Source organism: Peromyscus eremicus, chromosome 4 (genome assembly GCF_949786415.1).
Source record: "Peromyscus eremicus chromosome 4, PerEre_H2_v1, whole genome shotgun sequence".
NCBI lineage: Eukaryota > Metazoa > Chordata > Mammalia > Rodentia > Cricetidae > Peromyscus > Peromyscus eremicus.
The window spans coordinates 148,142,856-148,284,240 of NC_081419.1; the positions used below are offsets into that span (position 1 = coordinate 148,142,856).

The 141,385-nt window shown below is 45.3% G+C and overlaps 2 protein-coding genes and 1 long non-coding RNA gene across 12 annotated transcripts; 2 read left to right on the top strand and 1 right to left on the bottom strand.

Moving 5' to 3' along the window:
- Positions 1–5,748: 5,748 nt before the first annotated feature.
- On the bottom strand, positions 5,749–26,010 carry LOC131910032 (uncharacterized). Its single transcript, XR_009378968.1, has 6 exons — positions 25,654–26,010; positions 24,025–24,166; positions 15,550–15,755; positions 14,312–14,482; positions 12,310–12,379; positions 5,749–5,925 (listed from the first exon to the last, which is right to left on the bottom strand). It is a non-coding gene; the product is annotated as an uncharacterized LOC131910032 (long non-coding RNA).
- On the top strand, positions 15,764–16,570 carry LOC131910031 (neuroendocrine secretory protein 55-like). Its single transcript, XM_059262031.1, has one exon. The coding sequence runs from the start codon at positions 15,764–15,766 to the stop codon at positions 16,568–16,570; it is 807 nt and encodes a 268-aa protein (XP_059118014.1).
- A 2,434-nt stretch (positions 26,011–28,444) lies between the features above and the next one.
- LOC131910033 (guanine nucleotide-binding protein G(s) subunit alpha) lies at positions 28,445–79,609 on the top strand. 10 transcript variants are annotated; one of them, XM_059262033.1, is made up of 13 exons: positions 28,445–29,839; positions 29,894–30,833; positions 65,327–65,399; positions 68,145–68,189; positions 74,565–74,619; positions 74,707–74,826; positions 76,006–76,103; positions 77,955–78,009; positions 78,108–78,181; positions 78,261–78,440; positions 78,521–78,651; positions 78,857–78,924; positions 79,105–79,609. In XM_059262033.1, exons 1-13 carry the CDS (start codon positions 28,445–28,447, stop codon positions 79,249–79,251), a joined length of 3,381 nt encoding a protein of 1,126 aa, XP_059118016.1. In that variant the 3' UTR covers positions 79,252–79,609. The 10 variants fall into 10 exon arrangements, with proteins under 10 accessions (XP_059118016.1, XP_059118017.1, XP_059118015.1 ...); XM_059262034.1 differs by lacking the exon at positions 68,145–68,189 and adding an exon at positions 74,314–74,316; XM_059262032.1 differs by having other exon boundaries at positions 28,445–30,833.
- The last annotated feature ends 61,776 nt before the right edge of the window (positions 79,610–141,385 follow it).

Here is a 141,385-nt window from a genome sequence, read left to right on the forward strand (position 1 = left end):
ACATAAAAGAAAAATAAATCATCCATATCATGGAAGGACTAGTGTTAGGAAACAAGAGGAGCGAGTGGTGGGAGGTTTCCCTGAAAAGGATGCAGGAGCAGGAGTAAGACTCTACTCTACACATGGTGGTGCAAGCCTAGAGCAAGGACACTGTTAGCCAGGAGCAGACAGGGAAGGGCCAGGTCTCTGGTGCCTTGGCCTGGGCCATAGCAGGGGCACTGACTGGGGCAGGAATAGCCTAGCAGAGGCTGCCAGAAGCCAAGCACAGCAGCCAATGCTCAAACAATGACAAGGGTCTACTTACGGCGTGATGCTCTGCAGACACCTTCAGGAGAGCCTCCACCCAACCCTCTGAAGCGAGCACAACAGGATTGAGGGGGGGCCCTCCAGAAAGCTCCTTCCTTGTTGTCTTCCACAGGAGACTGTGCTGTTTGTACAGGATGGAGATCCCCTCTGGGACCCTCCCAGTTCTGCCTCTGACTCTCTAACCACAAGACCCTAGGGAGTCTCTTTCTGGACAAGGTTTCAAAATGATCACTAACCCAGGACCTTGGCTATAATACAGCAGAACCTTTGGATAACCTGCTCAGCTAGCCGAGCCCCCTCCCTGCTGTCTGGATTCAGAAGCCATGACTTTGACATGGGAGGATGGTGGCCTGAGCAGCAGGTTCCAAGCACTGTGACAAGACCCTCCCAGTTCTCCGTGGCCTCCAGATACAGTTGTCTCTGGTACTTTCTCCCAGCTACCTTGACAGGGAAGGGGAACTTTGAGGATGAGTTCTGTGCATCAACCAGGAACATTTTGCCAGAGTCCAGGCTGACTGTGGACAAAGGAAGCTGTTGGCCCACTCCTAAGCAGAGAGAAGGCTAGTTCCTCCCAGTCATAGAACCCAAGGGAAGAACAGCCCTCCTCTGCCAAAGGCCTGGGCCTTTTCTGCTGTGTCCCAATGCTGTTGGTATCTCTTTCAAGTATAGCAGGAACTTCCAGCTGGCTGTGGTGCACAGGAAGCAACCTGGAGACAGTGAACTGGGAATGAGCTAGCTGGTGCTTTGAAGGCCACTCTCTAAGTGCTGCTGGGAAAGGGGCAGGAGAGACCACTTGTCCTGTGGCCAGATGAGCCTATGGCCACTGTATCCAAAGGGCTCACTTACATGCAGTAGCACAAAGTGGGCCACGGTGTGGCAAGTATCTGGTACAATAAACCCTCTTGTTCTAGGTGTATTTGAGTGGTGATATTGCTACTATGAATTAATCAAACCATTTCCAAGAAGCCCTGTAGATTCCACGGCTCTGAGAAGGAGCCACCTGGCTGGGCCTATGTTCCAGCAAGACTCATCTCTCTACTCAATGTATTGGGTCTGTGTAAGGTGAAAATCAGTTCCTACCTTAGGAGACAGAGCTCCCCCAGCTCTCCTGCTTAGCAAACCTTCCCCTTCAGGACTGGAAGTTGTGCTCCACGTAGGGGGCTGAAGCAGAGCAGGTTTCCAGTCTGGACGGGACATGTGTGAGGTTCCACATCACACACAGCAATGGCAAGGATCCAAAGGCAGCGCAGTGCTGAAGGCTCCAGCGATGCTTAGGAGGAAAGCTTGGCATGGAGAGAAAGATGGGGTGGGGAATGTCCACAACATAAACAAACAGATACACACAACCTCCTAAGGAACTTAATGTCTCTGACCTAATGGCCAAACAGCCATCAGAAGACATATTTATGGGCAATCTTTGGGCTACTGTCTGACCATGTGAGACATAAGAGCCATGATTTTGAAAATACGGGTCCTTTTCTAATGAGGGAATGCAGGTCATTAATGAAATAGGCTTGGAAGTCATCTTCCAAGACCTTTGTTCATGACCCTAGACAAGTCACCTCTCCAGAGCCCACTTCTTCTGGGCCCTCCTCACCCAGGCAAGCACAGAGGACAGGAACTCAAGTCTAGAGATTGGATTTCTCAAGTCAGAAAAGATCAAGTCTTCCATTTCTGCAACTCTTGGACAGAAAGAGGACAGAGCCATGGTGCTCCAGCTGATCCAGCAGAGCAAGGACAAGGGACTGAAACAGAGGAACCAATGAGGTCCATCCTTGATCTCAACTACCATTATGGGCAACAAACCCACTCTAAATATCACCTTAGTCCAAGTATCATCTTGGACCTTCCTCAAAGGCCCCTCAGTTTCCAACTAGTACCAGATGGTAGTGTTTGGAAAATTGGCTCTGCAAGTCAACTGACTTCCTAAGTTAGAAGCTAGGCTATACCACTTTCCAGCTGTGTGGCCCTGGGCAAGTCAGGACCTCTCTTGTAGTTAAGCTTTCTCTTTAAGGTGCCATGAAGATTAAGTGAATTAAATGAATATATAGTCCCCTGAGGCCTAGGATTCCACACTGCAGACACTATAAACAGGTCAATAAGAATGAGGGGCCTCTGAATCACCAAGACTGAGCATGGAGCAGTAAGCAGGTGACACCATGCCACACGCTTCAAGAGATAGAGACCATCCAAGCTATATTCTTTTTTACACTATCATTTCTTCCAAGAAGCAAGAGTGAGCTGGGGAGAAATCTGTACAGCCATGGAAATGGAGGAAGCCCAGGAGGGATGAGAATAGATGAACTTAGGGGCTGCCTGATCCCTACCCAAGAGTCTTCCCCAGTCTCAATCCCTTCTTCTTGTCTGCTTATGTGCTGAGAGGCAAGCCCCAGAGTCCAGGACCTTCCTGAGGACTTCTGTGCTTTCTGTGCCTGGCCAGACCCTACCCAGCTGGGGTGGAGGGAGGCCCAGGGGCAGACAGCACAGATGTTATGTTGCCATGGTGACTACCTAACTCTGGTACAGGCCAGGTTACTAAGGAGCCACAAAGAGGGAACTGGGCAGCCCTGTTGGCTTATTAAGCCTATCCTAGGCCGCCATGGACGCTCACTCTCCATTTCCCTGGCCTTCCCTCTTGCAGACCCAGCCTGTATTAATGAACAAGCCTATGCCTCCTAGACCAATGTCATAGCAAAGTCAAGGAGGGCCCGGCCAAGAAGTCAGCTGCTGGGTCCCTGCCAAGAAGTCAGCTGCTGGGTCCCCGCCTAGCCCTGAGGGCCCCCTATTCCTGGGACAAGAACAGCTGCACTGCACTTCAGAAAAGGCAAAAGCTCCCTCTTCAAGATGAGTGACAGGGTTGGGTGACAGCAGGCATCTGAGATGACCAACAGGGGGCAGTCGCCCCTCGCCCATGCCCCCCCCCCGCCCCCCCCCCCCCCCCCGACAGGCGGATGGCAGATCCAGAAGACTAGCTGTTCCTCTACGTCTTAAGTTACATCTCTGAGGATTTTGGTAAAACCTAGTATCTAAACACTAGAGAATGAGCTATTATTATTCAGACAAAGAAAGGAAGAAAATGTGTGGCTAAAGTATCATGTATCTAGATGAGACCAGTATTGGGAGGCAGTCTCTAACTCTGCCTTACAATGGTGGGTGTTCATATTTACTACTTATCACCAGGGATACTGTTTCATAGTCCTTTCTGAGGCCCAGGACTTGGTATCTCTCCCTCTGGACCCACTCAAATTCTCCTTGACACCAGAACAGGGCCTGATCCATAGGCTTTTTACCCCGCACTGTCCCTGTGAGCTCTACACGTTCCACTTCGGCCTGCTCTGTTTGCCTCCGGCCCCAGCACTGCCTCCATAGTCCTCACCTGTCCCTGGCACCTCCAGCTTATTCATTACTCACATAGCCCCTCTTCATGGGCTAGGCATTGCCCAGTCCCTAATCCTGCCTGCTCTTCTGACCATATCTAGGCACAGCAAGTGTCCTCCAAATCCCACCTCTCCATCCTGCTGCCAACCAAGCTACCATTTGCCTATGACATTTAAAACCACCTGCCTACCCTTGCCACGTAGGACCAAATACTCCCAGTTGTCGGGATACTGCTGCCTTACTTGGCTCCACATGCCTGGCTCCCAGCACACTTGCTTGCTGACCTACAGCTCAGGCCATTCAACCCTCTTCCAGTCAGGCTGCCTTAATTTGGCTCCTTCATCCCATGGATGGTCCACACAAGCCCATTCCTGCCCCTATAAGGAGAAGTCAGGCAGGGGACCGGGGTTGTTTTGAGCGGCAGGACAAGGTGCAGGCCATCTGTGTGCCTGTGACATAGGAGCACATGCCTAGAGCATGGTGTGATGTCCGCCACAGCTGTCCCCTTCTCCTTGGCTTCCAACCCCAGTGGGCCCCATGGCCCTGCTATTAATATAATACAAAGAGGCCTAGCAGCTGGCTGGGACAAAAACCTTTCCACACGCAGTGACAACTGTCATAATATGGACTCCAAATGTCCCCACCATACATTCTTCCAAAAAAGGCCCAGCTCAATCTGTCTGGGTGCCTGCTACTGAAGATGTGTTGACCTGGTCCTGACAAAAACAGACATTGCCGAAGACCAATTTGGAGGTCTTTCAAGGGGCTCCAAACGCAAGAGGCAGCTGTAGGGAACTCCTGGGGCTTACAACTGCCTGAGGATCCAAGGTCGTGTCCGTCCAAGTTGAATGGCACATGCCACCAAGAGCAGGGGAGGCTGCTTGAATGCTCTCAATCAGCTCCCTGCAAGGCAGAGAAGGTGGCTTCAACTTACACAGAGAATCAAGGAGCAACAACTACAAGCTGAGAACAGGGAAAGTCACTGTTGTCCAAGACTGCCAAGAGAGCTGTGTGCTCTCTGGACCCGCCCTAAAGGAAGGGCTGGCTCCAGGAGAGAAAAAGGTGCCAGGCAGCAGGGGGCAGAAAGGCAGACCGCAGGTGGTTACCACAGCCATCCTCTGGGCTTGTTGGCCTCACCTCTACTTGGGTGTACTTCAAAACTTCCTTAACAAGCTGAAGAATGTGCACACGAAAGCAGGATTCTAGAAATACTAAGAGAGACCTGTGGACAGAGTCCTTTCCTGGGAACCTCCTCACTTATGGAAAGAAGAAAAGAGTGAAGCCCCTACCTACCCACCTGGAGCATGAGAACCCAAGATGGCTCTAACTATTCCAGACCTGTGGAGACAGGCTGAAGGCATGTTTTTAAATTTTAGTATTGGGGCCTCAGAGTGCTGGCTCAATAGTAGAGCATTTGCCTTGTATGCTGAGTCCCTGGATTCTATCTCTGGCACCAGAGGCAAACAAGAAAAAGAAATACAATCTAATATTTAAAAATACTATCATGAGCCCCTGTGACCTGGGGACTAGGTCCAGTCAGGTGTATGTCATGCTTGCTGTGACTAGTTCTGGTTCATCAGGCATGCATGATCCTCTCTCTCTCTATGAAAGGAGTCCTAGACCACAAGACAAATCATTAGTTCTAGGCAAAGATCTTCTTGGCACCTCAGATAGACGACATAAAGTGAAAGACTATCTTCTTCCACCTAAATCCCTGAGAACCCAAAGGTCCTTGAGGACAGATGTCATCCTATGTGGCTGACTAGACTGACCAGCAGCAGAGCTGGCCCTGGCACACGGCACACGGCACTCTGGGAAGCAGCTCACTAGAGGCCGAGGGCAAGGGCAAGCTCTTTATGATAAGGCTGCTTTGTCTGCAATGTAAACATGCACAGTGACAGCAAATGTCACATCCAAGTCCCGCAAGACGATGACTTCTGTCTGTGTATTATTGGGAGGCAAGTGTCAAGGAAGGAAAATAGGTCCAAGTCATTTATCCTGGTTGCAATTCAACTTATTGGAACGGGACCCCCCCCACCCCCCCACCCCACACTCCCCAGAGCAGACTACCTGATCACACACTCGAGTCCGGTCTGAAAGCTGTAAGAAGGCTGGTGAGATGGTTCAGCCAGTATGGGTGATTACTGCTAAGCTTCACAACCTGAGCTCCATTCCAAGAATCCACAGACTGTCTGTCCTTCGACCTCTGTACATGTGCGCACCAGCATACACAAAGGAATGCTAAAAAAGGAAAAGTCAAAGGCTAAAAGTAAAGGAGTTGTGGGTGAGGGAAGTTACTCTCTGTTCAGTGCATCAAAAGCAACAAGACAGCATTATTTGCTATAATTACCACCACACACTCTACACTCATGTGTGTCTTAGAGTGTCACATGGCATTTATAAGGTAACCCTACTTACACTGTGACTAACTAAAAAATGGCTGGGGACAGGCACCTTGTTGTCTAAACTGGAAAGCATTCTTTCAATTGTGGCTATTCCCAGCTTCAAATGTCTAGATCCAGGATTAGCATGGGAGGTCTCCTCTGGGCTTCAATGGTGTCACAGGATGAGGGGTGCGTGCCTGTTCTGAGTGCTGTTAAGGGTACTCCAGGGGTCACCACCAAGGTTTGCAAACAGCCACCAAGACTAGAGGAAAGAAAATGACCACTCCCCCCTCCTTCCCCAGAACACAGCCACCCCCCTCCCGCCCCCTCCCCCGCCCTATGTCCTCTCTCCCTTTTCCTTCACAGCAAAGCTCTGAAACACAGGTTGGTACTTTCAACAGTTCTCTATGGCTAAAGAGTGATTAAACCAAGGTCACACCCCAGCCCCACAGGCAAAGAAAACAATCCCAGCACTCTCCCACGCACAGAGACTCTGGGCACAAAGTGACTTAAGCCTTAGCTCTGCATGGTATTGTGGAGTTATTAGATAGTACATATCATTTAGACAACTGCATGTGTCTGGTGGACCTTCTGGCCTGCCATGAGTTCACAGGGCAGACATTTTGAGAAAAAGCAGGTGCTCACCTTTCTTGTACCTCAACTCCACAGTTTGGGGCCCAGTTTAAGTAATAACTGGTGCTTTTAGAGCTAGATATAGATTTTGAATAGCCAGCAGAAAAAAATGTCACTAAACTACATTGGCTTTCACCTTAGCCATGTCCTTCTGGCTATCGTGTGGACTTGGCTAGGCCTGACTATCCGGGGCACAGTATGGTTCTATTTCTAGCCTCCAAGGCACTTCTAGCTCCTGCTTTCTTCAGTAAGGAGCCAGTGGAATGTCAGTTCTAAAGTGATCAAGAAAGGAATGTGAAACTCTGAACTGTCCATTTGGTTGTGGACAAAAAATAGATCTGCTATCAAGAGGGTTGGCATCTGAGCCCTGGGCTCACCTTCCGTCTCCACTCCAAGACTCTTCATTTGATGCACGAAAACTTCAGACAGAGCTCAGACTAGGAAGAGAGCCTACAAGCTAGTTTTACCACAGACTTGTAAAGTGAGGGGGACTAAGACTTGATCTCTCTGGTCCCGTCCAGCCCTAGGACTTCTGTGCAAGTCCAACAAGCTGGATGTAATGTGAAGTATCCCTTGAGGTGGCCTCCTTGACATTACATTTCTTCTACTTCCATCCAAGTGTCTCCATTGTGGGCCAGGTTAAGACATTTTTGCATCATCTGATACCTTTTCCTGTGGGCCCCAAGAGTACTTCTAAACCCACAGGCTAATGCAGAAGGATGCTCAGCATGGGGGACTTGGGGTACTGCTATCACATACCCAGCTGTATTCCCCATTTCTCTTGCTTAATAAAGGGTTCACACAGTCAAGAGACTGTCTTTATTACTGTACCAATATCACTACTTGCTATAGATTTGTTTAAATTATTTATCTCATCTGAGTTTAATATTAGTCAGCCACATGAACTAGAAATCAAAATTTCTTTTTGAATTCAAAAAGAAAATTCAAAATCCATTTCTTTAGATTGTCCAGTTTAGTGGAATATATGTACTGAAGGTAGTATGTACATGTGACCTGCCTAGTTCCTCACTTCTGTGTAATGTCTCCAATTGCAGGGTTAATTTTATTAATTGGGTCTTCTATCCCTTTCTTTTGGTTAGTTTGGTTAAAGGCTTGCCAATCTTACTCATCTTTTCAAAAATCCAGCTCTTTGTTTCATTGATTCTTTGTATTTTCAACACTTCTGTTTTGCTGGCTTCTGCTCCAATCTAACTGTCTCTTGGCTACTCATTCTGGTTTTTACTGTTCATGTTTGTCTAAGGCCCTGACATGCATCACAGAGCTGCTCATTTAGAATTTCGAGGGTTCTTTTTAAACATTTATTCATGCATTTATTTATTTATTTATTTATTTGGGGGGGCGCGCGTGCGTGCCTGCATGCATACATGCACACATATCTATATACAGAGGTCAGAGGACAACTTGACCACGTGGGTCCAGGGATTGAAAAGCCCCCTTCTGGCCCTGCTCTTTCTTAAGGAAATACCGAGCTGCAAATTCTCTCTTAAAACTGCTTCATTACATGCCAGTGATTGGGTTTGCTGTGTTTGCATTTCCACTTGCTTCTAGGAGTTTCTGGATTTCCTCTTTAGTCTTTCATTCGCCTCTCTCATCACCCAGAAGTGTGCTGTTTCATCTCCTGAGTTTGTGAATGTTCTATAGTTTCTCCTGCTAATCAGTAGTTTGACAACATCAGCAGATACAATGCAAGGAATTCGACTAAGTTCCTAGATTTGCTGAGGCTCTCTTTGTGTCCTAATACCAGCTCTATTTTAAATTATTGGGGGAGTGGTAAAATTCAGTTTGATTTTTTTAAAAAAACATTTCTTACTTATTTTTAAAATACCTCAAAACTTAAAGCAAAACAAACAAGCCCATTCAAGCTTCTAACAATCATCTTCTATTCTTCTAAAAAGGAAAAAAACAAAACAAAACAAAAACAAAAACAAAATCTCAAAAGGTGGGAGGCTTGCGGAGCCCCAGTCAGGGTGAGTGCCTTCCCCAACTCAATTTCGGTGGTGAAAGCTCAGAGTACCATCCCCACTCCCCTTAGACCTGCCCTGGGCGATCTGTGGTAGAGCTGAGCCCTCCACTGCTGCCTCCAAAAGTCGGCTGAGCACGCACTTGGGAGCGACCAGGGACCTCATCAACCAGACAACTGAAGGAGCAGAATATGAGGAAAATGTACAGAAATCAATATCATCCCATAAACACATTATAAACAGCCGGAAAACCTAATGAAAAACAGACAGCCCATTCACAAAGCAACATAAGTATCAAATGCCTGAGAAACCTACGTATGCCGTCTCTTCAAGCATCAAATGCCACATTTTATATTCAAATTGTATACGGAAATAAAAGTCTTAATGTGGGAAAGACTTGAATAGATGAAGAGACCAGACTCCAGGCTTAAGACTAAACGCAGAAGAGAGCACAGAGCTTCCTCGTCTAATTTATAGACTGAATGCAGTTCCAGGCAAAACATCACCAAGGTCATTACAGAACTTAATAAAAATGGTTTTTAAATCTGTATAGGAAAATAAATGGGCAAAACTATCAAAGAGCTAGGAAACAGTATCCGGGAAGACGGCACGGGCTCTGGCAGGTCTTAAAACTCAGCATAAAACAATGATGGTTGGGCTGTAAACCAAGTGAGGGAAGCATTGGGAAGACATACAATTTAACAAACTCAATAGGAATAAACCAGATCACAATAAAAAAAAAAAAAAACTTCAGATCACATGATGTATCAACACTCAGAGGGCAGAAATGTCTTTCCAAATCTTCTGAGCCCTGACAAGGAAGGCTCTTTCTCCTTTTCCATGCTTTCTTTTTAATAACAGATCAGACAATTTCAAAGGGACAAGATGGAGACTTCCTGGCTCTGGAGAAAAACAGTCTTTCTTAATTTTCAATTTCCCAAGGTCCATCTCAAGCTCTCCAGTCCTAGAGCACTTGCAGTCAAAATCACGCCGCGGCAGCTAATTAACCCCACAATGTTCTCTAGTTATGCATATAGTGTGAGGGAGGGAGGCTGTGCAGGAGCGTCTACCACCTGCTATCTGTCAGGTGGGCACCCAGTAGGTACTATGGGGTCTTCCCATGGGACAGTGGCTCTCAGGGAACCCATGGGAGATGTTTTCATCTGGCTCCTACCCATCCAGGCCCCCTGGCTCTTTCTCCTTTCATCACAGATGATGGAGGGGCCAGGTGGGAAGCCATGGGCAACGTGAGGAAAGGCCTACAACTAATGAACGCTTTTTTATCACGACAGTGAGGGCTGGGAGCACTGTCTTCATTTCTGGACCTACAATCTACACTTTAATCCCCTTGGCTTCATTGTGTGCTATGCCAAGTCTTCATGGGTCCCATTAGGAATGATGTCACCTTAACATCGAGGATCAGTAACCTGGCTCAAGATCTCAGTGTGCTGTACAGTGAAAGGTGTCCACTGGAAGGACAAAGGCAGATTAAAGGGAACCTAGAACGTCTGAGTAGTATACTGAGCCCTGAGGCAGAGGGTATAGCCCGACCACTGCACAGGGCAGGATAGGATGTCTACTAGACTACCTTTGAAAAACAAAGCCAAGTGAAAAATAATAAACAAATACCTCAGACTCCTCTTTAACTCAAAGCAAAGCTCTGTGCACGAGGCCGATTTTGCCCAGTTATCAGGACAGGCTGATTACGAGCACAGACTCATTTGCCTGAGATAATTGCCTCAATTCTCCACTTCACTCTGCACATATAGAAAGAGTCCCAATCGACTGCAGCCTCAGTGACTAGACATGTAAAATTGGTCTAATCATAGTTTGAAGAGCTCAAGCTGAAAGGATTCTATGAGCGTGAGCCTGAACCATGACACCACTAAGGGTTTCTTTCTCCCCTCTGAGATGGAGGATCCCTCGCTCCCTGGCTCCCTCCCCCAGGTCTGAAGGGTGAGTCACTACCTCAGGCAAGAAGAAAACAACTCCCAGGCTCTGTCCGTGCTGGTGGCTGAAGCTGGGGTGGGGGCGGGGCACCGAGAGACTCAGGAAAGTCAGACGAAGGCACAGCTGGGGGCCAAGGACCTTCTGGCCAGCCAGGTCCCCAGCAACCAGCAGTACTTCCACCGGAGACACTAGCTCCAGGGTAGTGACTTCTTACACACCGGAGAGGAGTGGGCTAGCTAACTACCTCCAGGCTGGGAAGCCTGAGGTTTTGCAGTATTAAAACAGGGCTCACGAGCTCCAGGGCCAAAATCCAAACACGTAGGCTCCTTTTCAGAAGGGCTTGTACATGAGAGAAGGAGCTACTGGGCACTTTTCTGGCTTCTGAGTTTAGAAATCAACTCATTCCACGGAAGATGGAAAGACAGAAGGAACTCTGTGTGTGTGTGTGTGTGTGTGTGTGTGTGTGTGTGTGTGTGTGTGTGTCTGTATAGAGTAGAGGGCAAGAAGGGGCAACTTTAAGCCTCCTCAGGGCTGATCCCACCTTCTTCCCCACAAGAGTAGTACAGATAAGCCCAAGGATGGTCAGGACAGAACCCTAAAGATGGCTATTTTTCCCCTGTTGTTTGCTTTTAGCTCTAGCTGGCCTTTCCCCCTAAACCACAAAACCAGGATCTTGGAGTTTTCACCATTTCTATTGGTGAGAGCCAGTGAAGATCAGTGCAGCCAGAGTAATAGCAAAATAGCACCCTGGAGAGATGAACCAAATGTTCCCGAATTGTACCTAGTCCCCTCAGAGAACAGGAGGGAGGGGCCATGCCAAATTCCCAGTAGGGGTGAGCCTTCCTGGCTGATTGCCACAGTGAGGGGTGGGGAGTACTTCAAAGTCCCTCAATTCATTTCTCTCCAAATGAAAGTTTGAAAAGCTCTCCATCTCCAAAAATAGTCCTTTCCAATGATTGTCCAAAAAACATGTTCAAGAGCGATTGTACCCGCTTGCTAGGCAGAACAGAACCCAGCCTCTATCTTAAGTCTCATGTTGGAAAATGTGCTGGTGTCTGTAGGACCTCTGACAATAGCCTTCGAGCCTTTGCAGACTCATGCGACTCATCTGTTGCCCAGAGCAACAAGCACATTGCTTTGGACACGGGAGCAGGTAGAATGGAAACAATCTTCTTATGAATTTGGAAAAAAAAAACCCAAATCTCAAGGTTGGATTAGGTTTTAAAAGACAAATGGTCAACAACAACCAGCACTGACCCAGAAACTGGAAGAACTCTACCTGTGACTTCAAGTCTGGCTCTCAGCCTCCCTCCCCTGCTCATTTGCCAGGGCAGAAGTTATTGCTCTGTGCCCACTGGTAGTCTGTTGTTACTAATGGGGGGCATCTCAAATTGATCTGCGTGTTACTGGGTAGCAGGGATTGTTCATCTGCATTTACTTCGATCTCCCCACAATGCCAGGAATAGCATCTTGGTCATAGAAGTGACTCAATTCGTGATTGCTAAATAGCCAATTTCATTTGTAATTTCCGAGACAGCTCCAGGAGGGGAGGCAAAGAAGGCCAATGCAATTAATAGATGGGCCTGACTAATGTGAATGTTGTAGAGCAAAGAACCTCAGAGCCCTGCCAACGTACACGAGCTCCAAGACAGGCCACTGGGTCCATTTGTGGTTACCTGGGTAGTCTCAAAGCTGTCACTCAAACACTCCTTTCTGTCACTGAGCTGCAGGCACCTTCAAAGTCTTCTGAAACAGAAGTAGAGTGAAAGGCTTGAGCACCCAACCCCTCTCCTACAGCGGCCCCCCTCCCCCAGGGGACAACATCTAAAGAAGGTTGCTGTCGATCTTCAGTTTTAGCTCTAGCTAGCTTTAGCGGGTTCATGAGCACCATGGAAACATCTCCAGTATGTGGTCATTTGTCCTTTGACCTAGCACAGTTTCTGAGGAAGAACACATTCCACTTCAGAGCCCTGATTGCTAGAATATTCCTCCATGGGCTGAAGCCTATCTGTAAACACCACCCACAGGTTCTCATTCTGCCCTCTGGAGCTATGTGAAGTGATTCTAAATGTCTTCCACAGTACAGCCCTCCTCACAATACATCCAAATAAAGCCCCCTGTATTATACTGTAATGAACTGGAAACTGCTTTCCTGTCCAGCTGGTCTAGGAGCCCCCCTCTGACAGAGCCCGAAGGTGATGTACGACCACACTTTATGTACCAGCAGACAGACAGAGCCCCTTGTTCCTTAGCCTGGTAACAACCGAGGTCGTTCATCACCCACTTGGTTCCTTTTGAAATTCACTCTGCAGCAAGCACTTTTTAAAGTCATGCACATAATGCATTTTAAAGAGCATTTTCTGTGCAGATCCATTTGCTCGACCTCGGCACTAAGTGCAAGATGGAACTGTCTTTCAGTGCAGCCCCGCTCCTCCTGGAGCCTATGCTGAACACACGCTGAAAGGAATTTGTAACTATACATATGACTGGGGCTTGAAAATGCAGTATTTTGTTAAATGTCCATTGACTGATTAAAATGCATCTTGCAAAGAAAGAGCATTGCTAATGCAGAATCTTGGTCCAAAAAATATGTATTATGTAATGCATATTTTTTAATAATGCAGTCAATCTCAGTGTATTCGTATTAGTGAATCGGCTCTGGGCTGCCATCTCCGTTACAGGCATAAAGCATCCACCTGAAAAATGAAGCACTTTCCTCCATCTACTGAAGAACTATAACCTACCTTACTGGTGACAGCTGGCATCAGTTTCCATCAAATGGGCATTTACCAGCACCCACACAACCCTGATTTCTCCCTCAATGTGCCCTAAAATCAGCTTGACCAATGTCTCTGTGCACCATATGCTGCTGGCAGAGCTGTGCTAATTGAAAAAAATGAGGTAGTTACGTGGAAGTGGTCAGATCCCTCAGACACCCCCCATCAAGCAGGGTAGAAAGGGGATCTGAGATCTCAAAACTAAGCAGCTCTGAGCAGGGTCTCCCAAGCAGTATCACAAGAGTCAGCAGGGCACAGCTGGAATACAGCTCCTTTTTTTTTTTTTTTTTTAATGAGCTTTGCTAAACCAAACCTGCTCTAGCAGAGCAGTTAGCCTTTTAGGCTAACACATGAACTGCTGGACCACAAGATGCAGTGCAGACACAGCTAAGAGACAGAAACAAAATCCTCAACCCATCCAGAGCAGTAGCTAGGCTCTTGCTAAGCCCTTAACTCTGCATCTGGAAGCTTTAATGCAGCCTGGTGCTGAGGGTCTGAGGCTAAGTGATCTATGGACAGCACCCGTTTAGGACATGACTGAGAATCCCATCTCTAGGAAGGAACCCCAGGGGAGTAGGAGAGTTTGAAGAAGTGGCAGCACCTCTTCTTCCAGTTTCTTCACATGGACTCAAGAAAATAAAATAAAAAAAAAAAAAGCCCAACCTGTGACATGTGTGTTCCGTGTAAAATAACCCTGCTGGGACTTCCCGCATCCCAGGAACACAGCTCTGCTTGTCTTTGTGGGGGGGGGGGGGGAGGCATTCCACATTTAACAAACAAGGCAAGATAAATGCCCCCCAACCACCTTGCATCCCCCCCCCCAAAAGCAGCGGTCACACACAGGTGGGATCTGAGAACTTCCCACTACAGGGATACATGATCCATCCCCTCCCAGACCTACCGTGTTCATCAGGTTTTCCAGGGCTCAGAAGCAGGACTAGTTACCCCCGATTCCTCAGCTTTCTGAGTCCAATACCACGATCTAGTGGTCTCTGGCCGCCCCCTACCATGATGTTCTGGTTGATGCATCTGTTTTCCTTATGTAGAATTTGAGCTGCATGAAGTAACGATGCTGGAAGAATTGAGTTGAAGCACTGGTTAAGGTACATTGACCCCTCAATACTCTTTCTCTAATCCAAGACCTACTCGGGCTCACTGCTGTCTTCAGCACCTAGAACAGAGCTCCTCCTGTGTCCGGACTCAAGTGTGTTGGTTGAACCCTCCCTCTCAGCTGAAATCTATCTATCTGTGCTCAGTGACTACCCCAAAAACCCACCCGGAGAGTATCAGCTCTAGGGCCTTCTCCTGGACGCCCTCAGCTTCCTATGGTCTTCCAACACACCTCACTGGAATAGAGTCCACCATTTGTCAACCATCGCCTCGCAAACTCCTATCTCAACAGCTGCGGGGGGCCTTTCCTGAGGGAAGGCTTGTTTGTCGACACCGTGCACTTTTTCCGGAAGCTGTTCTAATTAGTTACTGTAACAAACCCTGACAAAATGAACCACCTTTGCCGCGGTTAACCGCTTCTTGAGGTTCCGATCCCGCAAACCATCAAGCCCTCAGAGAATGCCTAGTGCTGGGTCATTAATACTCATGTACGGACCCTCATTCCACTAAATATTTGCAATTTTGTGTTCTAGTTTTCAATTGTTCAAGGCCTATGCTCATGGATAAGTTAAGGAGTGGGACAAACCCCGGGAGAAATCCACTTACCTTCCTTCTCGAGTCCGCTAACCTGTAGATATCTTGCTCCGCTTCGCTCGCTGGAACTCGCTAGCATCCTCCCACCCCCACCACCCCCACCCCCACCTCAACGCTTTGGCCAAATTGTCTCAAACAAGGTTCCCGCCTGCCACCTGCCGGCCCACTAGGGTCTGCACCATGGGCTCTGCGCCACCGCGCAGCTAGCGGGGAGGCACCCCCACCTCCCTACTGCACATGCCCGGCAGAAGTCCGCGCAACTTTATAGAGCCTCACTGCCCCATCTCTCCTCAGTCTCCTCTGTCCTCTCCCAGACGAGAGGACCAGTGGAGGCACCTCTCGGAGTCTTAGACTTTAGAGTCTGAGACTTAGCGAGAGGAGCCCCAGAGGAGACAACCCTTCTCTCTCCTTTACCTATCCCTCTTTTTTACTTACAGACGCAAGCTGAGGCGCGGAGCTTTAGAAAGTTCTCAGTGGTCCTGAAGGTAGGTGAATTTCTTCTTTTCACCCCGAGGTGAGACTGGGGTCTCCGGACCCAGCTTCTCACCTCATAAGGTTCATCCTTTTCGGCTTCAGCAGTTCTTGCGCAGTGGGGCCACTCTCTGCAGAGCCAGAGGGTGAGTCGGCTTCCCGGTGAGCGCCTAGGAGAATGGATCGCAGGTCCCGGGCTCAGCAGTGGCGCCGAGCTCGCCATAATTACAACGACCTGTGCCCGCCCATAGGCCGCCGGGCTGCCACCGCGCTCCTCTGGCTCTCCTGCTCCATTGCTCTGCTCCGCGCCCTAGCCACTTCCAACGCCCGTGCCCAGCAGCGTGCTGCCCAGCGTCGGAGCTTCCTTAACGCCCACCACCGCTCCGCCGCTGCCGCCGCCGCCGCTGCGCAGGTACTCCCCGAGTCCCCTGAATCTGAGTCTGATCACGAGCACGAGGAGCCAGAGCCTCAGCTGGCCCGCCAGCCTGAGTGTCCCGGGTTGGAAGACATTGACTACGAGACCGAGTCGGAGACCGAGTCTGAGACGACCGAGTCTGAGACGACCGAGTCCGAGACGACCGAGTCCGAGACAACCGAGTCCGAGTCTGATATCGAGTACGAGACCGAATTCGAGAGCGAGTCTGATACCGCCCCCGCAACTGAGCCTGAGACCGAACCCGAGGACGAGCGCGGCCCCCGAGGTGCCACCTTCAACCAGTCTCTCACCCAGCGTCTGCACGCTCTGAAGTTACAGAGCGCCCACGCCTCCCCGAGTCGTGCGCAGCCCACCACTCAGGAGCTCGAGAGCGCAAGCGAGGGGGAGGAGCCCCAGCGCGAGCCCTTAGACCCCGAGGAGTCAGAGGAGGAGGAGGACAGACAGCCCCGCCGCTGCAAGACCAGGAGGCCCGCCCGCCTCCGCCGCCGCCGCGACCAGTCCCCGGAATCCCCTCCCAGAAAGGGGCCCATCCCCATCCGGCGTCACTAATGGGTGACTCCGTCCAGATTCTCCTGGTTTTCATGGATAAAGGTTAGTTGCCCTGACAAAACTGGGGACCCGAGACAGTGAGGTGGGAGGAATTAGACAGGTGGGGGGAGAGGTGGGAAGGGAGCGCTGTCCACTAATCAGCCTAAAACGCACCCCAGGAAAGGAGAGAGGGCTCCTCAAATTTCTGCAGGGCACCCAGGGGCGCTCGGGAGGCCAAAGGTTTGTTGGACGGCGAGGCTTTCCTGGCGCCTCGCTGGAGACAACCTGAGGTCCCCGGGCTGGCATCCGGTGCACGACACTGAATTCCGAGCGCGCCCCAGGTTTGGAGCCGCATACCTAAACGGCAACGGTAAGTCACTTGTTTTCTACGTTTTTTTACCCCCCTCCCGCCTAGAAAGATTAGTCTTCAACGCTGGAGTTGGCTTTAGCTAGAGCCCATGGGGCTCGGTGCAGAGGTGCGCGCGCCAACTTGGGCGATCTGAGAGCTGGGGCACGGTAGCTACACTGTTGCAATGCGCGGAAAGTAACTAACTGCGCTGGGATTGGATGAGAACTGTGGAGCCTACAGCTCCAGAGCAAAGTCGCACGTGCGCTCAGCCGGCGCAGGGCCTGGAAATCGGGTCCCGGCATGGCCAATTTGGGGGCTGCGGGACCCTGGAGCCAGTGCCTCCCACGCCGCGCAAGCAGTCTTGGCCAACACCGCTCACCTCTGGAGGTTTGTGGAGGCCAGAGATCGTGAAAAGGAGCGCGCGCACCTCTCCCGTGCGCCCTAGCCAACCTTCCCGCACTGATAGGCGCTTTTTGCTAGTGAGTGGTGCTTGGAGGACACACAGTGAAGGTACAGGGACCTTTCCGGGTGCTCTTCTGGGCTAGCCGGGTTGGCAGCACAGGCAGGATCACATCAGGCAGCTAACCTTTTGGCGCCGCTGGTTGGGCGGATCCGACTTGTCTGGAGAGGTCCAGGGCTGTGCGCCTAGGCCCTAGAGGCAGGGAAGAAGGCATGAGAGCCATACCAAGTGGTCTTGGGCAGAAAGATAAAGTGGATCAAGGTATAGGCTGAGTAAGGGGGGCGTGGATAGCACCTGGACACCTTCCAAGGCGTCCCCAAAGATCGTGGCACTTCCCAAGCTGGGAAGAAGTCGGATCCTGCGCTTAGGACCGAGAGGGGGCAGGGAGGACACGCTACAGCCATTTTGGCCATCTTCAGTTCGGGTGGGGCTGTATTTGGAATCCGTAACCTGAGGGGAGATCGCCGGTGATAGTCCCCAAACGGCCGCAAGCATGTAACACACCTTGGAATCCTTTCCTTTCCAACCTTAGGCGGAAATGCCGATAAAAAGTAAAACGCACCTACTACATTTCACCCATTTGGAAACATTTTTTTTTTTTTTTTTTTTTTTTAAGCGCGCGCGTCTGGTCATGCGGCGGCTTGAGTTACTTTGATGGGATGATTAGGAAAATCTGGTTAAGGAATGCGTTTTCAAGGCTTGAAATCAAAGGCGGCTGGGCTCCTGCGCTCTTAAGAGGAGAATGGTACTAGAAGGAACGCATTACATAGTCTCCTTCCAGGACCTCCCCTCTTCCCTGGGATGGCGTCGCAGTTCCCATAACTTAAGTGAGGGTGGGCTGTGCGCATTGCGGTTAATTGCGTCTTTGGTCCACAAAGGGGAGCAGTTTGTTAGCAGTGGGTAGAGGATGCGCGGGTAGCCTGTGGAAAGGAAGTGGGGGCTTCTGGTTTGAAAGCGTTAAGTGGCCTAAGTAAAATACATCTTTCCGAAGTTAAAATTCTCGACAACATGAAACGATGATGGTGACGTTTTCTTGACGTTAGGTGCCATTTTATCTATGATGTATTGAGTTTACCAAGCAACAGGTTTCTAGTTAACAGGTGGAGATGACGCGCTTTTCAGCGTGTTTTCTCCATCGGGAAGAAGTGTTTTCATCAGTCAGGTTCTTCATTAGCTAAATTAGAATACTGCCTTTATTGCTGGATGAATACAATTTTAAAAGGGTCTTCAGTCCCCAGTGCCCCCACCTCACCTACGTCGCTCCTTTAAAAAGAAGCCCAGAGCCAGGCTTGGTGGCGCATGCCTTTAATCACAGCACTGGGTGGGGGAGGGGTGTGTAGAGGCGGCCGGAACTCTGCCTTCAAGACCAGCCAGGTCTCTAGTTCTAGGACTGACAGGGCTGTTAAAACAGAGAAACCCTGTCTTCACACACACACACACACACACATACACAAACAGAGAAACCCTGTCTTCACACACACACACACACACACACACACACACACAAAGCAAAACAAAAAACAAAACAACAACAAAGCCTAACTGATTAGTATGCCAGGCTCTCACACGGGGCACCCAAATAGGAACGTGCATTTTGCCGTCTCTCAGTAATCTTCCGCAGCAGACACGTTTGCAGCACAGCCTGCTGCCGACCAGCACAGCCAACCCCCTCCCTAGTGTATCTCTGACTTCATGAGAAAAAGCCCAGGAGGTACACAGGAGTGTAGCACACATTCCAAGCCTACTTTCTGTGAGACAGACTCCAAACACTCACTGGGGTTCAGCTACTTTCTTTCCTTTTCCAGGGATTTTTTTAGTAGGTTCCTAAACATTCCCAACTCCCTAGCCTCCCAAATGGCCCTTTGTCTCACACTGTTAAGCTGGGGTTAGCATTTGAATGGGCTGGCTTTCCCTTTAACAGAGGTAGAGTGGCTGAGGGAGACATGCCCTGGGAAAACCAGTAGACCCCTGCCATGGGTGTGTTTGTGTGTGGGGGGGCGCATCGGCAGCAAAGCTAGTTAAAACTATGTGCCATAACATTTAAGATTCTTCATTAATCATTTGCTTAACGGAAAAACTTTGCTTCTGTGAGGGGGAGGGTGCGCTGATCACTGAATTTAAGTTAATTTCTTTTATGTGGCAGAGTTCAAAGACCATGTGATGGCAAAACCCAGATGTAAGTATTTTTTCAGTTTACCAATAAAACTTATAGCTCTATTTATGAGAATTGGAAACTGAGATGCGGGATGTAAACTCTGGAACAAACCTCTAAGGTTTTCTGTTGTTCCATTTTAATGCACCTGAAGCCGAGGCTTCTTCTATATTGGAACTGTTTGCAACCTCTGACTCTTGAGCCTTCATTTTAGCAGCCGTACTCAATTAACAAGAAACCTGAAACATCAGTACTGGTTAAGAATAAAGTTCTAAAAAAAAAAAAAAAAGGTATGGATTTTACTTAATTTCTCCCTGTTGTCACTAAGCAGTGACCACAGTACGGGGCATGCAGAGTGGCAACCTATCACAAACACAAATCATGAAAATCAAACCCAGCAGGGCCAGAGACCAGTGATGTAATACGTCAACTCAAATATTTCTCCCCTCTAAAATAATGCCCAGAAACAAGATGGGAAACTCAAGTTACACCTTTAATCCTACCCCAGTGAGGGATAGAATGTCCTGCTGTGGCATTCATCAGCCTTGTATCCCAAACCCAGACAGCACAGCACAAAGGCAGAAGACACTGGGCTAGCCCAGACTGCCGCTACCCTACCCTGTTAATGGCTTCAGTCTTCCCTAATGTCCCTCTGCTTCAGTTTCTTCTAAAACGCACTAGCTGAACAAAATGACCCTATGGCTTGAGGAATGTAAACCAGTGACTTTAGCCCTAATGAAGTCCCAAGTCTCAAATGGTGATTAACTAAAAGACACCAGCTGTGAAGAAATCTGTTTTGTGTTGGTCTAATAAATCAGTTTTATCAAATATGCTTTTCAGCTCATGGCAAAAATATTTAAGAGGGCAGGTAGAGAATGTAGGATTCATTGTGTTGGGGGGGGTGCATTCTTAAGAGCACCCATCAATGTTGGGAGTGGTGGTGGCTTTCTTTTTCCTGCATTCTCTCCTTGTTTTTAGTGTCTAGAAGGAACCTTCCAGAACCTGGTATGGCACAAACCCATGGGGAACGCTAGCTATAAAGTATGGGAGACAGCGACAGACAAGTGTAGTTAAAGTGACAACTGCCCAGAGGCTCTGATTAGGGACAGGCCAAGTCTTTCACTTACTTTTCATTATCTCCCTCCCAAGGGCTTTTCTCCAGCCATTTCTTTAGTGGTTCCTGCCTCCACAAAATTTCAGTACGTCATCTTTTATATGTTGCAAGGTCTGGTAATAGCTAAGTTCACACACACACACCACACAGACAAATATACACATAGACACACACAAACACTCATGCACATACACATGCCAAATTTGGCTCTATTGCCTGGGGCAAACAAAGCAAACACTTCTCCCCAAAATGCAAATGAAGTGACTGGCTTACTATACTATCACAGTTTATTTTATGTTTTGGTCCCTTTTCAGACTTTTTAAAAAAATTGGTCAAATACTACTAGTGTTTTTCTCAAAATCTCCTTGATAAGGAGCCCCCTCCCCCACAACCAGGAGGCAAGACAGTTCACATGGCCGGGGAGCCAGAGTAAATGACCTAGTGACTTGGATCTCCCAAGCCCAAGAGTGCCTTGTAGAGCCACACAGTGCTCAGCCCAGCAGAAGCAGGGCACCCTAGGGCGCTGGCAGCTTGGCACCTCTACTGCAAACTATTCTGCGTGGAGCCAGGAGGCTGTCTGCCCTGCTCCAAGTGTGGGCACAGCCTGTATGTTTTTTCCTACGGACCTATTTTTGGGTGAGCACATGACACATTAGCCAGGGGATGTAGCTGCCCCAGGGTTAATTCAAGCTATAACACGGGATAGCTGGAGGCAGCAATTTGGGATGACAAATTTGAGGATGACAAAAAGTGTGGTGAGATTACAGGGAGTAAAGACCAGCTCTGAGGCACCCAGGCGGAGCTCCAGAAGAGGTGTAGAAAAGGAGGGAGATTACAAGCCAGGAAATTTATGGCTATGCAAAAGTATTTTGCAAAGATAAGGAAGAACAAGGTTGAAGACAGTCAGATATGGCTGGCTACAAGTCTCTGGCAACTGAAGGGGGTTAAAACCAGGTGCAACAAGGAGCAGGTGTCACCCCTAATAAATAGCCCCAAATGGCCACCAACGAGGGTTTCAGACAGTCAGTCACCCTGAAATCACTGTCCCCTGACAGTCTCACAGACTTAGCATAGGAATTTCAGCTTCATCTACAAAATGGAGTTTTCATACAAATGCCTCAAATTCATCAACCAGAAACACTTAAAAGCCAGTAATCTTGTTTAACAAATTAAAATCTAAGCATTGGGTTTGACTCTAGAAAGACCAGCTTCTGAGGCTCCCACTCAGACTTGTGAGTGCAGACCCAAAGACTGATGGTCTGCCAAAGCTGGCAGGTTTCCCTTCCCCCAGGCCAGAGCTGTCTGAGTGTCCTGGCTTATGTTGCTGCTCCAATTAGACTTTGTTAGGAAAATCTGCTTTGGGTAATTGAGGTTGTGTGAGAAGGTGAAATACACCATTCCCCTTAAATTCAAATAGCATTCAGGCCCCAGAAGCCCTCAGGGTGCCTGGAATTTCCACCAAGAGTTACAGAAATCTTAAATAGCCTTTCCACTAAACCCACCTTCCGGGATCCCACCCCCGACTCCTTCTACCCCACCCCCATCCCCTACTCCTTCCACCCCACCCCCACTCCCCCTGCTAGCAGCCTTCCCCTGGTGCCTTCTCTCATTCGGCATAGGTACTTCTCCCTTAATGGCCTCTGTAGCATCCTCAGCTGTTCTGCACAAAGAAACCATAGCGCCATGTGGACACCCTGTGCGGACACGCAAGTAGCAGGAGCATGACAGGCTAAGGCACAACTTGGTGACCCTTCCACAAAGAAGGCTGCTGTGACTGAACCATTGCTAACAATCCTAAGTGAGGGGCCTGAATTCTTATGAGGGCTTTTCATCCAGAGCTGATGGGCTGTATTAATAAACATCATCTCATCCCCCTAACAGCCACCCTACATCAGTCCCTAGTCCAATATCTTGCCCTATCTGTTAAAGGCATCTTTCCTTTAATTAGCATTTGCCTGAAACAGTCCAGCCACACAGCCCCTTCTGCAGACAGCAGTAAGCTGCTTGCTGCTGCCTCCATCGGCCAATGCTGGTGGAGGTGCTGGCAGGGGAAGGGGGCTGCAGCAGTCTTAATTGAACAGTAATTAATTGAACAGCTTCTAAGTCTTATTGCTACTCAGAGAAGCACACAGAAAACCTTTGTCACTGGGAAGCTTAGAAACGTAGTGGTCGCCTGAATTCTTTTTTTTATTTTCCCTTTTGTGTGTCAGTCTCCTTTACCTGAAAACCAATGGCACAAACATGAACTATGTGCAGAGAAGGCTCCCCTCCAGGCTGCGCCTTCCCCAAAGCCACAAACCAAAAGGAACCCTACTACCAATAGGCTTGCTTTTCCTGGCTTCTGCTCCCTTCCCTCTTGTTCACTCTACCCTCTCTTCCTCCCAAGGGGCATTTTGTACTTGGCTTTCTTTTGTGGCTACAGGGAAGCATCAAGAAAGTCGGTAGCAGCTACTTGATATCTGGATGGGCCTTGGGCTTTTGGCAGTTAAAAAAAAAAAAATCCTAAAACATAAGTATAAATATACTTGCTGATCACAAACACACACCAGGAGCCTAAGTTTTAAAAGCCTGGGGTGTCACAGAAAAGGGGGACCACATGTTTTCAGGTGTTAATGAAGCTGAGGGAGTTTCAGTTGGCATTACTTTCAAAAGGACATCAGATTCTCACTTGAGCATCTGGGCCAGCTGCACGAGCAGGCTGACCTTCCTTGGAGCCTAATGGAAGCATGAACAATACTTACCATTCTTTTTTTGTACAGCCAATGCTGTTCCCCAGCTGACGCACTATCTCCCTATAGCCTTTCACTCTGGCACATTCCTCATGTGAATGAAGTCAAGACCCTGAGCTTGGCTTTTGTCCTTCACACCTATTTACCCTTCTTCGGGCACTCACGCGCTTGACTTCCTCTTCCATTGCTTCATGACTGGAGTCAGCTTGCACTCTTTGTTTTTACTCACACCTCTAAACATTTACCTCCCCCCCCCCCCCATTACAAAGTCAACTGGAACAGGGAAGGTATCTGAACATCCTTTGCTAGGGATCTGGTGATATGGTTAAGCAGACAAAGGTGCTTGATTCACGGAACCCACGTGGTGGACAAAACCAGGCCCTGCCGGGCACATGCGCACGCACAAGCATGTACATACACAAAAGGGAAGAAAAAAGATCCCTTGCTAGCGTACAGTTATAATGGGAGACCATTAAAAAAACTCATTCCTGGTAGGGGTGAGGCCCTGGTCAGGTGGTCACCAACAACCGAAGTCGATTCTTCCCACCCGCGTCAGGCGCACATTTCTGTACCAAGCCAGCAAAATCACCAGCCCTCACGAGCTCACTACACAGCCCAGCACAGCGAGGTGACCCCAGTCAACCTGCATGCTGATCACCTCCAGCTCTTACCACTCTGGGTTCCCCAAGTCCTTTGGCCAGGCCATCCAGTTATCTTTTGTGCTGCTCAGCGTCTCAAACGCCCGGCTCCCTGCAGGGCCTTCTTGAGCCACGGATACAACGGACCCATAGCCCTTAGTTCCTTGCTCAGTCACTACAGGAAAATGAGAGCAGGGTGGGGGGCGATTAGAATTAAGTAGAATTAAGCACTGAGCTGTTTTTCCTAGTATAAATTTAAATTAAAGTGGTTTTTAGTCAAGTGTAAGGATTCTTTCTCAGTTTTTTTTTTTCAACTAGGGGTGATTTTGAACCCCAGAAGATATTTGGACAAAATATGAGGACATTTTTATTATGGCTACTAAGGAGATGCTAGTGCTATCTAGCAGGTACAGACTAAGGACGTCATTTAATATCCTGCCACGCATAGGGCATTCACCACAGCAGAGAATTACCCCAACCCAAGTCACTAGTGCAGAAGCTGAGAAGCCAGGGTGCTGGCAGGAGCTGCTCCCCAATTTGCCCCCTGGAGCATTTGCTCCCTGCTCTCTCTCCAACTGTTCTTCTCACATCAAATATATCCCTTCCCTGGAGAATTTTTATCTGATTTGACGATGATCTCAAATCCTAGTAAAGGTTGATTGCCAATTTGAATTTATGCTTTCTACCCTTCTAAACTTCAGACCTTTCCTTCCCAGAAATAGGTTGTAAAAATCTCCCTCAAACCGTCCATCTTCCGTTCACATCTGCCATGTTGAAATCAAACAGACAGCCTCCACACCAGCCCCTCCCTGACTCCCTATGCAGTTCCCAGTGTCCACAACCAGGTCCTAGTCTTTGACTCTTCCGCCTTTTGTGACCCATCTGACATAGGAGCTTCCAGGAGGCCCGGGAACTCCTCCTGATTCTCTTTGTCATTGTGTCTGAGTCTCTCCTTAAGGGACTTCCGCAGTTGCAACCCTTTGTGTACACCCCCCCTTCCTTTGTTCCTTTCATCGGAACCAACCTCCATGTTGATTCTGCCTTTTCCAATACTTGACTCAAATCCTCATCTGCAAAGGGGCGGAAAACACACCTTTTACCATCTAATCCATTTCCTCCTCTTCACTTCCTGCCAAAATAGCCCGGATGCTCCATGGACTCCAAAGAAAACCCATCCATTCCCCCCCCCCCCTTTTCTCACTGCTTCTACAGGAGCAAAGGTATCCGATCGTTTACGCAACTAGGCCCCACATTTCCTTTTGTTGGACTCTTTGTTCCAGATAGGTGAAGGTGTACCCGCCCCGCCCCGCCCCTACTATTCATAGTCAAGACATCTTTCTATGGAGAACCTTCGAGGCGCCATTTTCTCCATTCGGTCTTTCCAAACCCTCCTATTGGAGGGCTTCTCTTTCCATTTTCACGCCGTTTTGCTCCTTCGCAAGTAGATTGGCATGATCTGGATCTTTCTCCCAGTCAGAGAAGCATGATATAAGAAAGAATGTGGAACAAAGGATTCCCACAGCTCCTAAGAATGTCTGAACAAAGAGAACCTGAACCCATTTTTCGATGAATGGTGCTCTGGGGTTGGGTGTGAGAGGCCTGGGGAGCACAAGAAATCCGCGTGGCGGTCTCCTTGGGTCTCCAACCTCAGCGTCTACTGACCTTCCACCTTGTGCAGGGTTCAGCATCCCTGGGAAATGAACTCTGTCCATCTTGTCCTGCTCGTCTCTCTCCCTCCAGGGGCCTGGATCACCACCTTCAGGCCCTGGAAATGCCTCTTCACGGTGCCTCAGCGGTAGCCCGCTCTGTGAAGTGTGTTAGCCCACCGCCATCATGAGCCCAAGGGATGGTCCATGGGGGACCCCGACCTTCCCACTTGGCCTTGGCGATTGATGGCATCAAAAAGATTAACCCTCAAGGCACTCACGGCGACCGTGGCCTTCTAGGCCTGGCCGCCATACGCCCGCCCGCCAACCGCTTCCCACCAACCCAGCAAGCACAACCTCTTTGGGCGTTCCAACGCGGCGCCCCCTTTTGGACCTCCCACCCATATCCGGTTTCCGGTCTGAAGCCCCCTGCTCATTCGCCAAGAATCCATGATTGGCGTGACCCCAGCCCAATAGCTGACCTGGCGCTGGGGTCGGAGGGGAGTGGGTTGGTGGTTGAGACCCAGTTGGACCATTCAGTGTGTGTTCAAATTGTTTCGCCATTTTGCGTGGGGGTAGTTGACCGAACTTTGGACCAAAGTTCAAAGTGTTCGGCATGAAGTGTGTCGAACCGTGTCGAACCGTGGAGCTGAGGTAACACGCCTTCGGGAGGTCCCAGGAATTTCTAGGGGTCCACTTTGTCTGCTTTCCTATACTCGGGGCGACCACGTGGGTGATGTAGGCAGGAGTCTGTAGTGTGCTGAGCCTGCAGTGAGAAGAGGAATATGTTAGACTTCGGATAATTAGAGCTTGCCGCGGTGCACCCGCATGTGTCTTGCAATACAGCCATCTACCTGGTGCATGATTGCAGCAATCCACCCCGTGTACCACTCCACACTCTGTCTCTTCCCCCAGGGTCCTGCAGGCCAGACAAACACCTGCCCACTGCCTAGCTGCACTGCAACAAAGGAGTATGCCTCGCGCCATAACCGCGGTGCGCGTGCCGTTTACAGGCTCTGATCTAAGAGCAGCAAAAAAAAAAAAAAAAAAAAAAAAAAAAAAAAAAAAAAAAAAAAAAATCCAAAACACAGCAAAAATGAATGCCCCTGCCTAGACCCCATCCCTACAGCATTTTATATTTAATTCACTGAGCCCACCGGGCAGTGCGCCTGTTTACCTCTTGCGGCTCTGAGCCCACCGCGGCACCGCAAGGGGCGTGCAGCCTGTGCTTAATGCCGCTTGGGTGGACTGTTGAAATTCAAAGTGCATCATCTGCTCTACGGTACTCACACCAGAAAGAGAGGGACTGACAGGGGGGCTGACAAGGATTTGGAGAGGGGCTAGATGAACTGAACACCGAATCGGCAGCAGGTTCCGGAGGCCGGAAGCCGCGAGTCTCAGTGGCTGTTACTGCCGCGGCACGGTTGTTTGGTGGGTTAGTGCGAATCGGATTGTCTAGTCTTTAAGACCACTCTAAATCGGCCACCAACCACATCCCAAATCGCCTTTTACCCTTCCCCAGAAGGCAGAAGTCCGAGGCATGCTCTAGGTAGGGGGTCTTCCGGTAAGCCCCACACCCCCTCCCCTATCTGCGCGGCCGCCGCAGCGGCATCCACAGTACCGCGTAGGGGTCTTTGCTTGATTTTTTCCGCAGTGCACCGCCGAGACCCTTATTTCTACTGCGTCACCATCCACATAAACAAAACGAGCTTTGACTGCGTCACGCTAAATCGCTACTGAGAACCCCCATCCCGAAGTGTAATAGGGAAGGGGGACGTTGAAGGGATTTACCAGAGCTATCCTCCACAAACAGCAAACAAAATAAATAAATAAATAAATAAAAATAAATAAATAAATAAATAAAACTGCCCCGGAGCATTTTAAAAAACAAATTGTGTGTTTGCATTTGGGAGCCTCTCATCCTTCGCCACTTCGCCGCCCTTCCGGTGGGCTCACGACCACCTGTCGCATTTGTATGCACGCGCCTCTACCCCTTCACATGTATCTTAAAGGCTCCTTTTCCCGACTTGGAGCTGAATATGGGTAATTGCTCGAGTCTGGGGTCTTCAGATAAGGAGTTTGCCGCATACTGGGGTAATCTGGGGTGATGGAGCCCTCCTGCAGTCCCTCCTCCCCTCGCGAAGAATCAGATGGGGCGGGAGGGTTTCTGCTCCTGTACTCAGACAGACCAATGCCCACGTCTTACGTCACGTGTCCCAGCAACGCGCACGGGAGCGCGCGCTCGCACTGGCCAAGAGAAAAGCGAGCAAGAGAGACTCAGAATCAGTCCGGGAGAGGAGAGGAAGGAGGAAGGAGCTGAGCGTCCCTACGAGGCCTGCGCTCATCAGCCCCCTTACCCAAAGTCGGGAATGGCCGGCACTGGGAGCCAGCTCCCGGAGCCGGCTCAGTACTGAGACCGGCGTCCTCTGGCGGCAGAGAAACAGTTTTGCTTACGATTTTCGAGACGAATCGGCACGCTCCTAATTGCCAAGAAGGCGGGGCTAAACTATAAAAAAGTACGAAGAAGAAAGAGAAAAGTCCTTCGCGTGACTGGCCGACTGCAGCCCGAATGGGTAAGGGTGACTAGGAAGGCTCCAGACTCTTATCAGCAAGAAATGAGCTGCTTCAGCCATGATTTTACACTTTAGCCCCTGAGCATCCGTCCTTACAACTGTTGGAAACTGAGGCTGCAAAACTTTTCAGCCTATACTTGAATATTTAAAAAAAAATTTTTTTTTCACCCTAGTTTGGCTGGGTGCTCCGTCTTACGGGGCCCCAAATTTATTTTGAAAAACCGCCACCCTGTTATGGGCATGCGCAACTGCCTCCACGGCAACAATATGCCAGGACAACCAAATATCCCCGCTGAAGTCGGGGAGCAGCCCGAGCAAGAACCTTTGGAGGCCCCAGGGGCAGCTGCCCCCGGTGCTGGGCCTGGCCCAGCCGAAGAAATGGAGACCGAACCGACTGACAATGAGCCCATCTCCGACGAGACTGGCGATGAGGTCTGTGGACCCCCTGAAGTCTCCAGATCTGATGTCCAGGGCGTCAGCCAGGCCGTCGAGGAAGTCCGAGTGGGTGGAGACTACAGCCCTCCTCCGGAGGAAGCCATGCCATTTGAGACCACACAGCCCAACCTCGGAGATTTCTGGCCCGTCCTGGAGCAGTCTGGAACATCTGGGACCCAAGCAGGCCTCAAAACCTTCAACCCAGCGCTTTTGGAGCCCGGGACCCCCAGTGGTGCGAACCCAGGCCTGGGAACCTACAGCCCCCCACCAGAAGAAGCTATGCCATTTGAGTTCAACGAACCTGCCCAGGAAGGTGGTAGCCAGTCGCCCTTGCAATTCCCGATCCTTGCTCCAGGAGGTCCGGAAGCAGAGGTCCTCAGAGCACTTCCCGCGGAGCCCGGGAACTTCAGATTTGCAAATGCTAGCTTCCGAGATGACTACGGCCCTCCACCTGAAGAGTCCGTGCCATTTGGGCTCGATGGAGAAGAATTTGGGGGCGATAGCCCACCCCCAGAGCTCCCCCGAGTCATGCGACAAATCAGCATTGGCGGCGAGTTCCCGTCAGTCGCGGTCCCGAGTGCGCTCAGCCTCGCTCCCGGCGAGAACGCGCCTCCCCTCTTGGTCCACAGCGCCATTGACAGACCGTTCAGCGAGGCTATCAGATCTCCTCCCAACTTCGCATGCGACACCCCCCCGATGGAGATCTCCAGACCCCTGCTTGAGATTGGCAGAGCCTCCGCTGGGGTCGACGACGACACCACTGTCAATATGGACGGCCCCCCAATCGCAAGTGATGGCCCGCCCATCGAAGTCTCCGGAGCCCCAGATAAGAGCGAGCACGCAGAGAGACCCCCAGTTGAGCGAGAAGCAGCCGAGATGGAAGGAAGCCCTACCACCGCAGCTGCGGTGGAAGGAGAAGTCCCTTCTCCGGAGAGAAGAGACGGATCCTTCACCCAGCCAGAAGCCATGGATCCCAGCCCAGTACCTGATGCCCGAGCCGTCGTCACCGAACCTGACGCAGCCACCAGCGGATCTCCTCCGGCCACAGCAACACCCGCGGATCTCCAAGCCGATCCTGAAGAACTCGGAGAAGCCCCTGCAGTCCGCGCAGATCCTGACGGAGGGGCAGCCCCGGTCGCCCCAACCACCCCTGCCGAGTCTGAAGGCAGCGGAGAGCCAGCCGCGGAGCCAGCCGTGGAGCCAGCCGTGGAGCCAGCCGTGGAGCCAGCCGTGGAGCCAGCAGGCGAGCCAGTCTCCTCCGAGGCAGTCCCTGCCGCCAAGGCCGAGTCTGCCTCCGGGGCAGCCCCCGACACCCAGGTGGAGCCCGCAGTCGCGGCAGCCTCTGCCACATCGGCGGAGCCTGCCGCCCGGGCAGCCCCCGTTACCCCTCCGGAGCCCGCTCCCCGGCCAATCCCCACTGCCAGAGCTCACCCAGCTGCGGGGGCAGTCCCTGGCGCCCCAGCGATGTCATCCTCCGCTAGGGCAGCTGCCGCTAGGGCAGCCTATGCAGGTCCTCTGGTCTGGGGAGCCAGGTCACTCTCGGCTACTCCCGCGGCCCGGGCATGCCTCCCTGCCCGCGCAGCTGCCGCCGCCCGGGCAGCCTCCGCTGCCCGGGCAGTTGCTGCCGGCCACTCGATCGCTGAAGCCCGGGCCATGTCTATCCGGGGATTCCCTCCTGCCCCAAGCAGAGCCCATCTTAGACCCCCCAGCCCCGAGATCCAGGTGGCTGACCCGCCTACTCCGCGGCCTGGTCCGAGGCCGGCTGCCTGGCCCGACAAGTATGAGCGTGGCCGAAGCGGCTTCAGGTACGAGGAGGCGTCGTCCGTCATCTGTGAGATCGACTCCTCTAGTGATGAGTCGGAAGAAGGGGCCAACGGCTGCTTCCAGTGGCTTCTGCGGCGAAACCGCCGCCCCGGCCAGCTCCGGCGCCACTCGGTCGGGTGCAACCCAGTCCGCAACTTCTTCATCCGAACCTTCGGAAGCTGCTTCGGTCTATCCGAGAGATCCCGTTCCCTCAGCCCCGGGAAGGTCAAGGATCCTTTCGAGGAGAGGCGCAAACAGATGCGCAAAGAAGCCATTGAGATGCGAGAGCGGATGCGCGCAGACAAGAAACGCAGCAAGGCCATCGACAAGCAACTGGAGGAGGAGAAGATGGACTACATGTGTACGCACCGCCTGCTGCTTCTAGGTAATGCGGCAGCTTCTGCCACTGGGCAGTAGGGCCGCCCCGGGCGCCCGGGGAGGGGGTGGCAGGGCCTTCCGGTGGGGCTTGGGCCTTGACCACGGGAGGAGGGGTCCGGAAACCCTGTTAGAAGTTCCAGGGAGGGACCCCAACTCTGCCCGGGGTGGGGGGGGAGAGGGGATTTTTGGAGGGTTCGGGTGGCCGAAGTATATGCCCTCCAGGGAGAAAAGTGGTGCCGAGCCACACTGAGGGTCGTTACCGGCCGGAGGCCAGCGCCAGCGCCAGCGGTCGTAGGCTGGACAGGCGGGGGCGTGAGGTGAGCCAGGAACTGCTGGGGAGGGCCCTTCGGGGCTCCCCCGGCTCGATTGTTCGTGACCGCGGTGGGCTAGGGCCATCGGGGTGCGCGCCCCCGCCTCGCCTGGCACGGCTGCTTCGACTCAGACAGCTTGTTGTTAGTGTGTGTTGGTGTCCATTTTCTGTGTTCGCCTGTGCATGACATGCTCAGTGTGTCCCAGTTTCCATCCCTGGCACCTTCAATGTACCCGCCGATTGTGTATTTGTACTCTGAAATGGGCTGTCTTGTGATTTGCGCCATGGCGCGAGCAAAACTTTCCGTATTGGCACACTCAGTGGTACCTGTGCGTGGACTCTCTGCATCTAGCAGAGGGAAAAACGCGCAGGGAAAGGTGGTGGGGCATCCTGGGTAATCTGCTGGGCCGCTGGCCCGGGGGAGTGGGGCCGCAGCCGCGAGCCTCCATAACCTTTTTCCCCTGTATGTTTTTCTCTCTTTTTTCCTTTGCGCTAAGCATTTCCTCACTTCTCAATACGTACGTCAAACCCTCCCGCCTTAACGGTTGAAAAACCAGACACTCAGGTATCTGGGGCTTTGGGGTTATTCATAACATCTGTATTTTGTATTCTGCACACACACACACACACACACACACACACACACACACACAGGGCCCACCTGGGGGGAGGGACAGGGGGGAGGAGGAGGGAGGGGGACACTTTAGCCCTGTTGGCAAGGCCACATTGTAAACACACGGGGTTGATTTCAAGGGGGTGGGCGTGGCTGGGTTTAAAAAATACATGAAATAATTTTCTTCTTAGCGAAGAGCCCGAGGTAAGCCAATCACTTACATTTTTACAGCCTATGGTAGGAGGGGCCTGGTTTTAAAAGGTTGGGAGTTGTGTTGGGAGTGCAATGTTGCCTTTGTATTTTAATTGCAATTAAAATAAACAAAAATAAATAATCTGAGTGCATACTGAATGTGTGGACAATGCATGGGAACCTGGAACTATTACTTGTGAGCTGTGTAAATGTTCGCATGTGAATCTTTTTCAAGCAGCTTTAGCTGAGGGACAGAGGATGGAAGGTAAGATCTTCTCTAAATTAGTTTGGGGTTAAAAAAATAAAGATTTTAGGATGAAGATTAAACAAGCGTTATGCCAGCCAGATGGGTGCCTTTGGAAGCCCTCATCTCCCCACCTCATCTGTTCAACTCGCTCCCTAGCTCTCCATGTCCCCTCCTCTCGCCAAGACCCCTCCCCTCATTCCACAGCCAGAGTCCCTCCTCCCTCCAGACTTCTCATCTCCAACCTGAGGCATTCATTCTTCTTGCCAGATTAATCAAAACAGCAATTAACAATGGTCTGGATCTGTGGCTTAAATAAAATCTTCATGAGTGAATCTCTACGATTATTTTATTTCATTCTCTAAGACCTGTCAAGGGATCTCAGGATCACAGTTTCTGAGGCTGTGCTACATTTGTCTATTAAATATTTGATAATCTGTGACCGTATTTATTAAAGACATTGATGATGTGACTGTGATGTTGTGATGTGCCTCCCAAAAATCATGATTTTAGATGGGATGGTCATTTTGTTTACGCCTACGTGGGGAAATACTGGTATCATTCAATCAAACACACGAAAAGGGGAAGTAGGTTTCAATTTCAAATGTCCCTGTTACATGAAAAGTATAGTACCTTACATGACAAAGTTCTGGTCTCATTGAAGGCTCATTTCCATACTTTAGGAAGCTGACCTATGAGGGGGTGGGGGGAGACAAATGTCTGCAGATAGAAGGCTGTGCACTTCTGAATACAGTATGCCTTAACATCCTGGGGCCTCCGTTGCCTCGTTTGAAAAACAAAGCTTTCCTAAGAAATTTTCATTAAAGTGCCCTCCAGCACCAGGATGTGGGTCTTCTGTCTAGCCCCCACCCCAATGCAGGGAGAAGGGATGGAAGCTTATACTATCCATTAATGCAGTTCTCTGCACCAACCCCATGTCTGGGGCCAGGTTTTTTCAGAATAATAGAAGCTTCCCTTGCTTTCCTAGATTTTTTTTTTTTTCTAGAGGGCATAATTAAACCAAAACAGAAGCACATTTGTTGGGGTACCTCAGTACTGACCTGCCTGCGCTTTGTGGGTATCAGCCATTATATATTTTTTGGATGCAGCGTCATCCAGAGCTGGCCAGGCTGCTCAGCCTTGGCCTAGGCCTCGTCTGAGTCTGAACTAAGACGGCCATCGCTCCCTGCTTCGGGAGACTGCAGCAGTTCTGTGTGTCAAAGCAGGCTGCAGTTCCCTCCAGGCTGGTGTCACTTTGCTAAAGTGACAAGACAGGGATTATATCCTGGTCCCTGTTACTGACTGGGGAAGGGGAGAAATAGAAGGGAAGGATTTATTCACATTTACAAGACTTTTTTCTAACTCTCTAGCTCCACCGTGTTAAATAAGGCATCCGTGCCTTACAGCCCCTGAAAATACAGATCAAATGACCATCCTAAAGCATGCCTCTTCACCTGTCACACGTAGGTTCATCTGTTGCTTAAAAAAAAGAAAAAAAGAAAAAAAAAGTGCTTTTCTGTGTGCATATTTTGTTTTTATTGCCCAAATATCATATTGCTAGAATTATTTTTTTAAAGGTAGATGATAGATAGAAAAATAAAAGTAATTTAATAAAAATTCTATAATGTCTGGAGAGCTGAGTTTTTTTAAAGTAACCTAATCACAGACTGTTTCCATGTTTCTGTTAGTTTAAAATAATTTTGTAGGTTAGACCTTTTTTCTTTCTTTTTAAAACCTCCTTTAGTTATTATTCCTTGAGTTGCAACGGGGCTACTGAATGAGAAATTTTTAGTATCTCCTGCCTTTATTACAATTGTGTAGGTAAACACTATACATAATATAATCACTCTGTAGTGATACCTTATTTATATAGTGAATCACAATTAATTGTATAATAATTTATTTGGCTGCCAAGTGGTAGAATACTGCACTGCATCTCAGCATGTGAAATGCTTTTTTTTAAAAAAAAAATGCAGCCATTTTTTTCTAAATTCAGTATGCTTCCACAGAACTGTTTGCCGTGGGAAGAGCATAGCTTATTGCCCCCCCCCCAATTTTTTACTTTTTTTTTTTTTTTTTTGCCTTTCCCTGCCTCCCAGTAACATACATATTTTGCAGAGGCCCTTTAAGAAATTTCTATTTCTCTCAAAAACATTTTTTTTCCTAAATGGGTAATTTTATTTTTAACTTGCTCATACGATTTATCATGAAAAGGTGGTATGAAGCATAGAGAATTGGGACTATCTCCTACCTATATGTCCCTTCCTGATCTGAAAAGGGTAGGGGAAAACTCAATGCTCTCAACATCATTAGTGGCCAGTGATGATGATGGAGACATGCTCTAATTACATTTTGCATTTTTAAAAGTATTCTGTCTAGTCTTTTAATGCTTTGCAACAGTTCTGGGCAATAAAAACACTACAGCAACCCATTTCATAAGCATATCCATCAACCCACAGGGATTAAATGTTAGGGACTTTTTTTTTTTTTTTTTTTTTTTCCTACCAAAGGTTGCAAGGTGAGTATGTGAAAAACTCAGGCCTCGAGTTCTGAGGTGCTACCTCTCACCAAGCCCATCAAAAGCTTCTACATGGTTTCCTCAAAACTGAGGGCATGACTATTGTGAGCACTCCATGTGATCTTCAGATCCCTTGTTTAATGACAGGTGTCTAACCGCCTGCTGCTTTCTGAATTCTAGCCAGGCCCTGGCAGATCACTGACTGTAACTGCCTACCGAGTGAGCATGAAATGGATGCTGTCCATTTAAGGGAGCCATTGCTGTGGAGGGTTAATACCCACATTTGCTTCATCTTACCCCCCCCCCCAAAAAAAACTAGAATGCTTTTTTTCCCCTTTCTTTTTTGTTAATAATGTAGGTTTTCCTTTATATATATCTTTTCTGAGAAAAATCTCCCAATACTTTTCTTTAGCAGGGTTCAAGCTTATAACAACATCAACATTAGTAACAACAACAGCAATTATCATTAATTAATAACGATATGCTTATTAATCACTATTTAATATTAATAATATTGTTATTAATTAATAATAACAATGTGATGCCCTTGCTTTTATAGATACATTTCTGAATGGGCAATGCTACAGTATACAGAATTCTGGCAAAAGGATTACAGGGTCCCAAATACCTTTCTCTTCCTGATTTTTTAAAAGTAATCCTTATTTTTAGTTCATAGCTGAGTCCCATTTTTCCATTTATCAAGAATCTATGCATGATTTTGAAAAGCATTTGTTTTGTTTTATGTTAATTCAGGAAAGTTGTATTAAACAAACTTTTTTTTTTTTTAAGAAGATAGCCTAATTGATTAAAATTGAAAGCCCCAGTGCTAGGCACACCCCCTTGTTTTTTAAAATCAATTCCTCCTTGAAATAAAATGTACTCACTCCCTTCCTAGCAAAACTATAGCTTTTCAAATGTCTCTTTGCCTTTCAGGAGACACACAAGTAGCAAATGAAAATTAGTTTCTGAACTTTTTTTTTAACCTATGACACAGGTTAAATGCATTTTCCCCCTCTCAGGGTTTTAATGAAATTAAAGTTAGTATGTTTTTTGTTTTGTTTTGGGTTTTTTTTTTTGTTGTTGTTGTTTGGTTTTGTTTTTGCTTTTTTGAAATAAAACTTCACAGAAGGGCCAAAGGGAGGAGACTTAAGAGCAGTGAGCAATGGACTCCATTGTCTATGGGCCTCCCAGCAACACATGGGATCTGGTCCTGACACCCACCTTGGCAAGTTCTTTAGTGCACTGGATGGAATGCAGCCTTTGTTAACCACCACATCCCTAGGCTGACCTCTGGACCCCTGACCTAGGATCAAGCTCTCTAGAGGGAATGAGAAGAAAATGGGTCGGGTCTTTCTTTTGTAATTTCAGATGAAGACTCTTTGAGGTCTTTATGCAGCTTAAGAATACTAGTGGGTAGTCTACAAAGCTGGCTGCGGAGGGGATGGGTGGGTGTTAGTTTCCAAAGAAGAGGACTTTTTCTTAATTCCCCAAAAGAAGAGCTAGATCCTCAAGGAAGCTTCTTATTGGCTGCAAGTCCAGTGTGTTTCCAGTGCCAGAGCCCCTAAATGTTGAGTTTACAACTTCTTTTCCCCCTTTCTCTATTTCAAGTGAGGTTTTATTTTTTGTATATTCTCAATGAGAGATTAACTCAAGCCTAGGCATGCTGTGCTTCCAGCTTCTACATTTCATAGTTCCCTCTTTGTACAGGATTTGCAAACACAAGTCAACTCACGCAATAGACACATGATACCTTGCCAAATTTAGCATTATATGGTAATGTGGCAGAAGAGGAAGAAAAAGACCCGAGAGGGTCACATTTTCCCCCTATCCTGAACAAGTATCATCTCTCATTCCTGCTCACCCTTCCTCCCCACCCTCCTGTCATTAGCGACCTGTGTATAAATTAATTCAGTACTGTTACTTAGCACAGGGGTCAGAATGTGGTTATTTTACATGCAAAAAAAGTGTCTTTAGTTTCCCTCCCAGTAACCAGATCACTGCTGAAGCAGACCGGCTGGTGGGGCAGGAAGAGGACAAGACTCCCCAAGAAAGAGGTAAGGACCCCCCCCCCCCATGTTAACTTTTCAATTATTGTCAACTATCGCAGGCTTGAATGCTTTGGTCTCTGACAAGTTAGAATTATTGGAAGTGTTTTGCATGTGCCACACTGGAAGCTGTAACCAAGGAGGAGCATCAGGCAAGTGATTTGTGACAGAGCAACGAACACTGAGGAAGTGTGCTTCTGTTGTACTTAGAGGTAAAATCCCAGAATTCATTGCAGAGTGATCCATTAAAGCTCAGGAGAACTCAGGAGTATTTTGACTTGAAGAGTCCTGCCCACCAACATTGCACCTTACTAAATTTTAATAATTCAATTTGGGACGAGGAGAGAGGTATCAAAATAATATAAATTGTTATATAATTTAAATTTTGATGTCAGTCAGCGTTTTTGACACTGTCACACACATTTTGTGTGGGGGACAGATTAAGTGCTTGAGAGTTCATCTAATGAGTCGATAACGCACGCAAAGGAAAAAGCTCACGTACCTACCTTCTCAGGGGGTCACAGTCGAGCTTGCTCACTGCCACTGCTGAGGGAGTGGGACTTCTGAAGATGGCATCAGAACAGTCAGCTGGAGCCTCTCTCCTGACTTGCTGGCTCTGGCCTGTCCCTTCTGTCTAAAGATCTGACTACCTCTCTCCTGTTCCCTAAGCGACTAGTTTGCCCTCTCGTCAAACTGGTCGCTAATGTGTAAACAACTATGAAGACATTCTTACAGGTAACCCACACACAGGTAAGTCCAAAACTGGATTTTCTTTAAACAAATGTCAACAGTAATGGTCACAATGACACACAAAACCCAGAGCTAGGCACAGATATGAGTCTGGGACCCCAGAGCGGCAAAGTAAATGGGAGCAAGTGTCCTGCAGCTTACCTGGTGGACATGTGGAGTCTCCTAGGCACCTGAGACTCATCTCTCAGGTCTGAACCCTAGCTCCTAAGGCAGTAAAAGTCGCTTACCAGTCTCATTGGTACCAAACAAAACAGAAATGACTTCCCCTTACCCTTCAAAGGATAAAGGGTCAAGAGAGTAGCTGGCATTACTGGGGTACATAGGTGCCGAGGATCATTCAAACACATCCTTTCAAAACAGCATTATCTTCAATCTATAATTATATCTATAATTATAATCTATAATTATATATGGTTATCCCATGTGTCCAAAGGGCTAGGACCAAAGCTCATAGGGCTACTTCTTAGGAAAGGCAGAGCTGATTTGCAATCAGTCCCTTAAGTTGTTGTTTGTTGTTGCTATTGTTGTTTTTAGCATGTGTGGGAAGTGTAGGTCTTAACTCCTTGCATTTGCACTGTGAATGGCTCTACTGGGCCCGGTGTAGTCTCACATAGCTTATCAATAAAATCACAGGTGTCATGCAGGGGCCTCCTGCCCACTATCCCCTCAAATAAGAATTTTTCAGTGGCTGGCTTTAGGAAAGTCCAGAGACAGTAAATGTGGGTTGATATTTCAGGCGGCCACTAGATGGTGAGACAGTCTAAGCAAAAGAAGGTGGTGGGTCTGTATTGTGGGTGAGAAAGGACAGGGGGAGCCAGTGAGGTGGGGGGAGTCCTGCTTTACTTTCATACTGCCCCCACCCCAAAGATGAGGCCCATAAGGGCCCCAAAAGTTTAGTCAGACCCACATTTTTTGTATTTTAAGCAGTGACTTACTCTTTTAAGCTATGCACTGAGATTTCAGGAACATTTAAAAGGGATTTGTTAACTGAGGAGTCCTCTGAGCAACTCAATTAACATTTTGCCATGACAGGGGCCCCATTCTATGCACTGTAGGATGTTTCTGAGCATCTCTGATATCTAATATCAGACACACGCACTATCACCATCACTGCCACCAGCCACTACACACATTCCACACACACACCTCACTGCTACCAGCATAATACCTTACTACCACCACCACACACAGAGATGCCCCACTACTACCAACACACACACACATACACACACACACACACACACACACCCTATCACCACCACCACCTACAGCCACTACTACACACATTCCACACACCATACTCCATTGCTATCAACAGAACACCTCATTACCACCTCCACACACAGATATTCCACTATTATCAATACATACACACACACACACACACACTCACACACACTACTACCACCACCTCCCCACACATAAGTATGAAAACCCAGAACTCTCCAGTCACTACCAAATGTCACTCAAGGTTGAGAGCTGCTGCTTAGACATCCATACCTAATCCTGGGAAAGCTAGACATATACATGGCATAACTTGTATACCTACAAACAAATCCTATGAAGAAAAGTTCTCCCTCTACTAACCAGTCAGCAATGTGCAAACTAATTCTGGTGGTCTGCGTTGTTGGATTAGAAGCAGTTTCCACAAATCTCCCAAGAATGACCCCTAGATGACCCTGAAGAGAAGAGAAGAGGGAATTATTCCAGGCAAACAAACAAGGAATTGGTCTAGGACTCTGATAACCCATGGGCAGCCAGTACCAGGGCATGCATAGACTTTTAACCCTTAACCATCACACATAGGGTTCTTTAGGTTGCGTTCACTGGCATCATGTCAGCCTTACTACCTCTGTCTGGTGTACACTAGTAAATTCTCTTAAAGATCTTCTAGAAAGAAAACAATGATGCCAATAGAAGAAACCGACCAAAGACATTTCCTGGTAAAACATATTGTACTTGGTCTTTGATAAAACTGTTGATACCTCTCCATCTACAAGTAGCATCTATACCCATATCTACCTAATAGAATGAGGGTCAGTTGTCACTTTATTTGACCCGACTCACCAACATGCACCTTGCCTCTCTCTCTTTGGCAGCTGGTGATTGAATCCAGGGTTTCATGCCATGTTGTCTCTGGATTGCACTCCCATAAAACTTTTTAAAAACAAAGACTTCTCCCACCTTTTTCCCCCACTTAAAGAACCTAAGATTTTCATACCTCAAAGTTAGCTAGCTGGGTAAGGGTCATCGGTGAAAACAGATTGGTGGTTGGAGCAGTTAGATGCTGGTCGTGTCAGGTGGGAAAGTATCATCTGAAATCAAAACTTTCTGCAGACGCCTGAGTGTTCCAGGTTCTGCTAACTGAAGTGCCCCTAACCAGGAAAAACTTCTCACTGCCTAATCCTAGAAGTGACTCAGGGAAAAACCTCAGAATGTTGATTTTGAGATTTTGCCTGGGACCAAGTACAACATCTTTCCAAGGAAATGCTTAGAAGACTCAGGGCAGAACCCAAAATCCAATGCCAGACGTTAGGGGGAAATTTTTTAAAGTTGGGTAGCCAAAAAACTCTGGGCTATATATACTTTAGCAGTCATGTGACTTCATTTTCTTTCCTTTTAGCCATTAGAAGGAAAACACAACCATTTTGTTTTGTCAAACAGATATGCAAGTGAGGATTTAAGACGAACACTTAAGAGGGATCCCTCTTTCTATGGGAATATTTGGAAATTTTCCAACGAGACTCCATGTTGTCACATTCCCCATGTTGTCTCAATGGAGAAGAGAGTGTGATAATTGGGGGGTGGGAATGGTGGGCAGAGAAGCTCCAACTTTTGAAGAGGGTCCTGGGATGATGGAGAGAGCACTGGCTTAGGCATGGGGGGTGGGGGGCGGTTATTGGGACCTTCGTTGATTCTCTGGCACTTGATTTTAGGATTCCATGTACTTGCCAAGTGTTAGAAAAGCTAACAATGGAGTCGAAGTACTGACAAGGCTTCGAGTTGACCTGAAGTTCTGCCGTGGTCAAAGAGGGACCAAATTTGATGAGTTGTTTAAGAGGAAGGCCAGAAACTTCCCATGTCCACCTTGATGTATATAAAGTATTACAAAGGTGGGAAGGCGGGGTACAGACCAGAAACTCATACTTATGCAGCAGACAAATCTAATACTTGTAGTCAAGGCTCACCCCAAAACTCAAGGTAATAGGAAGCAAACACCTTCACCCCAGACTCTGGTGAGATCACATGTTAAGGAGGCTCCCAGTGAGGAGTGGGATTTCCAGGGAAGAGAAGTAAAGGCCAGCATGACTGCCTTAGGAGAGAAGGGAGCCCATCTCATTAGCATCTCAAGTTCACAGAGCTCAGAATCCAGGGAAGGAAATAAAACCCTAAGGAACTTTGCCTGTCTGCCCTCTTCCCATTCTCTCTCCCTCTCTTTTTATTTCCCTACTTTATTTTTCTTTCTTTTTTCAGATTTTTTTTTTTAAAGTAGGATCTTTTGTGTAGGGGGACCATTCCTGAGCCAGAATTTATAAAATACACATTTATTTTAAAAGAAAGAAAGGCGAACACCCACTATTTAGGGCTGGGAAGTAGAAAAAAGTTAACAAAGCAAAGCTGTTCAGAACTGGCTGGCAGATGGCGCTCGGCTTTTACAATTGAGAGCCTGGCTTCATAAAACTCACGCCTGCGCCTGCGCCTGCCTCAGGCGGCACTGTGAGGGCCCCTCCCTTCACCTTCCCAGGAATGCAGTCCCGCCTCAGGCCTAGGAATATATATTTTTTAAGGTTTTCAGTTCAGCAATTGATATCTGGGGACAAGTATCTCCACTTTGGGAGCTTTGTAGACCTTAGGCAGATCAGAAAGATAAAAGACAATGGGGTGCAAACAGGCAGCCTCCACTTTCCAGGGCTTTGATCTCTTCATTGACAGTGCAGAGCCCTTGTTCTGCCAGGAGCCAGTTCTGAGACCCTGGGCCCATCTTTTTGTCCCTTTGGATCCCAGTTTTTTTCCTCTGGGAAAAAGGGGGCGGGGTCTTTCTCACTTTAGAATTTTTTAATTCTCTTAAGAAAAGTTTAAGGTAGAAGAGGTTTGTCATAACCCCTAGGCATCACACATACGCACTTTTGAATGTGTCCTTACCAAAATGGCAAATGGTGTAGGAAAAACATCTTAGACTACCTTTTGTCCTTTAACAAATGACTAATTATTTCTGGGTCCCCACACCTGGAAACCACTTGCGTAGCAGCAGAGTTCAGAAGTTCTTCCTTTACCATCCAGTTGAAGGCTAGGAAAGATACAGGCATAGGCTTCTAGGAGAAATCCAAGGAGCCTCCCTGGAGGAAAGGACACTTTAGTCACTGTGGTCCCTGGTTTCCAAGGACAGTACCTTTGCACTTACTTTGATGCTGCTGTCCTGTTTGCTCCACAGCAGCTGACGAAGGCCACATGGACTTCGCAGGCAGGGGCCACAGGCTTCTCTGCTAGGAACTTACCCCTTCCCCACTAAGGCCGGCCTTAGTGCTCCATCCTGACCGGCTTCCTCCTCTATTGCTTTCTAAAATGCAACAGTCAGAGGAACAAAATAAAAAGTATTAATTGAGGCAAACATTTCCCCTTCTCTGCTACTCAAAATTGTCTTTTCAAACTTTACTATTGCATTCTTCCCTCTTGCCTAGTGTTTCTTTTCTTTTCCTTTAGATTTTAAAGACTTTTCCTGATCCCTTACCCCTGTCCCCAGGGCTTCTGATATGTGACCCTCAAGGTCGGCAGTGGGCTGTTAGCCCCACCCCTCCCTGAGTATTAGAGTAGCTATGCTATATGGCTTTAGGTGAGCAGCCCCCTTCTAGCACTTTCTTTGGGCCAGCAGAGTTTCTACCCACCAGAGGTCAGCAAAGAGCTCTGAATAGCTGGGTCTGCTTGCAAATGCGGGACCTGGTAGAATTCTCTAGATCAAACGTAGAAAACAGCCCCACATTTCAAGGGTGTCCTTGGGTGGAGTGCCATCCTGTCTTGGATCCCTGGGGGCTTAGTTTGAACACCATTGAAGCCACTCTGTGCTTTAGAGGGGGACATCGTTTTTTTTTTTTCTGTTGTTATTTGATGAGTTTCTTTGGCAGCACCACTCCAAACACACAAATTCTCCCCTTATCAGGGACCGCAACCTCCTAGAGCCCTGAGGCTGTTTTCGGGACAGAATGCCCACTTGCACGTCCAGCAAGACTGAAAACCCACCTCCCCGCCCCCACGCTTGGCCTGGCCCCTTTTCTTTAGGTGTGTTCCCACCCCACCCCTTATCCTACTTCGATTTTATTTCTTATCTCTGGCTCCTCCCCCAGATGTGCAGCTAGTGTTTTCAGGGGTTTGATTTGGCTGCCCCTACCCAAGCACACAAAGACGCCAGTTCCCACATTCTGTCACTTCTCCACAGATCCTTGACTTAATTGAGCCTTTTCACTCTAGTAGGGAAGGGGGGAAAGAACAGGGATTTCTCTCACCTCCTCCCTTCTCTCTCTCTTTTCCGAGCATTTTAAGTCCCAGGGTCCTTGAGAACCACTTATAAGTTAAGATCAACTCCCTAGGCCAGTTCTTTATTGTTGGGGGTGAGACGAAAAGAAGGAGAGAGAGAGGTACAAAGGGAGAGAGAAAAATAAGTGCAGAAATGAAATAAGAAAACCAAAGTCAAGGCAAGGGATAGAAAAAAGAAAATAGAAGGGTTTTAAGTAATAATAGCTGCCCAAGCTGGGATAGACAGCTGACTGCTGAGGGCTGGCTGGGCTTAACAGAGGAGGAGGAGGAGGAGGAGGAGGAGGAGGAGGAGGAGGAGGAGGAGGAGGAGGAGTAAGAGGAGGAGGAGGAGGGAAGGGGGGCTGAGGAGTGTGGCCAGACTTTAGGATCCACTTGGGAAAGCAGGGGACCAGGAGGCTGCTAGAAGAGGCAGGATGGAACCACCATGGTCCTCTGAGATCTGGCCATGGCTTCTCCTTCCCAACAGGCCCCATTTGCTTTCTTCAAAGTTTCTTACCTGAACCGAAATGATTTTGTTTAATTTTGAAGTTAGGATTACCCCTCCTACACCCCTCCCACCACAACTTGATTTTCCAAGAGTTTCCACATGCTTTACCCACTCAGTGGTTTTGTTTTATTTTGTTTTAAGCAATCTGGCACACCGCAGACCTTTTTGTCAAAAGCAGAAAAACAAAACAAAACAAACAAACAAAAAAACCCACCCTACCTTTGTGAGTCCTTTGATTTAATAATTACCCAGAACAAAGCCAGGGCAAACCTAAGGTTAAACACGAACACTTTGTACATTAAGTATACATTTCAGAAATCAAGGAAATCCTGAGAGGTTTACAGGTTGATATCCTCAAGAACTTGGCTCCAGCTAGGTCCCATATAGGCATTGTTATCTACCTTTTTCCCCTTCCTTCCTCCCTTCCGTTCTTTCTTCCACCCCACCACCCCGCTTTGAAAAACAACTTTTATTCTCTTGGGGTACCTTCAGTTGAGAGGGAAAAGAATTCTCTCCAGTGAGGAAGAGTAAGGGGGGGGAGGGGTAGGTTACACCAGAGGAGACAGGACCAGATTGATGGCTGTGTGCTGGGGTCAGGGCACAGGCTGGGAGACACCATAGTCAGATACAAGTCAAGAGAACACAGCTTTAGCTTCCTGGCTGCAGGGAGGAAAAGATTCCGTCTGCTGCCTCTCTGTCCTGTGCTTTATTCACTAGGTCAAGTCTAAAAAAAAAAAAAAAAAAAACAAAAAATAAAAAATCCTACACAAATCCTGTCCCAGCTGGTCGTGCTAGGCCCCTGTTCTTCTACATTTGGGCCTTTAGATTGAAGCAGAGCCATGGAGAGGGAGGAACTCCCAGGCTAACTCTGCTGAGCTCCTTCTCACGGTTCAGATCCCCCCACCAGGAAAAGTTCTTGATCCTCCCCAACGAGTGCCAAGAGTTAGAAATGTGTTGCTAATTGATTTGAGCTGAATTTGTATTGCTTTGAGACTTAACAAAATGGCTTGGGGTGGGGTGGGGGGGTGCACAATTGCTGTTCTAATAGCCCAGAGAAGGAACTCACCACAAGTATGCTCATACAATGAGCCTTCTGTGACATTTTAGAATCACTGGAGTGGGGGGGTGTCACAGTGGTTCTTTAGGAAGGAAAGAAGGAAGATTGGTGGGAAGCGTTGAATGGAAATTTAGCATAAAATTGACACGCCTGGTTTAGGAAGGGAGTCGCTTCAGCGTGGTTCCAAATGAAAACAGCTGTCACAAGTTAATTTTTCACGTTTTTGACCATTGGCAGAGCCCAGGTTTACTCATATGAAGACTATGTTCACCTTGGCAAAGAACATGGGAAACTATCTAGTCTGCTATACACATGAACCCATTTTCTCTCATTGATAAATTGCTCCCAAATTTTCAGTCACCTTGTATGTCAAATGTTGTTCCCTTTCTGCTCATCTAGTAGCCTTACTATGCACGCAGTAGCTGCCCACGTGTCTACCACGCCTCTCAAGAGGATGAGTCCTTCCCGGGTCGGGTCGGTGAGTCTGCCTTGATTTGGGCATTTTTATTCATTCATTCATTCAATCATTCAATAGACATACAATGAAAGCTTGATATGTGCCCTTCCCTGTGGGGAAGTCAGTCATCTAAGACATGGTTGCTCCCCTTAATGGCCCTGTGATTAAAAACAGACACAGGAATTGGACAATGGAGGTAATTTCTGTGAAGGCATTCTGTGAGAATAGATGTAGCTGCTCACAGATGAGGAGAGATAACTAAACTGTAGAAAACCCAGAAGAAGTTGTCTTCTTGGGTCAAAATAAACATCTGCATCTAGACATTCACAGCACAACCAACCATTCCTATTTCCATGCCAACTTGAGGCTGAGGATTTATGTGTAGGCAGTTGTGACTGAAGCGCCTGTTGTCACAGGGTAAACCTTAGTGTTGATACCTTGTCCGTCACAGTACCAGAAGAGGTCTTTTGGTAGGAGGTGAAGTCTAGAGAGTCACAGCCATGCTGAGGGTGTAGGCTTAGGTCCAGAAGGTGCTAGGTCATGTATGGTACTAAATACTACCTTTAGCCAGCTCTCACTTTAAATTTCTGCTTGATGTGGACCAAAGTATACCTTTCAGGGTGGAAATTCTCTCAGGGAGTGGGCTCAAAATTCTTCCACTCAACCTTAAAATATTCTGTCTATGTTAAAGAGTGCTATTTAGCTGTTAGGATGGGGAAATAGTTATGATTTGTAGCCAGAGATTCTAGAGTATTTTCATACTGGTCACAACCCTCTGTCCTCTATTTTATTTAAAATCCTCCATCTTATTCCTGGCCTGTCCTCCATCTTAGTTCTGATCCACCATTTTAGATCCTGGCCTGCCCTCCATCTTAGCTCTGATCCACCTTCTTACATCCTGGCCTGCCCTCCATCTTAGCTGTGATCCACCATTTTAGATTCTGGCCTGCCCTCCATCTTAGCTGTGATCCACCATTTTAGATTCTGGCCTGCCCTCCATCTTAGCTGTGATCCACCATTTTAGTTCCTGCCTGCCCTCCATCTTAGCTGTGATCCACCATTTTAGATCCTGGCCTCCATTTTAGCTCCAGCTCTCCATCTTAGAGCCTGGACTTAAGGCCTATTTTCCCTGGTCCCTAAAACAATAGAAAGTCTATATTCAAATACTGTCATTAATTCTGTAGAATGAAGAATATCTAGAATTTGTTTTCAGCTTTCCTTTCACAAACACTTATAGGCTAGCTACATATCTCCCTTGGAACAGTATATCTTAATCTATAGGTCTCTAATGTTCAGCCTGGGTAGGCTACATATATACATATATGCATCTTTAATACATATATGTATGCATACAGTTTGTTTTTATTAGAAATAAGCAAGTTCTTATGGATAACTGAACTGAAGGAATTCTTTAAAGAATTTTCTATAATAAACAAAATTCAGGTTTATAAAATTCTAAACTTTGATTTCTCTTTTTAAATCTCCATACTTCAAAGAGAACTGAAACAGGGATGCCTGGATTTCTCATTCTGGGTGTTCAGGGATGAGCTCACAGTGAATTTGAGAGGTGGGGATTTGGCCCAGGCCTCCTTACAGACCTACAGGTGGCTGTGTTCTGTTCAGTTAATCCCATTAGCTGCCAAAGGCTTATAAGGTTACTGTTTAGGGACATTTGCATCTTAATAAAGAGTTCTGTGAGGCCACAATGAGGAAAGAGTCACATTTTTAAAGGACACTGAGGAGGACAGGGAGGCCAATTTCGGCCATCATTCCCTGTTTACCTGACTCTCACTCTTCCCTGCTGGGGACTGCAACTGCCCAGCAGCCTCCAGTGCAGCAAACAGGTTTTCCTGTCTCCTGTGAGCCCAGGATGTGGAAACTCCTGTACCCCCATACCTCCAGGGCAGTATGGTATATTGGTAGTGTAGTTACTTTGCTTTCTTTAAACGAGAAATAGAAGGTGCAGGGCATAGAGAGGGGAACAAGAAATGAGACTGGGCCAGGAAACAAGCCACAAAACAGCCTCATTGTTGGCATGCTTCGTGACTGGCCTCCTGGCTGTGTGGTTACAGCCGGAGGACAACCTGGTGCTTAGTGGCACAGGTTGATTGCACACCTTAGCCTCGAGTCACTCAGAGCTGTATTAACAAATAATGATTCAACTGAGGGAGGCATGGATTGCCATTCTGTCTTGCGAGATACTAGCATACTCTCCAGAAAGCCAGAAGCCTGCCAATTAAGCTCCCTAGTGTCACTTAAATGGGCCTTTCTGAGATGTATGATATTTAAGAAAAAGAAATTAAGCTTAATTTTGAAAGCTCCTGACATGTGAGTTTCTTTATAGTGTAAGTAGTTGAAGGCTAGGATGAATATTATGAATCCCACCCATAATGTATGTTTGAATATCTGTCAGCTTCTAGCAGCTGAGAGAGCTCAGCATCTTTCAGGGTAAGGCTCTTTTGTTTTTTTTGTTGTTTTTGTTTTTGTTTTTAATGTCACCTACCTGCAATGTGCCTTGCTTGAAGCTCTGTGATGGTTAATAGGACAAGAATAACATTGTCACAAGATGAGACACTATTGCAGAAAGAGCCTTCAGGAGCCCAGTGTCCACAACACATAGAAATGACCCTCCCTGCAGCTGGGTGACACTCAGCTAGGAACAGGGTGATTAATTATGCGTGTAAGTTACAGCATTATTGCAAGCCTGCAGCAGGAAGGCTGGCAACAATAGAGCACACACTCACGCTTTCCTTCTAGCATTAAAGGTGTTTGGATTTTATCTTCCCTGATCAAACTTCTACACTTCCTTTAAATAGCTTCCTCTTGTCCCTTAGCTAAGGCAACAGGGAGAATCAGCTTCTGAGTTGGGAAAACTGTGAGTCCTGACAATGACAGGTGACAGGGTGCAAAGGCAGAGATGGCCGCAGACACGACCCCCCCCCCCCCATGAAAAATGGCCTTTCAGGCACTTTGCAGCAGACACAGTCTGGCTCAAAACATGGATTTTTTTTCTCCCCACCCTCCCAAGGTTAGGATTTTACTTAGAACTCTCAGCTACCAGCTGAAATTGCCCTCACCAAAGGGGCTGATTTCAGGCCGAGAGAGGAGCACTTTAGTAAATGAGAAAAAGGGATAAAGTTGTGAGGAGGCTTACTACAGCAGCAGAAAAAAACAAAAAACAAAAAAAACCAGCCATTTCCCTGACAGCTCTTTAATTATGATGAAAGAACGAGATGTTTTCAGTTTTCTATAGAGAAGTTTTGCAGAAGGGGGAAGGAAGAGACCTCTGAAATGGACAGGGGCTGCTGGGGTTTGGAGAGCAGACAGCTGTCACCCCCGAGTGATAGAAGCCCTTGATGGAGAGAATCTCAGCCCTTCCCTGCAGGCCATGCAACTCCAGGCAAATCTTCACCATCTTGCTTTATTTTACTAGGAGGGTTGTGAAAGGAAGGGCCCAAAGGGCAAAGCCAAGCCAACCACCTGCTAGGTGCTGGCTTCTCTCTTTGCCTCCTTAGGATGAGATGAGATTTTAGCCCTCAGGCTGATCCTCCTGGCTGGTGCTTTGCTTCAGTGGCCAGAAGGCTTTTCAAGTGGTCTGCCACATATCCACTGTTGAAAACTATGTTTTCCTTAAGGTCAGTGTCTAGGTTAGATGTGCCATTCCAGTAGACACGGAAGGGCCTTAGAACTGGAGGGACACAGAGCCATCAGACCCAGAGATAGGAATCCCTGTGGCAGAGGCCATGTCGTAGGGCTGGGGGGGAGTCACGGACCCAGATGTTGAGCCTGTGTTCAGGTCAGGCAAGAATCAGAAAGGCCCACTGTTTCCCATCCCACCTCTGGCCTTATCTCTAACCCTCGCATGATCTTAAGCAAAGGAACATTACTCGGCTTGCTCCAAGCTCCCCAAAGCACTCTGGCATGGTTCAGAAGAGAAATAAAAGTGAATTCTAAATGCTTTCTTAGAGATGGAAAGAGTCTCAGCATCTGGGAATGGGGAAGTAAGAGGAAAAAGGAGTAAAACGCACACATCCGAGGTTAGCTGTGAGATCCCTGGAGATAAAAGCAGCAGGCACACACAAGCAGAAATGCAAGGTGCACTGTTTGCACCGGCCCTGCTCCCCCTGCTTTCGGGCTCCGTTGTGGCGTGTAACATAAAATGCAGGCTGCTTGGGAGGCAGAGAGCAGAAGACAGGGTCTGCGCTCTCATCTCAGCTGCCTGTGTGTAATCATTACATACACAGTGTCTGCTAGAAGGAATGTCGCTTCTGAGAGGGACCCCAGCCTTGAATCTAGCGCCGATAGCTTTGCTTCATTTCCCACCTGACTCCAGGATACACGCCATGCAGTCACTTCCCCCAAGCAATTTATGACCCCCTCCTCAGGCCCCTACTCCCCTCACTCAGCTGACATGCTGTTACAGACACTGATAATTTTGATGATTATTAGCCGGCAGCTGACAATGAACCGGCAAGGACTTAGGGCTTTGTGGTAGGTAAATTACGGGCATTCACAAATAAAACCACTTTGTTTTCTACAGTCGGAGGATGAACAGGCAGATTGCCACATCTGCAGCATCCTCTGGGAGGAGGGGGAGTCTTGGAGTGGTAAGGGGCACCTCGGGGATGCAGAACCTGCTTCACCAGACCAACTGCAGTCTCCCAGCTGAGCCAAGTCCAAGCAGGGAATTGGTTCTTGACACCATGCAGGGCCACTGCCTGCAACAGAGAGCGGGAACAGCAATCTCTCTGATTTTAGTGGGTCCATATTGGGGAAAACACTTGAAAAAAATAATAGATAGATCCTATTTTGTTTCGTTTCTTCCTTTTCTATTTGTAAAGCAATATTTGGGGAGCCAGAAGAAAGATAACAAGGACAAGATCCCAATTTATCGTTCTGCATGCTTAGATATTTTATTTTAGAATGATTATAATTTGGAGGACAAAAAAAATCCCAGATACCTCAGATATAGCGGTACCCAGCTTAGGGGGCAGAAAAAGCCTGTTAGGAGGTTGGCATTTTCAGTGTCAGAATAAGGAAAGTATTGGAGATAAAGGAAGTATTCTGTCCCCCTTTAACAATAAGCAGGTACTTTGGAAAGAGAAAACATGGAGGTTTTTTAGAAATACTGAGGTCATGAGATCCTAATGATGTCTGAAGGACTGGTCTCATTCCTCATGTCAGAATCAATGTTGGCAGATGGTTCTTCATTTACATTTTATAGACACTGGAATAAAGGAAAGCTGCTGGCCTTGTTCCAGCTGCAGCCTCACCCAGCCCCGTGGACAGGCCCACCAGAAAGCCATTCTTCCTCTCATCTGTGTAGCTGGCTCTGGGGAATTTTGAGTCATTTGGCAGAACCTAAACACCCAGGTTTTCCTTGCTAGAAATAATTAGCACTTGCCACTGTCCCTACAGCTTCCATTGTCCATTCCTGTCCTGTTCTGCTGGCCTTTCTGACTTGAGTTTTTGTCTTCTTGACACCAAGGCATCCTACCAATCTGGTAGAAAGTTCAATTGTGAAAAATTATCTGGCTAAGAAAGCAGGCAATCAGTTTGCCTGAATATTTGTGCTGATCAGCACCACCTTAATTTTTAGGAAACATATCCTGGAAGCCGAGGAAAGGGCGCTTACACATGAACAAGAGGTGGGAGGCTCTTGTCTTCTCTATGGTAGGCATTTGAAGACTCCTGCAGAGAGAAGTTGGGGTGAGGAGGTAGCCCAGTCCTTACAGGCAGGTGGGGCAGGGAGAGTGCATCCGCCAGGCTCACAGCATTATGAGAGTCAAGATCTGTGTAGTGCCTGCAGCCATCTTAGAGTGGAAAGGAGGCAAAGCCGTTAGCCCTTGCTTTGTCTTAGGTAACAGCCAGCTTGATCCAGTCCATGAAAAAATAACAGTGAGAACTGTTTTTATCACAAAAGAAAAATGCCTATAATTTTAGTTGGGGACAAATGGACCCTCCTCCCCCATTTTTTATCTCACAGCCATCAAAACTGAGACGAGATAATCAATTCTCTCCTTCTCTCATCTACATAGACAAATTAGCCTGGTTTATGCTGGCATCCCCTCCTGTTCCATCAGTGCAGCAAAAAGCTAGGCAGGTGGGAGAGGTGAAGGGTGATGGCAGTTCCCTCTGTGCAAGCACCTCAGTCAAAAGAGAGGGATCAGGCAGCACCCCAGACACTACTCCCGACCTATCTCCCTCGTTTTTCCCTTTGGGGTTCAGGCCAGGCAGAGCCCTGATCTCCGTAGTCCAGCTTTGATCCTTTATTTTTATTTAACAGTCACAGCCCTTTGAACATAACCTTTTCGCACTTTACCACATACCAAGTTTTGAGTAGAAAAACCGAAAAGGTCAAGAGCTGATGACTTAGACTCTTTTCGTAGCCCTGTTAAGCAGAGGCCTTAGGATTCTCATAACAAGTCTTTGCAAATCAATGCCTTCCTGAAAGCAAGCAAGTGGTAGCTGGTGGTTCTCACAGAGCTGGCGGGTGCATGGACCAAGGCTAAGCAAGGCCCCACTGGTAAAATCACTGTGATTTCGTTTCTCCCCGAGGTTTTCAGGCTGCTTCTAGCTAGCTTGCTTGCTTTTCTTCTCTGTCTTCTCTCCTTCCTTCCATCTGTTCTCTCTACCCTCCACCCAGGTATACTTTCTTAGTCTTCTCATTTAGAAGAGTCTGTTCTCTGGTTTCTCTTGTCACAGCCTCCATTTAGAAATGAACTATGTGCTCAAGTCCCACCACCACCCTGCCCGCTCTCTGCCATCTATGCCTCTCAACCAATCTAATGGGCAGGAAGTTTTTACAAAGTCGAGGGAGTGATATTTAATACATTTAAGAACAGAGAAAGCAGATGAAATATGAAGGTATAGTTATAAATTATAGTATTAAGCTTGCTGAGGGATCATATTCATCTACATTTTTGTTTTTACTTTTAATCTATCTCACTGACAGACATTTAATTGTAAAGATTATTTACGAGGTGTTTTTTCAAGTATTCAAGTATTTCTCAAGTATTTTTTCAAGGTGACAATGACTTGAAATGACTATGTTTCAGGAACTTCCTAGCTCTCTCTGGTTTGGGGTCGGGTAGGCTTGTAGACTTTGGTGTGCCTTTAAATTGCCAGAAGAATACAGCTGAGTTTTTCAATCAACCCCACTATATGTTTCAACCATCTTGACCAAAGATGGTCCAGAGCCAGAGGAGGACCTGGGTGGGAAGGGCCAGAGCAGGACTTCTGCTCAGTCTGTCTTGACTCATCAAACCTGCTCTCATCCTCTTGTGTTTACTTCAGGTTGCTCTTTAACATCCCAGTGTCACCAGCAGCTTCCATCTTCCCAGACTCTAGGGTTTGCTGTCCCACCTGGCCCTCTTTCTGTTGTTAAGGTCATCAGGTGACTGCTGACTTCTCACCCCAAGTTACTGGCCTCCTCTGTAGGTAAAGGGATACTTCACCAGTCTTTATTTTTTAGTGTTAAGGTCACTGCAACCTAGTGGTGAAAATAGGTCTAATTAGTCTATTGCAGTTCACTACTGCATGTCTCGCTTTGTGCCACCTCCTTTAATAATACCAGTTAGGGTGACATGTTTTCTATAATCCTGGGCTTGCTTCAGTCACTGAAAGTGTCCCTCAGCTGAGCATCAGGGAGCTGCTTTATCCTACCTTCCTCAACAGGGCAGGGCCATCTCTGTTCTCAGGGAAGCCCTGCTCTATTCTCCCCCAAGGCTGACACTATTGTTGAAATGTTGAAGACTGAAAACACATGGTCTGCTGTGCCTTTGGCTAGAGGCTCTTTCTTGGCTGGCTGTAATGTTGGCATCAGTTAATTGAGGGGAAAATCTGAGTTAGGTCTTTCAATTTCAGGCAAGCTGGGCATGCAATGGGTACACCTGTCACTTAAGCCAGTGTTCACATTCAGCCCTAAAGGTCACAGATGTAGCATTCTTTCAGCATTAGCTAGCAATTTACTGTTCCTTAGGAAAAATAAGCCATTCCACGTTAGCATTGTTCACCTATTAACCTTTAGGGGATTCCTTGGGATTTGTTTGGCTGATAGAGACAATATTTCCTTTATATTCCATCTTCTTTAAGTTTTTTTTAAAAGATAGAGTCTCACTCTGTAGTTTAGGCTGGCCTTTCACTCATGGCAGTCCTCCTGCCTCCTGTGCCAGCTTCCAGATTGCTGGGATTTCAGGTGTGAGCCACCACACCTCTTAAAAGGCCATTTCTTATGCGGAGGAGGGTAGGGCTGGAGCACAGCATTCCCTCACCCCTTGAAGCTCCAGCAGTAGGCTTCCAGGAGGAGAGCTTCAGAGCTTTCCCCTCCTTTTGCTTGTACTTTGACGGCACAAGGGACAGACATGTCTTTCGACAGTTGGGGGCTTCCATTTCTTTCTTTCCATGGAACTTCCAATCAGCCTGTCATCCTCAGAAAGTTTTAATTTACCTTATCATTTTATGTAGATGTTCTCCAAAAGCAAGACACATTTTTAATAATGTACCCCCAGAAGCTAGATCTTTCAACCTGAAAGAAATTGGCCATATTTAGTTTTTAAAGCCAGTCTGCTTTGTATTCTTTGTGAAGTTAGCAACATTCTTTCAATTTAGGGGTGGAATTAGCTTAGAAGGAGTCGTAATCTGACATGGGAGCAGAGAGTAAAGCAAGGGACCGGCAGAAATGCTGAAGACTGAGCCGAGGCAACTTCCCCAGCACTGCGTGGCGTGCAGAGACCCCTAAATGTGGCTGTGGCTACAGCTGAGGTCTATAGCTCATGAAACACAGCCTTTCATCCAATTCCCAGGCCTCTTACAAATAAATGCCTGGAACTTTCTGGCTGTAGACTTTTCTCCTGTTTGGCACTTCCAGAGCTGGGCAGGGACCTCAGAAAGCCACAGTGCCATCTGGACTCTCTGATGTTGAGGGCAGTGCCACTGATCTCCCAGCAAGCACTGAGTCCTGAGTCCAGGCAGAAGGCAGACAGCAACTCCTGCACAGCCCCCTTCCGTGGGGGCCTTCCTCAAGGGAAGGGCTGTGCAGTCTAGGCCCTGAGGGAAATGGGTGGAGCTAAATAGTAATTATACATTTTCCAATTTCAACATGTGTGAGCAAACACAAGAGGATGAAAAGGTGCCTACACCTCTAGATGAATTAAACATGTGGTTAGTTCTTCCACATTGATAACTTAATTTGGGGTTTCCTAACAGCAGACAATGAGAAAGCTGTGGAAAGTGAAGGACCCCTGGATCCCCATCTGAATCTCAGTTGTCCCAAAGTAGGGCTAGTCAAGTCATTGCATTATTTGAAAATACATCTTGGTCAGTAAAAACCGAAGAGATAAATGGATACCTACAAAGTCACATTGTTGCCTACTCATGTTTTTAACTTACCTAGTTCTTATGATAGTACTAATAAAGAATTGAATGCCAGGGACCAGGAGTTAAAATTCAACAGAATCTGAAAATAATTAAAATGTAAAAGTTTGAGAGAGGATATTTTTGTGTGCCATCTCAAGATCACATCTCCCATTGCACCTACCACATTTTTTGTTTTCTCATTGTGTACTCAGATGTTGGATGTCAACTAGGAAGAAGTTGACTGAAGGGTAGTCTGTAACTATTTCTCTGCATCCTCCTCCATCCCAGTGAGTCTCCATCTTCAAGGACCAGTTAAACATTCTAGGTTATAGGTTCTTCCATTACCTTAGTCCTCATGTAACTTCCCCCAAAGGAAGCAAGGGATGTTTTATGTTAGGAAAATTAACTTTCCTGCTGTTAGTGGGGGAGAACTCTGTGGTATTCTTTGACGCAATCTCACTCTGCTAGGCTGCTTCATTGGTATCCCATTGATGTTAGTGTGCACTGAGTAAGTGGGGCTGACCCTCTCTTCCTTCTGGACTTTACTATTCCATGGTTCACAGCTATGCTGCTAAGATCTTTCTTAGGAATCTTTTTCCTCTTCTCTCTTGCTATCTAAATTGTGTATGGAGAGACTCAATGCCCTGTTGAGAGTTAAATTTCAAAGTGAAGAGCGCTCCCATAGTCTCCTTCTGGTCCCTTTTACCTCTCAGGGAGGTAGTGAGAAGGCACTGATGGCCTTGGGTATTAAGCTTCTGTGGTGGAGACCATGAAGTTCCTCTTAAAGGTGGCACTTGCCTATCTGTGTCGTTGATGGTCAATGAAGGCTACAAAAAGTCTTAGTTGCCTTCTTATTTTGAACTATGATTTTAAACACATACTGTCATCTCAAAACTACAGGGTGAGGAACCATTTGGTTTGAACTAGAGTGAGATTCTGTTGTAAGTTAAAAATGTGCTATTTGAGGAGTAGCTGGTGGATATTAAATAGGGAGATTTCAAAGGCTCATGTAGTGATCCATTTTTCAGCAGTTGACTTAGAACTTCTGAGGTGACATTTAAATATCATGTTTAATACAGAATGCAAGTTCGGAGTTACTTTGCAGTTGAAATACTAACCAGTGGATATGACAAGAAAAAATAGCCATAGGTGGTCATGACATTGGATGTTTAAAAACCTTCTGGTCCTAAGTATCAAAGCTTTCTAGTGGAGATTAGCCAGGACTAGAAAATACTTTTTACAATACCTGCTTTCATCTCCAATATGGCCAAGGCTTCAAGTAACGTTTATCTACAACAACAGTTCCAGTCATCTGGCTAATAAAGTGCAGAATGTGCTTTGAAGACAGAATGCATCACTAAGTACTATTATTAAAGCCTTACAGCTAAAGTTTCTGTCTCAGTGGAAGCCTATCTATTGTTTCCTGGGCTATTAAAATAATATTATAATTGTATTTTCTCTAGACTCTTGGAAAATAGCTTACAATGACCCCAACTAATGAAAGGCCCAGGAGAACACTCTTGTCCAAAAACTCAGTTGCATCATTAAGTAATAATAATATTTAGAAGATTCTAAGCTATGGTAATTCAGTCACTTCTGAAAGCAGATGCGACATTCTTTCTCAGAAAGGAAGCTACAGCAGGGCTGAGGAACACAAACCCCCATGTATAAATATAAAACTGCCAAGGCTGAATTAAACCCCAAGTTCATTCATTATGAAGGGGAGGAAAAAAAGCTGTGAAGTATGGGGTCAAGCTGTGTGTTAGGGGACCCAGTGTTTCAGGTCAGGGTGTGTTATTATCTCAACTTGCTGACTTTGGCATGGAGCGAATCACCTGAGCCAGGGAAGACCCTATGTTTTTTCTGCAGGATATTTTATGGTTTTACTCGGGAACTATAATGTCACTATTTTTATAATGCCCATGTGTCTTGGAATCTGATGAGGACACCTTCCACTGGAGAACCTTCTAGTGCAGAGTGTTCCAGGAATTATGCTAATTCATTTGCCTTACTTTTAAAGCATAAACTTAAGAGCTTAAAATCGCAGGGCAATCTATTAAAATCAATTGCCAACTCACAAGTTCTACATTGTGAGAGCCAACTCTGGAAGACTTTTGAAAAACCAAACGTATGCATAGCTTTGAGGGCTCGGGTAGTGTAGGTCGATGCTAGGCCAAAACCATAGATGGTGTTAGCTCACTATACCAATTAAATAAAATCTCTCCTTTCACTTTGTGTCAAGTGAAAACAGAACACTGAACAGACCACAAACCAGCTTGTGTTTCAGAGCTCCTGGTGTCCGATGCTCACCTGTAAACCCTTGATTCCACCTGCTGCCGTTTATTTACAGAGTAAACACTTTATTTATGGATCCCTGGTTAATGAAAATAGAGGCAAAACTTAACAGTTAATTTTTTTTAACTTTTTCAAGAATGGCTAAGTTAGAAGTTGAATGGAGGAAATCCTGACCTTGTGTTACATATTTCTAGGACAATGGTCCCAATTGTGCCTTGCTACATGTTTCACTGTGTGCCATCAGACAGGTCACTCTTTTTAAAGATTGGGTGTGATATTTATCTAACAGGAGAAGGCGCAGAAACTCTTCACTATACTCACTGTATGATGTAGTTACTGTATAAGCATGGAGGTTGTGCTGGCTACTGTTTACCTCTTACCTTTTAATACAATGTATCGGTGCTTCTGCACACTGGAAGCCGGAAGGAAGAGGCTTTTGTACAACTGGAGCGGGACAGAAATTTCTGGCCAGGTCCTCTCTCTTCTAAGTCTTTAATTTCACAAATGACAGATGAATCAAATTCAACCAAGAAGTTTTTGTTGAAGAGGGAAAAGGTAGTTCCCTGTCTTCATATCACAACTTACAGGGCTGGCTGATGCCTGTGGACTCAAGTTTCACTGGAGCATAACAGGAGAGCAGTTAAATCTTTTTCATCCATTCTGGTTAAGTTAAAAAAAAAAAAAAGAAAAGAAAGAAAGAAAGAAAGCATCAACCTGGTACAGTAGTTCCTTTGAGGTTTTCGTATTTTTTTTTTTTTTTTTGAGTGTATATTTGTGTGGACGAGAGGCCTTAATCAGCTGTGGATAAGATAGAACGTTTGAGGAGATAAAAGTCGGAGACTGGGCAGCAAAGCCGAAAGTGAGGGCCTGTTTGTTAGGTTTAGCTTCCTGCTCTTAATTCCAAGAGATCCTTGGTTGCATTGAATCACTTTCTGTTGTACTCTTAAAGTCCGTTAAAAAAATGAAAATGAAAATAGAGCGAGCTTATAATGGAAGTAGAGGTATACCGGCAGGGACCAAGACAAACAGCGTCTTGTAGCTTTGTATGTCACACCCTTGCTGAGCTGGAGTTGGGCAAACTTTCGGAAAGGAGGCCCCGAAAACTCTGTTGAGTGGTCAATAGTGTTTTCCTATTTTCAAAGATAGAGCTGTCCACAACAATTAATTCGAGGCAAACACTCCCTCTTCCCCTTCAGGACCCCGGGGTATGTAGCATTCGGAGTAGAGTTTTTGTTTCATTCTCCCCAGCGTCCCGAGTTTTGCGAGCTATGTTCAAAAGTGAAAGGAAGACAGCTTTGGAAGAGAGTTTGTGATTGCTCGGCAGATCTAGGTTTATAGGCACCTTGTCCCATTTGGGGAAGGTGCCATGTCTTAGTCTGACCGTTGGCTCTGTCCACTCACCTGGGCACAAGGTGGTTGTGGGCCAGTTATTGAATGAATGAATTAATGGCATCCAAGCAGACCCCGGTGGCAGACCCCAGCACCCGAGGAAGGTAGTTCCAAAATTAATGTCCCTGCCCTTTCACTTAGCCCGTGCTGTCTACCATGTCATAGCGTGGGGGCCAGGGAGTGGGGTGGGACACTTGTGAGTTTTGAAACAATTCTCCAAAAAGTTCGTGTTCAATAAAGCACTTTTTCCCTTGATTCTAGAGCCCCGCATGGCGCCCGAGCCAGGCCACCGCCTCTCCCACCTAGGAGGACTCCGCGTGCACCGCCATCCACCACCACCGCCATGGCTCTTCTCCTCGGCTGTCGCCTCGCCTGCACACTGCCGCCTGCTTCTTCTTGCCATGCTGGCCGAGCACATGCATAATATTGCTCGTGAGGAGATCCGAACCCCCGTGTGGGGTATCGCGACTAATTAGCTCGCCGCCATCCACCTTCACGGGCACGCGCCATTGGGTGGGAGGGGTGGGCCGCCGTCCGCGTGCGCTATCTGGGAAGCTGAGGTAAGGAGGCGCATAGCATGGGTAAGCGTCGTCGTCGCCGTCGCATAGTTTTCACGCTGCCCAGGGCTACACCACTATACTGAAAATTGGGAGGCAGGTCTAGGAGGCGGGGTCGGGTGCCCACCGTCTTGGGCGCGCCCGTGCCCCCCACCACATTGCTCCCCGCGCCCCCTACCCATACTAAAGGTACCGACGCATTAGCCCTTCACCCCCGCCTGCAGCGCAGTCCATTTGGACGCGTCCTCGGTGGGCCGATTTTTCGCGCTTCCCCTTCGCTTTATAGGGGCCATTGCTTATGGGTTCGTCCTCTGAAGAGGCTGGGGCGTCATCAGGCTGGTTAGAAAAACCCGCTCCACGGTGGGGACACTCAGTCGCGTCGGCACCGCGGAGCGGGCTGTCAGGTGGCTGTTCCCGGCGGCGCTCGCTAGCTCCCTGCTCTCGGGCTCGGAGCTGCAGCACCGGCTGGAGCGAACCCTTGTCCCAGCGCGGGGCGGCGGCGGCGGGCAGACGGGCAGCCTTGCGTGTGAGTGCCCCACTCACATGTAAGTCGGGGAGCGCGGGGGGCTTCCCGCCTAAGTGCGAGGTGCCCGGCGCGGGCGAGAGCCACCGGGCAAGAGCCGGGACAGGGCAGGGGCGCCTGGTGCTGCTGCCCTGCCTCGCGACTCCGGGCATCCTCCAATTCTCTCTCTTCTCTCTTTTCTCCTCTCCATTGGCGTCCCCAAGAGCTAACCCCAGGAGCGCCTAAGGGTAACGGCAAACTTGTCATTTGCACCTTTGCACTTTTCTTTTTCTTGTGTTTTTTTTTCCTTTTCTTTATTTTTTATCTTTTCGTTTTTGAGTTGTTGGGCATTTCTTGGTGTTTTTTGGTTTCTCGCTGTTGTTGGGTGCTTGTTGGTTTGTTCTCGCCCCTTTTCCGTTTGCTCATCCTTTTTGACGCTAACTCTTAGGCAGCCAGCTCAACAGCCCCCTACGAAGCTCGGGGAAGCCGCATTCGGTGACCCCCAGGACAGCGCATCAGAGACCGCAACCGAGCCCCCCGACACGGGGCGCACAGGAGCCGGGAAGCCCGAGGCCGGGGCCAATCAGACCGCCCGGGCCAGGCGCGAGCCAAGCTCCCCGAGGTGGCCAGGTCACCATGCTGAAGATGGCCAAGAAGCTCAAAGCCCGAGCAGCCGAGAGCGAGAGGAAGGCAGCCGCGGCTGCCGCCGAAGTGGCTGCCGAAGCTGCCGTGGCGGCTGCGGCGCTGGCAGAGCCGTTCGCTTCGCAGAAGAACGGGGACCCGGAGAAGCCCCCCAAGTCCAAGTCCGTCAAGGCCCCCGCGAACGCCGGGCGAGATGTGCCGCCCGAAAAGTTGCTGACAGACAAAGAGCGCAAGAAGCTAGAGAAGAAGTTGCTGGAGCAGAGGAAAAAAGAGGAGAAGAAGAGAGAGAAAGAGAGGAAGAAGTTGGAGAAGATGATGAAGAAGAAGAAGAAGAATGTGCCAGAATCCCAGGCGCAGGCCCGAGGCCCCGAGGCCGCCGCCGCCGCCGCCGCCACCGCAGGCGAAGACGAGGGCGCCGCGGAGGGCGCCGCCGGGCTCGGAGAGGGCGCCGCCGGCGGGGGCGCGAGTAGGGCCTGGGCCCGATGGGACACTGAGTCGGGCGACGAAGATGATGCCTACTACGCGCCTCCTCGTGTTGGAGGCGTCGTGTGGCGCCCCGGGCCTGACAAGGCTGGAGCGCTCAGCGCGCACATGCCCCTGGTGGTGTTCCTGGTGTTCTCGGTGCGCAGCCCCTCGTGGGTGCTCAACTTCCTGCTGCAGCGACGCACAGAGCAGGGCCGCGGCTGTGGCTTCGTGTTCGGGGCGACCTGCTGCTTCCGAGTGTTCCTGGGCTGCGCCTTCTTCTCCTTCCTGAGTGGCCGCACCAAGCGCAGAGGCAGAGGCCGAGGGCGCTCCCGGGCCAGGGGCACCGGGCGCCGGGGGCGCGACGAGCGGCTCATCTAGTCAGACCTCCCCACCCCCCCACCATCATCATCATCCACATCGACCACCACCACCACCACGACCACCACCACCACACCACACCACCACCTTCCACCTCCACCACCATTGCTGTGTAGTGTGGATCTTTATTAGTGCTTGTGTGTGGACACATTTTCCTTTTCGGTTGCTCTGTCCTGTGCTTCGTGCTTTCCTAGCTTTTCTGCACACTCCCTGCTTTCTGGCTCTCTCAGTGTCTCTCTCTCTCTCTCTCCTTTTCGAAATTTTCCTAAGACCGGGCCCGCGCTCCCTCCCTTTCCGCCCACCCCGGCCCCTTGGCGGCGCCCGCCCGCCCTGCTGCAGGAGGAGGGGGATCCGGGCCGCCCGGCCCGGGGGTGGAGCACTGGCATCGTGTGAGGGGTCGTCACCACCGCGGGGCCGCCCCCTCTCCCCCCGCCGCACGGTCAGGCCCCGGCCCCAAGCTGCGGGTGGGGCGAGGAGGCGACCCCCCTGTGCATCCCGGCCCGGGCTAGACTTGGGTGCAGGGACCCCTGCCCGGCCTCCGGGCACCGCCTCCCTGCGCCCGCGCCCGCCCTCCTAGCCGCGGCCCTCCTCCTCCTCCTCCTCTTTCCACCCCCCTCGCCGCCGTCGCCTCCGCCTCCCCCCGCTCCCCCCGCCCGCCGTGGCGCTTTTGGGTCGGGGCGTCGGGCCCGGGCCGAGGCAATAAGAGCGGCGGCGGCGGCGGCGGCGGCAGCAGCTCCCGCGGCTCCTGCTCTGCTCCGCCTCGGCCCCGGAGCGAGGAGCCGAGAGCTGCGCGCTTGCCTTAGTCCGAGCCGCCACCCTCCCCTTGTTCCCCGCTTTCCCGGCCCGCCTGAGGCCGCCCGCCCCGTCCCCGCCGCCCCGCAGCCCGGCCGCGCCCCGCCGCCGCCATGGGCTGTCTCGGTAACAGTAAGACCGAGGACCAGCGCAACGAGGAGAAGGCGCAGCGCGAGGCCAACAAAAAGATCGAGAAGCAGCTGCAGAAGGACAAGCAGGTCTACCGGGCCACGCACCGCCTGCTGCTGCTGGGTAAGGGCGGGGCGGGGGGCGCCGGCCCGGCCTGGGAGCCCCTCGGGGCACCCGCAAGGCCGCGCGCGCCGAGCCCGCCCCTCGCCCTGGCGCTCTGGCGCTCTCTCCCCGGCCCTTTGGCCCGCTGGGCCGTGTGCGTGCGGGGGGCGAGGCCGTCAGGGGGACCCCTGAGCGAAATTCGGCCGGGCGGGGGCTGCAAACAGGGCGTGGGTCCCCTTGCTCAGTCTCGTCCCCTTAGCTGTCCGCACCCCCCCCCTGGCTCCATGTCTGCGCGAGGCCTACACGGTGCCAGGGGCCGGGGTGCGTGTCGGGAGGGGGAGGGGAGGCTCACGGGGCCCCTCTGACTGCGACAGAGTAGGGCTGAGGACAGGAAACGGGCTGGCGGGCCCAGGGAGCGGGACCCGCCTCACTGGGGAGTGCGATTTGTTGGGAGGGGGCCCAGAGAGAGGCAAGGGCAACAGGGGGGACTCGGGGGCCTCGGCCTGGGAGGCTCTGGTGAGGGAAGTGGCCGCCGGGGGTGGAGGGGCGAGTGACATCAGCCCCTCGGAAAGGACAGGGCGGTAAAGGTGGTGCAGAGGGGGGAGGGGGCGCAGGCTAGTCGTGGCGCCGAAGTGGGGGGGGTTAGGGAGGAGGGAGCGTGGCGGACTCTGGGCGCGACTCGGGGCGATTCGGGCAGGACCGACTTTGCGCGGAGCAGACGTGTCCTGGGCCAGGCCAGGCCGTGGAAGGAAGAGAAGGAGAATCAAATAAGTAAAATAAGACCAAAAAATAAAAATTAAAAAAAAAAACAACCACAGTACGCAAAGTGCTCAGTGAAGCCAAATGACACGTCATATTACACTGTGACCTTTTTCCCCCCTTCTAGACTTGCAGGCTTTTTGAAAAGCAAAGAAGAGCATTAAATGGTAGCAGCTGCCCCCCCTCACCCCCAGCTGTGCCCTGACCGGTGCAACAAACAATTAACACACATTTTCCTGTTAGTCGGCCTCCTTGAGAGTGAAAACACGAAAGTGAAAAATAAAATAACGTAATTTTAAAAGACTCATAAATAAGACAAAACTGGAAAATGACATTTGTCTGTAAATGGCTTCTTAGTTTCGAAATGGCGTTTTTAAAATTTTTGTCCTTTTCAAGGTGGGAGGGGGGAATAAGCGCCCTGGGAAGACTTTCCTGGGTGGAACCTAATGGAAAGACATTAATTAGTTGTTTATCAAGTGGCATTTGGTTGTTTGATTTTTCTTCTCTTTTTTCACTGCGTCTTTTCCTCCTTGGCAAAAAAGAAAGGAAGGGGGGGGGGTCCCCAAACTAAAGATTGTCTCCCTTTTTTCTTTTAAGGTGCTGGGTGGGGGGCAACAAAGGCACACAGACACACGCAAAATTGTCAAAATGACCACTAACACATCACACAGCATTAATTAGGATGGAAGCTTTCCACTTCTTGGTATTTGGGATATCTGAATAAATTTGTGAATTTTCTGGGAGCATGGTCACATTTCAACGAAGTAGTTTTAGTTATCAAAAATAAAATGTAGGAGGCTGTTTTCATTCGTGGTGGCGTTCGGTTTGATCTTTTTGGATGGGGTCAAGTCTTTGTTCTCCCTGGGCCAGATTTAGTAAAGCAGAAAATTATTAGCAAGTGAAAATAATTCTCTTTGGTGTTGGTGCATTTGCAATTTTAGTAATTAGAGGATATAAAAGTGGAATCTAAAACTTCTAAAGGCATAATTATGCTGTAAATATTAATATGCCACACTTTGATTTCAAAGTACACACCTGGAAAAGTCTAGAATCTTCTGTATGGTGCATTCTTGCTTATTTGATTTAACTCCAGGATGATGTTAATGACACGTTAATTTTCTAACACCTTTTTTTGTGTCTTTACAGTGATTTCAAGTGACCCCACTTATTTGAGACTATTGTTCTGAGCCCACCCTGCCTCTTCTCAAGTCTCCTAGTCTACATGGCTGCATTGTGCCACAATTAATTAATGACCTTTGGCATAGAAATCTGTTGCCCTGGCCATTAGCAACATTTTGCATTTCTTAAAATGAAATAATTCTCCCCACAAAGGAAACCTAATTCCCCACTCCCCTTTTCTTTAGCCCATTTTAACTTTTGCCATGTAAATTAAGTAAATTACAGAACCACAAAAATCCCTCACAATTTTTTTAAGCCCAATTTTCTCTTCTCACTAATGTGGAAACTGAGGCACGGGTCTAGTTCTGCTTATAAAAAAATAGTTGTCATAATTTTTGACATTTCTAAGATTAGAATACTGAGGATCCTGATTAGTACTCTGTGTTCCCTTCATGGAAACCTCCCTATAGTGCCTTTTATATTTAATTTATGAGAGTTTTGTTCGTTAGGATGATGTTTGCTTTGAAATCAATGCTTCTGTGGAAACCAATTTTAACTTTTACAGGTATTGATTATAGCCTTGAGGAAAGGTAAAGGGGTGGGGAGCTTTGTTATCTGGGTAACAAAACCAAACCAATATAATTAAAAAGAAAAAGATTTTTAAAAACATTGAGATGCATGTGGGAGGAGGGGGAAAACCATTCACATAGGGAATACTGATTGCAAAAAAAAAAAAATTCAGAATAGCTATCATCCCTCTAACTTGATGGAAATGGGGCGGGAGGGGGTCTATAAAATGTTACTTTTAAAAAGCAAACAAAAGGTGATGTCAAATGGAGGGGGGTGTTCAGTGGAGGGGGGTGCTCAGTGGAGGGTGGCGCTCCTTTTTACTCCTTTAGTTGGGGAAAAGTCTAGAATCTTCCAATTTAGGGGTTTCCAGGAATATTTGTGCCTATAATTAAAGTCATCTTTTTTTGAAAAATTCTTGACTGTTGATGTTGCATGTTGCCTGATGCTAATAAGGTCTCAAGTGCCATGTTTGATATTAAACTGTGTGTTTTTGTTTTTTGTTTGTTTTTTGCTTTTTTTTTTTTTTTTTTTTTTTGCTTTTCTCCCCTTGCTGCTGACAGATAATTGATGGTCTTCCGTTTCCCTCAGCAAGTTGTATCCAGAAAAAAAGTATCTTTAGAAAGATTGCTTCTGAAGGGAAAGGGAGTGAATAAGTGAATACAATGTAGCAGTGCTTTTAGGGGTGGACTTGAAGCATGCTAGAGAGCCCCTGCATTGGTGCTGGGAGGGCAGTGCTGCAGGGGGACGTGATGTGGGGGAGACTGCAGTGTCTAGGCATTGTCTGCCAGTCCTGAGTATTTTAACCATAAAACATTCAACAAACAGGAAATTAGGTGGCTGCTGCATTTCTGTGTACCTTTGACCACATTTCAACATTTTTGACTTAAATTTTTCACTCCTCCAATGACAATTACGTCATTCCTTCATCTCATGATTTTTAAAACCCAAAGAGAAAACAAAATAAGACAACAGCAAAAAAAGAAAGAAAGAAAGAAAAGAAAAGCTATCGCTATCTAAAGGCAGCAGAGCCCTTAATTCTTGCTTGTTACTTTATGGTGAGATACTTCAGGTAGACACTAAGTTGGACGTGTCTTTGTTTTTCACTGCGTCGTCACATCAAGTAAAATGGCAGTTGTGTCACTGTGTGTCTGTTGTGTGCTGCTTTGCTGCTTTCCCAGGCCATCATCCAGGTGAAGTGTGACAAGCCTCTCTCTTAACCCAAGCCCTCACTTTACTTCCCAGGTGCTGGAGAGTCTGGCAAGAGCACGATTGTGAAGCAGATGAGGATCCTGCATGTTAATGGGTTTAACGGAGAGTAAGTGTCAAATCCATGCAGGGCGCTGAGCAGGCATGGCAAGTACCTGCCCGTAGGAGTTTGCAGGACTTTTGACAGAGTGTGTATACATACTAACCTCTAGGAAGCACAGCTGCTATTTGCCACTAATTATTTTTTTTCTAATTTGCATAGTAGACAGCCCAGGAAAGAGCTGATGGGTGCTCTCCCACCCTCTTCTCAACCTTTGGTGCAACCAATAGGGATAACAGTAAAAGCACCGGTGTCTACCCAAAGCGGCCCCTCGAGCTGGAAAATGGTGCCTGGTTGCAGAGGACAGTGAACAGCACTTGGCCGGGTGACAGCGTCTCTGAGGCTAGGTCCTCTGCCGCAGCCTCGTCTGCTGCAGTGCGGCTCCAAGATGGCCGACGGGGCCTTGGCCACCCCTTGTCCAGCCAGAGCTGGCCAGCACAGGAGGTCCCCACCCACCACCCTTCGGGTTCCACTGGAGTAAACTGGTGTAGGCTTTTATAGTATCAGGAAACATCATTGCAGTTACGTTCTCACTTAAAAGTTGGAATCCGTGGTCCCACTGCCGGCAAGCTTCAAGCTTCTGCGCCCCTCGCCCCCGTAGAATTAATATGCTAGGCAAATAATTGTTTCTCTAATTAAAAAAAGGAAAACTCCTACCTAAACAATTGAAAAGAGTGTGAAAATGATGGAAAGGCAGGGAGCTAGCTACTTCTGGCCAGTCCCGGGGGCATTTTGCCTTTGAAATGACCTTCCTGGTTTAAGACAATATGGCGATACAATACTGCAGTGAGCATAAAGATTTTTCTTAAAAAGAGAGAGACCCATACGAGGCAAATATGGGTTCCTGCTTTCCATGAAGAATGCAAACTGAGGAAACACTCAATAAATTAGGGAATTTGCCTTTTCTGCTCGTCCTCCATTGTTCTCAGTGTTGACGTGAGACAGGTTAAGCTTGCTCCCTTGGGCTCTGTTTTCACTAGTTAAACTCTAGATGTAAAGCAGCAGTAGGCACTAGTTTGCAATTACTAGCTAGTTAACACTCACAGGCACTAGTTTGCAATTACTAGCAAGTTAACACTCCCACCCCCTTTCTTCACCCTGATTCAGTTGGAAATCTGTCCCTTGGTTGTATTTTAACCACTCCAGGGAGGGGCACCTGCTTCTGTCCTCTACCTCGCACTAAGTGCTGGGGAAACAGAATTGAACAGCACCGTTCAGGATGCCACAGGCTGCTCTTCATGGAAACTTCTAGAATTTGTTAGATTGACTAATCGGGTTAGAAAAAGATGACATCACCCATGCTAAGGGTTTGGGTTCATGTGCTCCTTAAATTATAGCCCTAAATTCAAAGATTATTAGTTAATATTCAGGAGGGAGGGGCCTAGCTCACTAATTTTAGGATTGACGCAATGACTACTATGCACCTATAACCTATTAAGTAAGTCATTGTCACCCAGGAAACCAATTCTGGAATTCTTAATTCCTGATATGCCCTTCTCAAAAACCCTAACCAAGGAGATTGGCACCTGTCCATCAACAAAATGAATACAAAAACACCCCACCCCCGATGTGAGGGATTCTTCAATATGAGGCTAGTTAAGCAAACATAATCCGGCCATGAACCTCAAAATATTTCATCAAAAATATCTGGTCGTGGCTAGCATTTTAAAAGATGCAGTAGCCACTGTTTAAGTTGAATCAGATGGAAGCAATGTCATTCTTATCGAGTTTTATTACTTTACAAATTTTCCTAAAATCTTATTTTTTTAAAGAACCAATTCTCCTTAAATGTTAATGCAGCTGAGGGTTCTAAACCAGAACTTCTCTTTTCTATTTTCTTTCTGAAAAGAGGAAGAGACATTCCCAGTTTGCCTTCTTTGTGGATATCCACGATGATAAATTTAGCCTGTGAAAGTGACATTCGGGGCCTCAATGAGGGGCTGGATTCACTATTTTGACCTGGTCCAGCTAAGCCTCAAAGGTTCTCTCACTGTGGTATTGCACTCAATGCTGTCCCATCTTGACTAGAAATTCCTGTACGGTGGTCTCAACACCACACGCTCTTCTTGGACTGAGCTATTAAATACGCTTTAGCTGTGGTCTGCCTGCCATTACATTTTTAAATAGTATAACATAATATTAATTTGACCTTCAGAAATACAGAGGTCAGATGTAGATTTTCCTAACTCAGAGCTAACTTCCTAAAGTTTAATGCCAGAAAGAATTAACATTGGTTGAGCTAATCGATTACAAAGGTGAGTGTTAATGTCCCATACATAGCTCCCACCACTACAGAAAGGTGATTCATTTTGTATCAGGAAATCAGGAACAGGAATGTCCCATTTGTGCTTTTGTGGGCACGGAGAAGATCTGCGGCCAGCAAGGGTCAGGAGCCTTCTGAAATGCTATATTCTCAAGAGTTCGGTGACAAGGCTCTGCCTCAGCTCCCTGGTGCATGTGCATTTAGTGAAAGCAGAGGAAAATAATTACCCGTCCCTCCTGTCTCCAGCCTGAGTCTCCTGAGGGCCCTTCTAATGCAGCGAGGAAGGTGTGGTGCACTTCCCCCTACGGCCTACAGTCTCAGTAGACATTCCCATTTAGTCAGGAAAGCGACCTAAGAAGTAACTGGGAGGATGGTGCACAGGACTGTCAGGTGGCTCTTACCTGGTTATTTAGGGATGCAGAGGCTGTGTGGGGTTTGTGTGGAACTGCAGTGCCTTGCAGATAGGTGAGCTTTCAATCTCTCTTTACAAGGGGCGGCGAAGAGGACCCGCAGGCTGCAAGGAGCAACAGCGATGGGTAGGCACATTCCAAACCAGAAAACTCTTCTAACAAACAAAACAAACATGAAGATCCTAGTGGGGAAACTGAGGACTAGGCTGGGGAACAAAACAGAAATCATCTCAGGGCCATCAGCCATTTTGGTGTGCATTTGCAAATGACGTGTAAACAAGTAAAGTGCAAAACAGAAAACGTTTTGGCCCCAAGGATAACTAGATACAGCTGGGGGAAAGTTGGCCATCTCAGCCTCTGAGGAAAGTTTAAGATTTTGAGACTCGATGCTTTCCATATGGTCTTTATTTCCTCCGGTTCTCTATTTAAATCATTAAATTCTGTCCACGCGGTGGTCAGTCTGACCTTAAAATTTTAGTACTCTTTGGGAAACAAAAATTTCCTCATTAAAAATATTCATTGCTGCCTAGTTTCTTATCTTGGGGGGGAAATATATGCCTAACGCCGTGTCACTCTGCGGCAGGCCATCGTGACAACTGTCTTGACACCTCTGGCCATAAAAAATTATTTAAAAAATTTTTAAATTTTAATTCAAGGCACTTTACATTAACTAATGAACAAGAGCATTTGTGACGGCACCCCACACATTGTCATTGTTTATTATTTTGCTTTCTCATCTCCACAACCATCTCATGCCTGCACACACACGCACACGCATGCCAGGCATCCATCCAGCTCCATTCGGTCACTCAGCATGCAGAACGGAGCGGTTATTCTCATGTCAATTCATAGAACAGCTTCTAGTCTAGGACATCGAAAAGAAATGGCTTCTGAGACCGGGCACGGGAGGGTCAAAGGACACGGGGGTCGGGAACAAAGTGACTGACACGTGTTTGTTCATCTGTTTCTTTTAGAATATATTACCCCTACTAGATGATGGCCACAGTCCTCCATCTTCTTCGCTATGTCCTCTCCCAACTATCCCAATTTGCATGCTGAACTGCCCGGTCTTAGGAAACTAATAAGAATACTATTCTGTTGTCTGGGGGGAGGGGGTGGGGTCCCTACCTATTACCTAACCTTTAGATATAAGTGAAAACAGAAAGATGAAATGAAATCCTTAATTGGCAACAGTGTAGTAGAACAGCAATCAGAAAGGCATCGATAGTTTGAGTATCTGCTGTACCAAAAGTTGGCATCTGAGAAATGTGGCAAGCCCTACTGAGAGAGCCTACCTATGTATTGTGTGTCGTGCTCAACCTTTCAACCCTACTAATACCTTACCTGCACGCCTTTCCTCCTATGACTCTACTCTACAAGTAAAAATCAGTATTAACATTCCTGATAAATAAAATTCTCTGCATGTCTCAGCAATCCCTGTATCTTGAGTCTGTCTTCTGTCTCCTCTTTTGTCTGTCTTCTCCCACAAGCACAAAGATAGGGTATAGAAGTGGAGGATGGGGACCACACAGCCTCCCCTACCACTTAACAGAAGGGAGGGGGCAGGACTTACTAAAAATGCTAACCCCACTAATCTATCTGCCTTACACTTTTCTGGGAGTGGGGTGGGGGGGTGTAGGGGGAGCTGCATCCTGGGGGATGGGGTGGGGGTGTGGAGAGGGGAACAACATCCTATAGAGACCTCCAGCCCCAACTTTCTAGTCAATCAGAGCCCTGGAACTGGCACATGTAGTTTAAAGACATCTAAAGGATTCTCTCTAAATTTCACAATCAACGTTAAATTCATTAAGCGGTATTACAAAGGAGGGTAAACCTGCCAGCCCCCGTTATGACGGCTTCATCTACATAGTAATCTCTTCAATGGAGAGGTTTTGTTTTAGTACTACACACCAGAATTAGATTGTAGATTTTCTATTTTAGCTGTTTTATACTGGATACACTCCCACACCTATTCACATACGTAGATGAATACTGAACACGTTCTCAGAATATCTGTATTTTAAGACTGGAAGCTTTCCAATTATCATACTACTACTTAGAAAAAAAATATCAAACTGAATGAGGAATCTTCCCTGGGGAAATGCTTCCTTCTACCTGTAGGTTGATTGGAGTAGTTAATACCCAGATAACCTCATTTTTTCTGTTGTGGAGCCTTAAAACCAGAGATTTGGGGCTCTCAGTACCAATGGCTGGAAACCCCTTTTTAAAAACTGGGAGTAGATTTGTCCCAGGGCAGGATAGCGGAGGCTCACTGTAAACTCTAAATTGGAGTATTAGGGGCATCCAACACGTGCTTTTAGTCTGACACCTACATAACTGGTCTCAGAGTCTTTAACACCAGGGCTGCGGCGCCCCTCCCCACCCTAAGAGATCCAGTTCCTCTGAGGGGTGGAAACCCCATGCCTCTAAATACGGGGTGGTAGACGGTTAAGAGTCTGAGGGCCCCAGGCAGCTTTAGGGTGTACACAACTCCCACATCCCAAGTGTTTGCCCCTCCCCCAAGCCTATGTGCCAGGCCACCCCAGCCCTAGGACAACCCCTCCAGCCTGCAGCGGCCATGGAGCCTTAGGGCTTCCTCCTGTCTCCTTTTCCTGGTCTCCGGGTAGTGGGTTTGGAGAGAGAGGCAGCTTGCCCTCCTGTGGGCGTGGAGTTCTGATCTCCCACTGTCAAGGCCACGGCAAAATCCTGGTACCTTAGCCCTCAGCCCCTCCCTCCTGCTGATGAGAGAACATCCCAACCCCTAAACCTTGCAGGTCCTTACCTACTGTGGAAGATCAATGTCTAGGAGCCACTTAAGAAATGAACCCCCATAAAAGTATGTAGTGAGATCATTCAGAACACAGAGCCCACTCCCCAAATGCATAAGCCTACACGGAAAGAAGAAAACCCTACTCAAATATCACCTGTTACAACTCTTTGTGAAAGAATGGGCTCTTTGGGTGTGGGCCTATTGGTGGTCCTGCACATGACCCCCATAGCCTCACCCTGTTGGCAGTCATGTACACCTGGATTGCCACCCCTTTGGCAGCCATGCAAATGACCCCTAAGTCCCCGCCCCACTCCTTTGGTAGGCATACACATGACCCCCAGATACCCCCACCCCTTTGATAGGCATATATATGACCCCAGATCCCCTCAATCCTTTGATAGGCATATATATGACCCCAGATCCCCTCAATCCTTTGATAGGCATACATAGGACCCCTAGATCCCCTTACTCCTTTGATAGGCATGCACATGACTCCCCCAGGTCCCCCACCCCTTTGATAGGCATGCCCATGACTCCTAGATCCTCTCACCCTTTGGTAGGCATGCACACAACCTCCAGATCCCCCCACCCCTTTGATAGGCATGCCCATGACCCTCAGATATCCCCACCCTTTCGATAGGCATGCCTACAACTCCTAGATCCCCCCACCTCTTTGATAGGCATGCCCATGACTCCCAGATCCCCCCACCCCTTTGGCAGGCATGCCCATGACCCCCCAGATACCACCACCCCTTTGGCAGGCATGCCCACGACCCCCAGATCCCCCCAACCTTTTGATAGGCATGCACATGACCCTCAGATATCCCCACCCTTTGATAGGCATACATAGGACCCCTAGATCCCCCTACTCTTTTGATAGGCATGCACATGAACCCCCCAAGTCCCCCACTCCTTTGATAGGCATGCCCACAACTGCTAGATTTCCCCCCCCCACCTCTTTGATAGGCATGCATACGACCCCCAGATCCCCCCACCCCTTTGGCAGGCATGCATATGACCTCCAGATCCCCCCACCCCTTTGGTAGGCATGCACACGACCCCCAAATCCCCCCCACCCCTTTGGCAGGCATGTATATGACCTCCAGATCCCCCCACCCCTTTGGCAGGCATGTATATGACCTCCAGATCCCCCCATTCCTTTGATAGGCATGTACATGACCCTCAGATACCCCCACCCTTTGATAGGCATACAGAGGACCCCTAGATCCCCCTACTCTTTTGATAGACATGCACATGAACCCCCCCAGTTCCCCCACCCCTTTGGTAGGCATGCCCACAACCTCCAGATCCCCCCACCCCTTTGATAGGCATGCACATGACCCTCAGATCCCCCTACCCTTTTGATAGGCATGCCCACGACCCTCAGATTCCCCCCACCCTTTGGCAGGCATGCACACGACCTCCAGATCCCCCCACCTCTTTGGGAGGTATGCCCACGACCCCCAGATCCCCCCACCCTTTGGTAGGCATACAGAGGAACCCTAGATCCCCCCCACTCCTTGGATAGGCATGCACACGACCCCCAGATCCCCCCACCCCTTTGGCAGGCATGCACACGACCCCCAGATCCCCCTACCCCTTTGGTAGGCATGCACATGACCCTCAGATCCCCCCACCCCTTTGGTAGGCATGCACACGACCCCCAGATCCCCCCACCCCTTTGGTAGGCATGCACACGACCCCCAGATCCCCCCACCCCTTTGGTAGGCATGCACACGACCCCCAGATCCCCCCACCCCTTTGGTAGGCATGCACACGACCCCCAGATCCTCCCACCCCTTTGGTAGGCATACAGAGGAACCCTAGATCCCCCCACTCCTTGGATAGGCATGCACATGACCTCCCAGGTTCCCCCACCCTTTTGATAGGCATGCACATGACCCCCTAAGTCCACCCCCCACCCTTTTGATAGGCATGCACATGACCCCCCAGTTCCCCGACCCCTTTGGTAGACATACACATGACCCCCAGATCCCCCTACCCTTTTGATAGACATGCACATGACCTGCATATCTCCACCCACACCCTTTCGATGGGCATGCGCATGACCCCCAGATTCCCCCACTCCTTTGGCAGACATGCACATGGCCCCCAGATCTCTCCCTACTAGTGGGCATGCACATGATCCCAAGATCCTCGCCCTACTGGTGGGCATGCACATGACCCCTAGACTCCCCCACTCCTTTGACAGACATGCACATGACCCAGATCTCTCCCTACTGGTGGGCATGCTCATGACCCCCAGCTCCCCACCCTACTGGCAGGCATACACATGACCCCCAGATCCCCGCCCTACTGCCGGGCATACACATGACCCCCAGATCCCTCCCTACTGCCAGGCATACACATGACCCCCAGATCCCCACCCTCCTGCCAGGCATGCACATAACCTTCAGATCCCTCCCTACTGGTGGGCATACACATGACCCCCAGATCCCTCCCTACTGGTGGGCATGCACATGACCCCCAGGTCCCCTCCTGAGGCCCACCTCCCACCCCTCCTGCCTATAGTAGCTGCTGGTCCCCATCTTTTATCCCTGCTAATTAGTATTCTGCCCTGTTCCTAGGAAGAGGGATGGTTTAACTGTCTCCATCTTGTGCCTTTAATCATAAACGTCAGCAAAAGCAGCTCTGTCCTACCTTTGTCACTACCACCCCAGCCCTCTGCCTCAGTTTCCCCATTAGAAAGATAGAGCCCGCTCCTCTCCATGTCCTGTTCTGTGCCATCAGGCCTCACTCACACCCTGCAAGTGCTGTGCATGCTAATCCTCTAATCCCCCACTACACATGCAGAAGACAAGATGAAATCTGCTCCAAGCAAGGGGGACTTTGCTGGTACCCCTAAAGACATGCTCATGGTTCCCTACGGCTATGTCTGGCATAAAGACTGTCTCCTAAAAGACACAGCATTATGAATCACTGTAACCTCCATAAATTAGCATTCTGTCTGGGGGACACCACCCACCTCCCATAGCAGAGGTTGTGACCTTCACCTGTAGGGTCAGTGACTCCCACTGCATGCAGATCACCCCAGAAAGATCACATAGGCTAACTCAAGGACTGGCTAAAATAAGAAGCCACGAACCATTTAGCCAACTCCTCCCCCAATGTACATGAACCCCATGCCTACCAATAACATGGGGACCTAATCACACTGGAGGCCAGTGTGCATTAACATGGTTAAGCAAAAGTTCTGTGAGCCACAGAACCCAAACACCATCTCTCCGTAACACTGTCTTCTCCCTGTGATAGGTTTATAGCTATTTAAATAAAGGATCAATCTACAAAGAAATATATGGGAATGGGAAGCCCTAACATCTATAGTAAGCACTTATCACCTCTGGAGTGCATAACATACTGAATCCTAAGTCCAACGTGCACTAATCCTACCTCCACACCACCCCAATGTGTTCCTAGTCAAGGGGCCACTCAGGAAGTATTTAGGTGTGGTTAGACTAGCAGGTGGACCAGGTGCAATTTCTGGTACAGTTGATCAAGATCTCGATGCCACATCACTAATCTGCCCCCATTGGGCGTGTCCTCAGGACATGTTTGGGAAATTATAATTCCTCCAATCTCTACAGATCTGAGCCCACAACTCCTTGGAGAACAGAATACTATGCTTTTTAGTTGCCATGTCTCAATGAAGGTGACACCTTGGTGGGCAGGATGCAATATGATTTTCTTTTTTCTTTTCAATTCCACTGTAGTGAGAAGGCCACCAAGGTGCAGGACATCAAAAACAACCTGAAGGAGGCCATTGAAGTATGTGCCCAGCCCCTGACTGTACCTTTTAGCAACCCCCTCGTCCCATGGTGCTACCCCCTGACCATTTTGCTAAACCATTTTCAGACCATCGTGGCCGCCATGAGCAACCTGGTGCCCCCTGTGGAGCTGGCCAATCCTGAGAACCAGTTCCGTGTGGACTACATTCTGAGCGTGATGAATGTGCCCAACTTTGACTTTCCACCTGTAAGCCTCACCCCAGCTCTGGTTCCCCACCACCACCACCTGAGCATGAGCAAGGCCTGTGGGAAAACAAGGGAGAAGCTTGCATGTAGGCAAGACTGACCAGACACACATTTGCTATGTGAATGAATAAGTTCATTCCAAGCGTCCACTCAATACTAAAATAGATAAAGACATATTAGGGCTTTGTCCAGAATGGATGAGCAGACTTCTGTCGCCTCTTCTAGACCTCAGTTTACTTGACTCACAAGCAAACTTCACATGGCTTAATTCCCCTCATACACATGAAGACACACTGCATGTTGCATATGGCACAAGAGTCCTAATTGTCCTGTCAGTCCAAACAAGTGTCCTAAGACACTAGGACGCTCCAAACATAAATCACAAAATGGAACATTACAGGAAATAAGATGTTCCTCTTCAGGCCTCTGCCTGGGAGCCTGACCCTCTTGACAAGGGTCTCTTAGCTTCCTAAAAGCTATTTTTAGAGGGTAGAACTGCCCCATGTCAAGCATGTACATTTCAACCCTTTGTGGGGAAAAAGATTTTTCAAGCCGGAAGGAGAGACTTGTCTCCAATTAAGCTGTTACTGCCCCCTTAGACTTCTGTGGGGGTTTATGTATTTTTAATGGCTTTTGACTACCAACTTATGAGGGAAATTAGTATAGTCAGGTAATTTTTTAAAAATAGCTGTTGATTTAAAAAAGAAGTCAAGTGGGAAACACAGCATGGATAATACAAGCCTCTAGCTTCCATGATGTGTGTCTCTAACAGAAGACAAAATGGCAGCCTACCCAGAATGCATCTGGTGCCATTGACACCTGATACTAGTGTTGGCTTATGCTTTTAACACAAGATAGTACATATTCTTCCTACACAAACAATTCTGGGGAAAAAAAAGTTTACTCAATCATTTATTTGCCCCCACCCCCACAAAAGTAACAGAAGCAGCCACCAAAGACTGAGTGCTCCCCAAAGATGAAATTAATTTAATTGCGCTGATTTCTAGTGTTTAGCAGGACTGCAGGTTCTTCCCATTCATTGATTCATGCAGGGCTCACACTTGAACTCACACAGTGAACTGTGGCCTGGGAGTTCCCGGGGCAGGGTTTCCATTGGTATGTGTGCAGTTGGTATGTGTGCGCGTCTTTTAACCAACGATCTTTCCCGGTTCTCTTTCAGGAATTCTATGAGCACGCCAAGGCTCTGTGGGAGGACGAGGGAGTGCGTGCCTGCTACGAGCGCTCCAATGAGTACCAGCTGATTGATTGTGCCCAGTAGTAAGTAGCCACTAGCACGTGCACACACACGCACACGCACACGACAAACAGACACAAGCATACAGAAACAGGGAGACTACGAACCCACCAGCACTCAGAAAGTTCTAGTCCTGATTCATTTGTTTTATAAAGCTCTTAATTGTATTTTATAGCACACTGATAATATTTTACATAAACAATTAATACCTGTTAGAGCAAGACAATAATTACTTGTAGTAAAGTGGTGTTCGTGGTGAGCTCAATGGTAACTCAATGGAAATGACTTCTAAGCATTTGGGGCCATATACAATATGGTCCCGTCATAAAAACACACAGATATTTTTATTTGCCAGTGCCTTATAAGGCACAAAGCACCTCTGCTTTGGGGGGGAGGGGGTGCAGTGACCCTTTTCCTAGACCAGCTTTTCCACAGGGACTTCCTTGGTTACTTTCAGTGTTGCTACATATATAGGCATGTCACGGTTTAATACACAAAGTTATATGTTCTTTCAAGGAACTGAAAAACAGTCCCTATGGGCCCCAGCCCCCACTGCTCCTTCAACAAAGTTCCTGATTTTTCTCAAAAGTTTGTACTAAAAGCTGGAAGCACTAATTATAGAAACACAAAACAAATGGAAATCCTGGAATTGTTTGTGATCTGTATTCTGGATCCAATTCAGGAGTTAAGTACAGATACAAGACGAGGAGTCTCAGCCACCCCATGGTGAATTGCAGGGGGCAGTTTCTTTAATTAACAGTGATTTTAGCCAGCTTCTTTGGGGTCACACTGCTTTAAAGCTTTTTATTGTTGTCAAAAGCAGTACAGCCTACTCCTGAAAACTCTAAGCGCACCAACTGTGCAAACTTTTAAAGAAACTTCAAGAAAAAGTTGTCTAAGATGCCTGCCCGCCCCAGTGCACAGTGGCTGCCCGTTTCTTGTCTAAAGGCCTCCGTGGCAGGCCCTGGGCCTCGTGTTTCCTAAGCTGCCAGGTCTCTGTTTGTTGAGCTGCAGTGGGGCTGGCCCAACTCCAGATGTCTTCTCACAAGATTTGGTGCTAAGGATCTATTTATAGAATTGTGGTTCTGTTGCCATGGCAACATGCTGGAGGCCAGGGTGGCTGGGGAGCTATTTCTGGGCCTGTGCTGTAATGTAAGATTGACTGGGCCAGTTAGTGTATCCCCTAAGCCAGACTAACTCGGAACTGGTAAAAAGGAAGGGGAAGGAGTTAAAAAAAAAAAAAAGAAAAACTTAAAGGATTTCTTTAAATAGACCTTGCTCCTTTGAGATTTCTCTCATCTGGTTTAGTCTACTTTAAAACAGTTCCCAACCCACCCCCCCAAAAAAAAACAACCCTCAAAGCTAACATCTACATCACTTTTCCACATTACATTATCCCAATCTTGCAAAAGGCAAAAGCTAATTTCCCTAACTGTGTTTAGAGTCAAGCAACACTCACCAGATTGTGTTTTGTTTGTTTGTTTTATTTAAACTAAAAGTTTGGTGTCTGAAATGTTCAATTTCACAGGCCCAATAGATAGGAAGGGAACTTGGTGTTTTCTTCCTTTTCAGGGTGCTGAGGGCAAGAAGGGCCCCTTGATGCCCGAAGCTTTTGGTGGCTGGCTTCTTCCAAAGTAGATAGGGAGGGCTGGTTCTGAGTAACCAGAGCAGTCCGGTTTGCCCTGGAGCAGAGGCCTCTATGCCCTTAAACCTTGCTTAGGAAAGGGCTGAAATTTTAAAATTCCCTTTCACATCAAAATCAAGGGCCCGTCCGCCACCACCTTGCTGTCTGTTGTTTCTGTGTGTCCACCATTTGCCTTGTGGGGGACACACTTGGCACACGTGCTGACCACCATGTCCTCTTTTCTTCCAAGCTTCCTGGACAAGATTGATGTGATCAAGCAGGCCGACTACGTGCCAAGCGACCAGGTATGTGTGTGCCTCTGGCCTTAAGACTGTGGCTCCCGGTTGCTGATCCCCTTCTCGGGCAATTAGGGTGAGGATCACTGACCCGCTCTTTATTCTAGGACCTGCTTCGCTGCCGCGTCCTGACCTCTGGAATCTTTGAGACCAAGTTCCAGGTGGACAAAGTCAACTTCCAGTAAGTGAATGGTTGTCGAGTCCTAACTCTGGCTGTAGAGCAGTGGGCCCAGGGTAACCCAGTGTCCTTCCTCTTCCAGCATGTTTGATGTGGGCGGCCAGCGCGACGAACGCCGCAAGTGGATCCAGTGCTTCAATGATGTGACTGCCATCATCTTCGTGGTGGCCAGCAGCAGCTACAACATGGTCATTCGGGAGGACAACCAGACCAACCGTCTGCAGGAGGCTCTGAACCTCTTCAAGAGCATCTGGAACAACAGGTGTGTGGGGTCTCCCAGCCCACTCCGCAGGTCTGCTGTGTGCTCTGGCCCCAGCTCTGACCCCAGCTCTCTCTCCGCAGATGGCTGCGCACCATCTCTGTGATCCTCTTCCTCAACAAGCAGGATCTGCTTGCTGAGAAAGTCCTCGCTGGGAAATCGAAGATTGAGGACTACTTTCCAGAGTTCGCTCGCTACACCACTCCTGAGGATGGTACGTGCTCCGCACTGATGTGGGCAGGTGGTTCTTGGGCAAAGGGTGTGGCTAAGAGTCCCTACCCCCTCCCATGGTGAGTGGGTGGTAACGGGGACACTTATTTACCTCGTTTTCATATGCCGAGATCAAGAGTTTAGGAAATAGGCTATAATGGTTCTAAATTAATTAGAATAATTAATAATATTTGTGGCTTTTTTTGCAGCGACTCCCGAGCCCGGAGAGGACCCACGCGTGACCCGGGCCAAGTACTTCATCCGAGATGAGTTTCTGGTAAGTAGGACTTATCTGCAGTCCTTCATTTCTCATGGTTATTCTCCAGTCAGTTCTGGATTTGGAGATTGAGCCATCCCAGCATTCCATTTTTTATTTTACCCTCAATGACTGGTCCTCCGTGGTGGGGTGAGGGGTTCCTAGAGAGGGTTGCTGACTGAGCCTCCCTTCCGCTCACAGAGAATCAGCACTGCTAGTGGAGATGGGCGCCACTATTGCTACCCTCACTTTACCTGCGCCGTGGACACTGAGAACATCCGCCGTGTCTTCAACGACTGCCGCGACATCATCCAGCGCATGCATCTCCGCCAATACGAGCTGCTCTAAGAAGGGAACACCCAAATTTAATTCAGCCTTAAGCACAATTAATTAAGAGTGAAACTTAATTGAAAAGCAGTTGATCACCCACCATAGGGCATGATTAACAACGCAACCTTTCCTTTTTTCCCCAGTGATTCTGAAAACCCCTCTTCCCTTCAGCTTGCTTAGATGTTCCAAATTTAGTAAGCTTAAGGCGGCCTACAGAGAAAAAGAAAAAGAAATAGGCCACAAAAGTTCCCTCTCACTTTCAGTAAATAAAATAAAAGCAGCAACAAACAGAAATAAAGAAATAAATGAAATACAAAATGAAACATTGTATTGTGCAGCATTAAAAAATCAATAAAAATAAAATGTGAGCAAAGTATGATGTCACTCTTGACTGATTTGTGCCGAGTGGGTCCCAGGGTCCACAGGTGGGATTTGGTCTATGCACCAACTGGGTGGGCCTCTAAGGTGAAGGGCAGGTCCCAGGGTTATAAGTGGAGTGACACTCCTGTATATTGAGGGGTGGGGCAGTGGGCCCTAATCTTTGGCACACCAAAGTCTCCACCCTTTGTCTTCCCCTCAGGCAGAGATTGCTAGCTGCCCTTGCTTCCCCATCTGAGGCTAACAGCCTACTCCTTTGGGAATGGGGTGAGGTGAGGGGGGGTCTACCTGTGGGTGGGGGAGATGGGAGTTATTTGGGAAATATTTGAAAGCATTCCCACTTCATTCCACACCAAGATGAATTGGGTGCAGATTAATTACACATGTCTAAATTAAAATTTTAGTTCTTGCCATAAAGGAGGTTGGAGGGGATGGCTATAAGAAAATGAAAACACGAGCCGGGCGGTGGTGGCGCACGCCTTTAATCCCAGCACTCGGGAGGCAGAGCCAGGCGAATCTCTGTGAGTTCGAGGCCAGCCTGGGCTACCAAGTGAGTTCCAGGAGAGGCGCAAAGCTACACAGAGAAACCCTGTCTCGAAAAACCAAAAAAAAAAAAAAAAAAAAAGAAAGAAAATGAAAACACACAAAATATCCTGGGTGTGGGATTGGGTAAAATAAACAGGATTGACAATCAGTAAAGAGTTCTGAAGAATCAATAAGCAAAACTATGGGAAAAGTACATGAGTATGCAATTGCTAAAGGAGATAAAAATTACAAATACAACATAAGGTGTCATCACTCAATGAAAGAAGATATCATGATTGGGGTGAGATGGGGAGACTGGGGGGCCAATATTAAGCCTAATTGGGTTATGACTTGGGACTGAGATCTACTCTACCCCCTTCTTTGCCCTTCAGGCTCATTCTCCAAGTTTGTGCTTTCCATATAGGGAAGAGCCCAGTGTTGAACCCAGCATTAACACATCATATCTCTGAAATGGACCAAATGAGGCATGAGTCAAGTTAATTTTATAACCAAGACCCCCAAATATACTAGCTGTTCTATTATCCAAATCAATTAAGCCAGCCAGATTAAACTTTAGTATGGTTGACCTCAAGAATGATTGCCAAGGAGGGCAACAAAAGCAGCTCTTAACATTTCTATCTCTAGCTCTTCCCAAAGGCAGATCACATTGCCTCGACCTCGTAATTAGATTATGCAGATTTAAACCCCAAACTGTCCAAGTGACCCTATAATCCAAGTAAAGATAGAGGCTTACTATGCAAATGTCCAGGCAAGTCCACAAATTCCCATAATCCCTCAAAACTATCCAATAAATGTATAATCCAAGATGGAGGCTTGCTATGTAAATAGTCAGAAGACCTCAAGAATTCCTATAATCTTCCAACCTCTCCAATAGCCAAAATAAACATTCCATCCAAGGGCCTGCTATGCAAATAGTCTGAGCAGCCCACAAACTCCCACAATCCCTCCAAACTAGCCAATAAATACACAATCTAAGATGGAGGCTTGATATGCAAATAGCAAGACCTCTTCAAGTTCCCATAATCTTCCAAAGACACAATAAATACAATAAACAGTCCATGACTTGCTATCCAAATAGTCAAAAAGGCAGACCCACAAATTCCCATAGTCCCTCAAATTTTATATATACATAAACATGTAATCCAAGATGGAGGCTTGATGTGCAAATAGCCAGAAGACACGCCCACAAATTCCCACAGTTCTTCAAAACTGTCCAATAAATGCACAATCCAAGATGGAAGCTTGTTAAGCAAGTAGCCAGAAGACACTCCTATAAATCCCATAATCCTCCATTAACCTCCCCCCAATAAATATACAATAGAAATAAAGATGGGGGTTGCTGTGCAAATAGCCAAAAGACAGGCCCACAAATTCCCACCATCCCTCAAAACCACCCAATAAATGCAAAATTTAAGATAGAGGCTTAATATACAAATAGCTAGAAGACACACCCACAAATTCCCACAATCCCTCAAAGCTTTCCAATAAACATGCAACCCAAAATGGAGGCTTGCTATGCAATTAGCCAGAAGACACTCCCATAAATTTCCATTATCCTCCATTGACACCCCCCCAAATAAACATACAATAGAAATAAAGATGGGAGTTTGCTATGCAAATAGCCAAAGAGAACCCCACAAAAATCCCACAATTCGTCAAAACTACCCAATAAATGTATAATCTAAGATGGAGGTTAAATATGCAAATAGCTAGATGACACACTCACAAATCCCCACAATCCCTCAAAGCTTTCTAATAAATATACCCTCCAAGATGGAGGCTTGGGATGCAAATAGATAGAAGATACACCTATAATTTCACATAATCCCTGCAAACTACCCAATAAATGCATAATCCAAGATAGAGATTTGCTATGCAGATCTCCAGAAGACACGCCCTCCAAAATGTCCACAGTCATTCAAAACTGATCAACAATTGCACAGTTTAAGATGGAGGTTTGATTTGCAATCAGCTAGACACATCCACAGATTCCTACAATCCCTCAAAATTATCCAGTAAATTCATAGTCTAAGATGGAGGCTGTTATGCAAATAGCCAGAAGACACCCCCATAAATTCTCAAGGTCTTCCATTGACACCTTCCATTATCATAATATTCAATCCAGTGACTTGTTATGCAAATAGCTCAGTGATAGGCCTACCAATTCCCACATCTCTCAAAATTATTCAATGAACATATAACCCAAGATGGCTGTTTGATATGCAAATAGCCAAAAGATAGCTTTCTCAAGTTCCCACAATCCCTCAAAACTATCCAATAAATGCACAATCTAAGTTGGAGGCTTGGTATGCAAATAGCTTGAAGACACACCCACAAAGTCCCACAATTCCTCAAAACTATCCAATAAACATAACCCTCCAAGGTGGTGGCTTATTATACAAATAGCTAGATCGGTCTACAAATTTCCATAATCCTACCAAAGTAGTCAATGAATATATAATCAAAAATGGATGCTTTCTCTACAAATACCCAGAAGACCTCCCAAATCCTATTGACCCAAAGACCTACCGAAGACCCCTAAATCAACATAATATTCAACCCAATGACTTGCTATGTAGATAGCCAAATATACCCATAAATTCTCATGATCCTTCAATGACATGCCCCATTAACTAATAAATATTCAGTCCAATGATTTGCCATGCAAATAGAAGACAAGCCCACAAATTCCCACAATCTCTCAAAACTATCCAATAAATATACAATCTAAGATGGAGGCTTATTGTGCAAATAATTGCCAGAGGTACCCCCAAGTTCCCCTAATTCTCCAAAGACTCTCAATTAACATAATAAACTCTCAGTACAAAGGCTTACTGTGCAAACAGTCAGAGCAGACCACAAATTCCCACAATCCCTCACAGCCCTCAAATTCAGAAGCAAAACTCATTTTCTTGTATTCACTTGAAAATACAAGACCACACAGACACCTGATGGGACAACTAAGGTTTGAACCCTCAGACCCTGTCCCAAGGTGGCTTCCCGTAGTCCCCTTTTCCACAGAAATTCTAGAGCCCTCTCTGGATAATACACATAGCTTAGCATGAACCAACTATGCTTCAGAATGAAAATTCACATTCCCAGGCCACAGCTCAGTTATGTTAAATGGCTCCCTAGAGTCCCACCTTGCTGGTCAAAGCTGGCAGAGGCATCATGGTAGTTTCTAGAAGGTCAGCACAATGACGCCTACTGTGTGTCAGCACTGTAAAGTCTGTGAATATTTGGCTATGGCTGCCATTTTATCAGAGAGGCTAGAGAGGCCCCAGGGAAGACAGCCTTCTACTGAGGAAGAAAAATCCTGCTACTTGACCACTGCCCTACACTGCTGTCTTAGAAGATTCAGGAAGACAGGAAAAGGTCTCCTAGTGTTCTGCCACAATGCCAATTGTCAGGAGTCCAGAACATATGACTCCAAGGGGAAATCCTGTAGGGTGCCATGGGATTCCATGATCTGGTGGGAGGGAGACTGGCCTTGGGAATGCTCCTCCCTCCCTACAGGCTCTTCACTTTGTCTCAGGGACCCCTCTTCTCACTCAGTGGTGTTCAAGCCTTGTTTCCTCCACCTTAGGAGTCCACTTAAGACATTTTAAATTCCATTTCCCCTTTTGCCCTGGAACTAGATTTGTTAATTTGCATTTTAACAGTCTAATAAAAAAGTAATAGTCATTTTCCTAATGTATAATGACTGCATCATACGTGTATTTTGGTATATATCATATACTTAGACATAACTTGGATAGGGCTATTTAAAATTCTAGAATTTTAAGAATTAAAAAAGAGTTTGGGGGTTCATTAAAATGCCATTTTTTTCAAGTGTTTAGGCTCAGTTTTAAACCTTTATTTGACTGTAAAACAACATATTTTCTGAAAGTGACAAATTGTGCCACACTTTATTCAGGTGTCTAGGCCGTGAGTTCCACATGATCTGTCAATGACCTTATGGAGACCAAAATGTAAAAGCAGATGAGAGGCCCCTCACTTCGATGGAGGACCTAGAACCCAGCAAGTTCTCCTGTTCCACTCTAGTTTAAATTTGGTCACAATTATCCGCAAAGAGAGGATGATGCCCACAGAGCTGTTCTAACATCAGGCAGTCGCTTAGTTCATTGGGATGCTTTTGGCCATTTTTCATTCAGTTTATACACAAAGTATAGGATCTGTGCAAGCAAGCCATTTTGCTTTTGTGGGGTTCCTATTCAAGCAGGAACAGGAAAGAGAGAGAGGCTCTTATTTACCAAATAAACAATCAAAGCATTTACAGCTTTAGGCAAAGCCCCTGAGGAGATAAACGTCAGGGATGATGGACAATAAGAAGAAATTGGGAGAGTGGAGGAGGGCCTCTGAGGGAGGTCAATATATAACTTTTTATTTTATGCTATGTGTAAGAGTGTTTGACTGTATGTGTGTGTGTGCACTGCACCCTCTAGAACTGGAGTTGCAGATGGTTGCGAACTACCATATGGATGCTGGGAACTGAACCTGGGTCCTCTGCAAGAGCAGCCAATGTCTCAATCTCTGAGCACCATGCTAAGCCATGGGTGAGGTTTTTAAAAACAGGAGTGTGAAGGACAAGACAGAGCTAGCCACTCCAGCTCTGGTGCTGGGTCATCATTAATATTATTGTTGTTATTAACTATTAATGAACGCAGCTGGTATTCTTCAAGTGCTTTGCCATGGACCAGGTGCTGTCAAGGGTCTTGTAAGGGCATCTCATTTTATTTTTTAGATGCCTGGGAGGATGTTAAGCTGTGACTGATGGCAGGCCCCATCCTATTATACAAACATGAGCTTAAAAGTCAAAAGAGATAAGTGTATCTACTGTGAATAATATATATGAACAATGCTTTTTTATTGAGGGCAGTGCCAGAGAGTCACTGCAAGATGTACTGTCCTGGAGTCGCTGTCACCCAGGTTCCTGTTTTAAAAAAGACCTTTGTGTCTCCAGATAATCTTCCTCTCTTGAAATGTTCAGATTCTGTTTTCAGGGCTTGTCTATTGGTGGTATTGGTTAGGAATGTGTTCAACTGTGAAAAAGAGAACTCTGCCTCAGAGTGTCTCTCTGAGCATGAATTCCAAAGGCAGGTGGCTCCTGGAGTTACTCCAGCAGCCAGCGTGAGCAGGGCCGAGGCCACAGCTGTTTGTCTCTCACAGTGGAGAGCAGAAGGAGCACACAAGCCAGTTAACACTCTTTCTGTCTTTCTTAGCTGCCCTTCCATTTATTCCCTTCCATGTGGAACATGTAGACAGAGATGGCCAGGTGAACTAGCTGGCTGGACACCACAATCACATGTTTGTAATGTCCTGCAGCATGCCCTTGATGGAAAGCCTAATACCTGCAGGTGACAGAGCAAAGCCCACAGCTTCTCAGCCCTCAGGGGTAATTTGCATAATTTAATACAAATAATTTAGAAGCTAAGAAGAAATAATTGTCCAGGGGAAAAAAAAGGAATTGATTACCCAATTTGGTCTCCCAAATTGACCTCCACGGAGACAACAATCTAAGCAGACTCAGTTAAGTTACCCAAGTAGAGAAAAAGTCATGATTAGAGCACTCCATGACAAACAGGCTCCTGATTAGTGCTGGGGCTGGAACACAAAGGAATGTTCTGGGTGTGCATAGCCTCTGTTTATTTCTATAAATGATAGTAGCGAAGATATTCTGCTGAGAAAACTTACTGAGCTGTATGTTTATGTGTATTATATTTCAAAATTTTCTTATTCAAGCAAGATGTGGTTCCTCACACTTGTAATCCTAGCACTCAGGAAGCTGAGGCAGGAGGACTGTGAATTCCAAGCCAACCTGGAATATCAGAATGTTTAGAGAGTTCCAGATTAACCTGGCCCATGAGACTGGCCCATGAGATCTGATTTAAAAAGAAAGAAAGAAAGAAAGAAAGAAAGAAAGAAAGAAAGAAAGAAAGAAAGAAAGAAAGAAAAGAGGAAAAAATAAAAGAAAGAAAAGCTTTTTAAAAAGGCACCAGGCCCATATGGTTTTACAGGAGAATTGTACTAAGCCTTGAAAGATCATATGCTATTTAAATTATACCAGAATCTGGTAAAAGAAAACTTCAGGTTTAGTTTTATGTAGTAAATATAACTTGTCTCTGAAGCACAATGTCCCCTAAATAAAATTACAGATTAATCTCATTTATGAATATCAATGTAAATATCTAAAAACAAAATCAAGCAGAATCCAAAATGGTATTAAAAAATAAAACAATTGTATCCAAGTGTTATAGGAATTCAAGTTCGACCCGATATTAATAAATGCAGTAATATTTGCCAAATTTTAATGCTAATTTATATTTTATAAATCCAATTAAAATTAATATTTTTCTAAATATAATAATTATCATATATAGCATATGTAATATCCCTAGATATAATATACATATACAATATATAACATATATATGAAAATATATAAACATATATGAAATATCCTAAAGTCAACATATTAGTTAATGAAGAACCTCCAAAGGTATTTCCACTAGTGTCAGGAACAGGGAACAAGGAAGTTGTGCCTCGCAAACATGCTATTAATATTATTGTAGTGAGCATATGATTTATGTTGGACAGATAAAACAAAGCAAGGAGAGGCTTGAGAACCCAGAAGAAAGAATTCAGACTATCTTTTCTTTTTCAGATTATTTAATTAAATCATAACTCCCCTCTCCCAAATATTCCATAGAAAATAACTATTAAAATGAGAGTGTTAGGGCCGGGGAGATTGCTCATCAGTTAAGACCACTTGTTGCTTTTGAAGAGGACCCGAGTTCAGTTTCCAACACACACATTAAGTGGGTCACCACTGCCATTAACCCCAGCCCCAAGAAATCCAACGCCCTCTTCGGGACTCCTCAGGCACAGCACATATCTGCCAGCTGTGTGTGGCACAATTAAAAATTAATAAAAGGGCTGGAAAGATGACTGAGCTAAGAGTACTTACTGCCCTTGCACAGGACCTGAGTCCAGTTCCTAACACCCACATCTTGTGGCTCACAACCTCCTTTAACTCCAGTTCCAGAGGATCTGATGGCCTTTGGCCAAACCCCAGGAGCACCTGCATGTATGTGGTGTCCATAAACTTATACACACACACACACACACACACACACACACGCAAGAGGGGGGCGATGGTGGCTAGTGTTGTGGAATGAGCTGAGCCCCCTGGGAAACAGAAGGGCTGCCCATCAGTTTTTCTTGAAACTGATGGTAACTCACTCACCTGGCCCTTGCCCCTGGGTCTAGAAACCCTCCAATCTGCTCTGCTTACAGAGTTCCTCAGACAACCCCCAAGCTGCTTCACAGTCAAGTTCAAGTCTGAAAACAACTGTGGCAGCACCCAGAAGTAAGGACCTCTGAGCCATGTGGAAGGTACCACTACTCCTCCTTCTCCAAGAGAAGAGAAGGGGGAGACAGCACAAGACATCACAACCCTCTTCCCCAGGGGGCAGGCCTCATGGGAAATGGAAAGCTGCTGCTGTAGGTTTCAGGAGTGAAGTTGGTGGTGGAGTAGTAGTCAGGGTGTGGACCCCCCACACAACGAAGGATCAGAACACGCTAGTGTTTTCTCTTCTCTCTGCTCCTCTATGCTTACTTAGTTTACAAATCGCTAGCAAATGGGATCCTTGCAAATTGTAGCGACTGGGCGTGGGATGAGGTGGTGTTCTGAAGCCATTCTTCAGAGTGATCTCATGATCCGTGCTTAGAAAACATTGAAATGTCCTCGAGAGTCACATTGCAGCTGGGGACGTAGCCAGTGGTCAGGGTGAAGCTGGGATTCCATGCCTAATATTGTGCAAACTGGATGTGGTGGTCGGCTCCTGGAATGCCAAGACTCAAGAGGCGAGGGTGGGAGCACCAAGCCTCTGCAAGGTAGTGAGTCTGAGTCCATCCTGGGCTCCATGAAAACCTGCTGGGAAAACAAGCAAACAACCAACAGCAAAAACACAAACAAATCCCAAACTGAAGTCAAAATAAACTTTCTTTCTTTCTTTCTTCTACCTAAAAATAAAACACACAGAAAACCCCCACACCACATTGCATTTGGTAAACCTGAAACCATTCAACATCTCTCCCTTGCTTTTGGCTTTTTCTTCCAATAATCAAGCAGCCTTTGGTGGCAGGATCTAGGACAACATTTTTTTTTGATAGTTTATTTTCCCCCAGTCCTGGAGATCCATCTCAAGGCCTCACACATGCTAAGCAAGTGTTCTACCACCTCAGTGCTTCCTCACACTTTATTTTGTACTATCTGTTTTTATTTGGGAACAAGATGTTTCTAAGTTGCTGGGCTGGCCTTGAACTCACTTGTAGCAGGAATCTTAAAAGGTCTTATTAATAAAAACAAACCTGGAGCCAGGTACTGGGGTCAATGCTGGAAGATCAGAGAAGCAGAACAAGCCACAGCCACCTCACCACGCCAATTCCTCAGCTGATCCTGTTTCTTCAGACTGGAAGTGTCTGTGTCCTCATCTCCAAATGGATCTTAGCTGAACTGCTGCTCACAAGCCTAAAAACTTAACCAGTTCTGGTTCCTGGTTTTCATACCTTATATACCTTTCTGCTTTCTGCCATCACTTCCTGGGATTAAAGGCGTGAGTCACCATGCCTGGCTGTTTCCAGTGTGGCTTTGAACTCACAGAGATCCAGATGGATCTCTGCCTCCCAAGTGATATGATTAAAGGCGTGTGTGCCACCATTTTCTGGCCTCTATGTCTATCTAGTGGCTGTTCTGTTCTCTGACTCCAGATAAGTTTATTAGATGTACAATATATTGGGGGACACAATATATCACCACACTCACTCTATAGCCTAAACTGACTTTGATCAGCTTCAAAGTGCCACATGAAAGGGGAGCCCTTCCTGGAGGAGCTTTGGAGACTCAGCTCATTGAAATGGTCTGGGTTCCCAAAGCCTGAAGGGCACTCCATACAGCAGGGTTTGGCTAATTTTATCCTAATTTCCCATTCTCACACCCCCAATTCCAAAATGAAAATGATTTTTATCAATAATACAGCAGTGGACTGGCCACTAGCATGCCAATAATAAAGCCAGAAATTCAGGATATAGAGGCTCTCACAGGCAAATAGTAAACGCTGAGGGCCCGAGCTGGCTGTCAGTGTGTGCTGCTGTAAGAGCAGACTGGAGTGTCTTTGTCATCTCTAAGACAATAGCCAGGATGGCTCTGTCTCTAAGGATGAGAAGCAAACACAGAGATGATAAAAATCCCCCCAAGGAGGCCGTCCCTTCATCAGTTACTGTGAATCTAAAAACCAGCGGGCAATACAGGTTAAATTCAAAGGGACAGGACAGAACAGCAAAGCATTAAGCCTTCATCCATAAAAGTGTATCTTATTGAAGAACCCATTGAGAAATTACCCCATATAGGAGTCTGTAATTGCTTCCAGCCACAACCATAAACATTGCCATTATCCTCCTATAGAGGGTCAAATATTCTTATAATAGTTTCAGCAATAAATTGAAGTTGTAACGGTAGTCATCCGTTGCTGTAAGGCTTGTGTTTTTAGTAAATAGGTTTTAGCAGAAGAGAAGCGGTCTGAGAGAGGTCCTGTGGTGTGCCTGGGACATCATTTAAATCACAACAGAACCAGTTTGCGCAAAGACAGTCTACATGAGAGTGTTCAGATTTAATAGTCTCATGTCTCTGTGTGTGGGAAGAAAGGCTTCATCCTGCCCCTGTGCACCTCACTTTATGGAGGAACACAGGCAACACTGGGGACCTGGCCTTGACCCCCGCAGATAGGGTCACAGCAGACTCAAAGGGAGAGTACTAAACCTGCCGCCATGGCTGTCCACGTTCACAGGTCAATAGAGAGGACTTATTTGGCAGCTTGATCAGATCTTGGATCAGAGACTGGAGAGAGAGCTCAGTGAATAAAATACTTGGGGTACGAATGTGAGGACAGGGGTTTGGATCCCTCAAGCCCACATAGTGCTGAGTGTGGTGACACACATCTGTGTTTGCAGTGTGCCTGGGGCGAGATAGGAGGTGGAGATAGGAGAGTCCCTGGAAGTTCATGGGCCAGGTGGCCTGGGTACACGTGGTAAAAACAGTGGTTAAAAAAAAAGTGGAAGAAGCCTGGCACCCAAGGTTGTCATGTGACCCCCACATGCTTGATGTGGTATGTGTGCATCTGCACCACACACACACACACACACACTGATGCAGATGAGAAGTAGAATGCTGAGGGAGTGTTTGGGTCCTATGTATTAGTTACTTTTCCTGGTGGTGGGACCATTACTCTGACAAAAGCAACTTACCGGAAAAGTTTAATTTTAGCTCAAGAGTACAGTCCATCATGGCGGGGAGGGCATGGCTGTAGGAGCGTGAGGCAGCTGACCCATGGCAGCCAGTGAAGCAGAGGGAGGTAAGGCTGATGTTCATTCTGCTCTCTTCTCTTTCTGCAGCCCAAGGCCTGGGCTCGGGATGCTGTTACCCTACTTTAGAGCAGGCCTTCTCACCCCGATTAACCTAATCAAGATCATCTCTACATTCACACCCAGGGGCTAGCCAAGAGTCCCTCAGAGGTGTGCCTGCAGGCTTGTCTCCTTGGTGACTCTGGATCCTGTGTACTTGATATCAATATTAACCATCAGTCTCTGCAAATATCTGGGCCTCTTCCGGCCCAAGGGCCCTTTACTACCTCACTCCTCAAGTCTCTCTACTGTAAGAAGCAGGCCATGAGTCTTCTGAGGGCCAAGGCAAAAAGGAGGGAGGGCTAGGGAGAGAGTAGCGATCCAGTGCCACATTATAGTTGACAGCAAGAAGGATGGTGTAACAATAATGATTCACGAAAGGATCTTGGATATTTTCATCAGGGAGGCATGATCAATGTCTGAGGACAAAGATGCACAGCCAGATTTAAACATTGAGGGAAGGAAACCAAGTTTGGAAACATCACTCACACCAAAAATGTGCATTATTTTTATGTTTCATTATAATTAATTGGAATTATATTAATTAGAAGTAAAGATGATATAATAAAAGAAATGCCAAGCTGTCAGTTAGATGATGACTACGTCAGTGGCTCTGGGGACAGGTGGAGTGGGGGAGGCTGAGGGAACAGAGGGACCCCTGTGAAGCTGAGAAAGATGCCATGATGGTGCAGTGTAACAGTGAGCGAGCTCGGTTGCTCAGGAGGTAAGGGTGCTTGCTTCCAAGTCTGCTAATGTGAGCTCAATTCCCAGAGCCCATGCAGCAGAACGGAGAACAGACTTCTCCAAGTTGTCCTCCGACCTTTACACACAGCCCGTGGCCCCTCCTCCACAAACAAACACAAAGTAGGTAAAGATATAACTTCAGTTTAAAAGGAAAGAAAGAAGGGAAAACAGAAGCAGAGGCAGTGAGATCCTGAAGAGGACTGGAGAGCTGATTTCAGATCTGTTGGGATGTAAGAAAAGATGGGCATTGACGGATGTCGGGTGGTTTGGATGTTGGCTCATTGGGTTGGCCTCTTGTGACACACTAAACTATGTGTGGCCTATGACATTCTTCATCTAGTGTGTCCCAGAGACGCCAAAATGTTTGACCTGGGGCAATGGGAGAGAAGTTCATGCCTGTTCACAGAGGGAGTCACAACCAGCCCAGCCAGCCTGCTCCAGGGTGTCAAGGACCCAGAATGCCTTGCATTTTTTAATATGTAGGGTGTTGCCTTTATCTTCATGGTCAATGTATCTTAAAATTTTGCTGTTTTGTTTTTGGTGCTTTTCATTGGTTGTCTTTTTAAAAATGTATTTATTTTTATTTTATGTGCACTGGTGTTTTGCCTGTATGTATGTCTGTGTGAAGGTGTCAGATCTTGGAGTTAGAGACAGTTGTGAGCTGCCATGTGGGTGTTGGGAACTGAACCCCAGTCCTCTGGAAGACTCTCATGGAGCCCAGACTGGTCTTGACTCACTATGTAGCCAAGGACAACCTTGAACCTCTGATCCTTGTCTCCATTTCCCCAATGCTGGAACTATGGGTGTGTTCTGCCACACCTTTCCAAGTTTTAGACTGATAACATTTTGAAGTCCCTCTTTCATTTCTTTCTGCCCTGGTGTTTTCTTCTTCTTTCTGCTCACTCTAGGTTGTCTGCATCCTCCCACACTCCTTCCAGGTGCTGTGGCGGCCTAGGCATTCCAGGCCTTCCTCCTTTGCTGTCAGAGCCGTTACCCCTGCAAACTCTGGAAGCACACAGTGGCTACACCTGTGCATCTAGTGCCCTGTGCTCCCACTTCTATCAGTCTCGAGATAATTGGTCATTATTTTTTGTCTATCGATTGATTGTCCAGGAATATGCTGTCTGTGTCCCACACTTGTGAACTTTCTCAAATGCCTTCTGTATTGATTTCTGCTTTCATATCATTATGGCTGGAAGACATTTTTGATATGATTCCCGATCTTCCTAAACTTCAGATTGTTTTTGTGGTCTAATGTGATCTATCTGGAGAAAGTTTTGGGTGTGCTTGAGCAGGCTTCCTGCAGCTGCTGTGGGGGCCTTCTGTGCATGTCTGGAAGGTTACACTCTTTCAACATTAGTGCAAAGTGAGCTTACAATGGATCAAGACTGATATTTGTGCTATGCTAAATGAGTTAGAACTAACAATGGTAATCAGAATTTTAATGGAAACCAATAGTTCACAGTTGAAGGATGAAAGATGATTGATACATTGTTATTATTTTAATTTTTTTAATTACATTCCGTGTGTGTGTGTGTGTGTGTGTGTGTGTGTGTGTGTAAAAGCATACAATGACATATACATTGAAATCAGAGGCAGTTTGCTGGAGTCAGTGTTCTTTTTCCACCACGTAAGTCCTGGGACTTGAACTCAGGTCATCGGTCTTGGTGGCCAGCACCAGCCTCTTGAGCCATCTTGCCATCCCCAATACATTATTTTGAAAAGAAGCAGATGGGCAAAAGTAGTAGATGTGCTGGGAGAATCAAGCACTCCCAGTGCAGAGAGCAGATGCCAGGGGGCTTCTTACAGAAGAATTCAGCAGCCATGTAGAAGGAATGAGACAATGCTCCTCCCCAAGAGCCACAGACTAACAAAAACCCCAGCACCCAGCCTGAGAAACATCCTTTGTTGTTCAGGGTAGCCTAAGAGACTATCAAACAATTCAGGCTGTTGGTGTTTGTTGCCTCAGGTTATCTCCCCGAGGTTGACGGTAAGACCCTGTGGCTGAAGACATCGTGTACTTTAGACACAGTACTCAGAAGATCCAAGCTAGATCTGATCTCAAAGCCTCCTCTCTGAAAAATAGCTTTCATGGGATCAGGAGATGATATGCAAGCTTCCAAGGCAGGGAAGCAACTAATAGTCCTACCCAGCTGTGATGCCTGTGAACCGCAGCAATGAGCATGGCAAGATAGACCTCAAGGCGCAATAGTGGCACTCAGATTACAGCAGTAACCAACAGCTGTCCAAGTGAACTGAAGGCCCAGTCCGCAAGAAGATCATGCCTGGTAAGAAACCTAGTCAATTTATCAGGGCTAGTGAAGCCATGAATCTTTGAGGAGAATCTCCTACCACCACTTTATTAAAGCAGCATTTTAGCCTTATACTCACAGATAAGTGAAGCCCTCACCCTCATCAAAGAAACGTCCCTTTGCAACAAATGGAGACCATTACAGAAAAGTACAACTGGTCAAAATGCAGAGAACACCTGTCTATAAAGTGCCCAGCTCCTGTTGATATATTTGTAACACAACTCTTGCACTTAAGGTTCAGGGAATATTGTAAGAGCCAGAAGACCAGGAAACCTAATGTGAAACTGTGTCTCTTAGAATGACATGGCAGCTTCATCCATGATACCTCAACAACATGGCTGCCTAAACAAGACTTGAACAATACCAATAGACACGCTAACATGGAAGGGGGAGGAGTCTCAAGGTGCCACGACCCTAGACAAAGAACTACAGGCAAATTTGGAATGCTGAGACAGAGAGAAATAGTCTTCAACAGGCATGAGGCACCTGATTGGTTATCCAGTACCAAGTGGTCAGCCCTGAAATCATATACATCCACACAACATTAAATGGACCTAACAAATTGTTACTTATGTATTTATGCACATGCACACATATATAATCACAATAACAAAGAAAAAGAGGCTATGAATTCAAAAGGTAGTAAGGGGGATATAAGAAGGATTAGAGGGAGAAAAAAGGAGGAAATAATGAAATTATATTTTAATTTAAAAATATTAAAAGTAAATAAAAATAAAAGAAAAGGAATGAGAAAAGTGGATGAGACCACTTTCCCACACTTGATGAATTAGTGAATGCTGACCTGAACATCAGTCAAACGTGGAGTCAAGGGGACATCTTTCTAGAGGGCACACACAGCTCCATGGATACAATCACCTAGTCACTTTGCATGAAGCCTCTCCGTCCAATTTTGAACTCCCAAGACATATGGAAGATAGAAAAATATGTTAAAGCTACATGGGAGAAATTCAGTCAGAAAAATCCACATAGGTAGCAATGAAGAAGGAAGAAAGGAGTTTGCAAATTCAGAGACTCCTGGGAAGTCATGTCAGGAAATGTCACCTTTGAATTTTATTTTAAATGCCCTGAAAACAGTTGTCTTAGTCACTATTCTATTGCTGTGAAGAGAGACCATGACCACTGCAACCCTTAAAAAGGAAAACATTTAACTGGGGCTCGCTTACAGTTCAGAGTTTTAGTCCATTGTCATCATGGCGGGAAGCATGGAGGCAGTGTGCAGGCAGACATGGAGAAGTAACTGAGAGTTCTACATCTGGATTCGCAGGCATCAGGAAGAGACAGTGAGCCACTGGGCCTGGTGTGGGCTTTTGAAACCTCAAAATCTGCCCCAGTGACACACTTCCTCTAAGGCCATACCTACTAATAGTGTCACTATGGGCCTGTGGCAGCCATTTTCATTTAAACCATCACAGTACTAATGAAACAATCCAAAATTGAAGAATTGACTCGTGACTGGTCACTGAATTGTAAAAGGAACCTCTTTTAAAAAATACTTCACATTTTGTTGTTTATGTACATAGGTGGTTTGTCTGCATGTGTGTCTATGTGCATTCAGGGTCTGCAGAGGTCAAAGAGAGTGTGAATCCCCTGGTACTGGAGTTATAGATGGTGGTGAGCCACCATGTGGGTATAGGGAGTGGAACCCAGGTCCTCTGGAAGAGTAGCTAGTGCTCTTAACCACTGAGGCATCTCTCCAGACCCATGAGAGAATTTTACTGATACTCAGGTGTGGCCAGGGGACAGTGACAGCTAAAAGAACACACTTCTATTCTAGAGATAAAAATTTTCAGGAGAAAGTCCAGTGTCCAGTGTCTTGGTATAAAGAGATGTGTGGTTATCAGGCCTATGGGGACTGTCACAGTAAAGAGAAATCCCTCAAAGGACCAGCAACTCATTAGCTCTCCACTAGTCTAAAATATTTCTACCAATCTCCCTCTCTCTCTCTCTCTCTCTCTCTCTCTCTCTCTCTCTCTCTCTCTCTCTCTCTCTCTCTGTGTGTGTGTGTGTGTGTGTGTGTGTGTGTGTGTGTGTGTGTGTGTATGTGTGTGTGCGCACCTGCATGTACACACAGTAGGGGCGTACACCTGTATTATGGGGGCATAGAGGCCAGAGGGGGAGATCAGGTGTTCTGCTTTGTCATTCTCCATCATACTACCTTGAGACAGGGTCTCTCACTGAACCTGGAGCTAGGCTGACTGCTAACAAGCCCAGCTGTCCTCCTGTCTCTTCCTCCCACATCAGTGAGGTTATAGGCTCATGTAGTCGTGTATGGCTTTTTGCGTGGGTGCCGACATCTGAACCAGGTCTTCAGCTGAACCCTTCTCACTGAACCATCTCTCCTGCCCATCTAATAAGTCTTCTTCAGGTCCAACCTGTGTGGTCAAATGAGCAAATTCTCAGAGTGCCGATTGTCATACTTTAACGTCAGCTTTGTGATGCTACCTGGCTACCTTTGTACCTCAACTGGGACCACACCTCAAGGTTCCTCTACATCAACATCTCATGCTTATTTCCAAATTCTTGTTATTGCGGTTGCTTTTTGTTTCTTTTGTTTGAGACAGGGTTTCTCTGTATAGCCCTGGCTTTCCTGGAACTTGCTCTGTAGACCAGGGTGACCTCAAACTCAGAGATCCACCTGCCTCTGCCTCCCGAGTGCTGGAATTAAAGGCATGTACCATGACCCACCCCAGCTTTGTTTCCAACTCCTACTGGAGTCAAAAGTTGTCTTAGTCTGGTCTAGCCACTTTAGTGGTAGGTCCCAGACTGGGTGGATTATGAACAAAATAAATTAATTCCTCACAGTTTCAAAGGCTGGAAGACCATGGCCAAGGGATGATGTCTAGTCAGGATGACCTGTCATAGTGCTTTTCTGATGTGTCCTCAGATGAAGGAATCAGGAGGCAGCTCTCTAGGACCACGTCATTAAGGACATAGATACCCTTGATGAAGACTCCACCCTTGTGACCTAATCACCTCCCAGGCCCACCACACAGAGAAGTGTGAGGGTGGGGAAGGGACATGGAAACACTGAAATCTTAGCAGAGTTGATTCACTTGAAATTTCAGGAACTTATTCCAAGTTCATTAGTCATATAGTCACATGTAACCAGGGATCCAGAAACTCATTGTACACATGCCTGGAACTGGCCACCAAGGTCCTCAAGCTTCTACCGATGCAGCCAGTTTCCCTTGCTCTGGCCACCCTCCCTCAGCAACTCCTACCTCATGCCAGAGAAGATGGTGCCAGAACCCCACCATTTCCATTTAGACTTGCCCTTCTTCCAGTACAGAGGCCACTGGCTGTGTGGTATTTTGTTATATTAAGAATTATCATACTCTGTTTAACCAACATGTTATTAATGAATATTTTCACACATTCAGATATTTGAACATTTTCTATAATTATATGATGAAAGTCCTTCTGAATTTGGCTGACAGCACACTTTATTATTACCATTGTTAGTTCTAACTCATTTAGCATAGCACAAATATCAGTCTTGATCCATTGTAAGCTCACTTTGCACTAATGTTGAAAGAGTGTAACCTTCCAGACATGCACAGAAGGCCCCCACAGCAGCTGCAGGAAGCCTGCTCAAGCACACCCAAAACTTTCTCCAGATAGATCACATTAGACCACAAAAACAATCTGAAGTTTAGGAAGATCGGGAATCATATCAAAGACGTCTTCCAACTATAATGATATGAAAGCAGAAATCAATACAGAAGGCATTTGAGAAAGTTCACAAGTGTGGGACACAGACAGCATATTCCTGGACAATCAATCGATAGACAAAAAATAATGACCAATTATCTCAAGACTGATAGAAGTGGGAGCACAGGGCACTAGATGCACAGGTGTAGCCACTGTGTGCTTCCAGAGTTTGCAGGGGTAACGGCTCTGACAGCAAAGGAGAAGGGCCTGGAATGCACGAATCCTCAAGTCGTCCTCTGACCTCCATACACATGCCATGGCTTCCTCACTTCTCTGACCCAGCCACACAAATAGATAAATAAATAAATAAAAACGTCTAGTTAAATTAGTGAAAAGAGGAAAGAATTCTACTGTGGCAACAAAAACAAATACTCAAGTAAAAGATCTATACATCCACAACTATAAAACATGGATGAAAGAAATTTAAGGATACAGATGGAAGAATAGCCTGTGTTCATGCTTTGGGGGAAAAAAAATATTTCTTAGTTATCTGTTTCTGCCCAAAGTGATGCGAAGATCCAGTACAAGCCTATCAAAATTCCATGACCCTTGAGAGATACAAAACAATGCTAAAATTCATACAGAACATTCCCAAAGCGAAAGAACAGAATGCACAAGGCTGGAGGCATCCCATGAGCTGACCTGAGAGTCAGTGATAAGGTTCTAGTCATGGAAACAGCAGAGTCCTGCTGTAAGAACGGACGTGTGAGCCCGTGGAATCACACAGAGCCCACAAAGGAAGTCTTTCACAGTGATTAGTAGATTTTAAACAAAGATGAAAAAGTGCCCCTGAGTGGAAAGGTGTTGAGAACGGAGCTTGCTCACTGAATAGTGCTTTCTACACAAAGAATGAAGTTAGATCTTCATCTTCAATACGTGAGACTTGGAGAACAGATTTCCACATGAAAAGTAAAAACAACCCGCACTTCAGATCACATCCAAAGATGAACTCAACGTAGACAAAAGGGCAGAAACTGTAGAATTTGTAGATGAAAATGTAGCAACATCATGACTTCAGTCTGAAGAATAAAGTTTGACATGTTCACCTAAAACCCACAAGCCAAACAAACAAAAGGACACAGAGTCCATCGGACCAGAGATTGCGCATAGCGGAGGAGCGAGCAGGACAGAGCTGCGGGTGGGAGAGCACGGCCATCCAACTCTCACATCTGATGGAACTCCAAGAACTCGGCCCACACCAGAAAGTATCCAGTCCTCAATAGACATCTCCCAGATGGAGATGAGCAAGTAGATACAGGAAAAAAGCTCAGTGTCAGTAGTCACCAACTGTCAATCAAAACTCAGGGAGGATTGAACTTCCTGTTGGATGTTGGTCATCAGAAAGATGAAAGGTGGCAGGGAGGGGAGAGCACAGGGAGGAAAGGAAACTCGCCGTGTGCTTGGCAGGGGTGTCATTCTGGCAAACAGCACGGAGCTCCTTTAAAAAAAGGAAAAGAGGCAGGGTGGTGATGGCGCACGCGTTTAATCCCAGCGCTCGGGAGGCAGGGGCAGGCAGATTTCCATGAGTTCGAGGCCAGCCTGGTCTACAAAGTAAGTTCCAGGGCAGCCAGGGCTACACAGAGAAACTCTGTCTCGAAAAAATGAAAAGGGGCTGGGGAGATGGCTCAGCAGTTAAGAGCAATGGCTACTCCTCCAAGAAAACTGGGTTTGGTTTCCAGCACCCGCACAGCAGTACACAACTGTCTTTAATCTCGGGATCCCTTGCCCTCTTCTGGCCTCCATGGGTACCAGGTGCACAGACACACATGTAGGCAAAACAACCATATGTGTAAAATTTAAAATGTTTTAAAAAAAAAATGAAAACAGACCAAGGATGTGACCCAACTGCCAAAGGAAATGCAAACGGTTTATTAACAGGGTGTCCACATGTCCATGTGTATCTCAGCATGGTTGTAAAGGAAATGCAAACAGTTTATTAACGGTGTGTCTACACGTCCATGTGTATCTCAGCATGGTCATAAAGCCCAAGCAGGAGGGTCAGACCTAAGTGTCACTCAGCTAGTGGCTTACAGAGAGGAAGGAGTGCTATTCACCCTTGAAGAATGGCATTCTGTTATGCGCAACGACCTGGGTGAACGGAGTAACAGCATTTCATGTGAAATACACCAAGGACAGGCGAGCAAGCAGCCGCACAACCTAACTCACATGTGGAATTTAAAGTTGAGCTCACAGAAACTGAGGGTAGAGTGGTGGTTTCCAGGGATTGAGAGCAGGGGGTAGAGGAACAAATTTTCAGTTAGACGAGAAGAACAGGTTTTGGAGACCTCTTTTGCAATGCTGGACTTTGGTTAGTTATAATATTCTGCATACCTGGATGTTGCTAAGAGGGTACTTCAGAGTGCAGAAAAAGTGAGATGAGCCTGGGCAGATGGCTCATTTGATAAAATGCTTGTCAAGTCAGCACTAGGACCTTGGTTTAGCTCCCCATCACTCATATAAAAAGCTGCACGCCTTTAATGCCAGCACTCGGGAGGCAGAGCCAGGCGGATCTCTGTGAGTTCGAGGCCAGCCTGGTCTCCAAAGTGAGTTCCAGGAAAGGCGCAAAGCTACATAGAGAAACCCTGTCTCGGAAAAAAAAAAAAAAAAAAAAAAGCTGCATACAGTGTGCCTGTAATCCCAGCCCTAAAGAAACACAGACAGGAGGGTCCTTGGAACTCACTGGCCAGCTACCCTTGTGAATCAGCAAGTTCTGGGTGCAGGAAGAGACCCTGTCTCAAAAAATAAGATGGAGAGTGCCTGAGAAAGACACCTAATGTTGACTTCTAGAATACACAGACAGACATGCAGGCAGACAGACAGACAGGCAGACACAAGCATGCACGCATGCACACATGGACATACCACAGAGGAAGAAAAAGCAAGGTAATAGATGTATTAGTTAACTGATATGTGTTTGTGGTGTGGTCTGATACAATATGTCCGTTGTATAATAGATTCATATAATCTATCTGTTTGCATTGCAGGGCCACACACCTCTGTGTGACAGTGTTACAACATATCTGTGATTGTTATGAATTCATATAACATATGCATTAGTATTATAGAATCATATAACATATGTCCTTGTAGTGCAGACTCTTGCTGTGTGTCTGCTCATAATTCAAACTCATACAACTTTTCAGTTTGTCTTGTGAACTCATATAAGAGGTCTGTTTGTGTTGCTGAATTATAAAACACATCTCTTTGTATTATGGAGTAATGTAGCATCACTGTCTGTGGTCTCATACAAACTGTCTTTTTGAGTAGTGCAGATTTAAATGTGTATGTTTTAACTGTGGACTCATACAATTGCCTGTTTATGTTTCAGACATATACCACATAGCTGTTTGTATTGTAGTCTCATAATCTCTGTTAGTCTTGACTAGGCATATGAAATGTCTCTGTGTATTGTGTGTATTGAAATGTCTGTTTTTTTACATTGTGAATTCATACAACATGTGTGTTTGTACTATGGCTTCATAAAACCTGTCAGTATTGAAAGCTCATAAAAGTGTTTTTGTACATTTTAGCTTCATATAACATGGTTGTATTGAAGATTTGCCCTACATGTCTGTTAGTATTGCAGGATCATACAACCTTTCTGTCTATATTGTGGATTCATACAACATGTGTGTTTGTACTGCATGTTCATATAAACAGTTTTATTGCAGATTCATAGACCATGTCTGTGTGTCTTGTCAACTTGTACATTTCTATATTGTTGATGTATTCAGCATGTGCATTTTGTGTTGACAGTTCACACACACTCTATTGCAGATCTATAGAACTTCTGTGTTTCCTTATTTTGTTGTTGTTTTGTTTTGTGTTTAGAGACAGAGTTTCTCTGTGTAGTTTTGGTTACTGTCCTGGAACTCACTCTGTAGACAAGGCTGGCCTCAAACTCACAGAGATCTTCTTGCCTCTGCCTCCCCAGTGCTGGGATTAAAGGAGTGCACCATCATGTCTAGTGAACTTGTCTGGTTGCAGATGTATACACCATGTCTGTATTGCAGGCTCATGTATCCTAGCTGTATTATAGATTCATACAACAAGTTATGTTTATAAATACAACACTCATATATTATAGAATGACAAAGATGCCTCTGTATTGTGGACTCAAGCAACGTATGTATTTGTACTGTGGACACATTGTATGGACCCATTTTTATTATAGAATTATACAACATATCTGTATTATCAACTTACACAACATGGGTGTTTGTATTGTGATTTCATACAACATGTCTATTATATTATAGAGTCATACAACATGTCTATTTTTATTGGAGACTCATACAACACATCTATTTTTTTGGAGAATGCTGCAAAATCCGGCATGCATTGTGAACTCATACAACATCTAGTTCATACTGTAGAATATATGACATATGTGTTTGTTTTATGATCTCATAAATATATCTTTTTTATCTTGCCCTTTCACAACTTGTCTTTTTGTATTCTAGACTCAGACAAGGTGTTGGTCAGTATTAAAGAGATTTATACAACTGTTCTCTTTATATTGCAGACTGATACAATATATGTGTTTGCTTTATGGTCTCAAACAATATGTCTGCTTGTATGGTAGGCTTAAACAACATGTGTGCTTGTATTGTGGACTCATATGACATGTCTGTTCACATAGCAAGCATGTATAGCTTGTCTGTTTTTATTGTAGATTTGTACAGCATGTCTGTTTGTGTTGTGGATTCATGCAATGTGTCTCTCATACAACATGTTGCTTTATTATAGACTTATACAACATGTCTACTTGTATGTGGACTGATACAACACGTATGTTGTAGAATATTAGTTTAAGATGTGTTGCATTCATTTATGCTGTGGAATATTTGTTTAATGATGCAAAGATGTGTTGCATTCTTTTATGTTGCATTTGTTTAACTCTGTAAAGACATGTTACTTTGCCTGTCTAAAATACCTGTTTGGTCTAATAAAGAACTGAACGGCCAATATCAAGGCAGGAGAAAAGATAGGTGGGACTGGCAGGCAGAGAGAATGTAGGAGATATCTAGAGAGGGGGAGTGGGAGGAGCGAGGAGTGAGAAAAGGAGGAGAGGAGGATGCCAGGGGCGAGCCACCCAGCCACCCAGCCACCCAGCCATCCAGTCAGCCACAGAGTAAGAAGGAAAGAAAGATATACAGAATAAAGAAAAATAAAAAGCCCAGAGGCAAAGTATAGTTAAAGAGAAACTGGATAAGTTAAGTTAGAAAAGCTGGCTAGAAACAAGCCAAGCTAAGGCCGGGCATTCATGAATAAGAGTAAGTCTGCATGTATTTATTTGGGAGCTGAGTGGCAGGCCCTCAAAGAGTTAAAAAAAAATGTGTGGTTGTATTGTGGCCTCATATAACATGTCTGTTTATAGACTTTATTACTTATAGACTTTATCCATCATGGAATCATACAAAATGTTTTTTTTAAAGATTCATACATGTCTACTTGTATTGCAGAATGATTAAAAAAAAAGTCTACTTCTATCATGGACTCATATATTACATCTGTCTGTATAGAGACTCATAGTACGTATGTTTGTACAATAGATTCATGCAACATCTCTGTTTTGTGGACTCATATAACATGTATATTTGCATTGTGAACTCATATATGTTTGTATTGTAGAAACACTTAGTGCTTGTGCTTATATTGTGATCAAACATGTCTGTATTTATACTCATTCAACATGTGCAGTTTAAAAGTACTTTTTATTTAAAATTTTTTATACAAGATTATTGATTATATATTTCTTTCTTCTTCCATCTCCTCCCAGATCCTTCCTAATTCGCTACCCACCCAATTTCATGTTCTCTGCTTCCCTTGTCTCCCTTTCCCTGCCCTGAAACCAGGAACAACAAATAAAACTAAAATAAAAATCAAAGCACACAAACTAAAAAAGAAAATCAATAATATAAAATTAACAAAACAAAAAGCACATACACACACACACACACACACACACACACACACACACAAAGTCTCTTTTGTGTTGGCTGACTACTCCTGGGCATGGGCCTTCCCTGGAGTGTGACACTCCATTTGGAGAAAATCACTTTTTCCTTTCCCAGGAGATATCAATTGCAAATAGCCTCTTGATTAGGGGTGGGACTTTGTGTCTACTTCCTCTTCTCTGTGATGGGATCTTGTCTGGTTTGAACCTGTGCAGATCTTGTGTGTGCTGCCACAGTCTCTGTGAGTTCATAAGTGTATCAGTCCTGTTGTGTCTAGAAGATGATGTTTCTTTGGAATCATCTACCACCTATGGCTCTTACAGTCTTTCTTTCTCCTCTTCCACATAGGTATCTGAGCCTTGAGGGGAGGGGTTGAGTGCTCCAAAGTCTCTTACGCTCTTGTCCAGTTGTGGATCTCTTTGATAATTCCCATCTATTGCAAGAACAAGCTTCTCCGATGAGGGCTGAGTGATACAGTGATCACTCTATGGGTAGAGCAATGTGGTGGTTTTGATGTAATTGACCCCTCTGAGTTCATAAGGAGTGGCACTATAAGAGGTTCAGCCTTGTTGAAGTGTATCTCAGTTCACTTCTGCTGCCTGTGGATCAAGATGTAGAACTTGCATCTCCTTCTCCAGCACCATGTCTGCCTGCATGCTGTCATGCTTCCTGCCATGATGATAGTGGACTGAACTGTAAGCCAGCCCCGATTAAATTAAAACTTTTCCTTTATAAAAGTTGCTGTGGTCATGGTGTCTCTTCACAGCAATAGAAACACTGACTAAGACATGCAGTATGTCATTAGGAGTCATCTTATTGCTGTGCTCCTTTAGCAGAATAATAGCTTTAAGTTTTCCCCTAGGCCCATGACCTGTGTAGTCTCAGGTTTTTGGCTGCTTTAGTAATGTCAGGGATGGGCTCCACCTCATGGAACGGGCCTTTAAAAAAGTGGTTGGTTGCCGGGTGGTTGGTGGCACATGCCTTTAATCCCAGCACTCGGGAGGCAGAGGCAGGCAGATCTCTGTGAGTTCAAGGCCAGCCTGGACTACAGAGTGAGTTCCAGGAGAAGCGCAAAGCTACACAGAGAAACCCTGTCTTGAACCCCGGCCTCCAAAAAAGTGGTTGGCTCCTCCCATAACATGTGTGTCACTGTTGCCCTGGCGGATCTTGCAGACAGGTCACTGTTGTAGTTAACAGGGTCTGTAGTTGGGAGATATTGATGATTATTTTATTCTCCAGTAGTGTGCAAAGTACCTACCAGTACCATGAACATTAGTCAGTAGGGGTGAAGCTTCTAGTTGGTCAGCTTGATTTTTTCCATGTTTGGTGTTATAAGTAACTCTTGTCTTCAGCATAAGGCCTTATCATCAGGTTTCAGAGTAACTAATAGATTTGGCAATAACCTGTGTCTTGGGGGGCATGGTAGATGGGACCTCTTTGGCCAGCAACTCAACAAGATATATCCTATTCCAACACGTGTGTTTGTATGGTGCATTCATACAACGTATCTGTTCATATTGCAGACTCATACAATATGTCTGTTTGTATACCAGACTCATAGAACCTTTGTGTTAGTGCTATCAACTCATACAACATGTACGTTTATATTTTTGGGTTCATACAGTAAATCTGTTTATAATATAGAGTCATACAACAAATCTGTTTGTGTGTAGACTTATACAATATGTCTGTTTAATTTCAGGCTCATATAACCTGTCTATTGTATTATGGATCCATATAATGTATCTGTTTTCATTACAGACTCATGACATGTCTGTTTGCATTTCACACACACACACACACATCATATTTGTTTTTATTGCACACATAAACAAAATATATCTGTATGTATTGTGGTCTGATAGAACATATCTGTTTGTTTTGTGGATTCATACAGCATGTATGTTTTTACTGTGGCCTCTAAAAGCCTTTCTATTTGCATTGCAAACTCATAGAACACAAGTATTTATATTGTAGGCTCATATAACCTGTCTGTACTGAAGGCTCATGTAAACTGTCCTGTGGCCTTATACAAGACATCTGTTTGTATTGCAGATTCATATGATATGTCTCTTCATATTGCAGTCTCATATAACCTTTGTTTATATCATAGAGTCATTTAACATGTGTGTTTATATTTAGACTCATAGCAGCCTCTGCTTCTACTGCAGGCTCATACAAACTGTTTTACTGTAGACTGCCAGAACATGTCTGTTTGTGTTGTTGACTTATACAACACTTCTGCTTGTATTGTGGACTCACATCAGATGTGTGCCTGTACTGTGGTCTCATACAAAGTATCATTTGTCAGATTTGAACAATATTTCTGTTTTTATTGTGGACTCACATAACATGTCTGTTTGTATTGCAGGCTCATGAGAGCTGGCTGTATAATGTATACCCACACAACTTGTCTATTTATATTACAGACTGTTACTGCATGTCTGGGTTATTGTGGGCTCATACATCTTACCCATTAGTATTAGAGGCTCATACAACATACCTGTATTTCAAGGTCATACAATGTATGCACTTGTATTTGGGATACATATAACATGAATGCCTGTACTATGGACTCATACAATGTCTCTATTTATATTCCAGATTCATTTAGCAGGTATGTTTGTAAGGCCAGCTCATAAAATCTCTCTTTTTGTATTGCAGACTTACACAACTTGTGTGTTTGTATTGTGGACACATACACATGTGAGTTTGTATCACAGACTCACACCAATGTCTGTGTGAACTGCAGGCTCATACAACAATTCTGTTTGTGTGTTAGACTCATACGACCTGTTTGTATTCATTCTACATGTCTGTTTCAGTTGTGGAGTCACACAACATGTGTGTTTGCATTGTGAGCTCATATAATATATTTATTTGTATTGTAGACACATAGCATTTGTGTTTTTATTGTGGACTCATACAACATGTCTATTTGTGCTAGAGACTCATATTACATGTATGTTTTTATTGCAGAATAATATAAATGTGTTTTTGCATTATAGGATTACACAACATGTCTGTTTTGTGGACTCCTGCAATATATCTATTTGTATTGTGATGTCTGTTGATGTTTCTGGCTCATACAAACTATAATGCAGATTCATATAGCATGTCTGTTCATATTGTGGATTCATATAACCTATCTGCCTGCACTGTCAATTACTACAACATGTGTGTTTCTATTCTGGCCTCAAATATGTTTGTATTGCTGACTCAAAGAACATATAAGTCTGTATTAAAGTTTATACAACCTGTTTTTATTTTATTGCAGGCTTCCACAACATGTCTGTATGGCAGGCTCATGCAACATGTCTGTTTATATTGCATGCTTATACAGACTGTATTGCAGATTCATAGAACATGCCTGTTTATTGTGGACTCATACAACAGATGACTTTGTACTGTCAACTTATACGACATGCCTGTTTGTATTATGTAGTAATACAGCATGTGCTTTTGTAGTTTGGGTTCATGCATCATGTTTGTATCATAGACTCACACACTATGTTTGTTTTTATTGTGTATACATACAACATACATGCTTGTATTGTGCTCTCTCTCATACAGTGTATTTGCACTGCAGATATATACAGCATGTCTGGATTGTGGAGTCATACAACATATATTTTATATATATGACTTGTTTGTTTCTATTGCAGAATGATACTGTGAACAAATATGGAATGCATTTTGTTTTGGAGAATATGCATGTGTGTTTGTAGAATGGACACATGAAACATGCTTGTTTCTACAACAGACTCATAAAGACATGTCTGTTTATACTGTGGACTTACACAATATCTGTTTGTATTGCAGACTCAGACAAACTGTGATGCAGACTCCCAGGGCATCTCAGGTGATACTGTAGGCTCACACAACCTTTCTGTTTGGGTGGTGGACTCATACAACACGTCATTTTGAATTAAAGACTCATGGGACATTTCTGCTTCTCCTTCAGGCTCATATAGTATGTCTATTTGTATTGTGTATCTGCTTCTATTGCAGACTCGTATGTCATACACGTTTGTATGGCAGATTCGTGTAGCATGTCTTTTTGTTTTGCAGACTCGGAATTGTCTGTTGTTATTTCAGACTCATGTAACCTGTCTGTTAATATTGTGAACTCATACATGTCTGTTCGTATGCAGACTCATACAGCATAGTTGTGTTCAGACCCATATGCCCTGTGTTTGTGCATCAGAATCATTCAACCTGTCTGTTGTTGCAGTCACATAACACCTGTCTCTGTTGCATATCTATTTGTGTTGTAGTCTCATACAACATATTTTTTTTTATTAAAAGGTATACAGTCTATTTGTGTTTCAGACTCATGTAACATGTCTGTTTTTATTACTAAATCGTACATTTATATTTGAATTGTGAACTCTTACAACATGTGTGTTTATATTGTCAACTCATATGACATGTGTGTTTATATAGTACACAAACACAACATTTGGGTTTGTTTTGTGAACTGATCAAACATGTCTCTTTGTATTTATACTCAAGAAACTATCTGCAAAAAAACCCCACGTCTATATTGTAGGCTCATATGGCATGTGTGTTTGTAATATGAATTCATACAACATGTCTGTTTGTATTGTGTACGTATACGACATGTCTGCTTTTATTATAGAATCATACAACATGGAATTTTGTATTCTAGACTCCTACAACATTTCTGCTTCTACTGTATGCTCATACTATCTGTTTGTTTGTACTGCATATACAATATTTGTGTGTATTGTGGACTCATATGTAGATGGATTTTTTTTTGGGCTGCCAGCTCACAAATAACAACACAGAGTCTTATTATTAATTATGAAAGCTCGGCCTTAGCTTAGGCTTGTTCCTAACTAGTTGTTGTACCACAAATCCTAATTGGTCCTAATAATAAAAACCTGGAGCTAGATACCGGGGTGAATGCTGAAAGATCAACAAAGGAGCAGCCACTAGAGACTTCTTACCTCTACCGAATCCTCAGCCTGAAAAGGTTGAGCTCCTCTCTCCACCTGCCTTATCACTTCCTGTTTCTTTTTCCCAAGTGCTGGGGTTGAAGGTGTGTGCCACCACTGCCTGGCTTCTATGGTTGACTAGTGGCTAGCTCTGCCCTCTGATCTCCAGGCAAGCTTTGTTAGAGCACAAACAAAATATCACCACAAGTTTTTATATGCTGTGGGATGGTCTGTATGTCAAATTGCTCTGATTGGTCAATAAATAAAACACTGATTGGCCAGTGGCCAGGCAGGAAGTATAGGCAGGACTAACAGAGAGGAGAATTAAGGGAACAGGAAGGGAAAGGGAGTCACTGCCAGCCGCCGCCATGACATGTGAAGATGCCGGTAAGCCATGAGCCACGTGGCAAGGTATAGATTTATAGAAATGGATTAATTTAAGCTATAAGAACAGTTAGCAAGAAGCCTGCCATGGCCATACAGTTTGTAACCAATATAAGTCTCTGTGTTTACTTGGTTGGGTCTGAGCGGCTGTGGGACTGGCGGGTGACAGAAATTTGTCCTGACTGTGGGCAAGGCAGGAAAACTCTGGCTACACTTATAACTTAAATTAACTCATATTTTTAAACCTATGTTCTGTCTTGTGGCTCGATACCTCATTTCTCTACACTGCCCATTCTGCTTTCTCTGAGCTGGCTGGTGACTCTGTCTTCCCTCTCCCAAGAGATCTCTCTCTATCTCATCTATCTCTCTTGCCTGGCTATTGACCGCTCAGCTTTTCATTACACCAATCACAGCAACACATCTTCACATAATGCACAAATATCCCATAACATTCATACATGTCATTTTGTACTGCTGACTCATATAATACATATATCTGTATTGTTGCCTCGCACAACGTTTCCAATTTTAATGCAAAGTCATGGGATATATGCACTTGTATGGCAGGCTCATACAACATGTCTGTTTGTATTGAAGGCTCATACAAATTGTATGTTTGTATTATGGATTCGTACAACACATGTTATTGTATTTTGGACTCATACTACACAATTGTTTGTATTGAAGACTCCTACAACATGCATGTCTCTTTTTATTTAGGAGCCGAACAACATGCCTGTATTTTATACTCATACAACCTGACTGTGTTGAATACTTACATAACATGTTTGTTTGTATGGCAGATTCATATGTCTGCTTCTATTGTGTACCTTCACAACATGTCTGTTTGTGTGCAGGCTCATATAACATGGCTGTGTGTATTGTGGACTCATACATGTGTGCCTGCATCGTGAATTCATATGACATGTGTGTTTGTATTGTAGCTACATAGAACATTCCCATTGGTATTGTGGAGGCATACAATATGTCTGTTTATATTACAGATTCATACACCCCGCCTGTTTTCAGCCTCACACAAATTGTATGACAAGCTAACACAACATGTCTTTTCTATTGTGAGCTCATACACATGTCCGTTGTGTTATATTCTCAGATATCACATCTGTTTGTAAGCAGATTCATATAAGACGTCTACTTATTGCAAAGTCATCCAACCTGTTTGTATGCCAGGCTAATACAACGTGTCTCTGTGTATTATGGACTCATTTAATATGTTTCCTTGTATTATGAACTCATATGCCACGTAGTCTGTTTTGTAGATATATACAACATGTATGTTTTTATTTCAGGCTAACACAACGTGTCTGTTTGTATTGAAAGCTCATGCAAACTGTGTGTAATGTAGTTTATACAACATGTGTTTATCATAGAGTCATAGAACAGATACATTTGTATTATAGACTCATATAACGTATATTTCAAGTTCTGCTTTCTGCTTGTATTGCATATTTATGTAACATGTCTGTGTTATGTATGAACTTACACTACATATTTGTAATGTAGACTCGTAGATCATGCCTGTTTGTATTGCAGACGCATACATCATGCCCACCTGTATTGCAGACTTCCTCAAGGTGTCTCACTGTGTTGAAGACTCACAAACTTGACCATTCATTTAGAGGACTTACACACTTCTCCATTTGTTTTAAGGACACATTCAATGTATCTTGTATTTAAGTCTCACACATCATGTCCGTTATAATGCATCTATTTGTGATGCAGAATCATGCACCATGTCTGTTTGTGTTGCGGGATCATACATGCATTATTTATATTCTAGACTCACACACCATTTTGGTTTGTAATGCAAACCAACTTATGTAACATGTATGGCTGCATTGTAGACTGACACATCGCTATATTGCAGACTCAAGAAGATTTTCTCCCATGTTTTTATTCCAAAAGTTTGTTTTGTGTGTGTGTATTTTCCTCGTTTTTACATTAGTTCTTTGAGAATGTCATTCAATGTGTTTTGATTGTATTCATACCAACTCCTCCAAGAGATCCACATGCTTTTCTTTACCCATCTAACTTTGTACATACACACACATACACTACCACCACCACCACCAACAACAACAAAAAGTCATAACTTCCAATTTATGCTTCCCATATTTTCTTGGATGTGCGGCCTTCTAGAGTGTGGTTAAACTCAGTGGCCACACCCTTAGAAAACTGACTGTCCCTCTTCCAGCAGCTATTGAATGCCAACAGCTTTCCAGCTATGGGTGGATCCTGTGCCCATTTCTGCTCTCCATGCTAGTATTTTGTCTGACTTGTATTGTGGAATATTATTCTAACCAGGCAAAGATGTGTTACATTTGCTTATGATACGGAATATTACTTTAACTATGTGAAGGTGTAATAATTTGTTTCTGCTGCCTTTGTTAATGATGTAAAGATGTGTTATATTTCTTTAAGCTGCAATTGTTTAATGAGGTAAGGATGTGTGTTTAATTATGTAAAAATGTGTTACCTGCCTAAGGCACCTGATTGGTCTAATAAAAAGCTGAACAGCCAATAGCTAGGCAGGAGAGGGATAGGTGAGGCTGGCAGGCAGAGAGAATAAGTAGGAGGAAAAAAAATCTAGGCTAGAGGGAGAATGAGAAATTGAGGAAAAAAGAGAGGGACGCCCCTGGGACCAGCCAGGCAGCTGCCAGCAAGCTAGACAGAGCAGGACACACAGAAGGAAAGAAAAGTAAAAAGCCCCGAAGCAGAATGTAGATAAAGAGAAACATGTCATGTTGAAGGAGCTAGCAAGAAGTGAGCGTATGCTAAGGCCGAGCAGTCATAAAGACTAAGTCTCTGTGTCATGATTTGAGAGCTGGTTGGTGGCATAAAAGAAAAAGCCTGGTACAGGCTTGAGCTCATGTGGGGCTTGTGTTGTCACAACCATGTGAGTTCCTATGTGCAGCTGCTCAGTTGCTTCTGGGAAGCTTTCCTTGCGGTCCTTCACTGCCTCTAACTTTATAATCTTTCTGCCCCATCTTCCATGGTATCCCCGAGTCTCTGGAGGAAGGAATTTGATATAGATGTCCCATCCAGGGCTGAGCATTCTGAAGTCTCTTAGTCTCTGTACTTTGAATAATTGTGGGTCTCTATTAATAGCCATCTATTGCAAAAACAAACAAACAAACAAACAAACAAACAAAAACCACTTCCCTGATACTGAGAGATGCGCTAACCTATGGGTTTAACAATACATTATTAGGAGTTAGTTTAATATTGTGTCCATTCAGCAGAATAACAGCAGTAGGTTCTCCACTAGTACTCATGACCCAGTCACAGATTCTGGTCCTCAATTATTGTGCCAGGTGTTGGTTATATCGTGCGGAGGAGGCCTTAAATCTAATCAGAAAGGGCACGTCTGACCAGGCCAGTCACTGCTGTAGCTTGCAGAGTGCACAGCTGAGCAAGACTGATGATTGCTTTTCTCCCCAGGTAGTGTGTACAACCCCTTTCAGCAGTGTGAGAGCTAGTCAGTCGGGATGAAGCTTCCAGGTCAGTACCAGTCTCCATGTTCAAGCACATGGTATCTTCAGCAGTATGGTCTCACCTTCACGTTCTAGACGGGAGTCAAGAGCACGGACAGTAGCCTATAATGTTTGGGTCTGTGGGACCTCACTTGCCAATAATTTGAAAAGAAATAATCCATTTTGGGCATTGTACTTTTGATTTGGTAGGTTATGGTTTCTATTGGGTGCATTGCTGCCCCATTATAAAATAACTCCATTCAAATTCTTTTTTATATATGTATGTGTGTGTGTTTTAGGAAGATTCTGAAGTAGCATGTTTCTGTATGACACTTTTAAGAGAACCCTCCCTCCTTTCTTCCTTTCTCTGTAGTAGTTATCACTCCTCATATTCCCTCCTCTGTCCTGCCTTCCCACCTTCCACTCTATTTAACCCTTCCTGTTCCATTATTCCTCTTTACATTTCCCTTGAGAGCAACCCCACTCCTTTCTAATTTCCTGACACATATCTGCAGGTTCAAAGCTAACATCCAAAACAGATGAGGGAAAACATGCAATATTTGTCTCTCTGAGTCTGTGTTTCTTCACTCAGAAAGATTGTTTCCATCTCCATTCATTTATCTATGGACTTGGTTTTTTTTTTAACAACTAAATAATATTATGTAAACGTATCAGGTTTTCCTTATCCATTTATCAGTTGAGGGACATCTAGGCTGTTTCCACTTACTGGCTATTGTCAGAACAGCAACAACGAACATGGACGAGCAAATATCTCTACAGTAGGATACAGAGTTCTTCAGGCATATGCCCCAAAGTGATATAGCGGGATCATGTGGTGGATCTATTTCTAGCTTTTTGAAGTTTCTCCACACTGATTTCCATCAGCAGGCATCCCCACCAGCTGTGAATTCCCCACATTCACGCCAGCATTTGTTGTTTGTTTTTGTTTTTGTTTTTCCCATCCTGACTGAGGTAAGATAAAATCTCCAAGTGGTTTTAATTTGCAATTTTCTGAAGGCTAATTATGTTGAACACTTAGAAAATGATGTTTCTCAGCCGTTTGAATTTCATCTTTTGAAGATTCTGTTTAGTTCCACACCCCATTTTAAAATTGGGCTGTTTGTTTTTTGTTTTTTTGTTTTTTGTTTTTTTTTGATGCTTAGTTTCAAAATACTAACCTTCTGTCAGATGTATAGCCGATAAGGATTTTTCCCACTCTCTAGACTGACTTTTTTCTCAATGATGGTATCCTTTGCTGCACAGAAGCTGTGGTCCTTCCTGACGTCTGGCTCTTATCATCTCTCTGCCCTTTCTTCCCTGATGTTCTCTGAGACGTCTGTGTCAGATCTACCACTTGAGGCTGGGGACCCCGCAGTCACTCATTCTCTGCATTTGACCAGTTGTGGAACTCTGAAGTAACCTCTGTGTCCTGCAAAAAGAAGCTCCTTTGGTGAGAGGCGGGAGCTACATTTCCCTATGTACATAAGGACAGGGAGAGGACACCGCTGGAAGCTACACTGAGTCAGGAAAACGGCAGTGGGAGGCTCTCCTCCAGCATCTGTGGGCTCTCCAGCCATAGAGAGTTGGCTGGGTTTGTACCAGGTATGAGTTTCCTCTTATTGAGTGGGCCTTAAGTCTAATTAAACAGCTGTTGCTTAAGCCCGAGGTAAACCAGCCACTACTGCACCCTTGGGGATGTCTTGCCAGGTTGGTCATTGCTGTGGTCCGTAGGTTTTATGGGTGGATGGGACTCGATCCCTTGGCTATTTGCAGTCTTACATTGAAGTCTTTTTAGACAGCCATTCTGGATTTTTCTTTTTCTTTTTTTATTAATTGATCATCTTATACACACTCATACAACATGCTTATGTATGTTGCAGACTCATACATGTCTGCCTGTTATGGAGACTTAAACAGCATGTATGTTCATATTGCACACTAACACGGCATTCTGTTTGTGCTGTAGACTCCTACAACATGTGTTTATGTTTCAGTCTCATACAGCATGTCTTCTTATTTGTATTATAGACTCATATAATGTGCCTTTTTATTAAAGACTCATATGACGTGTATGTTTCTGTTGCAGATTTAGACAACATGTGTTTTTATAATGCAGACTCATAGTGCATGTGTGTTTGTGGTTAGATCTCATATAACATTTCTCTTTGTACTGTGGACTCACACAACAAGGTTATTTTCATTGCAGACACACACACGTCTGTTTGTGTTGTGTACTCATTTGTCTGGTTTTGTCGCAGCTCACACCACAGGTCCCCTTGTGTTTCAAATGCATGCAGCAGGTTTATTTTTTGTTTTCCATTTTTGTACAGAAGATTTCTTAAGTTTAATTTAAAAATTTTTGAAATAAATTTGATTCATGAGGACTATATTTGTGTCATTTTGTCCCTCCCTTCCCTTGCTAACTTCTCTCATGCCCCCTAACTCGCTCTCAAATTCACATCCTCTTTTTATTATTGACACACACACAACCCACCAAGCCCATTTTGCAATGCTTGTATGTACATTTGTTTTTCATTTAAATTTAATTTTTTTTTGTCTTTTCAAGACAGGGTTTCTCTGTGTAGCCTTGGCTGTCCTGGATCTCGCTTTGTAAACCAGGCTGGCCTTGAACTCACAGAGATCTGCCTGCCTCCTCTCCCAGTGCTGGTACTAAAGGCGTGTGCCACCACCGCCCAGCTAAATTTAAATTTTAAAAAAGAATTTCTTACAAGAGTTCTATATTTACATTAGTCCCTCCCTTCCCTCTCCCACCTACAACTCCTTCCATGACTCCCCCAACACCTTTGATTTCTTTCTTCCTTTTTTTTTTCTTCAGTTTTCTGAAACCAGGCACACTGTGTAGCCCTGGCTTGTCCTGGAATTCAGTGTGTAGACCAGACTGGCGTCAAACTCATGGAAACCCACCTGCTTTTGACTCTCATGATTGGGTGTACACGTCTGTTCTTGTGCCAGTAACAGGATATTTTTATTACTATAGTTTGTCATATATCTTGAAATCTGAGCAGTAATTCTTCATGTAGCACTTTTTGGTCAGGATTGCTATCTGGAGTCTTTTGCACTTCTCTACGCATTTTAGGGGGTTTTAATATTTATGCGAAGAGTGTCATGGAGACTTTGATTTGGATTGCCCTGAACCTGTAAATTGCTTTTGGTGGGGTGGTCATTTTCACAATATTAACTCTGCCAGCCTGTGAATGTGGGAGTTTTTCCATCTTCTGCACCTTCCTCATTTAAAGTTTTTACTGAGGAGGTCTTTAACCTTGGTTAGGCTTATCCCTAATTTTCTTTGTTTGTTTGTTTTGTTGTTGTTTTGAGGCTATTATGAATGGGAATGTTCCCCTGATCTCTTTCTCACTGTCTTTGTCATTGGTATATATGGTGGTATTTTATTTGTACTAAAATGTGATTTTAATTGTATGTTAATAAAGTTGCCCGGGGGGGGGTCAGAGCTAATAGCAAGTCATAGCAGAGCTGGGCGTTTGTGGCGCACTCCTTTAATCCCAGCACTTGGTAGGCAGAGCTAGGTAGATCTCTGTGTGTTCAAAGATACAGCCAGCATTGGAGACACACGCTCCAATGTGTGTCTGGAGGTCTGTACAGACTGGCAGTGACGAGGCAGTCATGTGGTTGGGTTTACAACCAATGAGAAGGCAGAACAGAAAGTCTATATAAAGACAAACAGACAAAAAGTAGCTCTCTTTTGGAGAGGTCTTTTGGCTGAAGAGGCTAGCTGCAGCAGGCGGGTAAGGCTCTTAGCTCTGATCTCTTGGCTTTCTTCTTTGCATTGGTTCTGTGTTTCTTATTTAATAAGACGGTCGGTTACATCTACAGGTATATGATAAGTGGTTTTGAATCCCTGGTAGTGGTTTTCTGCACCGACACAGTAAGCCAGATCAAGCTGAATTAAAAGTCCAGGTTTAATGAGCAAAGCACACCCAGGTGACTCTCAAGCCCCCTGAAGTAAGGTGGGGGAGGGAGGAGGAGAAATCACAGGGCAAGTCTAGGGACTGGAGCTTAAATACCCTGTAGGAGTCATCTAGGACAGCTCCTGGGAAGCTGGCTTTCTCAGGGGGGCAGAGTTTGGAGTGGGAGGAGAGGGGCTGAGGCAGAGCTTCTACCTGAACATCCCAACCTTCTTGGATATATGGGTGCTGGTTCAAGGCTAGCTGCTTCCTGCTGGCATGCACCGATGTGGGGAGGAGGAGTTGGGAGTCAATGGACTCATGCTGGGTGGGAGGTGTGGGTGAAGAAGCATTCAGTTAACTTCCATCCCAGAGACCTGGCGGGGGGCGGGGGACTGATCTGTTTCTTGAGGAAGCAGAAAAGACAAGTTGGTAGGAGAAAAGGTATTGTTATCACCGGCCCTCGGAATGGGACTAGCCATGAGGAGAGTGGAGATGGCCAGTAAGAATGGGACAGAGATATGCCCTGGTTGTACTGACAAAGATGAGTGAGGAAGGCAGAAGAGCAGACAGGCCCTTCATTGGGATAATTTGGAAAACTGGAGGGTGGAGTGTCCTGGTTACTGAACAGACCGTGTATCCTGGATAGGTGCCTGCTTGAGCCTGGAGAGATGGTACCAGCATTGATGTCCCAGGAGCTTTGGGGGATGGCACACCAAATCGGGGGATGATGAATTCCAGGAGTACCTGAGCCATCACAGTATATAGAACAGCCATTAATTTTTGTAAGTTGATTTTGTACCCTGCTACTTTGCTGGAACTGTTAATCATTTCTAGAAATTTTCTGGTGTGATTTTTGGGATCTCTTGTGTGTAACAGCATATTGTCTGCACACGGGGATAATTTAACTTTTTTCCTGTTAATATTCCTTTGATTCCTTCTCCTGGCCTGTTGTTCTAGCCAGGGTTTCAAGACTGCACTAAAATGGACCAAGTGCAATGGACAGCTCTGTCCCATTCATAACGTTAGTGGGATTGCTTTGAGTTCTTTATTTAGGATGCTATTGGCTGTGGGTTTGTCGTGTGCAGCCTTTATTATGTCGAGGATGTCCTCACCAGTCCTATGCCCTTTAGGACTTTTATCATGAAGGGGTGTTGGATTTTGTCAAAGGCCTTTTCTGCATCTACTGAGATGATAAGCTTTGGGTTTTGTGTCCTTTTATAAGATTTATTACATTTATCAACTTAAGTAGGTTGACCCATCCCTGCATCTCTAGGAGGAAGCCATTTAATCATGGCAGATGATTTTTTTTTACATATTCCTTTATTCAGTTTGCAAGTACTTTTGAAAGAATTTTCCCATCTGTCTTCATTGGGGAAATTGGCCTATCATTCTCTTGCTGTTATATCTTTACCTCACTTTGATATTAGAGTAATATTGAATTTGTAGAAGGAATTTAGGAGTGTTCCTTCTGTTCCTTTTTCTTTAAAAATATTATTTGAGAATATTAATTGTAGTTCTTCTTTGAAAGTCTGGTAGAATTCTGCAGTGAACCAATCTGGGTCTGGTTAATTGTTTTGGTTTTATTTCATTCTGTTTTTTAATGGTTTTTATTACAATTTTAGCCTCCTCATTTGCTATGGGTCTGTTTAAGTTATTGATATCTTCTTGGTTTAATATGGGTGGTTCAGATGCATCAAGAAATTCATTCATTTATTTTAGAGTTTCTAACTTAATAGAGTATGGTTTTAAAGTGGTCCCTTACTGCACTCTGGATTTCTTGGGTGTTTGTTGGAATGTTCCCCTGTTTATCATTAATTTTTACTAATTTGAGTTTCCTCTTTCTTCCTTTTGGTTAATTCTGGTAAGGGTCTGTCAATCTTGTTGAACTCCTCAAGGATTCACTGATTCCTTGTGTTGTCTTGTCCACTCATTTCTCTGAAACAGATCACATACTGGGACACAAAACAAATCCCAACAAATACAGACAAACTAAAATGACTATACATATTCTATCTTGAAATAATCTTGAAATCAACAACAAAAGAATCTCTAGAAATTACACAAATTCATAGCTATTAAAAAACATACTACTGGATGGTTAATGGGCCAAAGAAGAAATCTGATTTAAAAAATCAGAAAGAGTATCAATAAATGACTTAATGATGTAACTCAAGAGTTTAGAAAACCAAAACCAAGTCAAGCTCAAATCCAGTAGATCTGAAGAAATAATAAAAATTGAGGCAGAAATTAATAAAACACAAATACAGTTTGCCTGTTTGTGTTGTGGAATTACACAAAATGTCTTATTTTTGGTGCAGACTCAAAAACCGTGTATGCTTGTGTTGAAGACTCCCACAACAGGTCTACTGGTATTGTAGACTCAACAAGTCTGTTTACATTATAGACTTGTGGAGCAGATATATTCACATGGCAGACTCAACCAAAATGTCTGCGTATTGAAGACAATCACACATGTCTTTTTGCTTGGTAGAATCCTACAATGTATCTGTCAGTATTGCAGATCCATACAACATGTCTTTATTGATGACTCATACAGCATGTGTGTTTACATTACAGACTCATATAACACATCTGCTTGTACTGCAGACTCATCAACACTGTCTGTCTGTGCTGTAGAGCCACACGACACGTCTTCGTGTTACAGTCTCACACACTCAGTCTTACTGGTATTGTACACTCATGAAATATGTACAACTGTGCAGCTCACTGGTGCAACATGTCTGTATTTTATTTTATTTTCTAGTTTTAAACTTTATTTTAAAACATTTGTAAATAAAAATGAGTCTTCCCCTTTCCCAGAAGGTATCAGTTGCATTCAGCGTCTTGGTTGGGTTGGACTTGTATCCACTCCCCCTTCTCTTTGCTGGGATCTTGTCTGGTTTGAACCTGTGCAGGCCTTGTGTGTGCTGCCAGTCTCTGGGAGTTCATGTGTGCATCAGTCCAGTCTCACCACCTCTGGCTCTCACAATCTTTCTGTTCTGGTTCCTCTTCCACATAATCCCTAATTTGAAGGGAGGTGTTTGATAAATTAGGGCTGGGTGCTCCAAAATCTCTCCCTCTCTGCACATTGTCCAGCTGTGGGTCTGTGGATTAATTACCATCTGCTATAAGGAGAAGCTTTTCTGAGGAGGGCTGAGCAAGGCACTGATCTACAGTTACAGTCATATGTCATTAACCGTCATTTTATTGCTATGTTCATTTAGCAAAATGATAGTAGGTTTTCCTGTGGCCCATGACCTGTCTAGTCTAGGTTTTGGCCACTTTAGCAATGTCAGGTGTGGGTTCCATGTCATGGAGTGGGCCTTAAGTCCAATCAAAACGTTGTTATTCTCAAAATATTTGAACCACGGCTGTACCAGTATATCTTGCAGGAAAATCAGTTTTCTCCAGTGGAGTGACACTGAGTATTTTAACCACACTGCAGAGAAGGCCTCATGCCCAGGAGTAGCTGGCCAGCACAAAAGGATGCCACATTTTTTATATTTTTTTTGTTTTGGTCTGGTTGGCATTTTCTATCTTATTGGGTTTTTTGTTGTTGTTGTGTGTTTTTCTTTTCCTTTTTGTTTGTTTGTTTGTTAGAGAGAGAGAGAAAGAATATGAAGTTGGTGTGTAGGAACCTGGGGAGGATCTGGGAGGAGATGGGGAAGGGCAAGGAATATACTTAAAATACACTGCATGAAAACACTTTAAACACACACACAAACACACACAAAGAGCTACTGTTTTAAGAAAACAAATAGGGAAATTTTGTTTGTATTTTTTTGTAAAAAGTTTAATTGTTTGTAATGGGGTCCGAAAAATAGACTCCAACATGTCTGTTTGCATTGCAGATTCATGTGACAGACCTGTTTCGATTTTAGAGTCATGCACCATGTGTGTTTGTAAAGTGTAGACTCGTACATGTCTGTTCCTGTTGCAGACCCCCACAGCACATTTTATTTTGAAGACTTCTATGACTCGTTTATTTTTATTGTGAGTACACACAATATATCTGCTTGTATTCAGATACATAGAATGTGTCTGTATTACAGGTACATGCAACATGTCTGTTTGTGCTGTGGACTCATGCAACTCATTGGTGTTTTAAACATATACAAGTCTGTTTGTACTGTGAATTCATACATGTGTTTGTATTACAGATACATACAACGTGTCTGTTTGTAATGTGAATTCATGCAACATGTCTGTTTGTGTTGTGAACTCATAGAACATGATTGTGTTGTAAACACAATGTGTTTTATTTTTGCTAGCAACTCATAAAATATGTCACTTTTTATTGGAGATTCATAAAATGTATATTTTTATTATGGACACATAGAACATGTCTGTATGTGTCACACTCTTACAACATATCTGTTGGTATTGTAGAATCACACATGTCTGTGTTGTAAACTATGCAACATATATTATTTGTGATACAGGCTCATTCAACAAATCTGTGTGCACTTCCAACTCATATAACATGTCTCTTTTGTAGACTCACACAACATGTTTGGTTGTATTGTAGACTCATACAATGTGGCTTGTTTGTATTGTAGACACATACAACATGTCTCAATCGTATTGCAGACCCATGCAGCATGTCTTTTTGTAGTGCAGATTCAGATGGCATGTGTATTTTGTTTAGATGCAAATAACATGTCTCGTGCATATCACAGAAGCACACATCCTTGTATTATAGACACATACACAATGTCTTACTTGCAATTTAGGCTCACACAACATACGTTTATGTAGCTAGAGTTTTCCTGCCTGGCCCATGGTCAGGGCAAATCTCTCTCACCTGCCAGTCCCACAGCCATTCAGACCCAACCAAGTAAACACAGAGACTTATATTGGTTACAAACTGTATGGCCGTGGCAGGCTTCTTGTTAACTGTTCTTACAGCTTAAATTAATCCATTTCCATAAATCTATACCTTGCCACATGGCTCGTGGCTTACCGGCATCTTCACATGCGGCTTGTCATGGTGGCGGCTGGCAGTGTGTCTCCCCACCCAGCTTCCTGTTCTCTCAATTCTCCTCTCTGTTAGTCCCGCCTATACTTCCTGCCTGGCTACTGGCCAATCAGTGATTTATTTATTGACCAATCAGCAACACATTTGACATACAGACCATCCCACAGCACGTTTATATGGAAGACTCAGAACATGTGTATTTGTATTGCCCACACACACAACATAGCTATTGGTTTTGGAGATTCATACAACATGCTTATCTGTTTTACACACATACAACATAGCTTCTTGTGTTGCAGAATCATGTGACATATTTATTTATATTGCAGGCTCCTACAATATGTCTTTATATATGTAAAATCATATAATATGGCTTTTTGCATTGTAATGTAACATTTCTGTTTGCCTTATAGACTCAGATAACTTGTATATTTTCACTACAGACTCAGACAACATGTTGTGTTGCAACTGTACACATGTACTCATATAACATGTCTGATTGTACTGTAGACTCATTCAACATGCTTCTTTGTGTTTATTTGTATCACAAACTCATTCACCACATCTGTTTACATTGTACATGCATACAACATGTCCTCTTGTTTTGCAGAATTATACAACATACTTGCCTATTCTGTAGACTCATACAACGTCTTGGGTTCCATGATTATAAAACATGTCTGTTTATATTGTAGACATAAATATCTACTGGCTTTGTATAGTCATGCAACACGTCTTATTTGTCATGTTTCTTTCATTTTCCACATTAGTCTGCAATGTATGCATATGTTAAGCACTTTGGACCTTTGTAGGTGACAATATTCTGCACTATTGATGTCTCATTTTTAACCCGCTTAACAACTGAATGAACACTGGAGTTGTTTCTGCTCCATGGCCATCACATGCAGTGCTATTATGAAGTTCATGCACATGTTTTTATGCAGACATGTGTGTTCCCCGAACAGGAATTCCTGGGTTATGGAAATGTGTTTAACGTTTTTATTTTTGTTTATTTTTATTTTGTGTTTTCATGTGTATGGGTGTTGGCCTGCATTATGTTTGTGCACCACCTTCATGTATGTTTGCGTGCCTAGTGTTTGTGGAGGCCGAGAAGGGATTTAGGAAATGTAGTTACAGATTGCTATGAGCTGCCATGTGGGTTCTGGCAATGGAACCTGATTCTCTAGAAGAGCAGCCACAGCTCTTAACTGCTGAGCCATCTCTCCAGTCCTATGTTTAACTTTTTCAGGGACTGGCACAGTGGCTGTTGAGTGGATATTCCCTGCAGCAGCGAAGCCCAGGGTTCCAGTTTTTCCACATTCTCTAAATACTTGCTGTCTCTTTACTGTAGCCATTTGTGTGGATAAAGTGGTGTTTCATTGAAGTCTCCATTTGTATTTCCATAGTGACCGATGATGTTAAACATCTTTCCAAGTTTTCATGTGTTTTCTGCCATGGTGTGTGTGTGTGTGTGTGTGTGTGTGTGTGTGTGTGTGTGTGTGTGTGTGTTTGCATGTGTGAATTGAAGAAAAATCTGTTCATCACTTTATCTTTTTGTGGAGATGGGGACTAAATAGAATCTTGTACATGCTAGGAAAGCTCTCTGCCTACTACTGAGTGGCACACTTAATCCCTGAGCGCCTAGATTTTGTTAACTTTGCTTTGCTTTTTAAACGTAGCCCAGGCCGGCATCAAACTCCCTGTGTACCTAAGGATGATCTTAAACTCCTGATTTTCCTGTCTCTGTCTCCCAAGTGCTGGGGTGTCAGGGGTACACCACATCTGGTTAGTGTGGTGCTGGTTAGAGTCATCTGGGCAAAGGGACTTGCAGCTGAGGCATGGCGTTCATCTGATTGGCCTGTAGGCATGTCTGGAGAGCATTTTCTTGACTAGTGATGGATGTGGGAGCACTCAGTTCACTGTGGATGGCCCCACCCACAGGCAAGATGGTCTTATGCTGTGAAAGAAAACATACTGAGCAGTGCACGGGGAGCAAGCCAGGAAGCAGCGTTACTCCATGGCTTCTGCTTCAGTTCCTGCCTCCAGGTTCCAACCTTGAACTCCTTTCCTGGCTTCCCTCAGTGACGAGTGTAAAGCAGAATGAAATAAACCCTTTCCTCCCCAAGTTGGTTTTGGTCAGTGTTTTATCACAGCAACAGAGAAGCTAACCAGGACCTGGGGAATGAACCCTGGGCCTTGTACATGCTAAACAAGCTAACCCCCAACTGAGCTACAGTCCCAGACTTTTTGTTTCTGTTTACTCTTGTTTTATTAGTGTAGATTGATTTTACAAATAACAGGTTTCATTACAACATTTACATAAATACATACAGTGTACTTTCATTGTCTCTGCCCCGAACCCCTTTCTGTCCTGCTTCCCTCTCCCACTGGTACCCTGCTCACTCCAAACATACTCTGTCTGACTTCATGTCTTTCCAAAACACACAAGGCCACACATGAAAGAAAACATGTAGTATTTGTCTTTCTGGGTTTGCCTTGTTTGGCTTAATGCGATAAGCTCCAGTTCCACCCATTTTTCTGTAACTGTCATGATTTTGTTATTTATGGCAAAATAATATCCCACTGTGCTTGACAGTTATTAGTTTGTTGGTTTTTTTGGGGGAGGTGGCTTGCTATTTATTTTGTGTGTGTGTGTGAGTGTGTATCTGTGCACCATGTGTGTGCAGGAGCCTGCAGAGGCCAGAAGAGTGTGGAGGATCCTTGCAACTGGAGTTGCAGATGGTTTTGAGCAACCATCTGAGTCTTGGGAATGGACTCTAGGTCTTGGAGCAAAGCAGTAAGAATTTTTACCACTGAGCCCCCTCTCCAGCCCCAGGTTGTTAATTTTCTTGAACTAGCCATTTTTACTATGGTGAGAAGGAGTCTCAATGCATTGAAGACTTTTCAGGTCTTCATGGGTCTTTTGTAGTCTGAGAACTGTCTATTCAACTCAGTTTCCCATTTATTTGTTCTTTGTTGTTATTTTTCTTGACTCTGTAGACATTCTGAGCAACAGACCCTAGACCCATCCCCTGTGGTAGAGATCTTCCCTTTCTGGCTGTCTCTTTACTCTGTGGAAGTCTCTAGTTTGATAAGATCCCATTCATCAGTTTTGCTATGATTCCTCGAGCTCTTCAGGAAGTTGTCTCCTGTCTCCATATCCTGAAGTGTCCCCTTGCTCTCTCCTGTCCCTGTATCCTGAAGTGCCTCCTTGCTCTCTTTTAGTTCTCTCAAGTTTCAGGTCTTATATTCAGTTCTTTTACCCATTTTTATTTAAATTTTGTACAAAGTAAGAGATGGGGATCTAGTCTCACTGGTTTCCACAGCATCATTTGTTGAAGAGTCTGTCTTTCTCCAGTATGTTCTTTTTAATGCCTTTGCCAGGAATCAGCTGACTGCAGCCAGGTGGGCATGTTTCTGGAGCCTATGTTACTCCGTTGGTCAATGTGTCTGTTTTCACGCTCTTGCTAAGCTGGTTTTGTACTAAGGCTCTGCACTGTAATTTGATTATAATATCAGCAGGATACTCCCAGGCATTAAGATACTCCCAGGCATTAGAATACTCCCAGGCATTAGGATACTCCCAGGCATTAAGATACTCCCAGCTTTTTTCTCTTTGCTGAGTATTGCATTGGCTACTTGAGGGTTCTTTAGTCTTTCAACATGACTATGAGTGTTTTTTCCAGTTCTATAAATAATGTCATTGGAATTTTATTGGGGATTGCATTGATTATTCGGATTGGTCTTGATAATATAGCCATTTTAACAATATTAATTCCCACAAATGTGGAGGGTTTTTAGCATTCTCTTCAATTTCTCTTGTCAGCTTTTTACGGCTTTGTATGTGGAGGTCTTCACATCCTTGATTAGGTTTCATCCTATTTTCTGAAGCTGTTTTGAATGGGATTTCTTTCTCAGCATGTTCACAGTCAGTTTCTAGAAAATCTACTGTTGTGTGTTGGCTTGTACCCTGCTACTTCGCTGAATGTGCTTGTCACATCTCCAAGTTTTCTGGTGTTATCTTTAGTGTGTCCTAAGTATGGAATGATAATGTTCTGAAATAGGAATAATCTGACTCGCCCCTTATTTGTCTCCCTCAAGTCTTTCTCTTGCCTTACTGCTTTGGCAAGGGACACAAACTGTACTGAGAACACATGGAATAAGTAGACAGCCTTGTCTCCTTCCTGATGTTAGAGAAAACGCTTTTTATCTTTCCTTACTTGGTATAATGTTAGTAACAGGTTTGCTAGACACGGCCTTTGTTGTGTTACGTTTTCTCTGTTGCTGGTGTCCTCAGGGCTTTTTATAGTATAGAGGTGTTGAATTATGTGAAAGGCTTCTCCCATGTCTACTGTGTGATTGTGATGACTGTGCTTGATTCAGTTTAGACAACGTGTTTTCTGTTTGTGGAACTATGCCTTCATCTTTGGAACTAAACTGATTTTGATTATGATGCATGATTTTATATTTTACTGTGTTGTTGAATTCTGCTTGTAATTACTTGATTGAGAAACTTTGTGTCTGTGTTCATTGTGGAAACTGACTTCTTAGTTTTCTTTGGTCATGTCCTTATCCAGTTTGGGTAGAATATTGTAGCTAGCTTCATAGAATGATTTCCCTTTCTACTTCCGAACCAGTTTGAGCAGTTTTTATTTAAAGTTCTAGTAGAATTCAATGATTTATTTGTCCAGAAGCTTTATTTCCCAAGGGTCTCTTCATTATTGCTTTAGTCTCATTGCTTATTACATGTCTGTCTAGGTGTATACATCCTCTTCACTCAATTATGGTTTAGAAATTTATATGTATTTTCTATATCTTCCAACTTATTGGACTATAGGTTTTAAAATATTCCCATACAATCCTCCGGATTTCAGCATAAGGCCCCCTCCACACCTCGTTTTATGAATTCATCTTTCATTTGATGAGTATGGTTAAGGACTTATCTGTCTTATTTACCTTTTCAAAGAAGTTGTATGCTGTTTCCTTGGTTATCTTTAAGTCTCCATTTCACTAGTTTTATCCCAATCTTTATTATTTCTATTCACTAATTTTGTTTATATTTGTCTAAAGCCTTGAGCATCAATAAGTTATTTGCTATCTCTCTCATTTTAAAAAAGATTTCACTTGTTTTTATTTTATGTGTCTGACTGTTTTACCTGTATGTATGTGTAAGCACCATCTATGAATCTTATGCCTGCAAAGGCCAGAAGGTGTCACATGCTCTGGAACTAGAGTTAGAGTGGATTAAGAGCCACCATGTGGTGGCTGGGAGTCAGAGTCAGGCCCCCCCGGAAGAGCAGCCACTGAGCCGTCTATCCAGCCCCAGCTCTCGTGATTTTCTTTTAAGACTTATTTATTTCTTTATATGTATTGTTGTTTTGCCTGCATGTATGTCTGTGTACCATGTGCATCAGTGCCCACAGAGGCCAGAAGAGGGTACCAGATCCCTTGGAACTGTGAGCCATCATGTGGCTGTTAGTAATTGAACCTGGGTCCTCTGAAAGGGCAGCCAGTGCTCTTAACCACTGAGCCATCCCTCCAGCCCTCAGTTGATTTTAGTACTGTTTGCTCTCCTGTTTTTCCTCTATTGACTCCTGGTTTGCTAGATTACTGAATGAAACACGATTAAGTCTTTCATCTTTTACTCTCATGAAACTTAGTTTTCCTGAGCTCTCTCTTGCGTTTTGACGGTCTTTATTCCTCCCTCTATGTGGGGTCCCTTCCATTTCCTTCTGGAATGCTGGCTGGATTCCACTAGCTTCTGCTTGTCTTGGAAGACCTTTATTTCTCCACCAATTTTCAAGGCCAGCGTTGAGGAACATAGTTATTCTAGTAGGCACTTGTTTAATCTCATGACTTGAATGTATCTTTCTACACTTTCTTTGGCTTGTAGGGATTTTGACGAGAGATCTGATAGAATTCTGATGATTTTTCCTTTGTAAGTACTTTGGCATTTTTGTGTTGCAGCTCTCAATATTCTTTTTTTATTTTATAGTCTTAGGATTTGTAACTATTATGGGACATGGTGAGGTTCCCAACCCCCTTGGTCATGTCTGGGATTCTAAACACCGCTTGTGCTCGGATCCCTGCTTCTTTTTTCTTTTCTTTGTCTAAGGTTTGGGCACTTTTCTGTTGGAATTTTACTGAATGGGTTTTCTGTCTTTGTGTCTTAGCCCCTCCTACTCATTGTATTTGTGCTCACTCTTGCTCTCTCTTCCCATCTTGCTTGCTGTGTGTCAGGCTGATGGAACACACATGGAACCCAGGCTGGCATCAGTCTCCTACAGCAGTCTCCTGATTGCTGAGTTTGCAGACATGTGCTACAAGTCCTGGCAGGACTGGTCTCTTGACTATCTCCCAGAGTTCTTGAAAGTTGTGATCATGCTGGGATATTCTTGTCTTTGTTGTTACCTGAATGCAAAATTCTTTCAACCTTGTATTCCATTACTGGTCTCCTCTGGTCTGCTTATCTAGTCTGTTGATGCTATGTCCAACATTTCCTTTTGTCTTCAATCCAGAATCTTCCTATCTCTGATGAGTTTCTCATCCACATTGCTGCCTTTCTCATTCAGGTCTTGAACTGACTTCCTTACCCTGTGTGTTTCTTTGAATCCCCTTTGAAGTCACTTATTTTAAAAATTAAACCTGCAAACTCTGTGCCTGGTATTTTGACCATTTTGGTGTTTTAGGGTTCAGTTACTAAGAAGTCATGAGGTTTGGAGGAGTCCTGTCACCTTGCCTTGTCTTGTTTCTTGTGTTTTGACCCTGGAATTCGTGCTCAGTGTGAAGTGCATCTCCGTTGGTTTAGCCTCAGCTTGCCTGTGAGTTGTGGATAGCACTTGCCACCCAAGCGAGTCTGTCTGTGGATCTGAGCTCAGGTCACAACTGGTTTCCTGGTCCCAAACTGTTCTTTGGATGGGTGCTTATTTAGTCAGTGGAGGAGGCAGAGGCCTTTAAGGTTTGGAGACATAAAAATTCAGGGAGTTCTGATCTTTTTGGCCAGGAATTTTGACTGTAAGGGCTGTGAAGGTGAATCTCTGGTGAGCACCATCAAGCAGGGGCGGAAGCACAGGGGCCCTTCTCTGCATCTGCAGCCTGGCCACCTTAACCCTTACCTCCACAGATCTGCCACCTTAACCCTTACCTCCACAGACCTGCCACCTTAACCTTCACCTCCACAGACCTAACACCTTAGCCTTCACCTCCACAGACCTAACACCTTAACCCTTACCTCCACAGACCTAACACCTTAACCCTTACCTCCACAGACCTAACACCTTAGCCTTTACTTTTGTAAGTGCCTGTCCATGTGCCTATGGCGCTTCCCCGGCTTCTCCTTCTCTCTTTGGCTTGCCACCCAACTTAGAAAAATTCCCTTTTTGCTGTAGTTTTGCCTAACATCCTACGTTAGGGTCTGTGTTTCCTTTAGCAATCTAATGTTCAATATTCCTCCTGTCTTCTTCCAGGTGTCTAGGCACGGCTCTGCCTCCCATTTCCTTCTTGTGCCGCCCAGGGCTCCCTGAAGCCACAGACTTCTCCTTTTATTTCAGATTCATGAAGATGTGAAAGGGCAGGGTGTCTGATCTACCATCGCACCCCGGGGCTATTTTTAAATTGAGCCATTTGTCTTTTCACTCTGGAGTTCTCCGAGTTCTTTCCTACCCTCCACAGCAGACCTCGCCACACTCCCCAGGAGTGCCATTAGTGGCTAGCCAGGCCTCTTTGTGGATTGTATTTCCACTTCCTTGGTTCTGTTCTCTGAAGCACTGGAGTTTTCAATTAGGAAGTAGAGTTTAATGATTTTTCTGTAGCTGATTGTACTTTCCACGTCATGTTTAAGATGCTGACCGCTAGTCTAATTTCAGAGCAATTCATATCTACATTTTCTCTGGAAAATGTCTTTGTTTTAGCCCTTGGATAAGGGTCTCAGATCAATTTTGAGTTGACTATTATATATAGTGTAAATTAAAGAACTAATCTGTTTTTCTCTTTTTGAGAGAGGGTTTTATGTAGCCCAGGCTGGCTCCAAACTCTCTGTGTAGCCAAAGATGACTGAGCTCTTGACCCTCCTGAAGCATGGACTATAGGCCTGCACCACACAGCTGATTCATGTGTGCTAGAGATCAAACCCAGAACATCATACATGTTTTGTAAGCACCTACCAGCTGAGGGACATCACCAGCCCCATGTCTCCAGGTCCTGCTGTGCTTGGCAATGAACACCATTGAACACTGTTTAAATGAACACTGTTAAGTGGTCGGTTAATCATGAGAGAGTCCATCCCATTCTTGTAATCAGAAAATCCCCCAGTCTTTGCTTGGAACCTTGATTCTTCTAGTGAGTCATACCTTCAATAATGCAGAAGGCCATTCCTCAGCTCTAGCCTTCACTTCCTTCACGTACAGAGCCTCCAGGTGAGTCAGGCTCAGAACTGGGAGCCTCCTCGGGTCAGTCTTACAGGATATCATAGCCTCAGGCACATGCACAGCCCTGGACATGTGCTTTTCGAAGCCCATGAAGCTGCTTGCTCTAGTTTTTTCCTTCAAGTTTTTGGTGAGCCTCGGAGTCAGCACCCACGGTTGCTGGCTTGCACAGGCAGGCGGTGTCACAGCCTCTCATTGTTTCAACAGATGCCCTGGAGGAAAAAGCTTTCTGCAAGAGGCACTGAGTTCCTAGTCAACACAAATGCAGTCTGTCCCAGGCAGGACGGTGGCTGTGCACACGGATGAGGTACTAAAGGCTTTCTGGGAAGTCCTACCGTCTCTGCTCCAGAGGCTCCTGTCTTCGTTGGTTCATGGTTACTGCAGAGCTGGGGAGGGAGACTGGAGGTACCGCAGGCTAGGATGCAATGTCATCGACCTTAGCCAGTCCAGCCCTTTCTCTTCCCCAGTGAACACTCTCCAGGATGCTACAAACTAGAGCTAAGTTCCTGAGTTCTGAGGATGCTGGTTCTGCTGGTTCCAAGTTTCTCATTCTCTTTTGGAAAAAAACTTTGAAATCTTTTAAATGTCCCTCCTTCCATTCCATTAACATCACTGCCTTAAACTTTGCTAAATTTTTTGTTTTTTGTTTTGGTTTTTCAAAACAGGGTTTCTCTGTGTAGCGCTGACTGTCCTGGAACTCACTCTGTAGCCCAGGCTGGCCTCAGACTCAGAGATCCACCTGGCTCTGCCTCCTGAGTGCTGGGATTAAAGGCATGCACCACAACTACACACCCACCTCCACCCCCAAAATCTTTTGAGACAAGATTTCAGGTAGCCCAGGCTAGCCTTAAACCCACTGTTTCACTGAGGATTTTCTTGAACTCTGAAGGCTTGTGCCATTGTGTCTGGTTTTATACAGCCTTAGAGTTCCAAACTAGGGTTTCACGAATGACAGACAGCACTCTACCAAGTGAGACACATCCAAGCTCACTTTCAAAAATGGATTCAGTACTGTCTCTCTGTCTCTGTCTGTCTGTCTGTCTATCTGTCTCTCTCTGTCTCTGTCTCTGTCTCTGTCTCTGTCTCTCTCTCTCTCTCTCTCTCTCTCTCTCTCTCTCTCTCTCTCTCTGTGTGTGTGTGTGTGTGTGTGTGTGAATGATGTGTAGAGTTGGTTCTCTCTTTCTACACTTCTGTGGTTCCTGGAAATTGAACTTTGGCCACACGGTTGTACAGTAAAATGTCTTTACTCCGGGAACCATCTCACTGGCCCTGAACCCTACTTTCTCCCCTAAATTTAAAAAGTGTACATTTATTTATTTGTGTGAGTGTGTATGTATGAAAGAGTGTGTGTGTGTGTGTGTGTGTGTGTGTGTGTGTGTGTGTGTGTGTGTGTGTGTGAGAGAGAGAGAGAGAGAGAGAGACAGAGACAGAGACAGAGACAGAGAGAGAGAGAGAGAGAGAGAGAGAGAGAGAGAGAGAGAGAGAGAGAGAGAGCTTTATCCACTGAGCTATCTCATTGGTCCTAAACCTTGATAGTAAATATTTTAGGTAAACTCAAAGATGTTATATAGTTATTTAAAACATAAGAGAAAAACAAATTACAAAAAATTTTAAATGATATTAAAAAGAGAATCTAATAATCATGTTTTAAAAAGTTATTCATTCAACCAGTTGAAAAGAGTGAAATTCTTCAGTGTGAGGCCCCATTTTGCTTCAGTGATTGAAGTCAGTTCTTATCATGACCCACAGACATCCTGATCTCTTCATGCTGATGATGTGTGGTGAGGTTTGGTGTATTCACCTATGAAAGTGTGTTTTTCTGGTGTACACACCTCATGTGTGATTTTAGTTGAGTGTACTCATCATGACTCTGTTGTAGTCTTTTCTTGGAGTCTGTTTTGCTGTGTCATCCCATTACATACTAATCACTTGAAATTGCATATTGTATTGAGCTGCCTCTGTTGAAAGTTAACTAGGTTTTTTGTTTGTTTGTTTCCCGAGATAGGATTTCTCTGAATAACAGAGTCCTGGCTGTCCTGGAACTTACTTTGTAGCCCAGGCTGGCCTGGAACTCACAGAGATCCTTTTGCCTCTGCCTCCCGAGTGCTGGGATTAAAGGCATGCACCACCATGCCTGGCTTATTAACTAGGTTTTGAAGCATATAAATCTCTTCTTATCTATCAAGTTCTGAAAAACACTACTGGTCCCAAGGTATGAGCTCCACAGATAATTGTACTGGGATTTGTGTAGGGATGGAGAGTTTCCCTACACAAATTCAATTATATGTATATATTTTATATATTAGATTTATTTATTTTATGTATATGAATGTTTTGCCTGCATGTATGTATGTGAACTATGTGCAGGTCTTCAAGAGTGTGTGTGTTACTGGGAAATGAAGCCAGGCTTCCACAGAGATCAGAAGAGAGTGTCAGACCCCCTGGAACTGGAGTTATGAATGGCTAGGAGGACTGTGTGGGTGCCTGGGGCTAAACTTCAATCCTCAGCAAGAACAACAAGTGCTTTTAACCACTGAGCCTTCTCTCCAAGCCCTAGTTTAATTTTTTAAGTGCATTTAAATGTTATTTATTTATGTGTGGGTGGGTGTATGTGTATGCATATATGTATGTGCGAATGTGCATGCTGATGTGCATCCATGTGTGTGCATATGCACATGGAAGCCCATGGTTGATATCAAGTGTCTTTCCTCAGTCTCTCACTGAACCCAAAGCTCATCTGTTTGACTAGAATGGCTAGCTGTGAGCTTCAGGGTCCCTCCTGTCTCTGCCTGGCCCTACAGCAAGGCCAGGGTTACATGCTGCCATGTCTGCCCTTGTTGGGGTAGGGGAGGGGGGCTGTGTGCATGCATGGCTGTGCATCATATCTACACAGTGCCCTGAAGGTGGAAAGATGTTGAGTCCTATGGAACTGGAGTTATAGATGGTTGTGAAGTACCATATGGATGCTGGGAACTGAACTTGGGTCTTCTGCAAGAACAAGTGCTCTTACACACTGTGCTGTCTCTCCAACCCCTACGCCTGGATCTTTACATAGATGCTGGAGTTCTGAACTCAGGTCTTCAGATTTGTGCTGCGGGTACTTCAATGACTGAGGTATCTGCAGAGCCCTGTGTTTAGGCTTTCATCAAAGTGGAAAGAGTACAAAACAGCTTAAAGTGACTTGTCAGTCGAACAACATCAGTAAAGTCAATATGCCTTTGCCACAATATGGGTTTGCATATATGCATGGATTTGCCTTTCTAATTAGCCTGGGGTCATTGAAAACATTTTAAGTACACAGTAAAATCCAATCTCCAAACATTTATTATAATAGCAAGTGTGTAAGAGGGCCCTTCTTGTTTAGAGAAACTTATTTTCTCTCTGAGCTCAAAACATCTCAATGAAACTTCAAAACATTAACAAGCCCTCAAAATATACATGGTAAAATGAGTCGAGATGTTTTGCCTGATTTGGACAGAGCATCATGGTACAGATTGAAGTCCACAAGAGTAAACCAGTGTTAACAGTGCTGGCTCAATGCACACTTAAATGGTTCAAATATTTTCCTGAAAATAACTACTGATAAATGATACAAGTTCCCTTAGGCTTAAGGTCCTCACATTTCTACAGATGTCGTGTGCTCTCTCAGCTAAGCCTGCTCTTTTGCCACCAGCTGTCACACATCTTAGTGGAGACCCCTTCTAACCACATCAATTGATGTTTTTTCTCAACCCTTCTCTTCCTCTTCATTTTGAAGCAAGGTCTTACTGCATCACTCAGGCTTGTATGAAACCACTGACTGAATCAACCTTCTTCGGTTTTCCAGTAGCTGGGATTACAGGCATTCAGCAGCATGCCAGGTCTTTAAGTGTGTGTGTGGTACTGGGAAAGGGAGCCAGGCTCCCACGTTCTTCACCAGCTGAGCCCCAGTCCCGGCCCCTCTTCAGCTTCTTTAAAAATACTCTCACCTGTTGTTGTTCCATGAAAACTATTCATAGAAGCAAATGCTTCAGCCTACACTTCACAGTCTGCATGGACATCTAAGGGAACAGCTGGACATCAAAGTGGGTCTTGTGTTTAAAGGACTCATCACCATTGTCAACGTGTGCCTGATATTTTCAAACAAGCTTTCTTCCTTCTGGATACATTTATTTGGCTCTTGTAATCAAATGTTTTCCCATGAATTTAAATATATCAGCAGCCTTCTTTCTTGGCTGGCAAATAGATGTTTGCAAACTTACTCTCAGAGGGGAGCTTGATCATTTTTAGGTTGTGTGTTTCTTTATGATGTGCACATGTGTATATGTGTGTTTCTGTAAGATGTATATGTGTGCGTTTCTGTATGATGTGCATGTGTGTTTGGTGTGTGTATGTTTGTGGTGTGTGTACATATGTGTGCATGTGTGTGGATATATGTGTGTGGTATGCCTATGTGTGTGTAGTTAGTGTGCATGTTCATGTGTGTGTGTGTGTGGTGGGCGTGTGTGTATGATATATGTACATGTGTGTGGTGTGCATACATGTGTATGGTGAGTGTGCATGTTTGTGTGTGTGTGATTTGTGTACATGTGTATTGCGTGCACATGTGTGTGTGGCTTGCATTTATGTGCATGTGGTATGTGTGCATGTATGCAAATATGTGTAGCTGTACTTGCTAGTATGGATGCACATGGAAACTAGAAGTGGTCAGTAGGGTCTCTTCCTCAGTCTCTTCTCACCTTATGTCTTGAGGCAGGATCTCTCACTGACAGAATCTGGAGCTTGCTCTTTCTGTGAGTCTGGCTGGCCAGTGAGCCGCCAGGGTCCACAAATCTTTGCTCCACCCTAGTGCTGGTGTTGCAGGCATGTGCTGCCACACCCAGGTTTTACTGGGTGCTGGGGATATGAACTCAAATCCACATGCTTGACCTGTTAGCTCGTGACTCCCGGAGCCATCTCCCCAGCCCTCATTTTTAGTTTTTCTGAGGAAATCCCACCATGACATGATCTTTGATGCTGATGTCTCCAAGACCCACTTGTCCAGCTATGACATCATTGCAAAAGAAGCACATGCTCCTCCATGACATCCCATAACAATGCAGGCCATACTGGGGATGCTCTGCAAGCACAACAAAGCCCACTTGGTCTCCTCTTGTTTTGAAGTGAAGGATAGCTGCTCATTTTTTGTATCATACGTGGCACCCAAAATGCTGTTGGGTCCTTGTAACCACAATAGTCCCAGTGGCTATTACTGCACATAATCAAATCAGGCAAAATTCCAGCATGGATGGGGCATTCTCAAGTCCTGCCCATAGCTGAGAGGCTACTGGCAACTGGAGGCTGCTGGGACAGTTTTCTTCTTCAGGAATGTGTGCCTGGGATGGAACCCATGCTCCAGGAAACTGTCCTACACTGTGCACATACAGCACTAAGGAGACTCAGTGGGCGTTAATGTTTTGAGTGGGGGGATATGAAGTCTGGAGGAAAAAGTTGAGGTGATAAGAGAAGAACTGAGGGTGAGAGAGTAGGAAAGGAGGCCAGATTCAAACATATGAAATGCATCTATGAATATTAAGTAAAACATTTAATTTAAAAAAAAACCCTTTCTACCAGATAAACTATTTAAATAGACCAATAACCCCTAAAGAAATAGAAACAAATTAAAAAGTCTCCCTACCAAAAAAAAAAAAAAGCCCAGATGATATCAGTGCAGAATTCTACCAGATTTTCAAAGAAGAACTAATTCCAATACTCTTCAGATTGTTCCACACAATAGAAACAGAAGGAACATTACCAAACTCTTTTTATGAGGCTACAGTTACCCTGATACCCAAACCACATAAGATGCAAGGAAAAAAAGAGAATTACAGACCAATCTCCCTCATGAACATTGATGCAAAAATACTCAACAAAATATTGGCAACCCGAATCCAAGAACACATCAAAAAATTATCCACCATGACCAAGTAGGTTTTATCCCAGGGATGCAAGGATGGTTCAACGTACGAAAATCTGTCAATGTAATACACCATATAAACAAACTGAAAGAAAAAAAACCCATATGATCATCCCATTAGATGCTGAAAAAGCCTTTGACAAAATACAACACCCCTTCATGATAAAGGTGTTAGATCAAGAATACAAAGAACATTCCTAAACATAATAAAGGCAATTTACAGCAAGCCAACAACCACCATCAAATAAACGGAGAGAAACTTAAAGTGATTCCACTAAAATCAGGAACAAGACAAGGCTGTCCACTCTCCCCATATTTATTCAATATAGTACTTGAAGTTCTAGCTAGAGCAATAAGACAAAAAGAGATCAAGGGGATAAAAATTGTAAAGGAAGAAGTCAAACTTTCACTATTTGCAGATGATATGATAGTATACATAAGTGACCCCAAAAATTCTACCAGGGAACTCCTACAGCTGATAAACTCCTTCAGTAAAGTGGCAGGATACAAGGTTAACTTAAAAAACAATCAATAGCCCTCCTATACACAAATGATAAAAGGAATGAGAAAGAAATCAGAGAAGCATCACCCTTTACAATAGCCACAAATAATATAAAATACTTTGGGATAACACTAACTAAACAAGTGAAGGACCTGTTTGATAAGAACTTTAAGTCTCTAAAGAAAGAAATTGACGAGGATATCAGAAAATGGAAGGATCTCCCATGCTCATGGATAGGTAGGAATAACATAGTAAAAATGGCAATCTTACCAAAAGCAATATACAGATTCAATGCAATCCCCATCAAAATCCCAACACAATTCTTCACAGACTTGGAAAGAACAACACTCAACTTCATATGGAAAAACAAAAAACCCAGGATAGCTAAAAAAAATTCTGTATAATAAAACAACCTCTGGAGGCATCACCATCTCTGACCTCAAGCTCTACTATAGAGCTATAGTAATAAAAACAGCTTGGTACTGGCATAAAAACCGACATATGTACCTGGAATCGATTGGAAGACCCTGATATTAATCCACACACATATGAATACCTGATATTTGACAAAGAAGCCAAAACTATACAATGGAAAAAAGAAAGTATCCTCAACAAATGGTGCTGGCATAACTGGAGGTCAACATGTAAAAGATTACAAATAGATCCATATCTATCATGATGCACAAAACTCAAGTCCAAGTGGATCAAAGACCTTAACATAAATCCAGTTACACTGAACTTGATGGAAGAGAAAGTAGGAAGTACTCTTGAACGCACTGTACAGGAGATCACTTCCTAAATATAACACTAGTAGCATAGACACTGAGAGCAACAATTAATAAATGGGACCTCTTGACACTGAGAAGCTTTTGCAGGGCAAAAGACATGGTCAATAAGACAAAAAGACAGCCTACAGAATGGGAAAAGACCTTCACCAACCCCACATCTGACAGAGGACTGATCTCCAAAGTATATGAAGAACTCAAGAAACTAGACATCGAAATACTGAACAGTCCAATTAAAACATGGGCTAAAGAGCTAAACAGAGAATTCTCAAAAGAAGAATCTCAAATGGCTGAAAGACATTTAAGGAAATGCTCAACATCCTTAGTCATCAGAGAAATGCAAATCAAAATGACTCTGAGATACCACTTTACACCTGTCAGAATGGCTATGACCAAAAACACTAATGACAGTCTATATTGGACAGGATGTGGAGCAAAGGGAACACTCCTGCATTGTTGGTGAGAATGCAAACTTGTACAACCACTGTGGAAATCATATGGCAGTTTCTCAGAAAATTGGGAATCGATCTACCTCAAGACCCAGCCATACCACTCTTGGGCATATACCCAAGGAATGCTCAACCATACCACAAAGATACATGCTCAACTGTGTTCATAGCAGCATTATTCGTAATAGCCAGAACCTGGAAACAACCTAGATGCCTGTCAACTGAAAAATGGATTTTAAAAAAAATGTAGTACATATACACAATGGAGTACTACTCAGCAGAGAAAAACAATGACAGCATGAAATTTGCAGGCAAATGGATGGATATGGTGATATTTTAATTGTACTGAAATGTGATTTTATTTGTATGTTAATAAATAAAGTTGCCTAGGGGTCAGAGCTAATAGCAAGCCATAGCAGAAGCTGGGCAGTGGTGGTGCACGCCTTTAATCCCAGCTTTTGGGAGGCAGAGCTAGGCAGATCTCTGTGTGTTCAAGGATACAGCCACCATGGAGACACAAGCCTTTAATCTCAATACCAACCACAGAAGACCTGGAGTCTGTACAGCCAGGCAGTGATAAGGAGGTCATGTGGTTGGGTTTACATCCAATGAGAAGGCAGAAGAGAAAGTCAATAAAAAGGACAAACAGACAGGAAGTAGGTCTCTTGCTGAAGAGGACAGCAGCAGCAGTGAAGGGTAAGGGTTTAGCTCTGACCTCTTGGGCTTTCATCTCTGCATTGGCTCCGTGTTTTTTATTTAACAAGACAGTTACATCTACAGATGGAACTAGAAAATATCATCCTGAGTGAGGTAACTCAAACCCAAAAAGACAAACATGGTATGTACTCACTCACAAGTGGATTCTAGATATAAAGCAAAGAACAATCAGACTGCAACCCACAGAACCAGGGAGGCTAAATAGCAGGGGACATCCTAGGATGACTGTGGCTTATAATAAGTTTTGGTTTTACCCAATCACTGGGCAAGCTTCAGTGAAACTATTAGGATAAGAATTTGTACTGTATCAAGCTGATAATAGAAATAAAATAAAATAATAAAAAAATTAAAAACTGAAAAAAATAAATAAAAAAAGAAAAAGCCCTTTCTAACTGAAAACAAGTGGGTATCAGATGACTGAAAACTGAATCTGCCTGGGCTTACTCTACAAATGAGTCTGTGTGGATCATGGCGGATCCAATGGCTGGATTTCACATCTGAGAGAAAACCTGTGGTGTCTTTCTTTCTGAATCTAGCTTATTCAGCTAATGTGGTGACCTCAAGTTCCACCCTTTTTCCTGACACAGTCACAGTTGGTTCTTCAGAGCTATGGTTGAAGAAGAGAGCTTGACAAGATGGAGCAACTGAGGGCCAGAGACCCCCATCTTCTGGGTGCTTTTCCTCAGGAAAGAAGAGAACCATTTTCCCACACCCTCCTATCCTCATCTGTGCTTGGCTGTAATGAAAACCTGATTCACCGTGGTTCCAGAGAGACAGGCACAGTAGAGAAGGGAAATTCAGAGTTATATCTCGAAGAAAGAGAAGAGTCTCCTACTCTACTCATAGCTCATGGATTTGCTTGTGAGACTGGACTTGGAGGGAAGCATTCTCAGAGAATGGTATACTGAGCTGGGTGTACCCTCATAAGGAAGAATGAGCAGCTGTCTTCACACTTTGCAGTGTGGATTGATTGAAAGTATCTCTGTTCAAAATGGCCTGGCAAAACCCAACACGCTTTGGCTTAAGATAGAGAAAAGAATCTGAAGACATCAGGAGTCAAGCATGCCAAACTGAAGCTGCCCTGTGCTTCTCACTCATCCCACAGCCCCCACCTCGGTGTGTCTCCCAATCGGGGCTTGTCCTGCCTGTTTGCCTTGAGGACTCGATTGGTAGGCTGTGAAGTGGGCTCTGATTGGCAATTCTTTTACCCTGGGACACTGGAGATCATGTCACTGACCTCAGTGGAGATGTGCAGAGTGGGTAACTTGACCCAGGAGGCCTTTGTCATGTGCCAGAAGCAAAGTAGACCTAGTTATCATGATTGGCAACAAGACAAGCAAGCTTATTTGGTTTCACAAAATGGTACAATGCCCAGAGAGCTTCCACCATGGTTAATTAATTAGAGAGTTCCCAGGAATTAAAGCCACAGGTGGCCCATGTATTATTCTGACCACAAAATAAAGTCCAGATCAACTGAAATGAGGCTTGGGTTGAGAAACTCAAAACAAAGAAGCTGGGACCTATTGTTTAATCCCTTGTGATGGGTTCCTTTAGTGTCTGTTCAGTGTCCTGTCTGTGGCCCTTCAGTCTCACTATGTGTCAGGAAGCCTTAACATCCACGTGATGATAAAGCAATAGCAGTGTGTATGTGTGTGTGTATCTGTGTGTGAGTGTATCTGTGAGTGTGTATGTATCTCTGCATGCGTGTGTATCTGTGAGTGTGTGTGTGTGTGTGTGTGTGTGTGTATATGTGTGTATCTCTGTGTGTGTAGGTCAAAGGAGAAACTTGGATGTTGATCTTTACCTTGCACCTTGTTTGAGGTAGACTCTCTCTGCTCACTGCTGCTAGCCTGCACGCTTCCAGGATCCCTGTGTATCTGCCTCCCATCCCACTGTGGGAGTGATAGGCTTGCATGGATTCTGGAGATCTGAGCTCAGGTCCTCACACTTGCATGGCAAGCACTTTACCCACTGAGCATCTGCCCAGCTCCAGCTGCTGTTCTTCTTCCTCACCTTCCTCCAAAGAGAAACGTGCTCAGGGAGACAGGCATACTTTGACCTTAGGACTACTGAATCCTAGACTCAAGTTACTACAGCAGTTGGGATCCTAGGAGTCCTGAGATCACCATGATCTAGAGAGAGGTCCACGAAGCTCTAACATGAGTGGGTCAGGGTCAAGATTGCCAATGGTAAACCCATTTTGAAGCTGTTTTTGCAGATGTAAACAGCTGGCCTTTCTGTTAGGGAGAACAGTTAGGCCTTTCTGTCACTGTTTTGCTAGGATATGGAGTGGGTGGGACCATTGCAGTCACTGCTAAAAAGAGTCTAGAACTCCCTAATTCCTCCCTGCTGGGAGCATATGGTGGTTTTGCTGGCCACTGCTTCTGGAAAACTGTCACCTTCATCTAAGTCAGAGGACACTGCAGAGCACCTGTTCCTCTTGCCAGAGCCGGGGCTAGTACAAGTGAGCCCCATCAGCAGGAACGTTTTAGATGGAAGGATACAGAAAACCTCACTAAAGGCCCCCTGGAAGGAGACAATGGTGGGACCTCCATCAAATACTTAGTACAAAAACGTAATAGAGTCAGGTGTGTGGTGCACACCTGTCATCCCAGGAGGTCAAGGTCATCCGAGGCTATGTAGTGAGACTGAACTAGCCTGGGATTTACAAGCCCTGTCTCACAAATAAAGCAAAAACAATAAAAAAAAAAAGCAAAATCTGCATTTTTCAAGTTTGTGTGAAGATGACCAGGTAAAGTTATATTCCAGGAAATAAAACAAACACCAACAAATTTAAAAGATGCAGTGATGTACACCAGACTGGAAATTATTAAGAAGACATTCAGAATATTTTGCAATGATATGTTTTGTAAAGTTAGAAGTATCTCTTTGGGAATTAACATGTTTCTTGTAGCTAGAGTTTTCCTTTCTACTTAACCCACAAGTCAAAGAAAAGTCACGTGGGTATTATGAATATTTTCAAATAATTAAAGTGAACATATAAGCTGTCTGTAGTTGTAGGATTCTGTTTAAAGCTCAGGGGGCCAGAGAGATGGCTTAGTGGATAAAGACACTTGTCAACTTTATCCTGACGACCTGAGTTCAATCCTCAGAGTCCACATGGTGGACCTGAGTTCAATCCTCAGAGTACCCATGGTGGAAGGAGAAAACTGATTCTGTCTTCAGATCTCCGAGTGGGGGCATGTGTGCTGTGGCATGCATCGTGCCCTCTCCCACAATAAGTGTGAAAATTTTTACTTTAAAAAGCAGTGCTTAGAGGAAAATTGAGAGTATTAAAGTATAGTAGAACAGTATCTATCCACTGACCTTAGCTGTCAACTTACGGAACTATGGAAACAGTAAACTAAACCCAAAGTTGGCAGCAAGAAGTAAATAATAAAGAGTGGAATTCAAGGAAATCGACAATAGAAAAAAAAACCACAGAGAATCAATCAAATCCAAAAC

Coding starts and splice junctions, on each gene's coding strand:
- LOC131910031 (XM_059262031.1), top strand. CDS start 15,764: ATGGATCGCAGGTCCCGGGCTCAGCAGTGGCGCCGAGCTCGCCATAAT.
- LOC131910033 (XM_059262032.1), top strand. CDS start 28,445: ATGGGCATGCGCAACTGCCTCCACGGCAACAATATGCCAGGACAACCA. Junction 30,834..65,326: donor GCACCGCCTGCTGCTTCTAG/GTAATGCGGCAG, acceptor TTTACTTCCCAG/GTGCTGGAGAGTCTGGCAAG. Junction 74,620..74,706: donor ACCTGAAGGAGGCCATTGAA/GTATGTGCCCAG, acceptor AACCATTTTCAG/ACCATCGTGGCCGCCATGAG.